The sequence below is a fragment of the Lissotriton vulgaris genome, unplaced genomic scaffold, assembly GCF_964263255.1.
Source record: "Lissotriton vulgaris unplaced genomic scaffold, aLisVul1.2 SCAFFOLD_415, whole genome shotgun sequence".
NCBI lineage: Eukaryota > Metazoa > Chordata > Amphibia > Caudata > Salamandridae > Lissotriton > Lissotriton vulgaris.
In genome coordinates this window covers 826,463-970,641 of record NW_028248207.1, presented here as the reverse complement: position 1 = coordinate 970,641, position 144,179 = coordinate 826,463, and the positions used below count along the sequence as shown (strand labels likewise).

Sequence of the window (144,179 nt, the reverse complement as noted above, 5' to 3'; positions counted from 1 at the left end):
TGAGTAATATGGATAGGACCTTTTCTTTTTGTATAGCAGTGAGGTCGGGGTTGGTGGTGAGGGTTTGAACAGCTTGAGGGGGTTTACGTAGCCATTTCTTTAACAAATTGATATGATACATTTGAGTCCTGGTTCTGGTTATTTGTAGAATATATGTGGTTCTGCCTATTTTCCTAACAATCTTAAAGGGGCCTTGCCACTCTTTTTTCAGTTTGTGAGTGGACGTGGGTAGAAGGACTAAGGCCCAGTCCCCGACATCCAGCTCCCTCCACTTCTTGCCTTTATCATATAATGTCTTTTGTTTTATTTGGGCTAGGGCTAGATGGCCGTGGGCCAAGGTTCTTAGTTTATGGAGCCTGGTTTGTAGCTGTCTGGTGTAATCCAACAAGGCTTCTGCTTCCTCGCCCCCCTCTTTTTCCCAACTGTCTTTAGTTATTTCCAGTAGGGACCTCGGACTCCGTCCGAACAATAGCTCAGAAGGAGACGCACCTAAGCTGGCTTGTTTTTGGCTGCGCAGAACAAACAGAGCCAGGGGTAACAATTGATCCCAGTTCTTGCCATCCCCAGACAGAAGTTTCTTTAGGGTGAGCTTTAGGCTCCCGTTGTAGCGCTCGACCAATCCATCTGTCTGGGGATGATAGACTGAGGTCTTAATATGGGTGATCCAAAGTTGGTGGCAGACCTGCTTCATTAACCGAGAGACGAAGGGTGTCCCTTGATCGGTAATGATCTACCGGGGAAAACCCATTTGAGAAAAAACCTCCACTAATCTTTGAGTGACGGCGGAGGAGGTAGCAGCCTGAAGGGGAAAAGCCTCCGGGTAGCGGGTGGCATAATCCACCAGAACGAGCGCATACTGGTGCCCCCCCGGCAGACCTGGGCAATGGGCCTATCAGATCCATCCCCAACATATCAAACGGTTTTCCTATGAAGGGGAGTCAGGGGCACGGTGGGAGGAACATAGGGATTGCGCCGCTGACAGATTTGACATTCCTGGCAGTATCGCTGTATTTGAGCATACACTCCCGGCCAAAAGAAATGTTGAAGGATAGCCTGCCCTGTTTTCTCCACCCCGAGTGTCCTGCTAGCAAATGTGCATGAGCAAAGAAAAGGATTTGGTCTCTGAAGTTGGGACCAAGAGTTGGGGAACCGCATCGGGTTTGGCTATTCTATACAATAGTCCATTTTGTTCAACAAAAGTGGGATAAGACCTGTTTAAGGGATCCTGAACAGAACGGGCTGTCTGCCAGGCATTGGTGAGACTGGCGTCATTTAATTGAGCTGTTCTAAAATGTGGGTCCCTAGCCCAGGGTTCTGATGCAAGGAGGGCGTTGTTAGAGGTTTGTTTAACGGCATCAGTCATAAGAGAGATGAAACCTGGATTACCGGTTCCTATAATGACCGGTTCAGGAAGAGTAGCTTAAACCCCAACCACTGCCTCCGTCTCCGTTCCTGAGGAACTACAAAGGGTTATCTTGGCCAGGGGATACTCTTTAACGTCCCCATGGACTCATCTTATATGAACGGTTCTCCCTTGCAGAATGCAAGAGGGGGTGACAAACTCTTTCCTTACTACGGAATGTTAACAGCCAGAGTCAAGCAATGCTTTTACTACCCTCCCATTAATGACCACACTCACGTAAAACACTGGCCCTGTTTCCTGGGCATACAGTAGAGAACGGGGCGTAGCTCACATCCATAGGTTCTTCTTCTTTTTCCTTTTTCTTCAAGGCAATACCGCGCTATATGTCCCCACTCCCCACAGTCATAACATTGGGGGCCTGAAGCCGGTGGAAAATCAGGTCGAGTGAAACGAGGTTGTGGGGATTCTACTGGAGTTTTCATGAACTTCTTGTCTGGTTTTCCCGGGATGTTTTGGTTGGTTTTCTCAGGTTCCTTTATGGGGGGGGTCGACCTTGGGCACGGGCATAACATGTAGCCATTTCTATCGCGTGTTCGAGAGTCAATCCAGTGTTTTGCTGTAACCAACGCTTTGTCCCGTAAGGCAATGCTTCCAGGAATTGTTCAAGGTATATTTTGTTCATCACCTCTTCCATGCTTGAATACTGTGGTTTGAGCCACAAATCTGCTGCTGCTTTTAACCTATAAAAGAGCGTTTTGGGGAGGTCTCCGGGGGTTCCCCGTTCTTGCCGAAACTTTAGCCTGTGTGTTTCCTTGTCAACACCCAGGCGGTCTAGGATGTATTGTTTCACCAGGGCATAGGCAGTGGTGCCGTCTTTATTTACCATCTGATATGCTGCTTGCGCCTCACCCGTTAAAAGAGGGGCAAGGTAGAAAGGCCATCTATCCCCGGGCCAAGCACTTGCCCTGGCAGCCCTTTCAAAGTTCAGAAAGAATGCCAATGGATCGTCCCCAGGTGTGTATTTCTGTAAGGGTATGACGGTTCCCGGAGGGGGGGGCGGTGGTTTTTCCCTGCCCGAGAACTGCCATGAGGTGGGTTTGTCCCTCCGCTAGTTTCAGCAGGCTGTCGGCCTGATTCTGTATAGCCGTAGTGAAGTCTGTGCGGCTTGTGTTGATGTTTGCCCTATGGCCCACTCAAGCTTTTCCTGGCCCTCCTTCATTTGTTGGATGAGATTCTCCATCGTGTATCAGATGATGGCTCTGTACCACTCCTCCTATCTGGCTCGCCACTTGTCAACTATGCAGGAGGGGGGTCAAGGATGAACAAAAGGCGTGAACACTCGTGGAAGTTCGGTGGAGGTGTTTTATTTCAATGCAAGATAACACCTATCAGAAATAAACAGTCCTCGTCTCTGGAGGGGTAGCAGCACTCTAAACAAACAGTCTCCGTCTCTGGAGGTCAAAAACAAGCAAACAAATGGAGACGTCTGGGTCTCAGTGGACTGGATCCGAAGTCCTTCCTGGCTTCGGGGTCTTGCCTTCAGTGTCCCACTTAGGCGATCAGCGTGAGGTCCCCAGCAAGGCCATATGATGAAAAGAGAGGAAAGGAAAAAAAAAAACCCTGAGGTTACTGTTGGGCTCTGGGGTCCTGTGTATGGAAGAGGGGGAACGGGGAGTGAGGAAATCACAAGGGACTACCACCAGTTCATCGGTCTGTATCCAATCGACAAGTACTGTGAGCGTGCTCGGGGACGAGGGTACAATAGGTAACACAGACACACCCGGTCCTGTGACCTCCCTCAAGCCTCCCCTACCCCGTCCCACCCTGTGATAGAAACAATCCCCTTAACCGGCCCGTACCTTGTCCAGCCACACTTCTCCAGAAGTGTGGCGGGGCGGCTAGTGATGACGGTGGCCTCCTGGCGGGTTGGTTCTGCTGGGCTGTCCGTCTTCTTCGTCCTCTCCACGGCGGGGTTTCTCCTCAAGAAGGCTGCACGGCTCCGGCTTCTCCACTCGCGTTCTCTCTCCGGCTTTCGCACCGTCTTCTTCCTGTAAGTGGACTTTGAGCGCCGCCTCGGTCCCGGATTGGTCGAATGCTCGTGACGTCACACCGGAGGTTTCTACCTCCGGGAAAGCCCAGGCAGCATTAAAGGGACCGTTTGCGTCCTGGATACGGGGCGGAAATGAATAGGGGTTAAAGTCCTCACCCTGCCCTGGACCCTCGTGACACGCACTCACTCTATCCATCTATTGCCCTCACTCTATCTATCGCCCTCAGTCTATCTATCGCTCTCAGTCTATCTATATATCTATCTATCTATCTATCTATCTATCTATCTATCTATCTCCCTCACTCTATCCATCGCCCTCACTCTATCTATCTCCCTCACTCTATCTTTCGCCCTCACTACATCTATATATCGCCCTCACTCCATCTATCTATCTATCGCCCTCACTCTATCTGTCTATCTATCGCCATCCCTCTATCTATCGCCATCCCTCTATCTATCTATCTCCCTCACTTTATCTTTCGCCCTCACTACATCTATATATCACCCTCACTCCATCTATCTGTCTATCTATCGCCCTCACTCTATCTGTCTATCTATCCCACTCACTCTATCTATCGCCCTCACTACACCTATATATCGCCCTCAGTCCATCTATCTGTCTATCTATCGCCCTCACTCTATCTGTCTATCTATCTATCCCACTCACTCTATCTATCACCATCACTCTATCTATTGATCGCCCTCACTCTGTCTATCTCTCTATCGCCCTCACTCTATCTATCTATCTATCTATCTATCTATCTATCTATCTATCTATCTATCGCCCTCACTCTATCTATCTATCGCCCTCACTCTATCTATCGCCCTCACTCTATCTCCCTCAATCTATCTATCACCCTCACTCTATCTATCGCCCTCACACTATCTATCTGTCGCCCTCACTCTATCTATCTATTGGCCTCACTCTATCCATCTATCGACCTCACTCTATCTATCTATTGGCCTCACTCTATCTATCTATCGCCCTCACTCTATCTATCTTCCATCGCCCTCACTCTATCTATCTATTGGCCTCACTCTATCTATCTATCGCCCTCACTCTATCTATCTATGTATCGCCCTCACTCGATCTATCTATTGCCCTCACTAAATCTATCTATCGCCCCTCACTCTATCAATCTATCTATATATCGCCCTCACTCTATCTATCGCCCTCACTCTATCTATCGCCCTCACTCTATCTATCTATCGCCCTCAATCTATCTATCTATCTATCTATCTATCTATCTATCTATCTATGTTATGTTATGTTATGTTAGGGGGATATTTCTAGAGCGCACTGACACCGTGAGTTTCCTGGCGCTGATTGGGAGATCAGTGAGATAGCAGATAGAAATTAGCCGGATTGGGGGAAAAGCCAAGTTTTAAGAGATTTACGAAAGAGAATGAGAGAGTTAGCAGATTTGAGAGACAGGGGAAAGGAATTCCAGAGAGTGGGGGCAAGATGTGAAAAACTCCGACCTCCCATCCTCGCAAGTTTGAAAGAAGGAGTGGCAAGAAGATGAAGATGGGAAGATCTAAGATTGCGAATGGGGCAGTATGGGGTGATGAGGGATTTCAGGAACCTAGGAGAGGGGCCGGTCAGGGATTTAAATACTATGCAGCCGATCTTGAAGGCTGCCCTAAGATTGACCGGGAGCCAGTGCAGTTTGGCAAGAAGAGGCTTGGCCGACTGCCATTTAGGGATCCTGAAGACCAGCCGTGCCGCTTGGTTCTGAGTGATCTATCTATCTATCTATCTATCTATCTATCTATCTATCTATCTATCTATCTATCTATCTATCTATCTATCTATCTATCTATCTATCTATCTATCGCCCTCACTCTATCTATCACCCTCACTCTATCTAGCTATCGCCCTCACTCTATCTATCAGCCTCACTCTATCTATCTATCGACCTCACTCTATCTTTCTATCGCCCTCACTCTATCGCCCTCACTCTATCTATCGCCCTCACTCTATCTATCACCCTCACTCAATCTATATCGCCCTCACTCTATCTATATATCGCCCTCACTCTATCTATCGCCCTCACTCTATCTATCGCCCTCACTCTGTCTATATATCGCCCTCACTCTATCTATCTATCACCCTCACATTATCTATCTATCACCCTTAATCTATCTATCTATCGCCCTCAATCTATCTATCGGCCTCACTCATGGCCCAATCCTTTTCAGGCAACGCAGTGAGAATATGGAACTCACTTCCGCCTCAGTTCCGGACCACCACCTCCTCCCAGGTCTTCAAAACGGACCTCAAAGTTCTCCTCCTCCAAAGACACCTCCTAAAGTAATTCACGCCCTCTCTATTATCTGAAGGAAGACCTCCCATCACTGAAAACTATTCTTCATGACTATGGAAGGGCCTTCCCAGTGTGTTCTTGTGGTTGGAGTTTATGCCATTTATTGCAGTATTATCCTTCTACCTATGTTTGGTTCTCTTTTGTAACATGCACACGCCACTTTTCTCTTGTAACACACTGTTTGCTACCTCACACATTTTGTTTGCTTTTGATACTTGCACAAGTTCCACCATTGCCTACGTAACATTTGTTTTTGTGCCTCTGTGTCTAGCATATATTGCAGTATATTACCTCTAAATGTACTTTGTTTTCTCTTGTAACCTGCACACTTGTCACTCTTTCCTCCTGTAATGCACTGTTTGCTACCTCATGTATTTTGTTTGCTCACAATTGTCACTTTTTACTTCATGTAACTTAACGTCTGCTTTTGTAATTTGTTCATTTGTAATTTTCTGTTCCTTTTGTGAATCGCTCTGATGCCTTTGGGTAAAGTCTGCACTATATAAAAACGCATAAATAAATAAAATAAATATCTATCTATCTATCTATCTATCTATCTATCGACCTCACTCTATCTATCTATTGTACTAACTATCTCCATCTATCGCGCTCAGTCTATTTATCTATCTATCGCCCTCAGTCTATCTATCTATCTATCGCCCTCAGTCTATCTATCTATCTATCTATTGCCCTCAGTCTATCTATCTATCTATCCCCATCACTCTATCTATATATCGCCCTCACTCTATCTATCGCCCTCACTCTATCTATATATCGCCCTCAGCCTATCTATCTATCACCCTCACATTATCTATCTATCGCCCTTACTCTATCTATCTATCGCCCTCACTCTATCTATCACCCTCACTCTATCTATCTATCTATCTATCTATCTATCTATCTATAGCCCTCAGTCTATCTATTTCCCTCACTCTATCTATCTATCGCCTTCACTCTATCTAGCTATCGCCCTCACTCTATCTATCTATCTATCTATCTATCTATCTATCTATCTATCGCCCTCACTCTATCTATCTATCACCCTCACTCTATCGCCCTCACTCTATCTATCTATCTATCTATCGCCCTCACTCTGTCTATTGATTGCCCTCACTCTATCTGTCTATCTATCTATCGCCTCACTCTGTCTATCTTTCGCACTCACTCTATCTATCGCCATCACTCTATCTATCTATCTATCTATCTATCTATCTATCTATCTATCTATCTATCTATCTATCGCCCTCACTCTATCTATCTGTCTATCTATCTATCGCCCTCCCTCAATCTATCGCCCTCCCTCTATCTATCTATTGCCCTCCCGCTATCTATCACCCTCCCTCTATCTATCTATCCCACTCACTCTATTTATTGCATCACCACAGCATCACTCAGAACCACCACAGAATCACTCAGGGGCACCACAGAATCATTCAGGGGCACCACAACATCACTTTGCGCTACCACAGCATCACTGAACGCCACAGCATCACTCGTCGCCACCACATCACTCAGCGCCACCACAGCATCAATCTGTGCAACCATTCAACAACAACTGGTTCAAATATGTTCTCTCAATGTTTCAAGCTTTATTACCAATGTCATTCAACAACAACTGGTTCAAATATGTTCTCTCAATGTTTCAAGCTTTATTACCAATGTCACAAAAAGATGTTAATATTTCACTTCTGTTCTTGGATTTTCGTCACAATAAAATGCACTGAACATAATCTTCACCAAAGTTATTTACAAAAGTTCAAGCTATGCCATTATAAATTACAATAACTTTTATTTAGGTATTAATTATTTAAAAAAATTAAAAGCCATTTTTATTTGTAATATCAATACATCTAAGTCACGTAAATACAACACATATTGCATTACAAATGCTATAGGGGTCACATTTGCGAAAGTTAAAACTATTGGCATTGCAAATGACAAAGCTATTAATTTTGGTATTTTCAAAACCAACACATAAATAAAATATTTATAATTTACAATAGCAATAGCTCAAAATTTCCTAATGCGAGACCTATGGCATTGCCAATGCTTGTTTTTGGGGCGGGCCAGCCGAATTGTGGCCCCAATCCAACCCTGATGGGTAGCGTAGTTTTTTGTTTATAATAACTTGATTGGCTGCTGTATTTTCTTGAAGTGAAGAAAGAGAAGCATAATGAAAAATGTCCTAGCTAACGTAACGGAAAGTTTCAATTCTATTAAGGACTAGGAGGCGAGGATTATGCAGTCCTTTCTTCTCTTTATTATAACAGCAATTCAAAGAAAAAACCAATCAGCACATATTATCTGAACTACAACTCCCATGAGCACATGGGGCACAGTGTCCATAGTAACCACCAGCCAATGATGATGCTGTCCGTTGTATAATTAGCCGTGACGTCCCTTCCTCTTCCTCTTTCTTCTCTGCTCGTCAGATAAGTCACCCTATTTACCTTTTCTGACGTACTGTGTCTTTCGTGATTATTGTGGTATATTTTGTGCCTGTGCAATAGCGCTTGCTTCTGTAGTGCGCTTTTCTCTGTTTATAGCCTTCGGCAGCTTGACGCGCGACAAGCGCTGCTTGTGCCGTCTCTGCCGATCGAACGCGGACTGTGTGGAGCGCTTCCTCGGATCTGTGGGGCGCCACCGTTGGGGACAAGGCTGCGATCGCGGCTTTTATCCTTTTGTGTGGCGCGCTGAGGCAGAGTGTTACCGGCCTCACCAACCCTCGCTTTGACACCGGCTCGGTGCTTTCAAACGCGCAGTGTGCGCGGCGCCATCTAGTGGCGGTTTTCAGGTACCGCACTTGGATTTTGACAGCTAGACTGTCAGAGCACCGGCGAGGGGGCTACCTTTTGGAGTTTAGGTTTAAGGTGTTTAGTGCTCACACCCTCATAGAATGCAGGCTGCTGAGCAGTCAAACCTCCCCATTCAGGAGGCGGAGGAATTATGCTGCACACAACCCTTGCCGGTTGGTCGCGCGCTTTCTCAGGCACTGGACACTGTGCTAGCGCCCCTGCGGGAGAGAGTGGATGCCCTCATCCAAAGCATCCCCGGGGTGTTTGGTAATGCAGTACCTGTTGACCGCGGATCCAAAGGTGCGCAGGGGGAGGAAAAAAGTCAGCTAAGCGTCACGCGGGGCACCTGGAGGAGTTCGATCGCTTGAGGGGCTCCTTCCGCAAGAGTGCGTGAACGCTTAAACATGTACCCTACCGGGAGGGCTTCTACCCCGGAGACTATGGTGACAAGGTCGCCCTGGATACAGACCAGGAGGATGGTTTCCCCGTGGAGGGAGAGGGTGTTACCGAGGATGATGTCTCCTCAGAGGATGAGGATGAGTACAAGGGCAGCCCTGGCGCCCGGCGTCTCATTCTTCGGGGTCTGTAGAAGGAGACGACAAGACCCCCGACATGTTTGACCCGATGAGAATCTACCTCCCGAGATCGTCGGAATGGATCCCTGACCCCAAAGTAGCAGCGTATGTGGCGGGTAAAGTGCGCCAACCCCTAGAGAAAGAGGTTAGGACCCGCATGCGGGGTGAGTGCCCTTGCCCGAAGCTGGAAGGCAGAGTGGCGGCCACCCCAGACATTGATGAGAAGCTCTATGCGTTCTTCGCTAAGTTTATGAAGGACCCTAGGAAGGGCATAGATCATTCCTGGCGCAACTGCCAGGATAAGCTCCTAGACGCCGTGGGCCCCATGAACCAGATCATCCAGTTAGCCGAGAGGGCCAAGGAATCGGGGACGGCGATGTGCACGGAGGTCGTGGCAGGTTGGGCACAGCGAGCCCTATGCTTCCTGGGCAACACGAACTGTGCGTTGGCGGCGGAGCGGAGGAGATCCCTCCTCATCAAGATAGATCCTAAGCTCTGAGATCTGGCCACTTCGGAGGCAGGGCCTATTGCACAAGGCAAGTTGTTTGGCGAACCCTTTATAAAGGAGTTAAATAAGTTCGTCACTACCTTTTCTGCTTTAGACAGAGCGCAGACGTCAATCAAAAAGATTTTTCCTGGACGGGTTTTTGCAGGGGCCGGAAGAGGACGGGGTCGCTCCTCCGGCCGCCAATTCCAGCAAGGCCCTAATAACAAGAACCAGCAGCGTCGTAATAACGGCTGGAACGACGGTCGCCAGGGAAACTTCTACCCCAGTCGAGGCGCCGGCAAAGGGTGCGGCAGAGGCTATCCCGGCGGAGCCAATGCGCCGGGAGGCCCATCCGGTGAGTGTTACCCTTTTTTCCCCGTCCTTTCTGGGGGGAAGGTTACGGGATCATATCCACAACTGGTGCAAAATCTCTTCAGACCCTTGGGTTCTTCAAACTGTCAGGGGCTTCCGAATAGAGTTTTACGGTACTCCCCGTCAGAGGGTTCACCCTCGCCCCTTGATTTTTTCCACAGAGGACAGGAATCTAATCGACAATGTGGTGTCGGGACTCCTCAGGAAGGGAGCGATACGCAGGAAACCCCTTCACCCTCCGGGGTTCTTGAGCAACCTTTTTCTAGTCCAGAAAAAGCACAAAGGGTTTCGCCCGGTCATAAACTTAAGAGACTTCAACGAATGGCTGGTCTACCGCCATTTCAAGATGTAGGGAATCCATCTGCTGCGCAACATTCTCCTGCCAAGGGGATTGGATGGTTCGCCTAGACTTGAAGGACGCGTACCTCACGGTGCCGATCTTTCCGCCTCACAGGCGCTTTCTGCAGTTCTTATGGAACGGGGAAGTCTTCGAATTTCAAGCACTCCCCTTCGGCCTCTCGTCGGCTCCATGGTGCTTTACGAAGCTCCTACGTCCAGTGGTGGAAACACTACGCGAGAGGGGTGTTCGGATGATCATCTATCTCAACGACATCCTGATCATGGATCAGTCGCCGGATCGGCTTCATTCCAACTTGAACATGACTATTGCTCTGCTCCAGGAGTTAGGGTTTGTGGTGAATGCTCAGAAGTCTGAGCTCCTTCCGACGAGACAGATCATTTTTCTGGGGTTCCTCTTAGATTCGGAATCAGCTTGTCTCAGCGTTCCGCAGCAGAAGGTGACCAAGATTTGCAAAGAGCTCTCCCAGACCCTTCGGAAGGACAGAATTTCCCTTCGGCACCTGGCTCGGATTGTGGGTCTCCTCTCATCCTCGATTCAGGCGATTTTTCCAGAACTGGTGGTGGATAGGCTTTGAAACTGCATAATCCTCGCCTGCGTCCTGACATAGAATGAAAAATTTCCTAGCTAACGTAACGGAAAGTTTCAATTCTATTAAGGACTAGGAGGCGAGGACTATCCCTAGCGAGACTTGCTGGTCTCGACCCGCCCGTACGTCTTCGTACTTCAGTAAGTAATGATTTACAATTTATTTCAATGCTTATACTACAGCACTAAATTAGTCTGGAGCATGATAGTAGAGTATATACATATTCTAGCTCTCTAACATGTTTCACTATGCTATGCTGTTATGGTTCTCGTAAAGTGGCGATGGTTGGAGAGGAAACCGCCTTAAACGGTTTTTGTAAAGCAATGAGGAGTTGACGTTCTCCCGGGAGGCGGTATTCCGACGTCAAGTCCTCATACGCCTTGAGGCACCGTACCACACAGAGTTTGGGTTGATCTGGAAAAATAGGATAAGATACCGACCTGATATTAGTCTTGGTTCTTCTAGCCACCGTAAAGGTGACTCCCTCCGGGGTGAACGCCCGTGCAGTAATGTCCAAGGCTCTGACGTCTGAGACACGCTTGCACGAGACCAAACAGAGCAAGATTGCCAACTTGGCAGATAACTCCTTTCTGGAGAGATATTGATTGTCCCTCCAAGAACAGAGGAAACGGAGAACGATATTAACGTCCCAGAGGGAGTCATATCTGGGCTCCGGGGGTTTAGACAGTCTAGCACCCTTCATCAACTCACAAACCCAAGGGTGCTCTCCTGCCGGTCTCCTATCGATATGGGCATGCCCAGCCAAAATGGCTGATCTGAAAGAATTGATAGACCGATAGGCCAGTCCTGATTGGGCTAATTCAGCTAGAAAATTCAAGATGTGGCTAACATCCGCCCCCACGGGATCGGTGTGTCTTCCCAAACACCAACGACGCCACCGCTGCCAACCCGAGCGGTACATCTTGACCGTTCCTGGAGCCCAGGCTCTACGGATGAGGTCCTCAGCGTCTGCCAAAAGGCGTCCGTCCTGCCAGCGTCCCCTGAAATCCTCCATGCCATGAGTCGCAAGGTCTCCTGGGTCACCAGAGGATGAGGTTCCCCCTGAGGGCCCGAGAGCAACGAAGGGAACAAGGGCAGTGGAATGGGACAGTCCCATGACAGTTCCAACAGAGAGGGAAACCACACCTGAGCCCTCCAGAAGGGCGTCACCAGGATCATGGAAGCTTGTTGACGGTGAACCTGAGCTGCCACTCGTGAAATCATGAGAAAGGGGGGAAACGCATACGTTTGTTCCTGAGCCCAGTCCTGTAAGAACGCGTCGACTGCCGACGCTTCCGGATCCGGTCTCCAACTCACGAATCTCGGGAGTTGTCGATTGAGCCGGGATGCAAACAGGTCCATCGAACATGGACCCCACCTGACCATCAAAGCCAGGAAGACTGATCGCTCCAGTCGCCAGTCGCTGAAATCCTGGTAGTACCTGGTGTGCCAGTCCGCAATGGAGTTCTGCCTGCCCGGCAGATACTCTGCCGTCACCGAGATCTGTTTCTCCAGACAATAATGCCAAACATCCTTCGCCAGGTTTGCCAAGGCCTGAGATCGTGGGCCGCCCAGGCGATTGATATACTGTACTGCTGACACATTGTCCATGCGTAGCAGAATGCAGCACAATACCTGGTTCCGAGTAAGGGATTTCACCGCGAAGGAACCCGCCAGGAGTTCCAGACAATTGATGTGGAGGTGAAGTTCCTCCTCCGACCACCGACCTCCCATCGTAATGTCGCCGCAGCGGGCACCCCAGCCCGATCTGCTGGCATCCGACTCGATGACCAGATCCGGGCTGGATCCGAAAATCGCTCTCCCGTTCCACGCACTCATGTGCTCTATCCACCAACGCAATTCCGTCCTCGTTTCCTCCGTGAGGGAGATGAGTTCGGAGTACGTGAGCCCCTTCCTGAGGTGCAGCGCCTTTAATCGCTGCAGGGCCCTGTAGTGAAGAGGGCCCGGGAAGATCGCTTGGATCGAGGAGGAGAGGAGACCCACAATTCGAGCCAACTGGCGTAGAGAAATTCTGTCCTTCCGGGGGACGTGGGAGAGCTCTTTGCGGATTTTGGTTACTTTCTGAGAGGGAAGACTGAGGGAGGCCGATACCGAATCTATCTGAAATCCCAGAAACGTAATCTGAGTCGACGGTCGGAGTTCGGACTTCTGGGCGTTTATCACAAAGCCCAAGTCCTGGAGTAGCGCAATAGTCATGTTGAAGTCTAGCTGGAGACGCGCTGGCGATTGATTCAAAATCAATATATCGTCGAGATAAATGATCAATCGAATGCCTCTCTCGCGAAGGGTCTCCACCACCGGCCGAAGGAGTTTCGTAAAGCACCATGGGGCCGACAATAGGCCGAAGGGCAGGGCTTGAAACTCGAAGATCGTGTTGTTCCAAAGAAACTGGAGGAATCTCCGGTGTGGTGGGAAGATCGGAACTGTTAGGTAGGCGTCCTTCAGGTCCAGACGCACCATCCAGTCCCCTTGGAGGAGAAGATCGCGAAGCAGATGGATCCCCTCCATCTTGAAGTGGCGGTACACCAGCCACTCGTTGAATTCCCGTAAGTTTATTACTGGGCGAAAACCTTTGTACTTCTTTTGGACTAGGAAGATGTTGCTTAAGAAGCCCGCAGGTCGCCCCTTTCCTGAGGAGATCTGCTACCTCGTTGTCGATCAGAACCCTGTCTTCCGAAGAGAAGACGAGGGGGCGAGGGCGAACCCTCTGACGGGGAGTTCCGTAGAATTCTATCTGGAAGCCCCGTACCGTTTGGAGAACCCAAGGGTCTGAAGTGATCTTGCACCCATTGTGAAAGTGGTCCTGTAACCTCCCCCCCCCAAAACGGACGGGGAAAAAGGGTAACCCTCACCGGATGGACCTCCAGGTGCATTGGCTCCGCCACGGTAGCCTCTGCCGCGCCCTTTGCCGGCGCCTCTACTGGGGTAGAAATTTCCCTGTCGGCCGTTGTAGGAAGGTGGATATCGGACTATGGTTGCCCCCAACTTTTTGCCTGGTGTTTTGCTGGTTTTTCGATTTAGTTGACCTGGGGCCCTGCTATTCAGGACCCCAGGCCCACTGCTCTCTCTGTAAAATGGTTTCCATGTACTCTAGGTACATAACTAATTGGATACTGAGTCACCTTATCAGTCCCTGTACAGTGTACCTTAGGTACCCAGGGCCTAGGTGTACCTAGGGCCTACCAGGGGCTGCAGCATATATTATGCCACCCCAGCCTGGCCATCCAAATCTGACACAACTGGCTGATCAATCAGCTGGGGCAAGGTGGTGTAATCACCCTTTGCTTTAGATATAGTATCCCTATATCTACACCTAAAATGGACACATATATTCCTATCAGTCACTCCTATGGCAGGCCTTATCAATCCTGAAGGCAAAGTGCTTGGAATTATGTGAGATGGTGCTCTAGCATGAGCTGAGCCCGTTTGCAGCTTGCAGAACCAAGTCCTAATAGCTGTTCCATGATAACGCTATACCATATACTCTTAAGTGCATTATGAACCTCGCGGTCAAATGCTAACTTTGGTATAGCATTATCAAAACATGTCGAGTAAGGTGTCATACGAATTGGAATACTACCCCCTCGCCCATTCTGGCGACGGGGGTAGCATTCTACCCTTCTAGAGGGAAACAACATGTATGTACCTGTGAACCCCAGTTAAAGTTAACTCGAGCCTCAGCATCACAAAATGGATGCTGCCACCACAGACACAAGTCTGACCTCCTGCTGCTGGAGTCCTTCCAGCGAGGGAAGCTCGGACAAAGGGTTTCCTGCCTTGGGAGGTGCTAGCACCACCCCAGACAGGATTTTTTGTATTAGGTAGGACAGGGCTGAAAGGAATGAGACATGCCTGGGGCACACAAGGTGTCCCTGTGCATACACCGGTCCGAACCAGTTCCTGTGGCACTCCAGCCCCAGAGATAGCGCAAGACCGGACAAAGGAAAGGGGGTGTAACCACCCCCCTTCCTGGTCACACCCAGAGGAGGGACATAGTCGTAGTGCAGCCCCCTTTAGCTGAATAAAGGTAGGAGCTGGTCCCATTCCAGATTTAGATTAATCTTGACAACTTCCACGAAGAACTCTTGACCTTCGCCCTCCTGATTATCAGAAGACTGAAGAATCTCCCCTCTGGTCAGGGAGTGACCATCCTGCTCCGCAGGCACCATCAAGCTCCTGTGCGGTTTGCTGCAAGTCCTTCCTTCCTGGAACCCGACAACCCAGCTCGACGAGACCCGGACCTCCAGACTCCTCTGACCTCTACCCACGAGCAACTTGGAGATGGCCATCTTGAAGAAACCTGCACAGCGCTACCAGCACGACCGCCGAGGGATCCTCGAGTGAGTGCACTGGGGTCTGAGAAGCCCCACACCGACGCAGCTCCTGCATCAAAGACCATCCCCCCAGCATCCACGTGATCTGCGTGGGGCCCTTTTGCCTGGTTGCTGCTTTTCCTGTTGTCTGGTCACTTGCCGGCTTGCTAGTGAACTCTGAGACGACGACCCGAAGATTTCACCACTGCTGGTCTGGTACCCCAGACTGGCCCTCGCTTCCTTGTAAAAGAGAGGCACCCCGGACCCTCCTGGTCCGCACCAGACGCCATCTTTGTTTCACCACGTGGCTTCCACTTGCCAAGGCCTGTTGACCAGATCGACGATCCAACACCGCCAACAGTAGCAGACTACGTGGGACAGCTCGTGCCTCCAGCCTGGTCGTGAAGAACAGCTCCTGGTCCGCGCACCTACAGAGAGAAGTGTCCCTTCTTCCACCTGAACGCGGCGACAGCATCTGGTTCCCTCCTGGTTCCAGCACTGTCACTGACGAGTGACCGAGACTCTGTCCCCTTCCGTTTCAGGACTTCTTCTTCCTAGTTCCATCCTTGGAACCACCGGACTCCTCCATCTGGCCGCCTGCCAGCAACTACTTGTTTCAGGCTTCATCAGGATCAACGCAGCAAACCCGACACCACTTCAGCCCTATGCACCCGCAGCCTGTGGGTTAGGTAACTAAAGCTTCTAGGTGCTGAAGTCTGTGTTCACTATCCTAGTGTTCAGGCCCACTGTTGTTTTTCCTCCATCCAGCCGGGTTCGTCCGGAATCCGTAACTCTTTGAACTGTAGCATCCATAGACGTTGGTACGCATCTCGCGTGAGAGTTTCCACTCTGCACGTGAGTCCCGTGGGCCTCCTGCTCCTTACTTACCTAGTTGGTAGCGTAGTCCCAGCGATCCTCCAGCCTCTGGATATCCTTACAGTAATTTCTTTCCTCGCATTCCATTGTATCAAGTATATGGTTTGTCGTGCCCCTAAGGCACACGTGTAAATATTGTACTAACTCGTATTTCTTTCTTAGTATTGTCATGTGCCTAGCCCTCTGACCTCATAAAGAGTTCAGAGGTGTATATTAGTTAATAAATACTTGTTTATTTTCATAACAACCTGTGTGGTGTCCTTTCACTTGGTATTCAAGGGGTTATATGTGGTAAAACAGCTGGCTTCACATGCCAAAAGAGTTTAGCCTAAAGACTGCTTTTGTCCATGCTACCATTAGGATAGCTGGTCTATAAGGTTGACTTACAACCAATCACCATAAGGGTTGTTTGGACTGATACAAGGTGATCACTAGAACTAGTGAGCATCATATATCAGGCCAACTTCTCACATTGGTGAGCAGCGGTTGGGATTTGAGCTTGCTGTTGTTTTACCACACACGTATCCTAAGAATATCATTTGAAAGATCACATAAGTACCAAGGTACATATAACTTAGCTTAGCATACTCTGAATTCTACTGAACCAGCTGTTGTAGTGTAACAGGGCTTAGCACACCCTGACTACAACTCTTAGCAAGGGATCAGTAGGTAAACCAATAGTGTAGGTAAGTGCACCACTTACACCTCACTAGAAGCATGTCTACCACAGGAGAGAACTCAGTGGCTCCCCTTGTGGCAGTTGACCCTCCACAGGTCATGTCAAAGGTATGCAGCCCTTAGCTTCCAGGAGATGAGACAATTGTGTACCTCCAGGAAACTAAAACAGGGTTCTAACCCTACAATCAACTTCCTGATAGGTCTCTTAGAGACATTTGATGCCAGAAGGGCTTCTAATCCAGACCCATCTGATCCTACAGGGGAAGACACACCCCCACCAGAGGAGGACTTCAATTTCCCTGAAACTGAGGAAGCAGAGGGAGATGGAGACTCATCTGATGGTGAGGTAAACCATGGTCAGGGAGGAGTCAGCAGGCTTACCAGGACCAACTTAAGCATACATGATAATGGAACTGGGGGACCCCAGGCCCATCCTCAGGTAGGCTTAACCTTGGGAACAGACGAGTTAGGTCTCTCTCCAGAGGCTCTAACAGATCTGTTCACACCCATGTCTCTCAGGCATCTTCTCAGAGAGGGATGACATCCCCTCAGAGAAGAGAGCATGAAGCTAAGATGAGGGAAGTCAATCTGAGGATTGAGAGGGAAGAACTTGCCCTTGCCAAAGAAAGACTTGCCTTTGCCAGAGAGCAGAAATTGAGTGGGGCAGACCCCACTGGTGGCAGCATTATCCTTAGAGATAAAGTCAGGAGTTTTGATACTAGACACCTGAGTAAAATAGTGCCCCCCTTTAAACAAGGGGATGAAATCCACAAATGGATGACTGCTTTGGAGAGGGCCTGCACTGTCCAGTGCATCCCCCAGAGTCAGTGGGCAGCTATATTGTGGCTCTCCTTTGAAGGTAAAGGTAGAGATAAGCTCCTTGTGAGAAGTTGGCCCGATATGCAGCGTTCGCTATTCTAGCGACCGCTATGTATCGTTCCAAACGACCCTTATGATGATTGGTTGTAAGTCAACCTATAGACCAGCTATCCTAGTAGCGTGGATACGAGCAGTCTAAGGCTAAAGACTCGAGAGGGCGTGTTAAGCCAGCTGTTTACCACACATGTATCCCTTGAACACCCAGTGAAAGGACACCACACAAGTGTTATGAAAATAAACGGTATATTTATTTAAGAATCACAACAGCCCTGTACTCTTTATGAGGACAGGGTACTAAGCACAAACCAAATCTCTTAGGAAAATACTTCAAGTGCACAATTAAAACAAGTGTCCGAAGACACGGGAAGTTTAGTGGTCTCGGGCGGACCCGATAAGGCAAGTCGGAAGCGAGGGACTCAGGACCCTAGAGTAAGGAGGCTATGCAGGCACCGAAATGCCGAAGTTACCTAGCCACGAGGGCTGCGGCTGCACAAGTCTTACAGGCGTCGGGGGTCTTCGCTGACGAGCCAGGAGCCGGAAGAAAAGGAGTTGCTGGCCGGCGACCAGTGATGAATAGTTCGTAGAGATCCAAGCCTGGATCAGAGATCGTTGATACCTGAAAGCAGAGGGGACCAAGTTCGTACTACTAGCCAGTAGTCAGAGGGTACCAGGAGGGCACCGGTTGGCCGTCACCTCGACCAGGTGAGTGGGCGACGCTAGGCTCTGCAGTCTCACGGACCAGGAGGCGTTGTCGGCGACCAGGATGGAGGTGCGAGCTGTCCCACGAAGGATGATGCTGTCGGCGTCGCTGGGCCCAGGATTGGGGCAACAAGCCTTGGCAGATCTCAGGGCCACGTGGTAGGCCTAAGATGGCGTCTTGAATTGACCAGGAGGGTCCGGGGTGCTCCTCTCGGAAAAGGGAGCAAGGGCCGATCTGGAGCAACCAGACCAGCAGAGTTGTTTGTCGGTCGTCGTCAAGGAAGGGCACAAGCCAGCGGCTAGTGACCGGACAACGTGCTGAGCAGCGAGCAGAAGGGCCCCACGCAGATCGTGGAGATGCTGGGAGACTGCACTTCGGTGCTGGAGCGGCTCAGGGTCGGGGCTTCTCGGACCCCAGAGCACTCACCAGAGAATTGCTTCGATGGTCGTGCTGGTTAAGAGCGTGCAGGTTCTGATGATGGCCGGTCCCTCGAGGTCTCGTCGCACCCACAGATCACAGCTGAGCTGATGACGTGGGTAGAGGTCAGAGGTGCCAGGGAAGCCAGTTCTCGTCGAGCTGGGCCGTCGGATTCCTTGAGGAAGGACTTACAGCAAACCGCAGAGTTCTTAGATGGTGCCCGCTGATGCAGGGTGACTACTCCTTAGTCACAAGGGAGAAATCTTGAGAAGAGTCTCGAATGTCCTTTCGTGGAAAGTAGTTCTTGATTCAAAGATGATCTAATTTGGAAGGGTCCCCGCTCCGGCCTTTATTCTAAAGAAAGGGGTGGGTACATGACTAGGTCCTGCCCTAAGGGTGGGACCAGGAAGGGGGGTAGTTACACCCCTCTCCCCTGCCGGACTTTCCCCAGGCCAGGGCTGGTGCCCCTGGAACTGGTTCTAACCGGCAGATGCGTAGTGAGCACCGGGGTGCCACTCCGCAGTCACCTTCTCGCAAAAGCCCTACCTACCCAGAATACACAAACCCTGTCTGGGACGGTGCGAACACCGCCCTCGACAGGAAACCCTTTGTCCAAGCTCTCCTCGCTGGAAGGACTCCCAGCAGCAGGAGGTCAGACTCGTGTCTGTGGTGGCAGCATCCATTTTGTGGAGCTGAGGCTTTAGTTAACTTTAACCGGGGTTCACAGTTACGTACATGTCGTGTCCCTCTAGAAGGGCGGAATGCTAACCTCGTCGCCAGAATTGGTGAGGGGGCAGCATCCCGATTCGTATGACACCTTACTCGACATGCCTTGATAACGCGACACCGAAGTTACCGATGTGGTACGCGTTATCATGGAACAGCCATTGGGTCTTGATTCCGCAAGCTGCAACCGGGCTCGGCTCGGGCCAGAACCTAGTTCACACGAGCCCACGCACTCTGCCTTCAGGATTGTCAAGGCCTGCCATAGGAGTGACTGATAGGAACTCGGGTGTCCATTGTATGGTTAGATATAGAGCTACTATACCTAAAGCAAAGGGTGATTACACGACTTTGCCCCAGCTGTCATGCAGCCAGTTGTGTCAAATTTAGGAGGCCAGCCAGGGGTGGCATAATACATGCTGCAGCCCCTGGCGGCCCTGGGTACACCTATGCCCTGCGTTACGGGGTCTGATAAGGTGGCCCAGTACCAATTGGTAAATGCACCTAGGGTACATATCGTAATTTAGAAAGAGAACAGCCAGGCTGTGGGTCTGATTGGCAGGCCCACAGCCAGAGAAAGTCGTAAACCAGTGAAACAAAAGCAAAAAATCTGGGTGATCATAGGATTGCAGACCCTACTCTCCTACATGACCCCCCCCCAAACGTCGGAACAATAAGCTAACCTTGACCAGGTGAGTCTTCTTGTTCTAAGTGGAAATATCTGGAGAGCCCATCGGCATTGCCATGATCAGTACCAGGTCTATGTTCCACTGTAAAGTCCATCCCCTGTAGGGAAATGGACCACCTAAGCAGTTTGGGGTTTTCACCCTTCATCTGATTTAGCCATAAGAGGGGCTTATGGTCGGTCTGAATCTTGAAGTGAGTGCCAAACAAGTATGGCCTCAGCTTCTTCAGGGCCCAAACCACAGCAAAGGCCTCCCTCTCAATAGCTGACCAATTCTTCTCTCTAGGGGTCAGCCTTCTGCTTATAAAAGCAATGGGCTGGTCTTGACCATCAAAATTCAGTTGAGAAAGAACAGCTCCCACACCCAACTCAGAAGCATCTGTTTGGACAATGAATGGTTTGGAGTAGTCCGGACTCTTAAGGATAGGCGCCGTGCACATGGCCTGCTTTAGGTCATCGAATGCTTTTTGACAGCTCGCTGTCCACTGAACCTTCTTTGGCATTTTCTTGCTTGTCAGTTCGTTTAATGGTGTCACGATGGAACCATAGTTCCTGACAAACTTCCGGTAGTATCCAGTCAGGCCCAAGAAAGCTCGAACCTGAGTCTGGGTGGTTGGAGGAGCCCAGTCCCTGATTGACTGTATTTTGCTCTCCAGTGGCTGAACCTGGCCTCCACCTACAAGGTGGCCCAGGTATACAACCTGTGTCTGCCCTATCTGGCACTTGGTGGCCTTGATAGTGAGGCCTGCTGCTTACAGAGCCTCTAACGCTTTCCGCAGGTGGACCAGGTGATCCTCCCAGGTGGAGCTAAAGACAGCAATATCGTCTAGATACGCCGCACAGAAGTCATCCAGCCCAGTAAGGACTTGATTCACCAACCTTTGGAAGGTGGCAGGTGCATTTTTCAGACCAAAGGGCATCACCACGAACTGATAATGCCCACCAGGGGTAGAAAATGCGGTCTTAGGCTTGGCGTCCTCAGCTAACCTGATTTGCCAATACCCAGCTGTCAGGTCAAACGTACTTAGGTAGTTGGCCGAAGCCAATCTATCGATAAGCTCGTCTGCCCTTGGTATTGGGTGGGCGTCAGTCTTAGTGACTGCATTGAGACCCCTGTAGTCTACGCAGAACCTCATCTCTTTCTTACCGCCCTGGGTGTGAGGTTTCGGCACTAGAACTACGGGACTAGCCCAAGGGCTATCCGAGGGTTCAATGACTCCCAGCTCCAACATTTTCTGCACTTCACTCTTGATGCAGTCTCTAACGTGATCAGGCTGCCGGTAGATTTTACTCTTGACGGGCAAGCTGTCACCAGTGTCAACCTCATGGGTGCACCAATCGGTCTGACTGGGTGTTAGAGAGAACATATGTCTGAAAGACTGAAGAACCTGTTTACAGTCTTTCTGTTGATGTTCGGAGAGGCTGCCACAAAAGACAACACCATCGACCGATCCATCGTCAGGATTCTGAGTGAGCAGGTCGGGGAGAGGGTCACTCTCCTCTTCCTGTCCCTCATCTAGGGCCATGAGCAAACTCATGTCCTTCCTGTCGACATATGCCTTGAGCCTGTTGACATGAAGCACCCTGTGGGGGCTCCGGGGAGTTCCCAGGTCGACCAGGTAGGTGACCTCTCCCTTTTTCTCCAGGATGGTGTAGGGCCCGGACCATTTGTCCTTGAGTGCTGCTGGGGCCACTGGCTCCAACACCCACACCTTCTGTCCGGGCTGGTAAACAGTCAAGACAGCCTTTTGGTCATGCCAAGCTTTTTGGAGTTCTTGGCTGGCCTTAAGGTTTTCAGATGCCTTCTCCATGTATTCAGCCATCCGCGAGCGGAGGCCAAGCACATAGTCCACTATGTTGGCTGCAGGCTTTTTGAGAGGTCTCTCCCATCCTTCCTTCACCAAACATAGGGGTCCTCTCACAGGATGCCCGTACAAAAGTTCAAAAGGGCTGTAGCCAACCCCCTTCTGTGGGACTTCTCTGTAAGCGAATAAAAGGCAGGGGATCAGGACGTCCCATCTACGCCGAAGCTTTTCAGGTAGTCCATGAATCATCCCTTTGAGGGTCCTGTTGAATCTCTCAACAAGCCCATTGCATTGTGGATGATAGGGTGTAGTGAACTTGTAGTTGACACCACATTCCTTCCACATAGCAGTTAAGTAGCTCGACATAAAGTTTGCACCTCTGTCGGAGACGACCTCCTTAGGGAAGCCCACTCTGGAGAATACTCCAACTAGGGCTCTTGCCACAACAGGTGCTGTAGTGGTCCTAAGGGGAATAGCTTCAGGATACCTGGTGGCATGATCCACTACCACCAGTATAAACTTGTGCCCTGATGCTGTTGGTGGTTCCATGGGACCGACGATGTCGATCCCCACCCGTTCAAAGGGCACCCCCACCACAGGCATTGGTATAAGGGGGGCCTTTGTCGTGCCACCTGACTTACCACTGGCTTGGCAAGTGACACAGGAGCGGCAAAACTCCTTTGTATCTTCGTTCATATGAGGCCAGTGAAAGTGTGAGACAAGCCTGTCCCACGTTTTCGTCTGGCCTAAGTGACCTGCTAAGGGAATCTCGTGGGCCAAGGTAAGTAGGAAACCACGCTGAGACAAGGGTACAACCAGCCTCCTGGTCATGCCAGGCTTGGGGTCTCTTGACTCAGTGTACAGGAGTCCATCTTCCCAGTATACCTTGTGGGTACCTGTGGCGTTCCCAGCAGCCTCAGCAGCAGCCTGCTGTCTGAGGGGTTCAAGAGAAGGGCAGTCTAACTGGTCCTTCCCCAGGTCTTCCCTTGAGGGTCCCCCTGAACCCAAGAATTCAACTTGATCAAGTTCGAACTCCCTAGGCTCAGTTTCCCTCAATTCCTGTAGGTCAGCCTCCTCTGAGACTTGATCCACGACCTGGGGCAAGGGGGAAGGCGCAGCCTTAACCCTACCGCTCTTTTTCTTGGGAGGTGTCTGGTCCGTTGTTCCAGGATCCAGCACCTGTTCAGTGGGGCATTTCCTGACCTGTGACCTGGTCACAGCGAACACATGTGCTGGCAAGCCTAACATTTCCATGTGAGTCCGGTGCTCCACTTCTGACCATTGTGATGACTCCAAATCATTGCCCAACAAACAATCCACTGGGAGGTCTGAACTAACTACAACCTTCTTTTGGCCAGTTACCCCTCCCCAGGAGAAAGCTACAATTGCCATACTGTGATTGGTAGTCACATTGCTTGCATTGGTCACCAGGAATTCTGTACCTGGCATGATCTGTCCAGGGTCCACAAAGTTAGGTGTCACCATGGTGACACTGGCACAAGTGTCCCTATAGGCCTGAGCCATTTTTCCGTTTATGAAAGGCGTCTGTCTGTATTTGCCCAAAGTATTGGGACTTACGTCAGGGGACATATCCACATCCCCTGTACTGACAAGGACAGCCTGAGTGAGTGTGCCAACTAAGTTGTCACGCCCCTCAGAACCCAGGGTTAACCCTACTAAACCCTTGGGAGGTGCACTACCACTGCTGGCTGTACTAGGGGGCACAGGTGCCTTAGGGGCTGCAGTGGCAGGAGTCTGCCCTCCTCCTTTCTTGGTGCACTCACTAAACCAGTGAGATTTACTTTTGCAGTACTGGCACCATCTTTTGGATTGGCCTTCTTTCTTCTTTTGGGGAGCCTGACCCCCACCCTCTTTGGGTTGTTGGGGACCTGTCGAAGACTTCTGGTCATTTTGTTCCCCCTTAGAATCTTTACCCTTCTGGTCTGCTTTCTTCTGACCACCTTGATTCTGGCCCTGGTTCTGTTTAACTCTTGTACGAACCCATCTGTCTGCCTTCTTTCCCAATTCTTGGGGAGAGGTCAGATCCGAGTCGACAAGATGCTGATGCAACAACTGGTTCTGACAATTGTTTAAAATTTGCTCTCTCATCATCAAATTATACAATCCTTCGTAATCAGTAACCTTACTGCCCAGCAACCAGCCTTCAAAAGCCTTAGTGGCACAATCGACAAAGACAGAACAATCTTGAGACTGCGTTTTCTGGGTATCCCGGAACAGCACCCTGTACTGCTCCGTGGTTAGGCCAAACCCTTCGACGAGTGTATTCTTCAAGACGTGGTAATTATTAGCATCCTCTACCCTTGTGGTGAGGAGCTTGTCTCTTCCTTTACCTTCAAAGGAGAGCCACAAGATAGCTGCCCACTGACTCTGGGGAACACCTTGCACAGTGCAGGTCCTCTCCAAAGCAGTAATCCATTTGTGGATGTCGTCCCCTTGTTTAAAGGGGGGCACTATCTTACCAAGGTGTTTCGTATCAAAACTCCTTTCCCTATTGCTAGGTATAATGCTGCCACCAGTGGGGACTGCCCCACTTAACTGTTGCTCTCTAGCAAAGGCAAGCCTCTCTTTGGCCAGGGCAAGTTCTTCCCTTTCAATCCTCAGATTAGCTGCCCTTTCCTTAGCTTCGTACACTCTCCTCTGAGGGGACGTCATCCCTCTTTGAGAAGAGTTGTGAGAGCCATTGGTTTGAAGGGATCTGCCAGAGTCTCTTGACAGAGATCGGGCTCGTCCATTCCCAATGTTAAGCTGACCTGATAGTGGCCCCGGGGGTCCCCCAGTACCACTGTCATGCTTGCTTAAGTTGGACCTGCTTAGTCTAACGACTTCTACCTGTCCCTTATCTGCCTCATCCCCAGAGGGATCCTCATCCTCATCATCCTCCACATCTTCGTTCTCAGTTGCGAGGTGGATGAGGTCAGGATCGTCTCTGGTTCCCTCGAGGGGAGGCATGTCTCCTTCTGGATTAGAAGAGCTGGGAAGGGTCTCAGCTTTTCTGGCATCATAAGTCTCCAAGAGACCAATCAGAAAGGACGTTGTGGGGTTAGACCCCTGCTTGATCTTCCTGGAGTGACACACTTGTCTTAACTCCTTGAAGCTCAGCACAGTATATCTTGAAGGGATGACCTGTGGAGGGTCAACTGACACAAGGGGAGACTCAGAGTTTCCTCCTTTGTCCGACATACTGTTTCTAGTGTGGTGTAAGTGATGCACCTACCTACACTATGTGTTTACCTACTGATCCCTTGCTAAGAGTTGCAGCCAAGGTGTGCTAGGCCTTGAGGAGCTGCAACAGCTGGTTCAGTAGAACTCAGAGTATTCTAAGCTTAGTTATATGTACTAACAGTACTTATGTGATCTTTCAACAAGATATTCTTAGGATACGTGTGGTAAAACAACAGCAAGCTCAAATCCCAACCGCTGCTCACCAATGTGAGAAGTTGGCCCGATATGCAGCGTTCGCTATTCTAGCGACCGCTATGTATCGTTCCAAACGACCCTTATGATGATTGGTTGTAAGTCAACCTATAGACCAGCTATCCTAGTAGCGTGGATACGAGCAGTCTAAGGCTAAAGACTCGAGAGGGCGTGTTAAGCCAGCTGTTTACCACACATGTATCCCTTAAACACCCAGTGAAAGGACACCACACAAGGGTTATGAAAATAAACGGTATATTTATTTAAGAATCACAACAGCCCTGTACTCTTTATGAGGACAGGGTACTAAGCACAAACCAAATCTCTTAGGAAAATACTTCAAGTGCACAATTAAAACAAGTGTCCGAAGACACGGGAAGTTTAGTGGTCTCGGGCGGACCCGATAAGGCAAGTCGGAAGCGAGGGACTCAGGACCCTAGAGTAAGGAGGCTATGCAGGCACCGAAATGCCGAAGTTACCTAGCCACGAGGGCTGCGGCTGCACAAGTCTTACAGGCGTCGGGGGTCTTCGCTGACGAGCCAGGAGCCGGAAGAAAAGGAGTTGCTGGCCGGCGACCAGTGATGAATAGTTCGTAGAGATCCAAGCCTGGATCAGAGATCGTTGATACCTGAAAGCAGAGGGGACCAAGTTCATACTACTAGCCAGTAGTCAGAGGGTACCAGGAGGGCACCGGTTGGCCGTCACCTCGACCAGGTGAGTGGGCGACGCTAGGCTCTGCAGTCTCACGGACCAGGAGGCGTTGTCGGCGACCAGGATGGAGGTGCGAGCTGTCCCACGAAGGATGATGCTGTCGGCGTCGCTGGGCCCAGGATTGGGGCAACAAGCCTTGGCAGATCTCAGGGCCACGTGGTAGGCCTAAGATGGCGTCTTGAATGGACCAGGAGGGTCCGGGGTGCTCCTCTCGGAAAAGGGAGCAAGGGCCGATCTGGAGCAACCAGACCAGCAGAGTTGTTTGTCGGTCGTCGTCAAGGAAGGGCACAAGCCAGCGGCTAGTGACCGGACAACGTGCTGAGCAGCGAGCAGAAGGGCCCCACGCAGATCGTGGAGATGCTGGGAGACTGCACTTCGGTGCTGGAGCGGCTCAGGGTCGGGGCTTCTCGGACCCCAGAGCACTCACCAGAGAATTGCTTCGATGGTCGTGCTGGTTAAGAGCGTGCAGGTTCTGATGATGGCCGGTACCTCGAGGTCTCGTCGCACCCATAGATCACAGCTGAGCTGATGACGTGGGTAGAGGTCAGAGGTGCCAGGGAAGCCGGTTCTCGTCGAGCTGGGCCGTCGGATTCCTTGAGGAAGGACTTACAGCAAACCGCAGAGTTCTTAGATGGTGCCCGCTGATGCAGGGTGACTACTCCTTAGTCACAAGGGAGAAATCTTGAGAAGAGTCTCGAATGTCCTTTCGTAGAAAGTAGTTCTTGATTCAAAGATGATCTAATTTGGAAGGGTCCCCGCTCCGGCCTTTATTCTAAAGAAAGGGGTGGGTACATGACTAGGTCCTGCCCTAAGGGTGGGACCAGGAAGGGGGGTAGTTACACCCCTCTCCCCTGCCGGACTTTCCCCAGGCCAGGGCTGGTGCCCCTGGAACTGGTTCTAACCGGCAGATGCGTAGTGAGCACCGGGGTGCCACTCCGCAGTCACCTTCTCGCAAAAGCCCTACCTACCCAGAATACACAAACCCTGTCTGGGACGGTGCGAACACCGCCCTCGACAGGAAACCCTTTGTCCAAGCTCTCCTCGCTGGAAGGACTCCCAGCAGCAGGAGGTCAGACTCGTGTCTGTGGTGGCAGCATCCATTTTGTGGAGCTGAGGCTTTAGTTAACTTTAACCGGGGTTCACAGTTACGTACATGTCGTGTCCCTCTAGAAGGGCGGAATGCTAACCTCGTCGCCAGAATTGGTGAGGGGGCAGCATCCCGATTCGTATGACACCTTACTCGACATGCCTTGATAACGCGACACCGAAGTTACCGATGTGGTACGCGTTATCATGGAACAGCCATTGGGTCTTGATTCCGCAAGCTGCAACCGGGCTCGGCTCGGGCCAGAACCTAGTTCACACGAGCCCACGCACTCTGCCTTCAGGATTGTCAAGGCCTGCCATAGGAGTGACTGATAGGAACTCGGGTGTCCATTGTATGGTTAGATATAGAGCTACTATACCTAAAGCAAAGGGTGATTACACGACTTTGCCCCAGCTGTCATGCAGCCAGTTGTGTCAAATTTAGGAGGCCAGCCAGGGGTGGCATAATACATGCTGCAGCCCCTGGCGGCCCTGGGTACACCTATGCCCTGCGTTACGGGGTCTGATAAGGTGGCCCAGTACCAATTGGTAAATGCACCTAGGGTACATATCGTAATTTAGAAAGAGAACAGCCAGGCTGTGGGTCTGATTGGCAGGCCCACAGCCAGAGAAAGTCGTAAACCAGTGAAACAAAAGCAAAAAATCTGGGTGATCATAGGATTGCAGACCCTACTCTCCTACACTCCTCACTACTAGAGCTGAGGATGCTAACAATTACCAAGTCCTGAAAAATACACTGATTGATGGGTTTGGCTTAACAACTGAGCAGTACAGGTTGCTGTTCAGGGACACCCAGAAAACTCAGTCTCAGGATTGGACCAACTTTGTTGATTGTGCCACTAAGGCTCTAGAGGGCTGGCTACTGGGAAGTAAGGTTACTGATTACACAGGATTGTATAATCTAATTATGAGAGAGCAAGTCTTAAATAATTGTCAGCACCAGTTATTACACCAGCACCTGGTAGACTCTGATCTGACCTCTCCACAAGAATTGGGTAAGAGGGCAGACAAATGGGTCAGAACCAGGATTAGGCCTAAGAACCAGGGTGGTGACCAAAAGAAAGAATCAACCAAGCCTCAAGAGAAGGGTGGGAATAAATCTTCAGATCAAACCACATCAGGGCCCCAAAAATCCTCAGAAGGGGGTGGGCCCCAGAATCCTTCCAATACCCAGAAGAAACCTTATTGCCATACCTGAAAACAGGTAGGCCATTGGAAAACTGACAGCAGTTGCCCAAGGGCCAACAACAATAAGGAGAACATACCCCCAAGTAACACTTCCAAGTCTCCTTTTACTACTAGTAGTAATCCCCCAGGTGGTGGGAGTACCCCCAAGAATTTGGGTGCATTTACTTTGGGAGTCCCTGGGGACTCTGGCCTAACCAGGTCCCCTGACTTAGATACTCTTGTCTGTGAGACTGGCATGGGGTTTGCCAACTTCACTGCTTGTCCCAACACTTTGGACAAGTACAGACAGGAGCCCCTCATCAATGGTTCAAAAGTTGAGGCCTACAGAGACACAGGGGCTAGCATCACCATGGTGACTGAGAACCTAGTCCCCTCAAGGCAACTTATACCTGGAGCCACATACCAGGTGACCAACATTGATGGAGTGCAGAGAGATCATCCCATAGCAGTGGTAAATCTCAGCTGGGGATGTGTCACTGGTCCCAAGAGAGTGGCAGTGTCATCAAACTTGCCTGTAGATTCCCTACTGGGGAATGATTTAGAGATCTCAGCCTGGGCTGAGTTAGAGCAAGAAACCCATTTTAAAATGGTAAACCTCCATGGTAAGGTTAGTGGGGCAGTGATAGCCACAGCCCCAGTCCAAGATGTCCTCCCTGAACAGGTTGGCAAACTGTGATGGTCACAGCCCATACCCAAACTGAGTCCCTTCCTGAAAAGGTTGGTGGAGTTGTGATGGCCACAGCTCAAACTCAGACAGATAATAGTGTTGTGAAGCCTGAAACTATGGATCACTCCACTCAGACAGAGAGCATTGAGGAGGAAGAGAAATCTCCCTCCCACCAGACTTTAGGAAAGGATCAGCCTCCTCAGGGACTGATCTGACCCCTTGTGAAGAAACTGCCCCAGAGGTAGTCAGGCCTAGCCTGGCAGAGCCTCTGATGTCAGTGGACCCTTCCAAGGTGGGGCCCAGTCTGGAGCAGATAACCTGCCCCTCTCTACCCTGCCTCAGTCAGCCCAGGGCTGTATTTATTTATTTATTTATTTATTGACATTTGTAGAGCGCGGCGAATACCCGTGGGCGTCTCGGCGCTAATTAAGGGATGGATCAGCAACTGGGGTAAAGAAGATATACAAGGCTATTGGTAGAGGTCAGGGAGGCCAGTGGTGGACCCCAAAGGGCCCCCTGTCCAAAAGAACTCCCCAATCAGCAGATTAAGGGCACTGAAGCTAGTAGTCCTAGCCAAGTGACAATAAAACAAACTCCTGAGGGATCCCCCTTAAACTTAGTTAGGGACCTCCCACAATTGGACACTGTTGGGCACAGCCAAACCTGGGACCTAAAAACCCCAAACCTGACCTGTCCCTCCGGTAAGCCAAACAGAGGGACTCAGCCTCCAGCTTTAGGTAGCCAGAGGTTGACCCTGAGAGCTCACAGCAACTCAGTCCTGGAAAGAAAGGCACATATGGTGGATAGTGATTGGATGAAGTTGAGCCCAACATTAGTGGAGTCTCACTTCAGTACTCCATCCCAGCACCAGCCTTTTACTTTGCCAAAACACACCACAGGTAGAGATTCCCTATGGTGGAGACCCTCAGATACCCTTAGGGTGAGGGATTGCTTAGTGGACCATGAGATAGGGGGTAACCATGCCAGTGCATATACCACCTCATATGGCCACTCAGGCAATGTAGGCTTACCTGGTCAAGGATAGCCTTATCTCCTTTCGTTTGGGGGGGGGGGGGGGTTATGTAGGAAGGTGGATATCTGACTATGGTTGCCTACAACTTTTTGCCTGGTGTTTTGCTGGTTTTTCGATTTAGTTGACCTGGGGCCCTGCTATTCAGGACCCCAGGCCCACTGCTCTCTCTGTAAAATGGTTTCCATGTACTCTAGGTACATAACTAATTGGATACTGAGTCACCTTATCAGTCCCTGTACAGTGTACCTTAGGTACCCAGGGCCTAGGTGTACCCAGGGCCTACCAGGGGCTGCAGCATGTATTATGCCACACCTGGCTGGCCATCCAAATCTGACACAACTGGCTGATCAATCAGCTGGGGCAAGGTGGTGTAATCACCCTTTGCTTTAGATATAGTATCCCTATATCTAAACCTAAAATGGACACATATATTCCTATCAGTCACTCCTATGGCAGGCCTTATCAATCCTGAAGGCAGAGTGCTTGGAATTATGTGAGATGGTGCTCTAGCATGAGCTGAGCCAAGTCAAGTCAAGTCATAAGCTTTTATTCGATTTGAGAAATACAAATCATACAAGCATAAAACATCTAAAAACAATTAATTGCACACGTAATTATTCTAAACAAAGTGACTCAAATGAACTCGGGAATAATTCATAAAAGAAGAAGGGAACATACTCTGGCGTACACTGGACAACAATGCATAGTTAAAGGTATAAAATGGAGCTAAAAAAAAAAAGAGGTCATGCATGTACAGACAGGAATAAATATAATTATCACACAGTGATTTTCCTGGCAGCTGTACATTTTAAAGCAATGTTCCAATATGGTTCGGGCAAACACGGGGAGGTTAATTTCATGTGTAAACACGGTAAAAGACCATGCATTTACATGCAGTGGGCATAATACAAGATTAAAATACAATAAACAGTTAAAAAAGACATTTATGTACAGACAGGAATATATAAAGTTATAGCAGCACTATGCTCTTCCTGGCAGCTGTACATTTCAAAATAAAAGTGGCAACAAAGAAACAGATATCCACGTTCTCTAGGGAAGATAGTAACTCTAGAGCGCTCTTTGAAGATCGAATATTGTATTTTAAAAGGATGGGTTTTAGATACCTTACCCTTAAAAAGTGATAAAATTTACAGAAAAGTAGAAAATGACAGCAGCTCTGGCGTGAGGTGTTATCACACAGGCAGAGAGTCTCAGATCTTATTTTCTGGTTTGGGAATGCGACAAGATGGTGTACAATACCCAACCTGACTCGGGTTAGTACAAATTGATGGGAGGGACGAGAAACATTCGAAAGGTAGGCTTGAAACCCCGGGGTTAAGTTTAGTTCCTTATAGAACTTCACGGTGGCTAGCTTGCCATACACCTTATCTCGCCCTTTCTTTTTAAAATTTAAAAATGTTTGTTTAATTTCTTTTTTGGGGATTGCAACCGCCAGTTCGGGGTCAAGGAGAACATCAATTTCAAATAAAGTTTTATACCAGAAATGAATGTATTTCAACCACTGGATGCGTGATGAGTAATCCAATCCTATACAATCAAGAATAATCTCTTGAGTGAATCGAGTCTCTGGCTTAGCCCAAATAGAACGCCACAGTAAGAGTGGCCGAACGGCTGCTAAGTCAGAAATAAACTCGATCCCTACCTCATCATGAATTAGTTGGACAGAGGCAGAAGGGGGGACACATAACAGTCTCTTTAAAAACTTGTTTTCATCTTTTTGGAGCGAAGGGCCTTCAATATGACCCCACACACCAGCCCCGTACAATGCAGAAGAAACACAACGTATATTGTATATATTAATCATATCTAAGATACTTCTCAATCCGAGCTTAGATGCAAATCGGAATATACTACTGGTAGTCCGCATCATTTTCAACCTGATGTTGTCGAACTCAGATGTCCATGACCCGTCGTTGGTGTAGGTAATTCCCAAATAACAAAATGATTTAACGTGTGTCATATTGTCGCTATCCAAGAAAAAGCTGTACTTCAGTTTATTTGCAGACTGCCCGCACGACATTACATAAGTCTTGGATTTGTTCACGCGGAGCCTCCTGTTTTGAATAAACAGCATGAATCTATCAATAAGTCGCTGTAACCCAATCTGGGTGCGGGATAAAAGAACAGCATTGTCCGCATATAGTAAGATTGGGACGGGTTTGCCTCCAATCAGGGGAGCATCTGCTGGGGTATCCGCCAAGATGCCATCAATATAGTTAATAAAAAGGGAAAATAAAAGAGGGGCCAGTACGCATCCCTGGCGAATACCCCGTGAAACTTTGAGAAACGGCGTACATTCGCCTAGGGTGCCATAGCGGACCTTACAGGATAGTTTTTCGTAAAGCCTGGCCAAAAAGTGAACAATTTCCTTCGGTGCCCCTGACTAACAAAACCTGCCAAAGAATAGCGTGATCAACTAAATCAAACGCGCTGCTCAAGTCAGCAAAACATAAAAAAAGATTGCCCTTTTTGGCTACAGTGTATTTATTAATAATAAGGTCCAAATTTACACATTGCTCCAAAGTGCCCATACCTTTCCTGAAGCCATATTGCACTTTTGTTAAAATGTTCATGTCTGTAGCCCAGGTTTCTAGTCTTTTGAGCAAAATTCTGCTCATGACCTTTACTGAGGCGTCCAACAAAGAGATCGGACGATAATTGGAGGCCTCAGATTTGCTGCCTTTTTTGAATAGGGGAATAATAACTGATTGGCCCCAGGAGGGAGGAATGTTACCTTCTGCTGCACAGTTAAAAGTCGTCACCAGAATAGGAGCCCACAAGTTTGGTTCTGCTTTTAGTAAATCAATGGGGACCCCGTCGGGGCCCGGGGCCTTCCCCCCCTTGCTATTGGAGAGCCCTTCGTGAACCTCCTCCAAGGTTACTCCCAGGGGTAGAGGTATCATGAGCTGAGCCTGTTTGCAGCTTGCGGAACCAAGTCCTAATAGCTGTTCCATGATAACGCTATACCATATAGTCTTAAGTGCATTATGAACCTCGCGGTCAAATGCTAACTTTGGTATAGCATTATCAAAACATGTCGAGTAAGGTGTCATACGAATTGGAATACTAAACCCTCGCCAATTCTGGTGACGGGGGTAGCATTCTACCCTTCTAGAGGGACACAACATGTATGTACCTGTGAACCCCGGTTAAAGTTAACTCGAGCCTCAGCATCACAAAATGGATGCTGCCACCATAGACACAAGTCTGACCTCCTGCTGCTGGAGTCCTTCCAGCAAGGGAGGCTCGGACAAAGGGTTTCCTGCCTTGGGAGGTGCTAGCACCACCCCAGACAGGATTTTGTGTATTAGGTAGGACAGGGCTGAAAGAAATGAGCCATGCCTGGGGCACACAAGGTGTCCCTGTGCATACACCGGTCCGAACCAGTTCCTGGGGCACTCCAGCCCCAGAGCTAGCGCAAGACCAGACAAAGGAAAGGGGGTGTAACCACCCCCCTTCCTGGTCCCACCCAGAGGAGGGACCTAGTCGTAGTGCAGCCCCCTTTAGCTGAATAAAGGTAGGAGCTGGTCCCATTCCAGATTTAGATTAATCTTGACAACTTCCACGAAGAACTCTTGACCTTCGCCCTCCTGATTATCAGAAGACTGAAGAATCTCCCCTATGGTCAGGGAGTGACCATCCTGCTCCGCAGGCACCATCAAGCTCCTGTGCGGTTTGCTGCAAGTCCTTCCTTCCTGGAACCCGACGACCCAGCTCGACGAGACCCAGACCTCCAGACTCCTCTGACCTCTACCCACATCCACAGCACAGCTGGGACCCGTGGGTGCGACGAGCAACTTGGAGACGGCCATCTTGAAGAAACCTGCACAGTGCTTCCAGCACGACCGCCGAGGGATCCTTGAGTGAGTGCACTGGGGTCTGAGAAGCCCCACACCGACGCAGCTCCTGCATGAAAGACCAGCCCCCCAGACTACGTGGGACAGCTCGTGCCTCCAGCCTGGTCGTGAAGAACAGCTCCTGGTCCGCGCAGCTACAGAGAGAAGTGTCCCTTCTTCCACCTGAACGCGGCGACAGCATCTGGTTCCCTCCTGGTTCCAGCACCGTCACTGGCTAGTGACCGAGACTCTGTCCCCTTCCGTTTCAGGACTTCTTCTTCCTAGTTCCATCCTTGGAACCACCGGACTCCTCCATCTGGCCGCCTGCCAGCAACTACTTGTTTCAGGCTTCATCAGGATCAACGCAGCAAACCCGACACCACTTCAGCCCTATGCACCCGCAGCCTGTGGGTTAGGTAACTAAAGCTTCTAGGTGCTGAAGTCTGTGTTCACTATCCTAGTGTTCAGGTCCACTGTTGTTTTTCCTCCATCCAGCCGGGTTTGTCCGGAATCCGTAACTCTTTGAACTGTAGCATCCATAGACGTTGGTACGCATCTCGCGTGAGAGTTTCCACTCTGCACGTGAGTCCCGTGGGCCTCCTGCTCCTTACTTACCTAGTTGGTAGCGTAGTCCCAGCGATCCTCCAGCCTCTGGATCTCCTTACAGTAATTTCTTTCCTCGCATTCCATTGTTTCAAGTATATGGTTTGTCGTGCCCCTAAGGCACACGTGTAAATATTGTGCTAACTCGTATTTCTTTCTTAGTATTGTCATGTGCTTAGCCCTCTGACCTCATAAAGAGCTCAGAGGTGTATGTTAGTTAATAAATACTTGTTTATTTTCATAACAACCTGTGTGGTGTCCTTTCACTTGGTATTCAAGGGGTTATATGTGGTAAAACAGCTGGCTTCACATGCCAAAAGAGTTTAGCCTAAAGACTGCTTTTGTCCATGCTACCATTAGGATAGCTGGTCTATAAGGTTGACTTACAACCAATCACCATAAGGGTTGTTTGGACTGATACAAGGTGATCACTAGAACTAGTGAGCATCATATATCAGGCCAACTTCTCACAGCCGTCGTTCCATCCATTGTTACGACGCTGTTGGTTTTTATTGTTGGGGCCTTGCTGATATAGGCGGCCGGAGGAGCGATCCCTACCTCTTCCGGCCCCCCCAAAAACCCGTCCGGGAAAAATCTTTTTAATCGACGTCTGTGCCTTATCTAAGGCAGAAAAGGTAGTGACGAACTTGTTCAATTCTTTGATAAATGGTTCGCCAAACAGTTTGCCCTGTGCAATAGGCCCCGCTTCTGAGGTGGCCAGGTCTCCGAGCTTAGGGTCAATTTTAATGAGGAGAGACCTCCACCGCTCCGCCGCTAATGCGCAATTCGCGTTGCCCAAAAAGCATAGGGCTCGCTGGGCCCAACCTGCCACGATCTCCGTGGACATCGCGGTCCCCGACTCCTTGGCCCTCTCGGCCAACTGGATGATCTGAGTTACAGGTTCCACTGCGTCCAGGAGCTTATCCTGGCAGTTGCGCCAGGAGCGGTCTATACCCTTCTTGGGGTCCTTCATGAATTTGGCAAAAAATGCGCAGAGCTTTTCATCAATATCCGGGGTGACCGCCACCCTGCCTTCTAATTTCGGGCGAGGGCACTCGCCCCGCATGCGGCTTATAACTTCCCTTTCAAGGGGTTGGCGAACTTTGCTCGCAACATATTTCGCCACCTTGGGATCAGGGATCCACTCCGATGATCTAGGGTGGTAAATTCTGGTTGGATCAAACATGTCAGAGTATTTATCATCACCTTCCTGGGACTCTGAGGAATGAGACGCCGGGCGCCAGGGTCGACCCGAGTAACCATCCTCATCCTCCGAGGAGGCGTTGTCATCAGAAACACCCTCTCCCTCCACGGGGAAACCATCCTCCTGGTCCGTGTCCGGGACGACCTCGTCGCCATCATCTCCGGGGTAAAATCCCTCCCGGCAGGGTACATTCTTTAACGTCCGCGCACTCTTACGGAAAGAGTCTCTGAGACGATCAAACTCTTCCAGGTGCCCCGCGTGACGTTTACCTGAGACTTTGCCACCACCCTGCCCTCCTTTGGGGCCACGGTCGACAGGCGCTGAGCCCCTGAACACCCCGGGGATGCTCTGGGCGAGTGCGTCCACTCTCTCCCTCAGCGGCGCCAGGACAGAGTCCAGCGCCTGCGAAAGCGTGCGACCAACCGCAGGCGGCAAGGGTTGGGAGACACAAAGCTCCTCCGCCTCCTGAATGGAGGTATTTAACTGTTCATTAGCTTGCATATTGGAGGGTGTGAGCACCTAACACCTCTTGACTTTTATGAGGTAGCCCCTCGCCGGTGCTCAGGATGCAATCTGCTTGAAAAAGCTGTAAAGCAGGTGCGATACCTTTGAGCGGCCACTAGGTGGCGTTGCGCCGAAGCGCGCGTGTGAAATCACCGAAGCCGGTGTCTGGCGAGGGTTGGTGAGGCAGAGAGCACTCCTGCCTCAGCGCGCCTGTGATCCAAGCAAAAAGCCGCGAGCGCAGCCGTTCACCAGAGGCGGGCGCCCCACAGAGCCGGGAAGCGCTGAAGCGCGCTCCACACGCTTGTAAGGTATAGTTTTTCTTCTGTTACTTCTTTCATCACGTTCTTACTACACCAATTCCCTCACAAACATCTTCCATGTTAAGTGAAAGATATGAATTAGTAAGATCAAATCGCAATTGTTCTTTTCCTTCTAGGTTCAAGGATTTTCATATGTCTTAGTTCACTTTGTTCTTTTATTTTATTCTCCTTTATAAAAAGGGAGATGATGTAAGGTATTGTACATTTTCCCTTTCTACCATTGTCACCGCTCGTGGTAACTCACGAGCTATGTAACATCCTCATCCTGTGTTCCATGATATGCATCCTCGAGAGAGAGTGTTCTTTCAAACATGTTTATGTTTGAGGTGTGCATCTCTCGAGGATGCAATGTCCGTTATTATACTGTTTCACCTAAACTGTATGTCTACTGGTCAGAATTATATTGTACTTGCTAATGGCCAGTGGCACTCCCGTGTGATGCTGGATTTGTTGGAATAAACCTCCTACTTGGATTACAACCTGAGCTTGAGATATCTCATTTCATCATCAAAGTCACTACTTCACATTTGGCGACAGGATTTGGGATTTTCCGACATTTTCAGCATTTTCACTATCTTCTCGGTCCGTCAGTTAACCCGACTAACCATAATTCCGAGAATACTTTTGTCCTGCTGTGCCTAATTTTAAAGAAACAAGCGTTTCTCACCTCGTTTTGAATTTTTTTTTTCCAAGGAGTTTTCTTCGTTGTGTTATGCCTTTTTCTTCATAATCTTTGATTCCTACGAACCCCTTCAAATACCGCGATAATAGCCTCCGGTGAGCTCATCGCGTACATCGCGCAACAGAAGGATTTCCTGCCAGGAAGTGAAAGTCACTTTCTTCGTCTGCGTACACCGCGCAACGGAAGGATTTCCTGTCAGGAAGTGAATGTCACTTTCTTCTTCTCAACGTAAGCTGTCAGGAAGTGAATGTCACTTTCTTCTTCTCAACGTAAGCGTTGGATTTCTGAGCCTTATTTCTGAAATAAACACCGCTGTGTTTCCCTTTTCCTTTCACGCAACTGCCGATCTCTTAAAGGGAAACTACAAGTAAATGGTATGTGCATTTTATTTTGACTATTCGAAGTGGTATGTACATTTTATTTTGACTATTCGAAGTAACTTTTTCAATATAACTATAATTCAGTGGCTCATTAGGCATTTCACTACCCTTTTTAAACTGACATTTTATATTTTTAAATCTTCAAGAATTCAAGTACTTTTTACATATTTGGTGATTTATTTTAAAACAGTTAACATTTTAAAGACTTTGGAGTTTAAGAAGACTGCTTTTACTGAAATTCAAGAAACAGCATTTTAAAGACAAAAATGTCTTCCGGGGCATTTTAAAGGCAGTCAGCAGTTAAAAAAAAAAAAAACGTTTAACATTTTAAAGACTCAGCATTTTAAAGACATTCAGCAGTTTAAAGACATTTAACATTTTAAAGACTACATCTTCAGCATTTTTCAGCAGTTTAAAGACATTTAACATTTTAAAGACTACATCTTCAGCATTTTTAAAGACATTTTACATTTGATTTAAAGTCTACAAAGCTTAGTTAAAAGCTATAAGAAAGGAAGAGTACAAGAGTTGCATTTTTACAAATTATATTATTTACAGTACAATTTATTTATTTAAAAAAAAGAAATGGCTAATAACCAACAGGTAATTATTCTGAACAAATTCTTGCCTGTTAATGGAAAACCTGTGGAACCGTGGAAGACTTGGTTTAGAAGCTTCGAGAATTATTTAGTGGCAATTGATGCAGAGGAATATGCTCCAAAAAGGAAGCTTGCTATTCTTTATAGTCACTTGGGGAGAGCTGGTAGAGAAGTTTTCGATAACTTACCTCTTTCAATTCCACCTTCAGGAAGAGGTGAAGGCTGGAATGTTTACAGAGATGCAATTCTAAGACTTAATAGGAAATTTTTGGAACTTCCGAATGTCATTCTGGAGCGTTATAATTTTAGAAAAAGAAAGCAAAACCTGGAGGAAAGCGTAGAAGATTTCATTTCAATTTTGAGGAACATGTCTGCTGATTGCAACTTCGGAGCTGATTTAGACATTTACATCAGGGATCAATTTGTTTATGGTTGTTGCCATAAAAAAATTCAAGAAAGGATTTTAAGTTGCAGAGATCCAACATTGGCTGAAGTGATTGATATGGCCAAAAGTATCGAAAGGAGCATTGTTTCATCAAAAAGTATTATGGTTGAAAATGTTTCTCCTGTTAACTTTGTACAGAATGATGTTTCTGTTAATGCAGTGTCATTCAAGAATAGTTTTAGTAAACCTCAGCAGAGAGGTAATAACACATTTTGTTTTAGGTGTGGATCAAGAACACATCTCAGTAACAGTCCCATGTGTAATGCTCTAGGGAAGAAGTGTACGAACTGTCAGAAGTTTGGTCATTTTGATAATGTGTGCAGGGCCAGGCCTACCGTACATGTTAGATCTGTGTCAACACTTGAGAATTTTGATCAACATGATCAACATGATATTCTTTCAGGGTTTGATGTCGTTCCCTTAGAATCTGATATGCAACATGTTAATATTCACACCTTAGATTTACCTTCAGTTTCAAATGAGTCTCTACAGGGAGGTATTGTTCAACTATAGAAACTTTAACTCCTTTAGGGGTTTTTGAGAAACCTAGGGTTTTGGTTGGAGCACACACTTTGTCTTATTGGGTTTCCACAAAATTTATACAAAGGTTTTGCAATAACTTTTATTATAAGTAATATGTTGATGTTGTTACTTTTTTTTTTCTGTACCCAACCTACCTTTACCCTGGTATGGCCTAGTGGTTTTTGTTGTTTCAGTTCCATTTCTGTCATATCCTCACTCCTTATTTGCAGCGCAGATTCCATTTCTTTACTTACCTTTTATTGAGAAGAAGGGGTGGGGGTGTCAAAGGGTTTTTGTGAAGACATTCACGTTCTGCATGTTCTTTGCAATGTTTCCTGTTGAACTTAAGGGCTCATGGTAATGTTCTTTTCAATGTTTCCTGTTGAACTTAAGGGCTCATTGCAATGGTCTTTTTCCCTTAAGGTTTTGAGATAGGATAACCTCACTCATTTCAATTTTGTTATTATAGGAAGGGAGATGATGTAAGGTATAGTTTTTCTTCTGTTACTTCTTTCATCACGTTCTTACTACACCAATTCCCTCACAAACATCTTCCATGTTAAGTGAAAGATATGAATTAGTAAGATCAAATCGCAATTGTTCTTTTCCTTCTAGGTTCAAGGATTTTCATATGTCTTAGTTCACTTTGTTCTTTTATTTTATTCTCCTTTATAAAAAGGGAGATGATGTAAGGTATTGTACATTTTCCCTTTCTACCATTGTCACCGCTCGTGGTAACTCACGAGCTATGTAACATCCTCATCCTGTGTTCCATGATATGCATCCTCGAGAGAGAGTGTTCTTTCAAACATGTTTATGTTTGAGGTGTGCATCTCTCGAGGATGCAATGTCCGTTATTATACTGTTTCACCTAAACTGTATGTCTACTGGTCAGAATTATATTGTACTTGCTAATGGCCAGTGGCACTCCCGTGTGATGCTGGATTTGTTGGAATAAACCTCCTACTTGGATTACAACCTGAGCTTGAGATATCTCATTTCATCATCAAAGTCACTACTTCACAACGCTCCACGATTCAGCGGCAGAGACGGCGCAAGCTGCGCCTGTCGCTCGTCACACTGCCGCACCAAACGCTGACACGCAGCGATAACAACAATAGCACAATATGGCAAATACCACAGAAGTAGAGAATACTGCATAGGATAAACTCGATTATAATAATAACAGCACAATACGTCAGAAAGAATGGAAATGACTTATCTGACGAGCAGAGAAGAAAGAGGAAGAGGAAGGGACGTCAGGACCAGTTATACAGTGGACAGCCTCGTGATTGGATGGCGGTTGTTATGGACACTGTGGCCCATGTGCTCATGGGAGTTGAAGTTTCTATAAAGTTTTCTTATTGGTCCACTTTAAATTTGCTATTTTAATAAAGAGAAGAAAGGACTGCATAATCCTCGCCTCTGTCCTGACATAGAATTCGATCCTCCGTTCCTGACATGGAATGACAGATGGTTCACGAAATCAACTATTTACCAACCTAATTGCTGTGCCTGACCTTGGCATGACTGCTTGCAATGGAGGAAAGTAGGAGACGGCCACGTTAAGGCCAGTTACTGCTTCCAGGTTAATTTACTTTGAACTTGTTTCGAGGCTTGGAACGCACGTACAAGGACTGTATGAGCGCCGATTGGCTGAAGTGTACGGGTTGTCATCGCAGAGTGTACGTGCCCAGGAAGGTAATGCAGATGCGTTCTGGCCTCCCGGTGTTGGCTGCAGAGTACGTAGGAAAATCCTAAAGAGGTGGAGGCTGCGAGTGCACTTAGCCGGGCGCCGCGCGGTCCTTCATGTCTGCTCTGCGGAGGCCGGGAGCTGGCGGCGGGGAGGCCGGGCTCAGCTACGGATATTACGGAGTGGAGCCATTAGGCAGCCGAGCCCAGTCCGGGGGGCAAGAACCTCTTCAGCACTGGGGGCAGCAGGTCCCCGCCGGCTACTACCATCAGCAGCAGCCGCAGGAAATGGGTAACGGCTGGGGAGACCCGGGTCGAGCCCGGGGGCAGCAGGTGAGGAGAAAGAAGCTTGCACGAGAGTGGTGGATGCTCAGTGTGTGGTTTGCTAATAAGGCAGAGAGGTCAGACGTGAAGATGCCGTAAGAGGAGTAACATTGCTAAATAGAACGGGAATTTATTGTGGCAAGGAGACTGTTGGCAACAAGGTAAAGGGAGTGGCACGTGTAGCCTGAAATATTATGAAGGCGAAGACTTGGTTGTCTGAGAGAGCTGGAATGTAAACGGTGTTCCAGGCCTTTTATATCGTTTTTTTGGGTTATCTGTTACTGTGGGCAAGCCGCCTGGCAATAGGCAGTGAGGGGGTTTGGCTTGAATAGATAGTAGGACAGTGCAGCAGCCGTGCATAAGACGTTGCATGCATTTATTTACACATCTTCCGCTTCATACGAAGATTCATACTAATGCTTTCGTATCTGCTGATTGGTAACGAAATGTGAGGCGGTCTGTAGACTTCCTCGGTACTGTACTGATCGTATGTTTAATGGATGGGACTTAACAGCAGTGTGGTCTGGTTGGTGTTACTACAACTTATCAAATGGAGTCCTAATATTACTGTCACCAATAACAGCATACCTCAAACTTGAACGTGTTCAAAATGTCAGCTATATATCCAATTTACTAGTTATTATCACCAATAAAGCAACAGCCTCACCATTGGTTCTGTTCTCATGCTGTTCAGTTTTCTTGTGTTCGAGCAGCAACAAAAGAGGAAGATGGCTGCTGATCAAGGGGACTTATACATGTTCTAAGTTCTGGAATGTTTGGTTATATTCTAAGTTCTAAGATATTGTTGCTGCTGTGTTTGGGCGGAAATAAAGGGATATGCATAATGTTGGCCTCCGGGCCTTTGACATAAAACCGAAGCTACACTTACTGACTTGCTAAATGATCTTCCTCATGTCGTTTGGCACAGCTGAAAGAGACTCTTCTGGTTCCAGTTGTTGTAAGGCTTCTACGGTATGTTACTGTGTAGGTTTGTTACAATGTGTGGTGCTGGTCAATTTCCTACCGTTTCCTTTTTATCAGGATCATTGTATTAATCGGTATTTGAGCACTGTAACATAATAACATTACCAACCAAGCGGTTTACTAATATGTTGTGCTTAGCAATGCTTGTTCTTATTTCTGTTTGGAATCTGTATGGGTTGCTCTGTACCCCTCGAGCTCGGGGGGTTCTATGGGTGACTGTTCGTGGCTCTTCTCTTTTGAGAGAGCAGCGGTGGCTTGAAGAACCAGAAATACATACTTGGAAGTGTTATTTTACCATTTCTTGTCATCTGTACTTACGAGGGTACAACATCATTTTGGCTACGAGGATGGGATCTGTTCTTTTGAGGATGTCCAACTGAGCTTTTAAAATGCTTATCCCCAGAATCACACAGAACAAAACCTATTTCTTGATTCACAAATTGCACTTCATTGTCGGAAACTAACACTTCCAGGAAGCCCTCTCTCATAAAAATCTCCATTAAGAAAATAATGGCAATACTTGCCGTAGGAGAGGCACAAAAACGGACTTCTGGCCACTTGCAAAATGCAAATGATGAGGAAGGAAATTAAAGGGATCCACCAAATTAAGTCCTACATCAAGCCATGGCTGTTCTGGAAATGAAATAGGCTGTACAGGTGGCGTGACAACTTTGTATCGCTTCTCGGCCCCACAACAAATAACACACTCCTTGACTATTGACTCAATATCTGTGTCCTTTGAAGGCCACCAATAGTGTAATCTGACACGTCTCTCCGTCATTGTAGCTCCTAAATGTCCATTATGGGCACAATCAACCAGTTTGGCACGAACATCAAATGTAGGAATACACCTTCCATCTCTCATAATGATCCCATCTTCAATGGACAATTCTACAGTAATTTTACAGAATGGTTGTAAATCAGGAGGCGCACAATCTCTCTGGGCCAACTATTCACAATATATTCTTTGACTTTCCTCAGTACAGAGTCTTCGCACATCGCCTTTTTCCACTCACTCATGCTTTTTAATTTCCAAAACATCCACAAAAGCAATAAAGCAATACTCCTTGTCCTCTTCCACATCATGTACATCAACATCGCTATTAGGCAGGCAGTCTAGAAAACATATCAATGCTGTCTTGAATTTAGGATTGTATATTATTCTGATCCTTTTTAGGATTTTCCTTCTTGTGAGTGGGGGGGGGTTTCTAGGTCAGTTTTTCTGTGTGTTAAAAAAAGAGGTAATGCGTTGTGCTAAGCAATACTTGTTGTTATTTCTATTTGGAATCTTTTTGGGTTGCTGTGTAGCCCTTGGAGGGGGGGGAGTTAATGAGTGATAGTTGGTGGGTCTCCTCTGTTGAGAGAGCAGCGGTGGCTTGAAGAACCTGAAATAAACAATTGGAATTGTTATCTTGTCATCTGTACTTACGAGAGGGTACAACAATATAAACAGTTAAAATACATAGTTTCATATAAGAACGGATTTGAAACTAGTGAAGATCACCTAACAAAACTTTTTTTTTGTTGAAAATCTTTCTAATCATTTTAATACATAACAATAGAGTGCAGCAGTACGTTATATATCATCGTATATCTAACATGGAAAGAATTGAAAGGGGGGTTGCCAAGTGGGGGCATTAAACGAGGAGCGGAGCGGATTAGCATCATGCAGACACCCGTACTCCGGTATTATAGGGGGATTACTGCGTATGAGTGAACCTCCATGCCTCTTAATAGGATCCACTTGCGGTAGAGGGAGCAGGGGAGCGTAGGCAGGGAAGGGGAATTGGGGGGGGTTGCCTGTTTGGTCAGCTCAGTCACATTGCCAGACAGTATAGATAGAGCTGCGTCTCCTCCTTCTGATGCATTAGTCTGAATCGTTTCCCAGGTCAGTGACCTGATTGCTCAACCTTTCCACATGTTTCCCCAACTCCCAAGATCTTGTTCTGCGTTATCAGTGCCAACCTTCCTGTGCGGCATTCTTCAGCTGCTGCCCATTCCAGGAAGTCAGCGAGCCATTTTGACATAGTAGGCGGGGTCGGGTTATCCCAGTGTATGGCTATATGCACCATCTTGCCAGCACTAATCCCAGCTGAGTGAATCCGTACCACAGTTTTGTTTACCCTTCTTGGGAAGTGGTAGCAATCCCAGTAGGCAGTGTCAAACGGTGAGCTCCGCAGTCCCTTTTGTCACTTTATGCACTTACTGCAGTACCTCACTCCAAAAAAATCTGTAACTGCGTACAGTTCCATGCAACATGCTCAAAATCTGCCGGGACTGCACCACATCGAATGCTGTCCGCAAGGCACTTTGGATAGACACTGCATTTGCTGTGGCGTCACGTAGGCTCTATATATATATATTTAATACAAGTGAATCAATTTAAATTGAGCATTGGCTACGTTGTGCACTTGTGCCAGGGCCCGTTTCCATTCTCCATCCGTAAGCGGGGTCTCCAACTCTTCATCCCAGGAGGTGCGCTTTATTGCAATGTTAGTCTGTCTATTGCTCTTGAGGGCGGCAGTTAGCCAGGAGATAATACCTTTTATAGGAGCCAGGATCTAGAATCGCCTGCAATACTTGGACTCTTCTGGTTCGTCCAGGAAGGACATCCACATCTCGTGGGTCGTGCAAGATAGGTTCGCATATTGCAAAAATTGTCCCATGATCTATGCTGTAATGGGTTTTAATCTCCTTTACGACATAAAGTTGCAGTTTAGAAATAGGTCTCGCACTCTCTGGCAACCACTATCAATCCATCTAGTGACACCCATGGAGTTGCTAATATGCAGGAAGGGGTGCAACCACCAAATCGAGGGGAGCCTGGCATAGGGTGCCTGTCTCAGAACCTACGTGACAGGTTTTTCCCATGCCTGACCCAATTGTATGCCAATAGAGTGAGTGTCCCCTAGGAGTCTACGTTCGCACATGAGCAGCAATTATGGTAGAGTCCGATAGCAATGTCTTCTCCTCCCAGTTAGGACGGTCATCACACTATAGAGCAGCGAACTGCAACAGGTCTTTCAGGTAGTATAGTTTGAGGACCGGGAGACTCAGTCCACCCCCGTTAAGATTCAATTTCAGGATCTCAAGGGAGAACCTACTCTTTTCCCCCGCCCACACTAGGGTCACCCACAACCCATCAATTTGCCGAAACAGTGTGGTTGCAGCACACAGAACAAATTTTGCATCTCATAAAGGCAGCGGGCAATAGCACCATTTCGCTGAAGGCCCACTATCTGTTACTAACAATGGTAGCGTGATACAGAGGCTTTAAGGCCTTCCTATACCCTTTCCATGTTCAGTTCATACAGTAGGTGGCAGTCATGTGCTATCTGCATACCCAGATAATGGAAACTCAGGGTCTCCCATGCTAATCCCACCGCAGGGAGATCGGATGCATCCAGTGTCAGCCTGTACCGCCAGGGGGAACAGCACAGACTTGTGGCAATTTACACAGAGCCTCAATACATCTCTGAGATGTCGCCAATGGCTCCATAGCGAGCGAGAACAGGAGCAGCAACAGTGTGCAGCCCTGTCGCATACCCCTTTCGATACGAAAGGTATAGGACACTTCACTTCCAGTGTGTATCCTCGAGTCACACCCACAGCAGGAATTCCTCACTGAGTCCATTCAGAGGAGGATCTCCCAGATATACGCCAAGGACAAGGTGTTGAATGCCTTTTCTATGTCTAATGCTATTAGTGGTGCTGTTATGCCGTGTGGCTCTGGTTTCGTGCATCATGTGGGAAAGTCTTCTCAAGTTCATATGTGTACCTCTTTCTGGCATAAAGCCACATTGATCATCCCGGACCAACTGCATGATCACCCGGCTTGGCTGTAGTACTAGGACCTTGTCAAATAAATTAACTTCCACATTAAGCATAGGGAGCAGCCTGTAAGACCCAGGGTTAGCAGTGTCTTTGCTTAGTTTGGGGAGCATAATCATAAGGGCTTCCCGCATGTGAACCGGTAATTCACCAGCATTTTGTGCCTTGTGTAAAGTTTAGTGGAGTGCAGGGAGTAGTGGAGTGCAGGGAGGTGGAGTATGCCTGGAAATATTCAACTGGTAGACATATCCGAAGGGCCTTGCGTAATTCCTCCAGTGTGATGTCTTCTCTAGGTTCCTCTGCCTGAGCCTCTTACAGCATGGGAATGTCAAACTGCTCTAAAAAAAAAAAAAGCCTTCGCTACGTGGGCTCCTGCATACACTAGAGCCGCGTTCACCGCTTCCAGGTGGCCACGCAGTAGCAGGTTAATTGCCGCTTGACCCATTGTTAATGTACCATCTGGTCTGCAGAGGGCGAGTGTAGGTGGTGGGGGACTTTCAGCTCAGCCAACTTGAAGCCCGACCTATCGCCTTCTCCATGGAGATGCTGTCTACAGTCTTTCTGGACATTACAGTCCAATCAGTCCCAGATGGCGCCACTCTATGTGCCTTGTCAGGGCCACATCTCCTGCCTCATGTCCCAGTGTTTGTCTATGTAGTCTTAAAAGGCGCTCTTCCTCTTCCCTCAGTTCTTGCTACAGTTTCTTCCTGATACCATAGGTCTTGACGAGACTTTCACCTCGGGCAACCACTTTAAGAGTACCTCACTCTGCACTGTGTGTCTGAGCAGTGTCCCAGTTCGTAGCAAATAATCCTCGCAGTGCTTTCATCATATCTATGTTTTATTCCGGGTCACCCAATGCCTCAGGCCGCAGTCTCCATAAGGGGATGCAAGGTCTATGACTCCACACTCCAATAGCAAAGGGGCATGGTCAGAGAGAAACCGCACTTGATAGCTTACCTTCTTGACATTGAGGGCGCCCACGTTTGTTAGGAAAAAACGGTCCAGAAGACTATGGGCACTGCGAGTGGGGAAGTAACAATAGAATTCTGTAATCGTGGTGTGGAACTCCCTCCATATGTCATGAGTTGCAGATTAGTCATGGGTTGCTTCAACCCCACCACCATATTGGGGTTTGAGCCCATCCGGGACGAATGCGGGTCCAGTCTACCTTCTAAAATACAATTGAAATCACCTGCCCAAATACTAGGCAGTCTGACTTAGGGAAGTAAGCTCTGAAGAACCCTTCATTGTCAATATTAGGTGCCTATACGTTAAGCATGTAAAGTTCCCAACTGTCCAATATACCATGCAAAAGTAAATTTCGTCAGGCCACGTTAGCTACCTATTTTCACAACTGGAACGGGACTCCCAGGGCCACCCTTATAGACACGCCTCTGGCATAGGAGAAATAAGTAGAGGAATTCTACTTGTCCTCACCATTTTTGTGCGTAGCTTCTGGGCTTTGGCATCTAATAGGTGCGTCTCCTGAAAGAGCGCAATGTGCACCCCATCCTCCTAAGATAGGTGTGGGTTCTATATCGTTTTACAAAGGAATTCAACCCTCGCATGTTCAATATGAGTAAACTCGCTGAGTCGGTCATTAAAAGTCAAACTGCTATAGTCATCACCCCCCACCCTCGATTCAGATACACAATTGCTACTGCACTAACTAACTGTAACCCATGAACAGATCCTATTCTCCCTCCGTAAGTGCACAATCCAAAACTTACCTAGCACCTTCCCAAGCATTGTAATGCACTCACCCACCCACTCTAACAACCCCAATAGAACTTCAGTGTGTGCTTGAAATCAGTGTTGGGTCTGTAACTTGAGTTATAGCTAAGGGGTAAGAACGGTCAGGCGAAAACCCTGTAAGTGGCCTTTTTGTCATTCCTCTCCTGTGCACCATGTGATACTCACTTCACTTCATTCAGACTTACACACACCAAGTTAAAGGAGCAAGGAGAAGGGGAGAAATAAAAGGGCAAGAAAAAAGAGATAAATGAGACGGGGGAGTGGTTCAACCCAGTGACCATCGTCCAAGGCCCGTTAATGATGCTGCCCATATGCCCAGCAATACCCCATACATTAGAACACATCATTGGCCCAGTGACTTCAGGGGCTGCAGTGATCCGAGTCTGGATTACCAACCCCTTTTCAGCGTGTTGAACTCCTATGGATGTGTACAGTACCTTATCTGTCGATCACCCAAAGCGTGAAGAGCCCCCCCCCCCCCCCTTCCCCCACCGGGAGACCGCTTTGTGGCCACCCTAGTTATGTTGCAGTAGTCACTGTCACCAACTGATCGTCTGGGATTGTCCATCAGGTCAGAGTCGATACAGGAGTATCCAGCCAAGGTGACCGTCTCTACCAGCACCCTGGCCTGCTCTCACTCCTGTCGCTGTATTTCCAGGGTCAGGAAGCCATCCTGCCACACCAGTGCTCTCGCACTGGAACCCAAACATCATCTTCTTCTCTTCCTAGATTTGCACGCTGGACCTCCCCTTCGCCTGATACCATCTCTGGTCCGTCCCGAGGGTGTCTCCGGGATCAGATTGCTTCCTCTGCTCTTCAACCAGTCCCATGTCTCGTCTAGTGTCATCATTAAATAGGAGGAGCCGTCCTGTATTACCTTCAGCTTGGCGGAGGAAAGCAACATATATGTCAGCCCATCGCTTTCAGTTTTTGCTTGATGCTGCTAAAGGATTGCAGCTGCACAGCCTTAGTATAATCCGTGAAGATGCACAGGGTCGGATTGGGATCACAATTCGGCCCGGGCACTGACGAAAAAAGTGGCCCACATTCAAGAGGCGTGGCCCATATTTAAGGGGCGTGGCACACATTCAAGGGGCGTGCCCTTTCATGAAACACCATTTGCACAGACAAGGAATGAAAGTGGGAGGATACTGTTCTTGCACAGGACACAGGGCCAAGGTGACAATGGCCTACATGCTGAGCAACTAAAAAAAATAGCAAGGCCCCTTTTTGTCACAAAATTATTCCAGCCCTCCAGCACAGGAGCACCTGAAAAGCAGCAAAGCCCCTGCTATTACTAACCTACTTAGCCCTCCCCAGACCTTCAGCTCAGGAGCACATGAACAGAGGTAAGGCCCCTGCAATTAGTAAATTAATCAACCCTCCAGGCCTTGGGAAAATGTCCTGGCAGGAGAGCACAAAACACAGCTTTCTGGGTCATCCAAGGTAGCCAGGTAGCCAGGGGGGAGGCTGAGGTGAAGCTGGTGCATGGGAAGTGCCTTCCCAGTGTGTTCTGGCAGTTTGAGTATTTACCATTTACTGTAGTATTACCCTTGTACCTGTCCATGGTACCCTTTTGTAACTTGCACACGTCACTTTTCTCTTGTAACACACTGTTTGCTACCTCTCACTTTTGTTTTCTTTAGATACTTGCACAAGTGCCACCATTGCCTACGTAACGTTTGTTCTTGTGCTGGAGTGTCTGCCATTAATTGCAGTATTATACCTCTACTTGTATTTTGTACGCTTTTGTAACCTGCACACATCACTTTTTCCTCCTGTAATGTATCGTTTGCTCCTCTTGTATTTTGGTTGCTCACTATTGTCACTTTTGATTCATGTAACTTAACCTTTGCTTTTGTAATTTGTCCACTTATAATTTTCTCCTCATGTATTATTGCTGTTCTTAGTGTGAAGCGCTCTGACACCTTCGGGTAAAGTCTGCGCTATATAAAATCGCATAAATAAAACAAAAAAATTCCAAACATCACCAGGCCCCCACAACAAGACCTATTCTTCCTCGCCCACTATGCCCTGAATGTGAATGGCTGTGGGCGAGGTGTTAAGACTAACACCGTTTCTGGGCTGCATGGGCGCCAGGGGGGCCGAGGTGCAAATGGCTCAAAGGCCTGAGAAACACCTGGCCCCCAGGGAGGCTGATTATTGCAAACAATCACCCCTGCCCAGCCTCAGCTTGATTGCTTGGCAGGGTAGGGTGAAGGAGAGGCCACAGCTGACAATCGCTGTCTGGCCGCACAGCGAGGCTGCTTTCATTTTCTGTGTCTCTGTCTCCGTGCACTCTGTGGGCCGTTTTTTAGGTCTCGCCTAGACGAAGCAAAAGCGAAGCTTTTGCGTCTAGGGCGAGACAACTTATGCAATCACTTTCAGGGGAATGTAGACAGCAGACTGTCACGAGCTTCTCCTGCCGGAGATTGTAGCTCGTGAGCGCGCACGTCGCCGTCCCTGATATTCCCATGCACAGAAAGGCTCCCGCACGCATGCGCACATACACACACTGCATACACACACGCACCCCCCCTTAAACAGACACACGCTGCATACACACACGCACCCCCCTTAAACAGACACACACACACGCACAAACACACTCAAAGAGACACACGCGCGTACACCCTCACCCTCAACCCCACTCACCGGGCTCCTCTCCCCTTACGCATGGGAAGGCACTGTGCTAGAAGGTGCGCTGTCTCAAATCACCGCCGCCTCCCAAAGCGGCATTGTATGTAAATTAAAAGTTGCCTCCCCGTTAACACCGCCGCAGCCCGGGAACTTCGGTAGCCGCACAAATCCCGAGCGCAGCTCCTCTGACGTCAGACGAGGAGCCGCGCTGGGATTGGTGCCGGCGGGGCCGTTGCCTGGCAACGGAAGTGTCGTCAACGCCGGGCGGGAGGGGCGGAGCCTGATGGAACCTGAGGCGGCTATGGAGCCGTGCCTCCCGCTGCTGCTGCTCGCTGCCGGTGAGTCCGGTTTACGGGCCGGGGAGTGGGGTGCTGCTATGTTTCGACTTAAGGGCGCAACAGGGAGATGTCTACGGAAGCCCCTTCCTGCCACTAATGTGCTTGTTTTTATTGGGAGGAGAGTGTTGGGGGGTGGGGGGGAGGGCAGAGAGGGCGGGGGTGGCGCCTGCTGCAGGTCAGCAAGGGTTTTTTTTTATGACGGACGATTATTAATTTTGTTATAGTGGACAAATGCTTAAAACGTTTATCGCTACGGTATTGCGTCTTTAGATTGGTTACTATGTTGCCCCTTCTGCTTTTTTTTATTTTTAATGGCGCCGTCTTCTCCGCAGTGCAGCCACAGTGCTCCGCTTCTGCTGCTCTGCTGGGCAGGGGTGAAAGCTTTCGCTAGGCTGCCCTCGTTCTATCCCTACTACCACCGGGAATGCAGAGATGAGACCCGGCTCACCGCTTCGATCTGTGGCCAGGTGGGGGTGGAGGCTCCAGTCACGCTGCCCCATGTCCACGTGTCGATCGTCCTTTGCAGCCCGCCTTCGAAAAAAGGTGCAAAAATGAAGCCCGCTGCTCCTGGCGCCCTTACTGATGCCGCTTCTTTTTCCCGCTGGTTCCCCACGCCATAACCCGATGCAGAGGGTCTGATCCCAGCTGCCATCCTCAACTGGATGTTGGGTAGGTCACCACAGCATTCTTTGCCTCAGGTCCAGGGAGGGGGTGCTGGGGGTGTGGTGCCGGTAGCCTTAGCAGCGGGAAATAAAAAATGATTTGCGGGTTTGAGACCCCCTGTATTCCGGGGCAGAGTCCGGCTTTAGGACCGTGGGATTCAAGCCCGTCCTGTTGCAGCCCCCCGGAGTTCAGCAGCCCAAAATGGTGGAACCACGAACCCCATCTCTACAGCGCTGGCCGGACCACCCATCGCCGCCTTGGCAGCAGTGGTTGGGTTTTGGTTGAAGAACTATAAACTAACATCAATTTGGTCCCTATTTAAATAATGCACAGTTTTGTCTCTGGAAACATATGAGGGGGTGCGAGTGCTTTTGCCACCGTAGTACATCTTGTGTGTCTCACTGTTTCTTCGGCCAGTTGTATCACTGTCCCATGTTTAATGTTACTGCCTCTTTCTCTATGCCCCCAGCATTGGTGCTCTCTCCCTCTCCATCTCTCTCTCTCTCTCTGTTGGTCTCTCCCTAACTGGAGGTAATTGGGAAGGGTCTGGGCCTCTGTTGCATAGCGCCTAGTTCTGGTGTACAGGATGTGTTTAAAGGATTATGTTGGTACACACACGAACAGCGGCACTAAAAATTAAGTAAATTGCCCAGGATCACTGTGGTTTAAAAAAAAGAATCCAGCTTTAAGCTCAGGTTTTCTCTGATTCACAACCAGTGCTGTGGTCTGTGGTCCACCTTTTTCTCGACGTGTGTGGTGTTTGTGGGTGGGAATATGGGATGTGCGGGGGAGGGGTTTTTGACCCCTGCATAGGTTGTGACTTCAGCTAATAGAATGGTGCGCTAATTAAAGCACCGAGAGTAAGAGTGCAGGGTGCCGGGTTTACTTTCGTGCACAGGCGCGTGCCTGTATTGTTGTCACTGCTCTTGTTGTGACGTGTGTAGGCTGTATATCTGTGCTGGGGGGCTTCACAGTTGTGTGCTAGTTGTGAATAAATGGACTAAGGGATAATGTTAAAATCAGGGTCCTAAGTGACACTTTCTGCCAGGTCTTGCTGCCTCCCAGAAGCACAATAGGCGCCCTCATCAGAAGCCCGCTGAATGGACCTAGTGTTTTATCGACCTCAGAAGGGTGAAAGGTTGCGCCAGTCCCACCGGATTGATGTCTCTGTGGACGGCTGATCGGTTGTACAGACAATCCTTGCAGTGCATTCATAGGGTTACAAAATGTGGTGTTTACAGCATTTCACACGAGGGAGCTGTGTCATGGAGCTGGATATGTGATTCATATGTTGTTCCCGTTAATAACTATGTTGTTAGTATCAGTCTAATTGGTAGGAGTAATAGCAAGGGGGTGGTTTTAATGTTATTGCATACTTATTGGTCGTAGTAGAGGTGTTTTTTGTTATTATCGTCTGTAGAATGAGTTCGCATAACACTTATTTCTCCTGCGCCTACTTCCGAGCTAAAATAACCCAGTTTCCATAAATGGACATCAGAGTAGGATGATATGGGATAGTTGTAAAGTTCATGCCCCTGGGTCTGGTATACTTCAGTATTAATCCCGGCTTTTCTACTTTACCAAATGATGTGATCTTGGGCAGATCACCGTTCTTCGGCTCTCTTAATTTGAGACATTTGTTACATAAAAAGATCACTAGATAGGTGCCAAAGGCTTTGCAAGATTTCCAAATATTTGCGCATTTTCAGTGCATCCCTGCGTTACTAGTGTTTATTTTCAGTGAGGCGCGGATGGATGGGCGGCCATTGTCGCCCTTCTATGTTATGTGTTCTTATATTCTGAGGTGCACGTCCATGATTGCAATAATCATGTGGAAAAGGCTGCGAACGTTCAATCACAACTCCAGTGACCCTGACTATATAACAGATAGATGTTCCATTAGAAGTTAAGGTGAAATTAGGTTTACGAAATAAAACCAAACCAAACCACACCGAAACTAACCAGTTAACTTAGGCCAAATCACTCGCCAGAAGAACCAAAACTTCCCACCCCTGGCCCGAAAGATTTAACTACTAATGGTTATCATCATGATAAGCCACCCAAAACCCTCTAAGCACAAGGGGGAGGGGCTGGTACTCTCCCATGTAATAACTGGGCCACAGAGGCATGGAGTCAGCATGAGTCATGCGGGCGGGGATACCTGTGTCTGGCCGCATGATGAGTGTCCCCTACCCGCCTCCCCCACACAGCACGCTCCTGGGACATAACCAGATGTTCCCGGATGACTAATGAATCTGTAGTCCGGCCACTCTGCAGAGCGAACCTCATATATGTGATAGTGTTAATTGTGTGACGAAGGTACACAGTTGTCAAAATCTGGGAGCAGCATAGGACATGACAATGCAGTGGGGGAGTTGTATGCGTGGGTGCAGGGCTTTAAGTGGTCCTGGGCCTCACCGGTGCTGAGCATCGGCACTAACTTTAGCCTATTAGCATTACAAATACATTATATTTATTTTGCTTAACAAAACTCACATTGACCCAAGGAATTAACATTTACAAAGCCAATAGCTCGCACTCATATAAATGCAATTAATAACTTTTCCATTTACAAATTTTAACACTATTTGCATTTTACATTACAATCATTTTAATCATTTTTTACAAAACATAAACAATATAAAAAACAATGTCATTTACAAGGCCATTTACTCAAAACAATGTCACTGCGAGACCTATTGCATTGTAAATGCTTGTTTTTCTCCCCTTTCCTAGTCCACTCTCTGTGGACTGGGACAGGGGAGAAAAAAAACGGCCCACAGAGGGCACTGAGGCACTGGCCCTTCGTCCCATGCCCGCCTTGCCAATCCGCCCCTGAAGATGCTTATGGTGTGGCTCTCAGGAAATCCTTTAAACCTTAGGTTGCATCTGCTGGACCTTCCCTTTGCATCTTCAACTCTTGCCTCTATTTTGAGCGGGGCTCAAGCTCAGTCACCGTGGCCTTCAGTGTGCAGACCACCTCCCGCGTCTCGGTGACCTGTCGCTCCATGGCCACAAACCTCTCTGCCACCCTGCGCAGATCTGTCCATAGCAGATTGATGTCTATTGCCTTGATCTTGATGTACCTCCAAGCCAGAAGCTTCAATAGACTCCAGGATCTGGGCACCCAATGGCGCACTCATGACCTGTGGACTTTTGCTCTCAGCAGACCTCTGCTCGCACCTGGGGCAATGAATTCGCCCATCTTTGTTTGTGGGGTTCCTCTAGTTGGTATAGCGTTACCCATGTTATGTGGGGAGGTCCTAGCCGATCAGATTTTGCACAGGGGGCTACGACTGTCTGCGCACCAGGCACAGCCGACCTGCAACAGTCAGCAGTGCCTCTCGATGCTATTGTAGGCTTTAGCTTACTTCTAGAGCCTCCTCTGATGCAAGCAGTGCCTGCCTCCTCCTTCAACCCCCCCCTCCTAATCTCGGGGCCTCGTGTTGTCGGTTCGTAACGCACTTAGGCTCATGTCCTTCAAACCTGCAACGAGAGAAGGAGAGGGCAGCACATTCCACCTGCACCCCACAAGCTCAGCATTCATTCACCAGATATTATCGAGGAGGGAGCGACTCCAGAGGCAAAAAGGCTCCCAGTAGTGTCAGCCCTCAGTAAGCTGAAGTCTCCAACCAGTCCACGGCTGCCTCTAGCGGGTGTCTCTAGACCATAGCAGATCCTGAGCCATACATATGCGGAGTGACTGTGGGAGTACAGCTGGCAACCGTGCAAGTCACAGGGTGCGGTTCAAGCGGGCACCAGGGAACAGAGGGAGGTGCGAATCACCTACCACACGTCAATCTCCGCTGGGGGAGGGCGGATTGGCCATGATTTTACAGCCAACCTCTCAAGGTTGCCGATTCCATACGTTTACACCAGTGTCCCAGGCGTCTAGGGAACGTGTGAGGGGTGCTGGCTTCAGCACCAGCAGCTCTCATCCTCCTTCAGCGCAGGTGCGGCTAGGCATTGCTCAAGCCCAATGTTTGTCTTTTTGTCCTATCAAGCACTGGGATCATTGAGTTCAGTAGTTTCCACACACAGCATTCACCTCACTGTTCATAGCAAAGCAGAATGGCCCTTCTTGTCAGGCAGACTGCCTCGGTGTCTGCTTTTAGGCACTGGCCCCAGCCACCCCTCGCCGTCTCATTCACATGTAAAAGAGGGGTTGGGAGGGGGGGGGGGTGCTCCAGTGTTCGGGCCCTCCGTCCACTGCCTGCAATCCAGTGTGCAATCAGGGCGCACTCTCTCGAGCAGCCCGCACTGTCAGAAGCTCCCTGCTGCCATTTGGATGGCCGCTACTGTCCTCGGCTCTCTGTTCTTCTTCTCCCGCTGCTAGTCAGCAGCTTAACTTAAGAGAGTGGGGGCTGGACAAGTCATAGCAGGAGTGTCCCAGGATCAGCCAAGTCAGCGGGCCCTAGCATGCAGGTGGTATCATAGGGACATCCCTTTATTTATGGATTTACCACGTTGTCAGCCCCTGAGTGCGGACCCAGCCTCACCTTACCATCTCTCACTCGTGAAGCGGGGAGAGTCATTAGGCAACAGGTCATGAATGGGCCCACCTGCAATCTCAAGGGTGACCGGTCAGTAGAGGCTCGCACCAGGATCTCTGGCGACCTACTGGACAGAACCAGGCACGTCTCATGTAGTTTGCTCCTGGTAAGCAAGCACCACAGTCCAGTGTCCTGCTGTTTGCCGCCATGCCCGGGGCACAATTGAGACATCCACGCTCAACCGTGCGGCTGCACGGACTCCTTTTGTTTGCGGCCTATGAGTCTGCTCTGAATAGTGCTATCATGACTCCCCAGCTTGCACCCCTCTCTGTAGTCTAGGTTTCAGGCATCTTTGAGGCAACAGGATGCAGTAGAATCACATAAACAGGCTTGTAGTTCATCTCTAGTGATACCCCTCGGCCATCATGCTGGCCATACTCCCCCCCCCCCCACCCCCCCCCCCCCCCCAATAAGAAAAGTTAACATGAAATTGCCTAACCTAGTTTCATTTTGACAAACAAATGGTACAGAAACATAACCAATTTACCATATGCTACAATGGCCAGAATTGTCCTGTGAGCCAATTAGTTTTAACTGGGTATGTAGGTTCTAAGTTAGAAGGTGAAGATATCCTTCATCATAAAGATGGTCCGTGTTATGACACCCAGAGTAAGGTCAAGACAACACAGTCCTGTCAAGTAAATACATCAAATGGATGATCCTTGAGGGTTCCCCAGCAGCATTCATAAGATAAAAAGTCCATTTGTACGTTCAGCTACATGCAGTTACTGGTGCTGTACAGCTCCTGGCCCCTGGTCTTTTGGCTGTACCTCTCGCATTCCCAAACTGCTCACTGCTCCGGCTACCGCTCTTCACCACCCTCTTCAGCCATGTTTACAGCCAGGCATGCTGTTCAGAAATGGTCTTGTGCACCAGCTCGACTCCGCTAAGTAGGCTGTGCTAGTATTGCATTCCGACCCTCCTAAAAGACCCAGGTTATGCCTGCACGCTTTCGCATGGCTCTCAGCCACTGCAACTAGAGATGAGGTACTCCAGGTTGGGGCTCCCCAGTTCCTTTACCCAAGTCTCTGGGGCACCGATAGCACCCGGCAGACTGATCCAGAGGTGAGATGTTGCCATAGTAGAATGAACGTCAGGATTCCACAGGCAAATGACCCCAAACGCCACAAGCCATGCACAGCCTCAAAGTGGCAGCCATCAGCATTTACAACAGGTGCAACCTGGAGGATGGTATTGCACAGCTCCTGGCGGGTGCAAATCCTTTTGAAATAAACACCTATGTCCCTGTTTGGAGCAAAGTTACTTTGGCTATGGCTCGGCTGCTCCAAATAGCCATGACCGACTAGGTTAAGCGGAAAACCCTAAGACTCTACACAAACTCATACATACAAAACGATGTGGACTACCTGGTGGCCCGTTCACTTAACCTCTCAGTTCCCCTCACGGTTGTTCTTATGTACTGCCCCCCTCAAAACATGTCTTTGTTTGTGCCCATTCTTCAGGAACTCTTAGCCACGCTTGTGGTTAATAACTCTTCGGTCCTTCTCTTAGGCAATTTTAATTTCTGGCCAGGCGATCCTAATGAGGATTTGTCCTCCAAAGATTTCTCGGGCACTCTTCACTGTCTCAACTTTTTTCCTCACGTCTCTGCCCCTACACACGACCAGGGTCACATACTGGACCAAATTTGGTCAGCATGTTGTACAGTCCTTTCCCCCTCCATTCTTCCCTGCACCTGGTCGGATCACTCTATTGTTTCCTTTTCTATTCACTTGGGCTCCACTGACAAACCCCCTCTACCTAAAAATATTCTCACTCGTAGCTGGAATCAGGTCGATCTGAACTCTTTCGCTCGCCCTAGCTTCTTCCACCCCTGATCTCTCTGATCTTCCTCTTGATTCTCGCGCTGAGGCGGTCACAACCTGGCTATCCTCTTCCTACGATCAGGTTGCCCCGCTCAGGAGGGTTAAGACCATTCGCCCCCATGACGCCCACAAATGGTTCAATACTGAGCTAAAAGCTCTTAAGTTAGATCTTAGACGATCTGAGCGTCAGTGGAGACGCAAATATTGTCCCACTCTTCGGGCCAAATATAAACTTCTCTCACATGAATATAAAAGAGCGATTCTTTCGGCCAAAACTACTTTTCCGAGAAAGTCGCCCTTTCGGCTAACAAATCGAGGGAGATCTTTTCCCTAGTTCATAACTTAGCCTCTTCTGATCGCGCCAGCCCTAGCCCTGTCCCTTCTCAGATCCTCTGTTCTTCACTTAACGACTATTTCATCAATAAGATCGTTAAGATCAAATCTAATATTCCCACTGTCTCTTTGCCTGGCCCATCTTCCGCTGTTCCTCTGCCCTCTTCTTCTCTAGACCATTTCCCACCTATATCTTTGGACTCATTCCATGCCCTACTCACCAAAGTCAAGTCCGGATCGCCGCTGGATTGTGCTCCCGCACGTATTCTTGGAACACTTTTTTTCTAGCTGCCCAGCGCCCCCTCTCCTTTCTTAATGCTTCCCTCACCCAGGGCTTAGTTCCTGCTTCCCTTAAATCAGCTGTCGTCCTACCTATTCTTAGAAAACCCGACCTGGACCCATCACTCCCTTCTAACTTTAGGCCCATTTCTCTTCTTCCCTACTTGGGTAAGATCCTCGAAAGTCATGTAACATCTTGTTTGTCCACCTATATCGAGGCGAACCATCTTTTGGCCTCTCATCAGGCGGGCTTCCGCCCGGGCCACTCTACGGAGTCAGTGGACCTTGCTGTGCTTGATGAGTTGAAGGGGAAAGCCGACTCCAATCTCCCTCAGGCCCTGGTCCTCCTCGATTTGTCCGCTGCGTTTGACACGGTCGACCACTCCATCCTTCTTGACCGTGTTGGCGCAGTGGGCATTCGGGGTTCTGCTTTTTCTTGGCTTGCGTCCTTTCTTAAGGGACGGTCTCAAGCAGTTCACCTTTCTGGTTTCTCTGCCCCTCTTCGCCCGGTTTCTTGTGGGGTTCCCCAAGGCTCTTCTCTTTCCCCTCTACTCTTTAATCTTTATATCTACCCTCTCAACTTGTCCCTTCTCGACATGGGAGTCTCTGTGTATAACTACGCAGACGACCTCCAGCTCGTCTTCGATCTTTCTTCTTCCTCTGACTCCCTTCCCAAACTTCACTCTACTTTGGTTTTTATATCTGAGTGGATGAGTTTCAATCATTTGGAGCTGGTTTTGACGGGCGGCTCTTCTAACCCCTAGTCTTCCTCTTTTTGGCCCCTCAATTTTGGTCCTCCCCCAGAACCTGTCGTTTCTGTTCGCACCTTGGGGATTAGAGTCAGTCAGGATCTTTTCATGCATGCACAAATCAGTTCTGTTGTTTCCTCTTGCTTTCTGTCACTTCGTCTTATTCGGAAAATTTCCCGTTTCTTCTCCTCTGATGCCCTTAAAATTATTATTATGGCTTTTATCACTTCCTGTCTTGATTATGGAAATGGCCTGTACGTGGGCATTCCAGCCTACAAAACTCGTCGCCTCCAGGCAATTTAAAATCAGGCTGCCCGTCTCATTCTCCATCTTCCTAAAACCTCTCGCATCACCCCGGCACTTAAGTCTCTCCACTGGCTCCCTGTCCTCCAGAGATCCCTTTTTTAAACTGGGCTGCCTAGTTTTTCGAGCTCAGGCTCGCTCTGCTCCTTTGTTCATCACTTCCCTTATTTCTTCTCACGCCCCCACCCGCACTCTCCGCTCCTCCACTCTCTCCCTTCTTCATCTCCCCCGCTTTTGCAAGTCCAGAACGGGTGGCACCAGGTTCTCTGTTTTGGCCCCCCGTTTCTGGAACGGCCTCCCCCTGTCCATACGTTCCATTCCCATCTATTCCCACTTCCGTAAAGCCTTAAAAACCTTTTTGTTCTCTCAAGCGTTCTCCTGTTAAATCTCAGCGGCCTCTTCTGTGATTGGTGGCTCTTGTCCCCAGCACCAGGAAGCCGCTTGGCCACAGTGCGCTTTATTAAATATTTTTTTCATTCATTCATTCATTCACCTCCACAGTCACAACTCCTGAAGTTCCGGGTTACCGACTGACAGAGTGGTGCCTCCCGTCCTGAGCAGTTGCCAGGTGAGGTGAGGCGTCTTACTCGTCCTCTACGGGTATGACCAAGATATCGCAACACCACCAAAACTAAGGAAACTGGTTGTATGTGTTTCGTTTGCACTACTAAGTGCACTGCTAATATTTCACTTTATCACTATTGATCACGCAGTAGCAATATCCATCTAGGTCCTGAAGAAGGCCACAATCTCACTGATGACTCGGGCTGAAACATGTAGACCTATTTACTAGATAGATGCAGTTAATATTTCTAAACTGCATTTGCACTGTTTTAAACCTTGACACCGAGAGTTAATCCATAAATATCTTTTTTCTCTTGGTAGCTAATTTTAGACCACACTTCACTTCTTTTTCTTGCACTGCGCCGTTCCCTCGAACATTGGAACTCTTCACATTGGTTGGATTTTAGTAGATCCTATACTCCTATAGTATCTCAAAAAACATCCCTGAGCTCCTCCATCAAATCCCAAATGATGAAGCATGCCAACTCAATGGGTGATGGGATTCCGTCCTTTTAGAAGGATTCCCCCACTATGTAGCGAAGTGCTTGCTTGTGCCACTTGTCTCTAGTGCTTTTTAGGTCTCGTGACCTACAATGCGCACAAGCGCATTGAGGGAGCGAGAATTCAAGTGCTCGAAATCCTCGTCAAACCAAGGGCTTCTTGCCCTGCGGTTTTCATTAAGTTCATGTGAATCACGTGAACAAACAAGCACGCGCATTCACGGCCGCACAGCACATCAAAGGGCTTCACCCAGCGTGTGCTGTGCAGCTTCTCCTCCCCTATTTACCAGCTTCCCCCATGTCTCCCTTGTGTGCTTCTCTCGTAGGCTCTCCTGCCCCCATCCGGCTTCCCTCCGGCCATTTGCCTCACTCCTTGTTTATTTTTCTTGTTTTTCTCCTCTGGTGAATCAGCACAGCGCCTGCTTCTCGGACGCTGTGCTTCATGTTTCGGTCGGCATTTGCATTGTGGATTTATTTATTGTTTTTCTTTGGAGCCTGTGCACCTTTTAACGATGTAACCACTTTCCTTTTCACCATTGCATCTTGTTTCCTGATTGTGGCAGCCTGCTCGCCCTCTGCTGTCTCTCCCTTCACCCCGCCCGACTACCCCTCCGAGATCACCGCTTGTATGTTAAGGAATTTTCCCAAAATTACAGGATGTTAAGCCGATGCCGAGACTCAAACACCCACGTCCGCAGCTCTAATCGCACGCCCTTCACAGCATGTTTGGTGCCGTTTCATTGCTATAAATGTTACCAGATGGAGTCCTGTAGAAGCTCAAATGCTGTTCCAGTCACATTGCGTTCCGCCTCTTCCCACCCCTTCACCGCCTTCATTTTCACCATCGTATCTTATTTTCTGCTCGCTCAGTGCGTTCTCTCCCTACCCCTTCACTCCTCGGAGATCGCTGCTTGAGTGCCCGAAATCACAAGACACTGCTTTCATTTTCACCATTGCGTCTTGTTTCCAGCTCATGGTAGCCTGGTCACCCTGTGCCGTCTCTCCCTTGCCATTCACCCCTCCCTACTACCCCTCTGAGATTGCTGCTTGTATTTCAAATGATTTGCCCAAAATCACAGGACACTGCTTGCTCTTCAGTGACTCGGCACCCTAAAAGCTCCAAGTCCGGATTATAGTAGAGGACTGGACAGTGATATGTAAGATCTCAACTCGTAGTAATGAAGACTACCAGAAGATATATTATCTGGGTATGTCCACCACGTCTTGTCTTCCTAGTCGCAGTCATTGGCAGACTGGGGAAAAACTTTCCTTCATGGTTGTAAAGAGGGGCTATTTGAGTAAAGGGGAGATGCCATGGGCAGTAGCGTAACGAGCATTGATGACTTCTATTGGCTTAGCCAATGTTTCTTAGCCATGTTGTAACATGGCTGAAAGTAAAAAAAAATCTTTAAAAAAACAACTGTGTGACAGCCAACGTTGACCTTGTCATAGCGCTTTTTTAATTATTAGTGATTTCAATACTTTTTAATAATTTGTTGGCCGAATTCTCACACCTAATGTTATTTACTCCTGACCTCCCAATGTTTCCTCGGCAAAATGCTTTCCGCTAACCCCCTGCTGGCTCCTCTTAACAGCCTAACTGGCAAACCCGTGTTGGGCTAAGCAAAATATTTGTACCCCTGTTGTGTAGCAAAATTAAAATAGCAAAACAAGATTGGAACAAAACGACACGTGGCAAAAATATGCATGTGTGTTTTTTACACATGGAACTTGAATTCGCTGCTTTAGCGAGTGCTATAATTGCTATTGTTACAGTGTTTTACAAGCACTTTGTGCATGCTCGGATGCACTGCACAGTGCACGTGAACATACGTGTATACGGGTCTATCGAGTCCAGCCTATATTCTTGGAAGCGCTGACAGTCTGCGTTATGCACACTATGTACTTTAAACCGACTGGATTGTGCACAGCACACTATCGCTTGACACCAAACACTAGATGAGCCCTCCGGGCTTCACAAACACATCTCATGTTTGTATAAAGTGCTGGTAGTGTACATTCCGTGATGATTTCTAGTCTGACTGTACTGCACTATGAGCTGCAGCATGTGATATAGAGGCTTTATGCTCACAGTGAGATGTGCTATGGTTTCCTAGGGTGCTATGCAGTGCCGGACCTCATTGCCAGGCACACGTGAGACATGCCATTGATAACTATCTCAACGCTCTGCACAGTAGTGTTCTTACTAGAAGTACTCTGGTGTAAAATAAATCGGCTCTGTTGGGACTACTAGACCAAAACAGAGTCTGGACGATTACCTGTGCCAGTATCCTTGCCACTGCACAGGGGAGCGCATATCTCGGACAAAAAGCACCTGGTCTGCTAGCAGTGCTGCACTTTGGTATTACATATCCAGATTTAATCCTATAGCAGCATTTCTGACTTCAGCCCTTATCTTATGCACATATGGATCAGGAGATTGTGTGAGCGAACCTGTTCTGTTTGTTTTATGTACTGTGCCACATGAGTTATAAATCTGCACCCAGAATGGGCACACGGAGTATACACATGAGGGGCAGCTAATTAGGGAGCCCGATTTGAGTGTTATGGTGGTCTTAAATAGCAAAAATTCTAGCGCATTACAACACTGCAAAAAAAAAAGCCAACATACATTCCTCTTACCTATAAACGCTTTCAATTTGAAGTCTGAATGTACAGTAAAATGTGACTAGATAAGAACAAGATTTACAGGCTTGTTTACAGAAAGGGAGCAATAGGAAGGATAAGACCTCACTGTAGGAGAGTAGGGTCTTCTTCCTATGGTTACCCCCACTTTTTGCTGTGCTTCACTGGTTAATAACTGATTAACATTTTTTGCCGTGTTTTTTTGTAAATGACATTTTATATTTATAAATTGTTATTCACAATGCCAATAACGATATATAAATATAAAATGTCATTTACAAAACCAATAGCTCCAACTTTCCTACTGCGAGACCTATTGGCAACGCCAGTGCTTGTTGTATGCCTGTTACACCCGCAGTTAATAAGTTGCTTTGCAATAGTTGGTAAGGGGATTTACACATTTTCCCTTGGGCCCTCCCTCCTCGGTTTTGGTATTTCTCTTCTCAAATGACCCCAACCGCCACAAGCCATTGGCAGCCATCAGCATTTACAACAGGTGCAACCCGGAGGATGGTATTGCACAATTCCTGGCGGGTGCACATCATTTTTGAATGAACACCTGTATGCCTGTTTAGAGCAAAGTTACTTTGGCTATGGTTCGGCTGCTCCAAATAGCCATGGCCTACTCAGTTACGCGGAAAACCAAATACTCTACACAAACACCAGCAGTTTGTAAGTGACCCTAGGTATTCATTTTTCTCCAATTTCACAATTAAATACGCATGTTTCATCTTCACATTATCACTGCATTGATTTTAGGTAAGTGTCACATAGGATTTTCTCTTAAGTCCTCATCAGCTAGGGTTCTATGTTGATATTGTCAAATTGTGGAATGCAACTTTGTTGTCATCATTATTTTGTAGGTATTGTAGAAGTAAGAGAGGGGTAATTGAGAGAGTTGGAAACAACTCGGATGTGTGAGAGAATGTATGTATTAAGTTGGGATAAAACGGGTTGAGGGAGACGGGCACATTTAATGTAGATGACTGATAGTTTAACAACGGGAGGTCATGAATATCAACATAAGGGACATAACCTCTAAAACTAGGTAACCCATAGCAAGGAGACTAGAACCAGCGAACAGTTGTACGCTCAGTTTGTTTCCTAGTGCAAAATGTGCAACCCATTTTTAAAGCTTATGTTAGGTAGCTGAGTGTTACTCGTGCTATAGAAAGGCGTACATTAATGTATGATTGGTCCATAAAGATTTTGCTCTTTCTTACAGGAATCATTTGCTTATTGTATGCTTGTCTGTTTATAGAGAGAGTACAACTGCCCTTTAACTCCTGTCACTCCCTCTGTATTGTGTCGTACCTGTTCTGTAAGTCTGAGAAAACCATGGTTTTCTCCTGCAACTTTTCCTTTCTTTATATTTTGTGTTAAAGAAGGTTGCACTGCTGCTTTTCATGTTGTACCTTTCTTGTGAAGCGGAGTATAAAACTTCCAGTACACAAAAGACAAACCAATTTGCATTACCAATGCTTGTTTTAATATGTGGTGTTAATAAAAAGAGTAAACCCTTACAAAATCCACAAGCAGAGTTTACTTTTGGTTTTACATGTAAAACAAGCAGTTTTTGAAATGTAATGGATGACTCTGTACAGTTTTAAAACATAGCTGACAGGTGGGTATGTGCAACGCTTTCAGCCCATTCTTACATTTTTAGCCACCATAATGAGTGGGACCAGACTCTGGAGCATGCGTATACTCGCATTCGCAATACTAGATTTAGGTTTACCCATTTTAACTATTTACATTCCAAGTATTTCACACCCCACAGACTCGATGCCATGCTCCATGCTATGGACCATAGCTGCCCTCATATGCACCCTGACTGATGTGGGCTTCCCCTATATGGTATGGAGCTGCCCTCTCATAAACCGATTTTGGCTCAGAGATGCGTTGGGTCTTGGAACGCATGCTGGGAGGACACCAATTGCATACAGTACAAATATGCCTGCTGGGACTGCACGCCCTTAAACCTGAAATAAAAATAAAAATTGGCATCAGATTCCTGGACTTAGCTTTGGTGATAGCTTGTAGGAATAATGGCTGACAATAGAAGTCCCCACATAGCAGGTGGCGAATAGAAGTGGCGAACTGGACAGATGCGGAGGTTGCAGCACTGCGTGCAGAGGAATGTAGAAGGCTGTGTAAAAAACGAATTGCGGACTAGTGTGGAGGTGATCTATAGGTTCAGGGACTACGAGACCTAGGAACTATCCTACTGGAGTGGGATACTTTTATGCCCCTTTGCTACTGGCATTGGGGAAGAGAGTCAGGCAGGGGCATAGTAGTTGGATTGGAGGCGCCGCTGCCGTGCACAAGGATGGACTAGAGCACATATGGGGTAGACATGCATGACCTCCGAGTCTTGATGATCTGGGCACCTATCACTTGGCAAGAATTTTCTTTAAGTTATAAGTTTTAGTTGGTGTTTTTCCATTCTCATGACTTTGCCTGTATTAGAGATGGAAAGGGTGCGGTAATGTCTACTGACGTAGTGGTGTTGCCAGAATGGCACTCTGAATGTCACTCTATGCGATCGCATGGGCGATGATGGAGTCCGTGAGTGCTACGCTGTATTCATCCCAATGAAATTCCGGTGACTCTGTGCTCGCATGAAGCGCCCTCTGAAAATGGGGCGAGTGATCTGTTTCTGTTTTTGAAATGCCAATATAGTTATTTTTTTTATTAAAAATAAGAGTGTTGAAGGTCAATGTGGGGAAATCTATGCTCTTGCCCCTGGGCCTTCATGAGAATGCCCCGGTAGATGCATTTATGGAGCTAGGAGGATTGCGAACTCAGAACGAAATCCCATACTTGGGGATCGCGCTAACCCCATCTACCGGCCTAACACTCACCCGTAACTGTACCAAACTCACCTCCCAAGTGACTAATGCCCTGCGCTGCTGGAGGACGCACCCCATGTCGCTGCTAGGTAGGGTAGCTGCAGTAAAAATGTCCATACTGCCTAAAATATTATATATTTTTCAGACAATACCGGTTACACTGCCCCCCCCCCCCCTCTGCGCTATATCCACACGCTGCAGAGATACAACACTTTATTTGGGCCAGGAAACGGCCTTGGCTTCGTCGCGAGTTGGCCTTTCGTCCTCTTGCTGAGGGCGGTTTAGGGATTCCCAATCTTATGAACTATTACAAGGCGGCCCAACTTCTCTATTTAGTGGAATGGAGCAGACCAGAAACCGAAAAGAGTTGGCTCTTTCAGGATAGGGCAATGGCCCGCCTCTCCTTGTGGAAGGTACCTTTCATGAAACCGGCCGATCAGCCATCGTACTTGCATAGATCTCCCATTACTCGCTAAGTGATGAGGGTATGGGACTCGGTTGCTGTGAAAAGGAATCTCACCTCCTTCCCCTCGCCTCTTACTCCCTTCTTAGATAACCCCACAGGCACAGACGTGCTTGCTTTCCCTCAGTGGAGCGCATCGCCTTGCCGTTCGGCGTGTCACCTTTTTGATCTCCAGGGCTTAATCCCCTACTCTGAATTGCCTGACTGGTATGACATCAAAGATCCCAAACGGTTTCAATATTTTCAGCTCCGTCACTGGCTGCTCCAATCCGACGTGAGCCCTTTGGTTAGCCGTAAGCTCACGGCCTACGAGAAATGGCTCCTCTCTGAACACTCAGATCACAAAATGATCTCTGAATTGTACCTCATGTTGCAACCTCCCGCATCACAAGATAGGTCAGCTAGTCAGCGCCGATGGGAAACAGAATTAGGTCGGAGCCTCTCGCTGAAGGAATGGCAGCAGATCTACTATAGGACTAACCAAACGGCAAGGAATGTTGGGAGCAGGGAAGCGGCGGTTAAAGTGACCATTTACTGGCATTTGACCCCAGCTCGACTGCATAAAATTAATTCCAACTGTAGCTCTGAATGTTGGAGAGGCTGTGGAGAAACGGGCACCCTTATACACATGCTTTGTGATTGTAGAGAGGTGTAAGGGTTTTGGGAGGAAGTCCTTAAGTTATGTGGACACCTACTTTGAAACTGAGATACCCCGCTTTCCCGCTTACGCTCTCTTGGGTCTGCCTAACGCACTCACCTTTCCATTTAAATCCACACGAGGGAAACAAATGGAGATAGCCCTGAGTGCAGCTGTACACCATATCTTATCCCTCTGGGGCACTAGAACCCGCCCCTCACACACTGGGTGGCTGCACAAATTATGGTACATTGGCATGGAGCGCATACAAGCTAATCTCACAAACTCAACGGCATCCTTCCATACGGTATGGCAGTCGATCCTCTCTCTGCTGGCGCAAGAATTCAATGAAGTGACCTGCCCCAAATACCGGCGATTACTTAGGCTAACGGATGCTCCGACTCTTATGGATGGGTCCCAAAGGGCGTAATACATTGTTCCTACATGGCGCACGGCACACCGGTTCCGGGGTGGGTGGGGGGGGGGGGTTGGGTTAGGGGGGCTTGGTTGGGGGGGGAGTTTGCGGACGGGTACGCTTCAAGGAGAGTTACGCATATTGATGTCTATCACATCATCGGTACTCGTGGCCCTCGGGCAGACATTCCACTTTTCTCCCGGGTGATTGCTAGCTGGGACGCCGATTGCGCATGCTGAGTTTCGATGCTTCTGTCACTGATTGTACTGGCTGTGTTTTATTTAGGCCACTGGGTATCTTTCCTTGATTCAATGTATGCTAATAATGGGTTAAAACAATTCATGATAAATAGTGACCGTAACTGTACTTGTTCGTTAGGTACCCGCTGTGATAATGTACATATTTTATTAGACTGTAGGATGGTTTTAGATATTCGAAAGGAGATGTTATGGCCACTATTAAAAAGATACATGATTATGAATAGGATGCAAGCAGCTAAACTTCTAGTGGAAATGGCAAATTTAGATATAGCCTGTGCTTTAGGGAAATTTATGAGTAGAGTTAGGGTGTTTCTCCAGTGTATAGAGTAACAGGAGCCAGCAGCTCCCTTAGTATAAATTGAGATTACAGTTTTAAAGGTAATAGTAATGTATGTATTTTATTGTAAGGATTGGACATATATGTTTGAATTACTGTGCTTTTATAAATTTTTAGGAAGATATTTGATTAGTAACTAAAGGAGCTGTATTATCTTTTGTGCAATGACAATGTGCTGCATTTTTATGATTGTACTATGTTATGTGTTTAAAAAAAAAAGGTTTATAAAATGTGAAGTGTATACTTTTATGGTTGTAACAAACCAAATAAAGTTCTTACTGACAATGAAAAAATGATTCAATGTACCTTTTGTCTGCTCAAAAATCAATAAAATAAAGTTATTAAAAAAAATAAGAGGAGACTAATGGAGCCCCAGGGGTATAGCATTCAATTCTCAAAGGGTGCTGCAATATTCGGGACTTCACCTGCTCTGTTGTCTGGCATATATATGACTTATCACATGGACATTTGACGCAGTAGATAACGTTTTTGTATTGCAGCATGAAAATGTTGTTTGATCTCGGTACCATTAAGAGTGATGCTTTTAGTGTCACTTGTGAAGTTGCATGCCAGACAATTCTGACACCTAAAGTGTCCCACAAGCTTGAGTAGTTTTAGCATTTGGTAAAGATTATTTTGTTGTGTTCTGGTCTGGCAGCTTTAACTAAAAAGTCCTTCAAATCTTTTCCTCGCTTCAAGGAAAATAAAGGTCTAGGCGAAGTTTGAAAGAATTTTCCAATTTTTTTTCCATGGTTTAATTTTTATTTTCTTTAGTACTATATGTAAGCACACGTCGGGGGAATAATCTTATGCCTAACTTTAGGCTCATGTTACTTCTCCCGTGGGGTGAACCAAGTCCTCTTCATAGCCGATTTAACTAGGTTTTTTTGAGTATGTCCTCTGCATCAATTTCGTGCACAACACATTGGCATTTTCAAAAAAGTCCTCCTTAAATGTACAGTTTCTCAGAATCCTTAAAAATTGGCCGTACGGTAAGTTTTCTTTACCGATCAAGCACAATGCATTGTAAGGTGCTCACAGTTGACATTTCATGTGGTTTAGTCACAACAAAGAAACCGAACAAGCAGCTGACTCCTCAAATGAGTATGTGCTGCAATGCTCTCAATACCACAAAAGTCTTTGCAACACCCAGTTTGGGTCCCAGAAAAACCCAATACAAGACTTTGTGTTGTAGTTTTAGAGCATGCCTGATGTTGATCTCTCTGAGTATTATGCAGTACACATAAAAAAGCAGCTAGGGATTCTTGGGGCTGACATATTTCTATGCCACACTTGAAATTGTTGACTATAGCCTTATAGCCCACCGTAGCGGGCTATACCGACTATTAGAACATAGGAATGTTGGGAGCTACATTGAAAACAATGGCGTGCTCCGGGCTTATAATGGCTGGTATAAGCCTGGAGATCCAACATTCCAATGTTTCTTTGTTCCCAGCTCTGGCTGTGAACAAAGGCTTCAGGGAGCCTGAGGGGACTCCAATCCCCCCACGCTCCCAAAAGGCTTTGTTTTTTTTGTTAGAACATTCTGTCCTCTAGTGGCAGAATGTTCTAATAGCCTTATAGCCCTTCGTAGATGGGCTATACCGCTATTAAAGTCCCTCTCCCTTGTTAAAGGCCCTCGCCTTCGGCTCGGGGCCTTTAACGCTGGAGAGGGCCTTTAATAGCTGGTATAGCCCTCCAAGGCGGGCTATAAAGCTATATTAAAGGCCCACTGAATCGTTAAAGGCCCGAGCCGAAGGCGAGGGACTTTAACGAAACAGCGGGACTTTAATAGCCGTATAGGCCTGCTACGAAGGGCTATAAGGCTATTAGAACATTCTGCCCCTAGAGGGCACAATGTTCTAACAAATTAAACAAAGGGTTCTCGAAGCTCAAGGGGGTATAAATCCCCTCGAACTTCGAGAATCTTTTGTAGAACATTGGAATGTTGCTCTGCGGGCCTTTACCGGCCCGTAGAAACAGGGAGCACTCAATTGTCTGCAATGGAGCTCCCAACATTCCAATGTTCTAATATTGCCTTATAGCCCACCGTAGAGGGCTATACCGGCTATTATAGGCCCTCTCCAGCGTTAAAGGCCCCGAGCCAAAGGCGAGGGCCTTTAACAAGGGAGAGGGACTTTAATAGCGGTATAGCCCATCTACGAAGGGCTATAAGGCTATTAGAACATTCTGTCACTAGAGGACAGAATGTTCTAAAAGAAACAAAGCCTTTTGGGAGAGTGAGGGGATTGGAATCCCCTCAGGCTCCCTGAAGCCTTTGTTCACAGCCAGAGCTGTGAACAAAGAAACATTGGAATGCTGGGGCTCCAGGCTTATACCAGCCATTATAAGCCCAGAGCACTCCATTGTTTTCAATGGAGCTCCCAACATACCAATGTTCTAATAACCAATAAACCTTCGAAAGGTTAACCATGCAAACAGAACACTGAGCATACAAAACGTCTGACTTTGGACATGCAGACCCTTACTTGAGGGTAGAACCTTAGCACAAATGATTCAGGAAGCATCTGAAAACTGAATATTTGGTAATGCTTTCACTCCAATTTGTCACAGTCATTGAAAAATATTAGGTTTATTTTGCATTTCATCTGGTTAGTCTCTAACTTCCCTATATGAAGATTTTTGGTTAGACCATGCTCGCACAGTGGCAAGACATAGGTAGAAACCTTAGCTTTACAAGTCTGTAGGATGTGGATAAAATATCATGTACCGAAAGAGTTATTTATAAAACAAGCGTAGTCTGGACAAAGCTCAGATTTAAGCTTCGTACCCAGGAAGAATAACACCTTCAAAACGGATTCAATCGGTCTGTGTTAATAATTAATAAGAGAAAAATTATATTCCTGATCATCATTTAAATAGGAGTTATTTTCCATGATGGTCTAACAATGCAAAACCCCTTTTGCTTGGTTCACAGATGAAGTGTGCTTTATATTGGGTCCCATCTTGTGTGGATGGTTAACTTTTAATCTCCTGTGTGTTATAGCACCACGCAAGTCAAACCGATTATGAAATACTTGTCTTGTTTTTTCATAATTAGTTTATAAACACTCCTTTCAAATGAGGTAATACAACTCCACCCATTAATTACCGAGCTACGTTTCCCAGCCTCTGTATGCTTGGTGTTGTGTCCTGAGGCAAGATTAGTTTAGAGCAGTCTTTCAGACGATTTGGTGTTTAGCTCGCTGGTCTTAGACGCGTGAAGATCCTGTCTTTTTACGAAATTGGAGCACAATAGTTTTTTGTTTATAAAAGCACCCAAACAAAGGCGGGACGAAGTAGCGAGAAACTTTTCCGTGTGCTGAAAATATTGGTAAGAGTCAATTTGTTTGCCTTGTCGTCTATATGTAGATCATTGAATAACCTCTCATTAATGTACTGTCTTTTTTTGGATTTGTGTAGGGATCTTGTATTGTTAGCTTCGGTTGTAAGTGAGGGATGTTTTAAAGATCTGTAAACCATGGTGGGAGCAAAAATGAAAGTATAATCTAGCACTATGAAGATGATGGGGAACCTAGGTAAAGGAGGGGTGTTGCGGATTTACCGCTCCCTAGTGAACAAGGGCCCAGCATTCTAGACTCACCGCGTGCCCGCTTGGAGGGTTGGCTGGGACACTTCGAGGATACAGACTGGAGAGACGCTCTCATGGCTCCCAAGACCTTGACGACCTCCTCCAAACTGCGTCTAATCCAACTCTACTATTTACACATGGCCTACCTAACCCTGTGTGTTTATATAGAGCCCGACTGCGTCCCTCCCTGGCCTGTACACAATGCAATCACGCACCAACTGACTTTTACCACATGATCTGGCAATGTCCTGTCCTTGCATCATTTTGGGCGGATGTGGAACTGGAACTTGCACAGACCCAGGGGTGGGCGGTTCCCCACGACCCATTAGGTCTGATTCTAGGTGTGTTTAATGGCCTGGATGGTTCCCGGGCTGACAACCGTTTCCTTGGGACTGCAGTGGCTGTGGCGAAACGTGACATTGCGGCACTCTGGTCTCAGGCCAAGCCACCTACTGTACTGAGGTGGAGACTGGGGTGTACTGGTGCGGAACTCAAGATGAACCACTCTTTCAAGCCCGGGCTGCCCTTAACTATTTGAAAAGATTTGGGGTAAATTGTTCAATCTATTGGCCTCAGGGGTGTGTGTGTGTGTGTTCATATGTATCACGATAACTTTGCACGAGACTCTATTCTGAAAAATGATATACAGGTCTCTGGCATCTTCCTTGCTGTGGTATGCCATCCAGACACTGAGCCTGATTTTGCTGCCAATGTAAATTTGTTGGCTTTGTTTAAAATCAATAACTTTGATTATCAAAAAAAAATCCAGCACTATGAAAGTAGATGGAATCAGTGCGGTTTTCTTACGTTTGTAAAGTGAGAATCCCAAAAATTTGAATGGGGAGAGGGATATAACTCAGTATCTTTAAAAACACACCATACTTTTTCGAGGGAGAATAGATTGACTGGTTGTCATGCAAATTAATCGTCCCTGCACATGTAATTGTCTAAGCAAAGTTCTCCTTCCTACAGACGTTAAAGCAAATGGCGTTTAAGACTATCATTCCTAAAAGGTGATATCTGAAGCCCTATAAATTTGCTAAAGTAACTAGGAAAGTAGTACTTTGTTCTCCTTAGATTATTTGAACCTATAGTTCTGGGATATTCAACCAGAATTCATTATACCCACCCATACCAACAATACCAATATTTCAACTGCCGATAGCAAACATGGAATGTTTGTAAATTCATATAACATTCAGCCTGGTGACAGCTGTCTTTCACATTATCGCTCATTTACACACATGGCCACAAGCTAATAAATCGAAGTGTTGAATTTTATGGTACTATGTTTTTTGGCAGTACCATATTACTCAGTGTTTAGTTGAAATTTTAAGGGAATTTTTACGGTTGACTACATTTTTGTTACACATTATTGCTGATTTTCAAACGTAATTCAATTAATTCTACAATTAGTTTTTTATTCAAAGCCCGCAGTTTGCAACAAAAAAACTCTGCAAACAAAGCACATACACTAGAATTGGCAGAACCTTTGCTACAGTAAAGGTTTATTAACCTGCGGAGTTAGCATCTAAATCAGTTGATGTCTTCCCTTCTTTAACCCCTTCGCTGCTCATGACGAGCTCAGCTCATCATGAGGCACGGTTGAGCTGTGCTTATGATGAGCTGAGCTCGTCATGTATAATGGTATTCAAAGAATGTTAGCACAGGAGGGGAAAACCATTAGCAGCCAAGGTGTTAAAACCAACAAATACGAACAGATCATAGTTCAGATGAAATGCCCCACTATGGTGCAGTTAAGCAATCTGTGTGTAGCTGGCAGGAAACTGCATCGAATCAAAACAGTGGAGACTCATCCTTTCATATTCCCAAGGCCAATTTTTAATGAGTGCCAGTAAATTTAGTAACCATGTTAAATGCAAGCTAATCCCAATGCAATTACCACAAGCATTCTATTAAAACAAATGTGTTAATATTCACCATTTGTCATTGAGTTAACACGCAAAGAAGCCTCTTCCCTTTGTCACTACTTGTGCAACGTGCGTACTGTGATTCATACAATGTGAGAAGTTTACTTCCCTGCCTTCTTCACTGAAATTGAAGGAGCAGGAGACTCGCTTTGGACCATCGTCTCATAAGATCAGAGCCCTTGTCATTTGTGGTGCCTACTTACTGCTACTGCCCTTGATGCAACTGCTTTGAGGTACAATTTCATAAAATGAAGCAAATATTGCTTTGACCGAGGAAAAAGTCCTTTCTCCACTTCCAACTGGCGAAGTTGTATTTATAACAAGCATTTGCAATGCAATAGCTCTCATATCTGCGATTCTTTGAACTATTGGCATTGTAAATGACAATGCCTTTTATTTATGTGTTTTATAAACCAACACATCAATAAAAGGCTTTGTCATTTATTTTGGCAATAGCTCAAAGAATCACAGATGCGAGACCACTTTAATGGTGGCTGCGCCCCTTTCTTTAGACATATTCCGCTTACAGTGAGCCACATCTAAAGAAAGGGGTGCAGTCACCAGTAAAGTTGAAGCATGGCATGGGGCGCTTGACCCCCCCCCCCCCCAAACATTTGTTTGGAAGTTCACAAACAAATTCTTTTTTTGTAGTAAAAGCGCCTATGCTGTTCTTTTACTTTAATGGAGACCGCACCCCTGTCTTTAGACGTGGCTCGCTATAAGCTGAATATGGGGAGCAGCATCTAAAGAAAGAGGCTTGGCCACCATTAAAGTAAAAGCACAGTATAGGGGCTTTTCCTGAAAACGAAAAAAACTCTAAGCTTACGGAGCGCAGCCGCTTTAGTTAAAGCAGACAGGTCGCCATTACTAATACAAATATAAAAGCGGGCGGCGTGCTGTGTTGTAGGAAAGCACGTTGTGGGTGGAATAGGGGAAAGTCATTAAAGAAAATAGTGCTCACAGACTGTAGATAAAGCGGGCCGTGTAACAACACAAGTAAAAAGTCCAGTCCTCATGGGAGGTTACAAATGCAGACAAGGTGGTGATAAGCGGGGACCACTTAGCCTATTCATGAATCAAAAGCAACAATTTAGAAAGGCCAGTGACAGGATCTAATTGAAAAGATGGAGGCAAAATGGGCGAAGCTTCAAGTCCATACCTAAATGCAGCATGCCTCGCAGAGCAGTGCATGCGCTGCCCAGGCTCGACCTAAATATGATTATAAGAGATCGTTAGTGCACTTGCAACTCGCACATTCTCTGAAGGGACTGTCTTAATTGGGCCAGTGACCTACTAAATGCTGACCTGAAAAAAGCTGTGATTTCCGTTGATGTCTGAACACTCGAACGGCTGCAGTGGCCTTGCTCAAGTAGCAGTACATCACAGAGCCTGTCCAACTGAAAGCCAGCAAAGGAACTTTATGGTGAATGATGCATGATTTTTTCTTGGGTCATGCACCAAGGGCACGCTAGCATTCTCCAAGAAGAATAGGCAGCAAACAATTAAGTGCTTCCAATCTGTGACAAAAGGGCTTTTTTAATTTAGTTGAAAAGAAAACCGCTACTTACACCTGCATTAACTCAATAAAGTAACGTATCTGCTGCAAAGTACAGTGTCTTCTCATTTTGTGAAGGGCTAGGCTGCATCAGGCAAAAAACACGCCAACAAGGGGAAGGAGGGCGGTCTCTTCATATTCACCATATTTATGTTGCTTTTTAAATGTATTGGATGCCACATTTCTGCATTGAAGTGTTTGTATACATTGCCCTAAGCAAGTTGGTAGAAACTTTTGAAGATTTTCACTATCTTTAAGTTCTGCATGATTATAAAGATCTGTTCAAGCTGAAGCTTAAGTTACATTTTTGTTTCCTGGATATTCGGTCATATGTTTTCAAGATGCCTGTAAACGTAGCACAGGAAACCAAATTAGTCATAGTTGGTGAGTAGCAACATGATTTGGTTTCCTGTTTAAGGGCTTCGTGTGGAAGGACACGTGTTCAATAAAACTAGCTTCTCACCTTTTGTGAGCCATTTTATAAGTTGTTGGTTGGCATACAACAAAATGCTTATTTGCTAAATGGCTGAACACATAATAGCAATGATTACAATTGTTATGGTTTATAATCTGAAAATGCATTCCCAAAATTAATTAAATAAACCAGATGCAATAATATTATGGTAAATCAAAGCCTTAACCCTCGCCCTTAACTCTGAAGCTAAATCCAGTGCTAATTCAATATCGATCTAACTCTAGCACTGAGACTAAGGGCAAAGGTAATCTAAAAACTAACTATAGTACTGTACCCTTGCCATTAGATTAACACTGCATCCAGCTAGGACCTAAAGTGTATGTACATCATAAGCCTTACCTTAACCATGAACCTAAGCAGAATACTACTTCTAAAATGGTCCGATAATGCTAACCTTTATGGTCAATATAGACTATTTCAATTAAAAAAAAGGACAAAGGGCCTGATTACGAGTTTGTTGGTGCAGGAGCGGTCTGCCACCCTGCTCTTGCACTGCCACACCAGTCTACCCACCAGTTGACGAGTTTCCTCGTGTCTGGCGAGCTTTTTTGGCAGTCCCACGGTAGTGCCTCTGAAAATGGGCATCGCAATGGGAATACCAAAAACTAGTTCCTCCACGGCATGAACTGTAAAGTCCATGCTGTGCAGGGCCTGGGGTGCATGCACACAAGGGGGCAAATGATGTGCCCCCCTGCATGCATCCCCATGCAAATATGCAACGGGGGGGTTTCAGGACTGCCAGCCTTTTTCATGAAGGAAAGATCTCAATAACACCCCTGGCGGTCCTGAAACTTGCAATACGCATGTCGTGCTGCTGTGGCACCACCAGCATATTACTGAGGCCCTGACTGCTGGGCCACTGCCAGGGAGAAGCGGTTCCATAGTTGCCACTGTCCTTTTTTTTTTGCAGGGACAGTCCTGGCAAGTTGTAGACTGTCCCGAGTAATAATGTTGCAGAAACGGTTCCTCTTTAACACACACAGGTAGGCAAGCAAGAACTTTCTATCTGTAGCAACCATATGCTGCAAAATATCCCTGGATTATTTTTCACATTTTGTCAACTTTGCGGTTCCTTGACTTGCGCGGCGGTGCAATGGCCCATCACTGTTGTGCCCCCGCGAGTCCGCCAGACTCGTAATGTGATCCAAAATGTTTTCAATTGAAAACATTTCAAAATTAGAGCACTCCATCTTTGTTTTTGTGTTAGTGTTTTCATTTTATATATAAATACTGCATACCAGTTAATGAATATTTGATTCCTTCCTTCTTGCTCAGTGCTCATGGGTGTAGTAACATAGTTCATGTATATGAGTGGATTTTTACCTAAGTAAAGTTATCTATCCGAGCATTGGCATTCTGAGCTTCAGGGTGAACTTGCATTTCTAGTTTCCCTGTACTTTTACCAGTTTGCGAGGTTTAGATTTTTGTATGACACTGATATCTTGGTTCTCTTTAATACAGCTAGGGCCGTTTTACCCACTGTGAGCTCTTCTAAATGATGACTTTTTAAAAATGTATTTGTATTACTTGGATGCTGTGTGTCTAGATATATACATGTGACAATCACTCCTGGTTTCAAATGTCCTTGTTGAGTTGATGTTTTGCATGTTGGGGCGTGACGTTGCAAATACATCGTGTTCAGAGCTGTGTTCATCATTTCCCAATAAAACCAGCGCAATTTGTTATTACTAGATCGTATGAATTGAGCGGTTTCCTATTGTTTTAATTTGACTTATATGCTACCTCACTGCATTTTTTGCTATTTGTTATCTTCTCATGTGACCCTTGTAAAGCGCTCTGATACCCTTGGGTCCAGCCAACGCTATATAAAACCTTTGAAATAAAATAAAGTGGAAACAAGTTTGCTCCCAAAACGGTACATTTATTTTTACATCTTATTGTGCGTTGCATACTTTAATTCTCTTTTGTTTAAGAAGTACTCCACTGCGCGGAGGCCTTCCTCATGGTCTATTCTAATCAATATATACAATGTACAATGTAAACCGACTGCCGGGAACAGCGTATTGCACGCTTCAAGCAGTCATCCCCGTAAACTTATTAACAACATTCCTTACGGGGAATTTTTACGACTTAAGCGCAATTGTAGTCGAACTGAGGACTTTGAACAAGCGGCCACCGACAGTGTTGAGAGATTCCTGATGAGAGGATATAATCTACATCTCCTTCAGGATACTTTGAGTAAAGTCAGGAAACTACCCCGTACCACCCTCTTTGTTAAAAAGACAGGTCCAACTACAGACGGAAGATTTCGCATGATAACCCCTTACTCTGCGGATTCTTTCAAATTAAGATCCATTATGTCTAAACATTGGGACATTTTAAAATCTGACCTAATCGTAGGGCCTGATATTCCTGATGTGCCATTAATAACGTTCAGGAAGGCGAGATCACTACGTGACCAGATGGTCCACAGTTATTTACAACTGCTGCAAAAACAACTAGGGACTTTGAAGGATGTTAAAGGTTTTTTCCCTTGTGGAAAATGTAAAGCCTGTTCAGCTAGTAAGAGAACATTAACATATGAGGTAACAGGCTGCAGAGGTGGCAAGAAAGTCAACAAATTCATGTCCTGCCACACTGACTATGCGGTCTACTGTCTGGTATGCCCTTGCCTGTTAAGGTACATTGGAAGTACCATTAATCCTGTCAAATTAAGGGTGCTGGAGCATATGCGGGCCATCGTGAATAAAGACTTCTCATATCCGGTGGCCCGTCATTTTGCTATCAAGCACAATAGTGACAGGAATCTTCTGAGATACTTTTGCTTGGACCACGTTGGTGAGAGTCCGAGAGGAGGTAATAGATTGCAAACACTCAGGAGATTAGAATCCCGATACATCATTGATTTAGAGACCAGGGTGCCAAGGGGTTTAAATATGGGAGAAGAACTGGCATTTCATTTGGGTTGAAGAGAGGATATCAGTATTATGAATGTGAAATAGCTTAGTATGAAATTCTGGTTTATATGTAACAATCTGGTGAAGACGGTTTTACGACTGAAGTTGCGCCTAGATGTAAATTTATTGTTGTACATAGGAATTGTTTGTGGTTTGTTTATTCCATGTTAATTACCTGAGACTTTAGCAGCCAATGTAAGGCTGCAATTGCCGATCCACAGCAAGATTTCGCCTGATATGATTATTTAATAATGTGATCATTGTAAGGTTGTTGCGTTGTTTCACAACGTTTCATATTCACAGGATCATTATGCTTGGATTTATTCTGTCCAATAAGTCATTCTGTGTGGTTTAAATATGAGATTGTATTTGTGCCGATACACGGCGTTATCGATGGTTTAACCGACCTAACTGACATTTTTTTATGACAAATGTTAAAGCATAACATACTTAAAGATGGCGCGCAATATTGCGTTTGTGGCGAAGACCATTGTTTGTTTTCAATACTCTTACAAACATAGATAATGGTGCTGCACAGCGTTTTCCGATGTGAACACTGACAAAGGGATTTTGCTCCCGAAACGTGTTTGTTCTGAATAAAACCCTTTGCTGATATACTGCTGTACCCGGGAGTGCTGTTTTTTCCTAAACCCGGCTGGGTATTGCTAGGAAACTGGAGCTGGCATTTTACACGCGGACACCATCGCGTCACAGCACCTGCTTTTGAGAGTGACTCGTTTGTTTGGTGTAACTGGAGCTTGGAGAGAGATAGATATATATATATATATATATATATATATATATATATATATAATCTGATTCCATTCATCAAATACTATGCTTTTGCAATAATTTTAAAACATTTGACATAAGGTTATTAGCGTTGGCATTTCTGTTCAAAATACGGTATTTATATGGTTTCTCTGTTTCAAAATAGCTTAAAAGCTCAGCATTGCCGTTCTGTTTCTGTTCGAAAGGTTGTCCAGTCTTTATTTTTGTATGGTTTTCTTGTGTTGTGGGGTTTTTTTTCCTGAACTGCAGTGATTGTGCTTCAATGTCCATTTTTTCATAGGCATTCAGTGGTAAAAATTGTATAATTGGTTTTGCATTTGATGTAGTTGTTTTTTTTAAAATTATTTTTTATTGAGCATTTGCAAATCTTGAAGGCAACAATTACATCACGAGATCAAGTGAAATGTACAATAGGCACGTGTAATACGGCGATGTTGCTTAATAATACCAAAAAGGATGCAATTTTCTTTTTTAAACATTGCTAACAATAACAAAGGTGTTCGTCAGTGTGATCATTAATGTAATCAATCTTAGCAGCAGTAGTTTGAGAAAAACGTAAATACAACATTGCGCTCAGCCAGGTCCAGAATGGCAATCAGGATGTAGTTGTTAATTTTAATTAAGGCTTCCAGTTTTCCGTTTTTTACTGATTTTTTTTTTTTACAGTTAAAAAAACAGACCGAAAGCAATGTTTCTTGTCTGTATTTATTTTTAAAAACAGAAACATTTGGAAAATGATGCTTCATTTGGGGGAACTCTCCTTTATCTTTGTGATTTCCAGGACAATAGCTGAGCAGGTAGATGACATGGGAAGTTAAACAACTGATTTAGATTTCCCAAAATACAGGCACATATTAACATATATTTGCATTATAATGCTGATATTTACCTGTGGGTGTAGGGTTTCACTATATTTGGCTGTTTAATTTGCTAAAATGCAACATGTAAAAACGTATGATTGCATATTAATGAATAAAATGTTGGAAGTATACCATTTTACAACTTCATTTATTATCAAACACAAAATAAATATGAATAAATACCATCAAGGTAGCCCAAAAATAAAAATGGATAAATACAGACAAATGTTAAAAAAAATGAACAGCATAAAACCGGGATCCCTAATTCTAATCTTATTTTTTTTATGTGGCACAGTTTATTCGTTCATATCGACACTGTTACTACTTGCCTTACATTTACCACATGGAAAAGTCCTTTCATTTTGTTGAACCAATTAGTCTGTGTGTCATCTTGAAAATGGCTATGTACCAATTCAGCTTTTATTTACTTATTTTTTTTGTAAGGTAATACTTGGTTTATTTCCAATTTTATTCATCTGAATATCATCAGTTATTAAAATGTACCTGTATTTGTTAATCAGTTACTATTTTCTACGAATCCAGAGTGTAATACAATATTAATCATGTTGTCACTGTTTGATACCCTTTTGATGATTTTCACATGAGATCATATCGTTTCAGTTTCAGATCTATTCTTTACTATTTCCAAAACAGAATTAAAAAAATCTAATTATAAATCTTTTGCCCCAAATTTTTTAGCTGTTTAAAATATTCTTGCATACTGCAATTTCTTATGACCCTGCTTAATTCTCTACATGGTATATTCCATTTTATTCTCTGTAAATGGGGAGCTAGTGGCACGCAACCCACTGTTGCCTGCTTTGAGCTTTCTATACAATTCTGTTTGTATACTCTCACTCTTGATCTCAATTCGTAAGTCCAGAAAATCTATTTGTTTGTCATTTATTTTAGCACTGCATTTTAAAAACCATTCATCAATAAAATGGTGCCATGTCACTATATGCCTTCTGTTTCATTCCCTGTTTTCTTTCCAAATGATACTTTCGTTCCACAGGCTCTTATAGGTTTGCATGCCTAGTGGCCATGATTGATTAGGTATAGGTTTGTAATGAGGCCTGTGTAGGATGGTTTGGGTGTCATGTATGAGGTCCAGAGGGCTACTCCAATTATGTGATCTTAATCAACTTCTTACTTTTAATTGAATCTAACTCGATAAGCTCAAGTACAAATGTTTTTTTAAATGTATCTACTGGTGTTTTTATACATTTGTAAAGATTTTAATTAATCATGTACAAATAAAAATGTTACTTACTCCAATTATGTCAGAATGAACTTGTAGATGCTCCTAAGCATGTGATGAAATAGAGCTGTGGAACACAGAGTTGGGTCAGTGGATGGGTAGCATCTTCTATTCTAACCTGTACCACAGCAGGTCATGTGTTTAAGAACGCCTAACTTTTTATTGCTAGGTGGAATTTAAGGAGCTGGTGGTTGATTTTTCTTTCTTGATCCAGATAGCCAAATTTTAGAAGTAGTTTGAGAAAAATGAAAATCCTGCAGAAGTAAGATTTGTGGGAGAAACGGATGCTGTGCATGCTTAAATTGGATCCTCAATTATTGGCAGATTGAAGGTAGTTTGAGTTGCAGGAAGATCGATCTGGAACCGTGAATTACTCAGTGGGTGATTACGAAGAGTATTGAATTAGATACCGCAGGCCAGAGGTATCCAACGCAGAGCTTGAAGAGCTGGAGCAATGTAGTTGCATATGTGTAGATGTAAGAGCTGTGTGGAAGCCATGTTCGAGATTGCCTGGGAACAGGTAAGTAGGTAGAGCTGGACACTTAGATGCAGTATATTAAAATAGTCTAAATTTGATGGACCCGAGACATTAGTGGCCTACGGATGTAGGAGCAGTATGTTAATATTTATTTGGGTACTATAATGGCAGTCCTGACAGTCCTCCTGGATGTTCTGGGGGAGAAAAACTTAATTGGTCTGTATTATGTTTGATGGAAATGGCAGATATCGGCATGTGTTTATATAGAAAGCCAACAATACATCCAGGTGTGTTGAAATTGTCCATGGTGGTGAAAGAATCATCATGAGTGGCTACCAACGTATATACATTTTGAAGAATTTATAAAAAATTGTATTTGGTTAGCCAAAACGTGGTAGGCACTTAGGATCGCTACATATTCTTCTTAGCCTTCTTGGCAGACCTGCTTCCAAGAACTGTTGGCAGTCGGGGGCCCAGCGGAAATTTACTTGACTATGGTAGCAGTCTTGATCTGAGGTAAACCTAGAGATTCACCTAGCCTAAAAGCTCAAAGGAGGCACCTCCCTGAAGGTGCAGTTAGGTGAGGGACCAATGTATTTTGGGTGATTTGCTTTACTTTGCAGTGCAAAGAGTTAAAAATGTCTTGAGCTTCCAGTTGAAAAAGGCTCAAAGACGAATAGGTGTCTGGCAACGTAGATGCAGATATCGAAGTGCCTTCCTTAGCCAAACAAAAGTAACTCTTCTATTATTGGAAAGTAATGTTAGGCAGCATTAGAGAAGATCATAGTTAAACAAAGTTTATTTTAATTGTCTCTAATGGGTAGAAGAGGATGGAACTTGCCAAGTATGTGTTGAGTAGCATGTATATAAGCAACGGTTCTTGTACGATGCAGGGGTGTGAAATTTAATAAAATAGCTACTTGTCTATTGGACACGTTGCTTCGTAAATCTACGTGTCCTGTAAAGAAAAATCCACTTCTCTTTGGTGCATCGTAGTGCAGCGACAAAGTATGGCTGCAGTTCCATTACATAGGCGCTCTGATAATAGCCTCTCTGATTATGCCAGGGCTCATAATATATAGTAGAGTTTGAGTACTAGCAATTTCCTTATTTTGCCACCTTTCCGCCAATCCACATACTAGGGATGGAGGTAGCGGCTAGCAATGGTTCTATGGTTAATATGCTCTTTTGAGTCCGTGCAAACCTACTAACTTGTATGTTTTAAAGTTTTTCACCAGCTCATTTCCAATACTGAAAGATTTTGTTGTAAATTTACTCTTGAGAAGGGCAGAAGCAAATCCTGTTCCAGGGCTGAGAAAAAAGGGTTGGAGGGAAAGTACATTTGTAAGCACTCAACAGAATTTCACATGAGCAAATCTACACATGCATATTTACTCGTGCTAAAATGCAGTTCGCAAATATTTTCTAAGAGTGAGATTTCCTGGCCTACTTCTGTAACTTCTTGTGAATTAATGAAAGCAGCAAATCTCCACTAATGCAAGGACATATGCTATGGGTTCACTTTTGTGACTTTAAGAATTGGGCCATTCATCAGGTTTGGCGTTAATCATCATCTTTTGTTTTTATTAAACGTCTGTCTGTCAATCTAATCTATCAACCATTTCACTGTGAGTGACCACATTTGGTATTTCCCAAGGAGTTCACAAAGTCGTTTTGTTCAGTGCCAGGAGCTACTGTGGCAATGTGTACTTTTGAGACAAGAAATATTTTAGCTTTTAGCCAATTTTTTTATGCAGGTGAGGGCCCAACATCTCCCATACCAATAACGTTTTACAAAAACGATGTCAAAACAAGACACACATTGACAAAACTAAAAGGATGGCCACAAATGACATCCATTTTGGCTTTGCAAGTGCTTGTTTATATTAATGTTTCCCACAATCCTGTTCAAACTGTTTACACTGATTTTCCATTATGAATATTTTTGGGAAATACTAGCATGCATCTGTACATTTAACTAAAGGACGTTTCAAAGAAATGCGATCTAAAATTTCACAGTAATTTAGCACAGTTTTTTTCCTCGTTGCATTTTTTGTGAACATCTTATTATGAAAGCAAAGAAGAATCATCAATCTTGCTTTCAAGATTTTGCAAATATTCGTATCTAATCTGGGAGCATTATACATAGCCTCATATTGTGAAAGTTTGCAAACTTTGTACACATTTGTATACTGGAACCTCTGTCCGTAGTGCAGTCCGAGCTTACAACATTTCAGTTAGAACAGCATACACATTGATACAAATATTACCTTAACTGCAGACAGTGTCCTTCCCTGATCCATAATGTGATATTGTAAACTGCCAGCCAAAGTGTTTGTGTTGCAGAAGGTTTGGCTTCTTGTCCCAAGGGCAAAATAAACACAAAAACTTGTTGTCCTTGACCACAAACAATATGTCCTGGATGTCAGGCTATAGGAATTCCACACTCCTGACAAGGGCCCTAAAGTTTTGTTTTTCTTTTTTTGTTTTGGAACAGCAGAAGAGTCACTGAGTCACACTATGAGGTCATGGTGTCAGGCCTCCAATCTAGCATGGTACCTTGTGGATGGCAGGTTTTTTTTGGGGGTGGGGCTCTTCTCATAAAGCAGGTAAATTGATCTGAGCCATTTTCAACTTGGGAGTCGGACCACCTCTGATTTGGTTGTCTGCTGTTATAATTATCATGCCCTAATTGTGCAGTTCACTATGAAATGCCCCAATGGGCACCGATTCCTAGAAAATGTAGGGAGTTGATTAGCTTACCCTTTTTGATTTCTTTCAGCAATGGATTTTCTGATCTGTCTTAATATATGTTGGTGGAAAGAAGAGAGCATTCTAATGGAGCCACCAGTTTTTATTGTTGATGATGTCACGATTCATGCTGAACAGGTTATTGCTTTTTACAGACTTTAGAAACCTTTTTAAAATCAGCAGAAAACATCTTCAATTACTTATCAGGTAATTGCCTAATGGTTTGACTTTCTCTAAATGTTTTTTGAGCCATCACAATGTGTGGACTTGATGCTTTTCATATTAAGATGTACACTTTAATCTTGGAAGCTTATCTTATTGAAGTTGTTAAATTCACTATAAAGAGGCAACAATTTAGAGCAAATGTGAATAAATCCTTCCTTTACCCATTTAAAGAGGGGGTTTGTGAACCGGGCTTCACCATGAGTGGCAAACTAGTGCAGTGGAAGCCTGACACATTCCGCTACCTAGGAATTTAGATCTACCGTCAGTCGAATGATCTTTTTGATGGGAACCTAGGAGAGCCGTGACTTCCATTAAGTCACAAATGCGATTTAGGAGCACGCTGCCACTGGCTGTGGTGGGCAGGATATCACTCACTGAAATGGTGATACTACCGCAGCTCCAGTACTATTTTACGAATTTGCCACTATACGTGCCTTTTCAAAGTACAAGGGGACCCAACGGATAGCTAAGTACCATGGGTATAACTACGTTATAAGGAAACAAGGGTTACTTAGCGTATTTGAGATTCAAACTGATGTAGTATAGGCACACAATGGAAGCTATACGAAAAACAAATTTCCAAACCCAGCCGGGAAAGGAGTTTATTTTCTGGAGGCAATATCCAATCTTACAATATAAACAGTATAACTTGACACAAGCCTGTGCCGTACAAACCAGAAGGAAAGAAACAAGGATAGCGTAAAAGTGAAAGGGGTGTTTTTCAGGCAAAGGAAAAGGAGCAAGGACAGGGTACTGTAAAGAGTTAACAATTAATCACAGTATCGCCTGAGAGTTGGGTGTACACAATCACAATTGAAAATAATCTAGGTGTGACCCCACTCATGGGTGTCGACGTTTCGATCCCTTAGCTCAAATAAATACATGGGATCATCATCAGGACTTTTGTAATAGACAAAAACATGCCTGAATGTAGTCAATAACGCCTCATTGAGGTCAAGAGCATAATCTGTAATGGTTAAAAGTCCTTCCCTTCAAGGTGTGGTACTGGCTCACGTGGATAACGTGATGGAGAGCCTTAAAGGGGGATCCGGTGGAAGGTTCTTGCGTTATCAAGTGCCTCGAGGTCCGTTTTCAACTGCGGAGGGTAGCAGCTCTTAGTTCACTCTGTATGTGAACACGAATCAGTTTTTAGTAATGCAGGCAGCGATGGCCGTGCATGTCGGAAGCCAACAATGTGGCGGTAGTGACGCACGTCTGGATGCGGGCGCGTCTCTCGTGGGCTGCTCGGTCGGTGCCTGATGCTTAGCTTCCAACTTCCTTTTTCACCGCCTTAGAGAAGCAGATCAGATATTTAATCTGGGGCAATGCCAGACGTAGGATGGCACTGAAAAAACGGTACTTGCGGACAGACCAAGGTGAGTTGGCGGCACCCTGTTTTGAGCATTATTACCTAGCCTCTCAATTAGAATGGATTGCACGGTGGTTGTCAGATCGGCATTATGCAGACACTGCAACTATGCAGCCGTCCTACCTTCTGGAGCATATAATCATGCTGTTCCACCCGGGGGCGCGACCTCGACCACCAGAACTTCTGCTACTTGCTGTGGCCTATAAATGCTTCTATAGGAGTCTATACATAACACGCAGCGATCCCCTATGCGCCGGCGATACCCTTGGAGGGAACTGCCAATGGGCAAGCTGTACTAGCAACACTTGCACTCAGGGAGTGGCAAGAAAAAGGCATTCACACTCTTGGTGATCTATACCATAAGGGGGCACTTAGGCCATACACAACGCTTTTAGACGAAGAGGGACTACCGCCTGGGAAATTTCTCACTCATCGTGCGCTGGTGGCCTCACGGCAAAATGGGGGAGATCACTACAGAGCCACAAACGCCTCTCACCATGCAGTATTTACACATCATGGGAAAAGGTAGACATCTGATGCACTGGTTTGCAGCCTCACTCAGGACTCGCGTAGTGATCAGCCTTGATGCGCTTCGTCGTAAGTGGGAACAAGATCTGGACCACTAATTTGCCTATAAGGAATGGTCTCAAGTACTCGAGAGCCTGACCTGCATCCCCAGGAACATGCACTTGCGACAGATAAAGTTGTACATAATACATAGGGCATACCTCACGCCTGCGAAAATTAACCCATATTTTATTTGTGGAGATTCCATATGACAGAGGTGCGAGGAGACCGAGGCTAACTTGATCCATATTTAATGGAGCTGCAGCAGGGTGGGTACTTACTGGGGTGAAGTGGCCGCATCACTACATGCCTGAACTGGTCAGGAGCTGCAGTTCAATTGGCCCACATATTTATTGGATGCGCTTCGCAGGACACCCAACACGAAAGTCACGTCCAGATTTATAGATCTGGGACTGATAGTGGGCAAGAGGCTGATCAGTAAAAGGTGGAACGCATCAGATCCCCCACATATACACGCTTGGCGTAATTCCATGCTTGCATGGGCCAAAGCGGAAAGAGTCACCATCAAACGTGCAGAAACTCTGGGGCTGCCCAAGACCACTATCGCCACATACTGGAAGGTCATTTACACTGAATTACAATGCAATACAGGCACACTGTCCGTGGACCCCTCCGAAGCACAAGCCGTAGGTCACTAACATGTGTACCGATTAAAGCAGCGTATACACCACGTCACTCTTTTACTGGCAGACGCATACTGGTTGAAACGCAATACAAATACACATCTTGGAAATGAGGAGGTTGTTAGTAGCTGTTAATTGTATGATTTACATGTAACACTACATGAAATTGTGAGGTGGTCGGGGGCTGAACGTTTAGTTGCACATGGGGATGGGGGTGTTTTTCTTCCCACTGCCCTCTTCCTTATTGCAGTTAATATATGCAAATTTCTACTTTTTCCCTCTTATTTACCTGTGAATCTATTATTGACACCTAACCGTACATGAGCGCCAGTGCAACTGCTCGCTATGCAAGGCTACACACGCAAGAACGTGCAGAGGTGGACATGTATCAATATTCATGTTTCAATGGACACAAGACTTTAGGATATGGAGTAATTGCCATGCCTTTTTGTCCCCTCTTCTCTCCCCCCCCCCCCCCCCTTTTCCTTACCTTATCTACTTGGTGACAAACTGTAACTGCACTTGTAAGTCTTGCTATCCCCAACTTTTTTAATGCCCTGTGAAATCTTCTAAGAATGAATAAGCGTCCATGTACTGTGTGTTATGTAACAATTGAAATGCCCAACAGTGCATGCATTTGTAATTTATATGAAAAATCAATACAAAGATTCACAAAAAAGCAACAATTTAGGTTAATTACTTTTAAGTAATTATATTTTTCAATGCTAAGAGCATTAGTAAATGTTGTTTTCGTTTTATTATAGGAGCAGGCCTACCCTGGATATAATCCTGCCTATTGGAACACTTCTGCGCCTACTCGACTTTCATATCCAAGTACATATCCAGTGAGTCCTGAGATGCAAGGCCAGGTATGTCCAGATCACTTCCAATTGTGTAATATTGAGTAGCTTCATCTTGGCACAGAAATTCTTTGTGTGATTGTCTTTTGAAGGGTAAATGAATAACTGTTGTAAACATAGACGGACAGGTAGAGGAAAAAAAGAGCGTGTTTATTGGATGCTTTACAAAATAAGTTACTTTGTTCTGTATTTTTAGCATTCTTGTGGGGTTGTTTAAGAACCTCAATTCAAATATGGGACTGCCATCAGAAATGTTGGTTTGCTTCTTGTGCTCCAGCAGTAGGTGCATAGTAGTCTGCAACAAAGGTGTTTAGCATCCTAGTTAATGCCATGTTTTGCCCGGTTTGAAGCCACCAATATACTACTGAATATATCCACATTCAGAACTAGTCTACCTGTACACATTCTTGAATCTTACCCCCATACTATCATTGGGGACTATTGGGTGCTCACAAAATTAGTTGCGTCTGTATTTGCAATTAATAAAGAAATTCATCGTCCTTTGTGTAAATTGGAATAGCTTTTGGAAGCGCACAATTTATGAAATGCTACTGAGCAGAGCTGGAGAAAGGAAACTAAGGTGTTAAAGTGTGTGGCAAAATACTCCTACGCACCTTGATGCTCTTGTTATTGCTTAATCAAAGCACAATAAAACTCCACGTGCCTGAGCTTGTCTGTGACTGACACCATGAGCGGTTAATCGTGAATCTTTAGGACTATATCCTTGAGTCATAGGAATGAGTAATCAGCCTTGTAAGACTGGACTTGCGAAATTCCTAATGTTGCTGTAACACGTGAAATATTCTATTGACAATCTCATATCTGATGCTGTTTATGCAGGTTATAAAGCATTGATATGCTGCAGAGGTGGTTGTAGGAACATGAAGATTAGTTTCTTCAGCATGTGTTACCAGCAAGTGTCAGAGTCCATTGTAGTGGGGTTGACACGATCTTAATCTCCTTTCTAGATTTCCAATCATTCAAATAACTATCCAATGTCTTTCCCTGTGTAGGATAGTGTATTCCTTTTTTTGCTTGCATGATTATTCACGTGTGTAAAGTTCCTTGTCTTGTTGTTCGGGAGTTTGGTATGAAAAGCAGTCGATCTGTTTTAAAATCACTGGCAGCTTTGACTCTGGCATTTTATATGTACAATATATGTACAACTGTAACCACCCAATATGCTCAGGAGTAGGAGAATGGAAGAAACGTTTTCCACCCGGACTTTACTATTAATCGCTGTTGTTTGTAGGTCCATCAATCAATGTCAAACAAGCAAAAACTTAATTTTGGTATGGATCATTAAATATTTCCAACCTTTTAATTATGCACCTGAATTTTGAAATGTCTTGATGTTTACAACCTAAACCTTTAAGTTTATTGAATTGTAGGCACCTGCTCTCTGCTATTCTGACAAGAGTTCCAGAATCTTTTACTCCACTTCCCACATTAAATTTTTGCCTTGAAACTTCAAATCAGGATTCGTTAGAGTAGCCAATTTCAGAATTATATTGAATTTAACAATTTCATATAATACCAGACAGTCCCATAGTGTATCACTAGCACAGTTGTTGCCGCCCCTAAGGACTCATTATCTAAGTTATTGATTTCAATTAGTTATGTTGTTGCTTTCTCAATAAGATAATAATATTCAAAAATTATAGTTCATTTTGTATTTTATGAATCACTTTGCATCCTACTATATCTTCCAGTGCATTTCAAGACTTGATTTCTATCTGTTAGTCTATGAAAGATCTAATGTTGATAAAGTATTTTTGTGAATCAAGAATTCATCAATTCAAGCAATTAGCATCTTTTACTTGACAATAAAGAATGTTAAGCAACAAAGTTTACTTTGTTCTGATGTCCAATAGTCCAACTTGTTATGGTCATAGAAATCTGAAACGAAACTGCAATTAAAAAAGTAAATTCCATAAGTCCCCAAGAAGGCCTTGTGTTGTACAATTATGGACCTGTACGGCCCCCCTTACTTTATCATTTGTGTTTCTTCTCTACACCATGATTCCTGTGCAAGTGTGTCTCACCAAATGCATTGAAACATTAATGTCCTCTTTTTAATGTGGAAACTGAAGTGACCTGTTACCTGAAGAGCGTCACTGCTCCATAGTTATGCCAAGGTCCCCCATCCTTTTTTTTTTTTTTTTTTAAACCTTTATTGTTCATTTCAGCAACAGTACATGGGTGGACCTACAACCAACAGGGGCCGGCGTCACTAAAATTAAACAGAAACCTGGTATTGTAAAAGACACAGCTCTTCAGCCGACAACCCGGGGGTCCGTTAGCGATTCAACGTACAGTTCGTAGGAATCATAGGATATTTGCACAGGATGAAGTTAAGGTTTTACATTTTAGGTAATCAAACAAAGCCCCCCCCACCCCACCCCCAAAGAAATCCCCTGAACACACCCCCCCCCCACTCTGCACCCCTGTGTTAGACTAAATAGCCACCCCAACTTGCAGTGTGCCTGTCGCCCTGACATAAAACTAATCTACAAGAAGAAAAGGAACCCCGGAAAGAGGCAGAGTCCTGTCTCCCCTACCGCCTCTGAGTAAATACAGTTGTATGTACAGACACAAAAGTCATCAAACCACTGCTGTGAAGTCCGTATACTGCTCGGGCCGGTCACCACTCCTTACTCTTGTTCCAACGGGCCACCTTCTGCGCCCCCGAGTGTTCCGGGCGGTCTCGATGCGTCGGCAGAGTGTCAAGCCAGTCACTAACGTTCTCAGGCCGATCAAAGAAGAACGTCCGTTCATTGTATTCAACACGAAGCCGGGCAGGAAAAAGCATTGCATACTTCAATCCCATGTCTCTCAATCTCCGCTTCACCCCCAAGAATCCCATCCTTTGCTTCTGTACGGATTGAGTGAAGTCTGGGTAGAAGCTAACCGTTGCATTCTCAAATTTCGTGGGGCCATTGGCCCGCGACGCCTGCAGGATAGCGTCTCTATCTCTGAAATTGAAGATTCTAGCTATTCTGGGCAATGGAGGAGCGCCTGGTTTATGCTTCCCGCCCGGAACTCTGTGCGCACGTTCAACAGCAAATGAGTTACTGAGGCCCTTGGGGGCCAGATGATTCAGAATTAGGTCCTCCACAAGGAGATTAGTGGTCAACTCGGTGGACTTCTCCGGAACACTGATGATACGAACGTTATTGCGCCTTGTTCGACTTTCGAAATCTTCCTGCCGGCGGGCAAATAGGTCGTTGGAGGACCGTAGATTGCGAACTTCTGTTTGCAGATCGGACACGTCGGTCGTGAGGCTGGCGGTCTTTATATCTAGAGACTTGACCCGTTCGTTGGTCTTCGCCAGGTGAGTCCTGATCAAGTTAACGTCTATAGCCACAGTATCAAGCTTTAGAGCTAATGTCGCATATTGCTGGCCCATGGACGTCTTCATGCTCACAATGGCGCCCATGACGTCTCGCAAAGTCAAATCATCCATTGCAGCGGAGCCATCTCCGGTCTATTCCAGAGTTTTACTAGCACCACTGGGGGATCCTTTAGGCCGGGTGTAACTATCCATAACATTAGATTGAATGGTGCCCCCTCGGTGTGTGACTTTGGTCGTCCGCTTCTCGTTGTCTGGCTTGCCCGCCATGTTGAGCGATGTGCCCCGAAGGGGCTTCTGAGACCTGGTATGAATGGCTCCTCACAAGTCAGTCTTGAAGTCTTGATACGAGACGCAACAGGCGACCATACAATCCAAAGTTTAGTCCATGGGCCACCGAAGGTGGGTGGTGGCAGGTTTCGATAGGAAAAATCCAAAAACGAAACCGAAAGTACATCCAGTGGGCACAAGTCAACTTCCACTGGCCGTTGTTGTTCAACTACCACCTGGGTATCACGGGGACTCGCGTCCCTGGCTGCTCCTCGGTGTAGGCCGTCAACATTCGGAGTGGAATAAGTCCGGTTCCCGGCGTCCAAATCGATTTCTGAAAACAGCTTTAAAGTCAGCAGGGTTATGTCCTTAATAACCCGTCGTCGTCATCGGGATTAGTGACAGGATATATGCGGGAGGCGGTGAGGCTCTCGGAAGCCCTGTGCTCACGCGACCATCTTGGATGCGCGCTAAGCTCCTCCGAAGGTCCCCCATCCTTAAATGTCTTACAAAACCAATGCCCATTTCTGTAGTGACGTTTTAGCTGTAACTTTGTGTGAAGATAGTGAATCCAGTGCTGACCTCTTTAGCTTAGTTTTCATCTTTCTCAATGTAGTTATCCGAATGAAATTAGTTCTTTTTAGCCTCCTTATAAATTCTGGCTTATCCTTTCTGGAATAAAGCTATTACTTATTTATAGTGGTGTATGCTTTCTAATAGTAATTAGGTAATCTTTAGATCGTTGCTTTGAATATACAGCCAGATTTATAGATTTTCTGGGAGAAAAGTAGGTGTGCGGAATGACTGATGCACTGGTTTGTTTAACAGGAACAATTTACTTCTGCAACACCTATTTAGGCGTGGCCCCCCAGAGAGATGTGCTGCATGAACACCCATTTCAATATTGAAGAATGCACATCCTCTCAAATATAACTGAAAATGAAACCTAACAAATTCCTAGACATAAATGATTTTATTTATTTCCATCCAGACAACTGGGAGTGATTGGTTATGGGTAAGATTAGTAGAAAGCAGAGTGACCAAGAATAGGAAGAAACGCAGCATTTCAGTTCTCAGATATATCAAAGTGCCCAGTGAGTAAGTAGCAAGCTCAAAGGAAAGCTGGCAATATAAATTTCCACGGTGTGCTCGGCCAACTCCCACAGAAGCACATGACCTCCATTTCTGTTCATGTGCAAGCAGCAGTCTCCTCATTCATTGCCCGTCGCCTTTTCCATTTAAATACAGGACCTGGTGGCCTCCTTCAGTGTAAATACAAAGGCCTTGCCTCTTTGTGTGACTGTGATTTGCTGAATAACTGATATATGTGGGTAAATCTCTTAAGCTTGTAACATCATACTTGTAGGAAGCTGGCTGTGTACATGGTATACCATTAAGTGGTTATACCGTGCATTGAGTCGAGATTCCCCAGAAGTGTACAGGGCTCAATGCAAACCCAAAGTGCTCTATTAGTGGTGGTGTGGTGCAGCCTTACGCCTAACACAGAGGAGTACATAAAGTATTATGGGGTAACCCAGTGCTCCTCAGAACCTGGATGTATAGAATGTGAAGTAATGTTGGTTCTGTCAGGTTCAAAATCGCTTTAACACTTAATAATCAACATTATCAGGAAAATGTAATTACTCCAACACTTAATCAATGAAGAATTCAATAAAGAAGAGAAGAACACACCAATTATGAATAAATCAAAAAAATAAAGTATTGAAAGCTTAATCACTTTTTTGAGCACAATCATTAGATTGAATTAAAATGGCGAAGCTCTATCCTCAAATTAAATAAAGTTTATTAGAGTAGTTATGTAGCATGATTTTTGTCTGGCACAGCTCTGCAAACCTAAATGTTCATCTAATTGTGGTAGTTTTTTACAACTTTGTGTTCATTTAACCAGCACTGTCCTGGTCCAACTCTCTCATGGCTCATAGTCTGTGAGGCCCAGACTTGTAAATTACTCTTAAAATTGAAAATTGCAAGGTTACACATGTGGGTCTGTGTGGCTTCAAGTAACAATACAGAACTACTTCAATAATTAAAGATACCTAGGTATCCAGCAACAAAATCTCTTGTTGGAGTTCAGCATTTGTGGATCACACTTTGCCATCTTTGTTGGCTCTGCTATCCCGGGGTGGAGAAGCTCCAGTGACTAACTGAGTAATGTCATGGCATCATTGTTGCTACGTTATTAAGGTTCAGTTTTATTAGCTCTCCTTCCAGTACAATGAAACGACAGGAAATACCACAAACTACTCCGTGCATGATTTAGATGCTCCAGCAAGGAGTCATTTTAAGTAATATCACTTTACTGCTCATTTCAAAGACCATATCACGTTGAAGATCGAGTAACAGTCCTATGTCTGTACCTTCAACTGATTCCTGAATTAGGAACAGCTTTGTGTCTCATCTTCTGAGGAGTCCCCATGTCTCACTTAGTTATTGCTATTCAACTTGTCTGACAGCAAAACCTTTAGTCCTCTGCACTGACCTTTTTGCTGGGTCCAGATGTTGAAGGTTTGTGGGTTTTTAACCTACTGGACCACATCCTTACTATGATCGTTACAGGCAGAGGTACTTGATGTTTAGCTGTAATGATGAGTGTTGTTTTAAGATTGTATCTTCTTAAATCTGCTGCTATTGAACAATTGGTAAAATGTGAAACACAGTGTATGATCACTTCAAAAATAATATCACAGCACGTCATAGATGAAATACGTTTATAGACCCATCTGAAAGTCACTCCCAATTTGTGGCAAACTCAATGCGACTGCAAGAGATTAGTAAAAATATAGGGATCTTGTCATTTTTTTCTAAAATAGACCTGGGTTTTTGATTCTCAGTTGCTATTTTGCTTGCTTTATAAAACTCTGCAGTGGCTTTTTCGCCCTCATCTGTGAAGGCTTTAAATTTGTCTACATTAAACTTTCAGTCCTGTACAGACAATTTCGCCCTTTATTAGGTCTGATTTCAGCCGACATCTCTTGGTGTTATTAAATTGAATGTATATTGCACTTATGGGACTTTCTTCATTCATAGGTTTTTTGCCAATCACTTTTTCAGTCCACCTCAGCAATTGGCTAGTTTCATCATGAGTGACAGAACTCCGCTCTTTCACAGATACAAAACCGGCAAATAAAGTAGTTCTGTTTAGTGTCAGGGACGTATATGTGAGTGTGTGCTTTTGAGACCCAAAAATATTTTTGCTTTTGCGCAAATATTTTAGGCTTTTAGACCTGACTGGTACACCAGCAATGGCGGTTTACCAAAGCCATGTCAAAACAAACCCATACAAAGCAAAAATGCTGGTTGCCTACACCAGAGCTAATGGCTTTGCCAGTGCCTGTTGTAACCACTGTGACGGACCTTTCGTTGATTTATGTTTGCATTTTTTTCAGCTGATGGATTTTTTTTTGTGTGCCAATCACTACGTGTGCCAAAGCCAGCTTAGTGTGCCTGCTGCTCGTCTCTGATGTTCGAGAAATATTCATCCTGATCGGTTTTTAAAAAAAAGTTTTATATAGTGCAAACTCGACCCGTTGGCATCAGACATCAGAGCACTTGACATGATCACCAGTTGCGTTACAGACCTTACATACAATTTTTTTTCAAGCACCGGGAGATTCAGTGATTTGTCCAGAATCCCAGGATGTTGAACGTCCCTGCCGAGACTTGAACCTGGTTCCCCAGGTTCGAGGTCAACCGCTCTAGCCGTTAGACCACACTCTCTCCACTCATCCTCATTGACTTCTGAACGGACAAGATATTTATTTGAAGACTGTTTTAAGAGAAGTCTGGTGTATGAAGTCTATTACTTTTATTTATGCCCAATACACAAACGAGACCAAAAGGTCCGTGCTGGAAATTGAATTCTTTAACTCACTATGAATGAAGCACAGCCGTCTGAAACTTAACTCGGACAAAACAGAAGTCCTAATCTTAGACACCTCCCCCTCCGCCTGGGATGACTCTTGGTGGCCAGAGGCCCTTGGAAAAGCACCCATCCCGACGGACCACGCACAAAACCTGGGCGTCATTCTGGACTCCTCACTCTCGATGACCAGACAAGTCAACGCCGTCTCATCATCTTGCTTCAACATTCTTCGCATGCTCAAAAAGACTTTTCGCTGGATCCCCACCGAAACTAGAAAAACGGTCACTCACGCACTGGTCACGAGCCGCCTGGACTATGGAACACCCTATACGCGGTACCTCCGTAAAACTCCAGAAAAAGCTCCAACGCATCCAGAACGCTTCAGCCAGGCTCATACTAGACATCCCGCGTAAAGAACACATCTCTGGTCACCTGAAAAACCTCCACTGGCTCCCCGTAAATAAGAGGATTACCTTCCGCCTCTTAACCCACACACACAAAGCACTTTACGAACTTGGACCCGAATGCCTCAACACACGACTGTCCTTCTACACCCCCTCCCGTCAGCTACGATCCTCCAACCAAGCCCTTGCCACTGTACCTCGCATCAACAAAGCCACCATGGGAGGTAGATCCTTCTCCTACCTGGCAGCTAAAACCTGGAACTCTCTCCCCACTCACCTACGCCTTACTCAGAACCACATAGCATTCAGAAAACAACTTAAAACTTGGATATTCGACAAGTAACTCCCCCCCCCCCCCCCCCCCCCCCCCCCCCGTCCTCAAGCGCCTTGAGACCCTATGGGTATGTAGCGCGCTATATAAATCTTGACTTGACTTATTTCGATATGGAGGATCCAAGAAAAGGGTGAAGTCATTGGGACCCGAGCGTTATGATGGTCACAAATCTCAAGTAGGTAATGCACATACTTTAGAGCTCCTTGTTTACTTTTCATGGTCCTATCCTACCACGCAAATACTTTGCTTTTGTGGAACATGCTTGGGTGTTCATTGTGGATTCCAGTGCAACCTTAACTCACAAGGATGTGCTGGAATGTGTGCCTAGCACACATTTCCCCTGCGACAGTTCTACCCTAACTAAGGGTTGTCGCAAGAGAAGGTGCAGTGGAGGCAGGTAACATAAATCGATTCAGAATTTTTTGTGGAAAAAGGCGCCTCATGCGCTTGCATGAATTCACAAAGGGAACTTGTACATACAAAATGCAATACATGAACGCAAATTGCTTAGAACACACACATTACACCAGCAAACACTTTCTGCTTTTAGGGCATGACATTGGGGTATCTGTGACTAGTGCAGATCACAGTGCTTCCGTATTTCACCAAGAGATGCATGCACATGAATGTGTGCGGTTGCACCATTGATTCATCTACGGAAATCCTGGTCTTACATAGGCCTATCGCAGGGGAAGGGACATTGAAGGCACACAATAAAATGCCTCCTATCTCCATTGCATACCCTCACTTCACCACTCTTATGATACAACAGGCCCTTAAATGAATGTACCTGGCAGTAAGGCTCCAGGGGGTAACTAGTATAAGGGAAAGCCTGCTGACATGAGCAGTCCCCATCATCACTGGCTTCCACAAGCCATGCACGTCGTGTGTAGATATTTATTTAGAGTTTACAACTATGATGTAACAGGCCGGGAATGGTTAGAGTGTTGTCTTTGCTTGAGTGTGTGGAAAGTGTTTCTGTGTTGCACATGATAACCAATGAGGTGGCGTTATCTTGTAACAGGACACGAAGCTTAGCATTGTGATGATGAAGGATGAGAGATAAACTTGTATTTTTAGAATGTCTTGAGCTGGTAGCGCTAATTAGCTCTGCAGGTCCCTTTATTGGGAAGATAGTTTTCCTTTTATATTTTCAATCCGATTTCCTATATGACTGTGGAAGGAAGGTGTCCACTCTGTGATCCTATGGATCCTTTAAGAGTTATCAGGTGTTAATATAAAGTGAGATGGGGGGGGGGGGTCCGATATTAAACCCTTCTTTAATAACCATTAGGTTCTACCCAGACAGGTCTGCTGAGAAGAGGCATCTGCCACAAATTGCTCATCACTGGAGGATACTAACATAGTCCACCCTGCAGGTCCCAAATAGTTCAATACTCGGAGTACTTACATTTTTGAATGATGGACTGCGTTATCGTTTTCCTTCTATCTTGACAAATCTCTTCCATTGATATCTCATTACGACTATCATATTAAAGAGGTCTGTAACAGTCTGTCCCGCAGATCTCTGATTTCCTCCCTCACTCTTTATCAACAGCTGTTACCTGCATCCCATACTACGATAACCGCACCTCGGTGCTCATCACGCACAACATGGAAACACTTCCCACATAGGCTAAAAGCAAAGACAACACACTTCCAAACACACCCCCCACACTGCATAGCCTGCTACCTGCGTGGACAAGCACTTCAGAGCCCCATGTCAGTAGGGGTAGTAAGTGCTATGCGAATACCATATTACAATACAATATCCACATGGCTCATGGGAATTGAGTGCACACCTGCAGCTTTTAAGAGCAGAAGTCTGGACGAGCCATCCAAGCACAATATCTGCACTCTGATCTTCTAATGCCCACTGACCCCCTTCTGGAATCTGGACCTGCAGCTTATGAAAATGTGGGCACAAAGTTTGCCATTCATAACTCTGTGGCCCGAATTTTGGTAAACCTGGGCCCAAATTACTTTGGTTGTTATTTTGCTCTTATTGGATAACTGATGGCAGTCTTACAGTCGCTTCCTTTGAGCCTCACTTGTCCCTTAATCCAGGGGCCACCTCTGGCCTCTTCCAAGCTCCTGAGAAAAGAACTTTACACATTTGTTTTATCTAGCTAATGCTATTTTTTTGCTCTTAAGTTTTCTGCTCTGTATCCTGTGGAGGATGAGGTTCAAATGTCCCACTCAAATACTACTGCATTTTACATGTTCAAACAAGGTTGATGCTTGGTACTTGACTGTTGTCGAAACGTTTTTCCTTTAGAATGACCCTATTACACAGCTCAACACGGTTGTCATTTACACAACTCGCACTATTCGCACTTCTCTTCTGTAAGAAAATATCGTAACAATTAGAAGGCACAGCAGCCATATAGATTACTACATTTTTAGAGGGAATATTTTTAGGTTAGAAGGATTGCTATTGTTTTTGGGCGAGTAAGATTCCCATTTTTTGCAAAATGTTTCTTGTTTGAGATACCCAGTAAGTGCTGTGACTAGGCTTCCTGCTTGAGCAGTGCTGTTTAATGCTTATGTACCGGCTGGTACCGTTTATCCAGTCCTTGGTGGAGGCAGATTAGCACCCAGTGCGGTTTGGCAGCCCAACAACTCTGGCTAAAAGAACGATTTTCTGGAGTTTCCATTTAAAGAATAGATCATTAGTTACTTGCATAAATTTGTAGATTGGCAATCGGGAGGGTTAGGATGGGAATATCGAGGGTATGCATTCCAATGCAACTTTGTAGCTCTAAATAAGATGCAAAATACGTTGTGCAAAAACTAGCGACAACAATGCTTTCTCACCATTGATTAAGCCATTTTAATGAGGGTTGGTCTGACTAATTTTGGTGAAAATTCTGCTTTGTTTGACTCTTCCACTCCACTTTCAGAAACATATTTCTTTAGTTTAAACATCCTAACACTATCACTTTCTTAAACACCCAAACAGGAGTAATACCCACTGCATTTGAACCAGGTGGTCTTGAAAGTGACAATATCTTCTTGAAAACGATTAGATTATGAGCTGGGCATTTTTCCGTTTGCTTTAAAATATGACTTCACAGCTATATCCGGTCATTAGGCTTTTACTTTTGGTTTAAAATATAAAACAGCCATAGCCCAGCATATGAAAGAATGATCAGCGTTATGACTTACCTACATGCTATCTGATTGAAATCTGCATTTCTGGGTGCTGGCATCTGCATGCATAGTAATGAAATGAACACATTTTGATTCAAGGCTTTAAACTCATAGTCGTACTCGTAGTAACGTATCCTTTTCCAATTTGGTCATTTATTTTCTAGGGAATGGAATCCTACACAAATGGAGGTTATGGCTCGCCGTACACACATGGTCCTCCCGGTGCAATGAATAATCCGTATACTAACATTCACCCTTCAAATCCCTTCTATTCTTCTGGACATCCCCAAGCAATGTATTCTACTGAACCTACCAGTGTGTACAAGTCAGCTGGCAGCGTTCCAGCCTCAGCCACACAATGGAGCTACCCGGCGCATCAGAGCTGTCAAGACTGCTCTGCTCACAGAGGGCAGGTTCCAGGATATTCAGCGTTCTCTACACACCAGGTATGGAAAAAAAGGGGCCTTCTATGGCTTGAGCTTTTGAGACGATGAGCATGTTAATCCTGGTTTGCTGAGAACACTAAAAATAATCTGTTTTGTTTACAAAATGTTTATATTGTCACATGAGTTAGTGAGAGTAAGTGTCTTGCCGCAGCAGCATCTTTCTTGATGTAGAGAGAGGTGGAACCTGTTTCTGCTTCCAAGGTGATCACCAACCTGTGTTCTGTTATCAGTTGCTTAAACAACAATATACCACATAACCAAATCGAACCACTATATCCACGTCCTCGCTCTCTCTTCTCACCTACCACTCATATTCTCGTTCCTTTACCTTCCCTTTGTTCATTGACCCCTGCAAATTAACAAACCACTACTGTTTGCTCCAATATCCTAGAGCTTTGTTCTACATTACTGTTCAGAGCTTTCCTCACAACTTCACTAGCTTTGTTGCTTCTTAGATAGGTTTGTGCTATACATTCCCCACTAAATACATACCTGCAAGCTCTTAGAACCTGCCCTTGATGCAATGGACTTCAAGGAGATATTGTCCAGTGTCAAAACTCTGTCTTTGGTGAAGTCTGTGACATATCTGTTCCTCGACTGCTGTGACATGAAGTGCTAATCTAGCTTCAGCTTCTTCCCCATCTTATTTGTTTTATGGGCAGGGCCAATCAAAGTATACGGCAGGAGAGAGTCAAATTACGCAGCAGGGTGGAGTAAATTATGCGGTACAAAAATATGCGGCATATTACGGCACATTTTAATATAGTATTACTTTAATATTTCATCATTTAGTAACTGCTTTACATCCAAATATAACAATCCGCAACAGAAAGGTGACCAGTCCAGCTTTGTAATGGGCCTTCCACTGCACAGCAACACGTGTTGCTGCATTTTTAGTAACTTTTGAACCGTTTGAACTAAAAGCAATATTTTTTGTTAGTCTGCTGATTATCGACAGATTATGGATTATGTGACCATTCTATGATTATACGAAAATTGCCACAGCCGCATATCCAGTGGCCCTGTTTATAGTGCTCAACTGTCGCTTAATGGTGACTTCAATATAATATGCCACCTTGTGAGCATTGATTAGTGTAGAACATCTCTCCTTGTGGTTTTGGTGGGCAGTAACATCAACCAAGCTTTTTTTCTGTTGTTAAAACTCCCCTATATGTTTGAGCGTCCTCCAAATAAGCTATTTGTACAGCAGATGATTTGCTTCTTGTTCATTGGGGCTCTCTGCAGTGGTTTAAGATTGTTCCAAAGTTAGGGTTCCGACCTTGACTCATCTGCTCAGCATTTGCTTCATCTAGAGATTAAAGGATATTCAGAATCCAGAACAAAGGGGAAGTGGAGGCAAGTAGTACAGGTAATAAATGTAAAAGAATACAGATGGAGAAATCAGAAAAGAGAGACAAAGTTGAAGGAAAAGATAAACGGAGACACTGCTGGTAGAACGGACTCAGTTTAAAAATATGGGAGGAGAATAAAAAAAAGAAATATTTCTACTGGAAATGTAACCAGGCTGAGTTTGCAAATTCAATGTAAGATGACATGAGGTTGATTACCTATTGCAAAGTACTGCAGATCACTGGTTCTTGGGTTTGAGACCGATTAATGAGTTAAAATATCTACTCCAGTCATCTTTTTAACCTGAATATCAAAGATTATTATTCCAGTGAAACGGTGGGTACATTTGCCTACTGTAGAGATCAATCGGTGTGTATGCTGCAGGTCAGAAAATAATCCCAAAGACATCACTATGGGTTTACATGCTTACTACCAAGATATTTGTGTAAAATGTAAGTCGATGGTTAAAATTATGATTCAAGGGATACATGGGCCATTGTATCTGCCAAAGAGGTCTGTGTGTTTGTTACTTTTGTCACATTTTCATTCTGAAGTGCCCTAGCTCTCTCCCAACAATGCATTGACGGCGTGAGTTCTACTTGGGACATTCTGCTGTTAACATACTAAAAGTACAAAACAAACAAATTGAATCACATACTCTTAAAATGAACTTAAATTGAATCACAGACCAACTGGACCTCTGATTAGCCTAAACCTTGCCTCCACACGCAGGCTACAATTGAGTATTTCGATTGATCTTGCTTACAGGGTAGTTTCCCTTAAATCCAGTACAAAAGACGAAGCAGCATGATCTCTGTTAAACTTGTGACGTTTTTCTGCTTCCTATATGGCGCATGACTGCATATATGCAAATATGCAGTAGTTGCAAGGGAACCTGCACTTGTGTAGGAGCAGCACTGCATTGAATTTAACGACCCCCACAAGGGGCAGCGCTGGGGAATACTAGCCTGGAGTTAGTATTTCACTTCTTTACACTGCACAACAAATACTGGCCCAGGGAATGGGTTTTATTGGTGCTTTACATTCCTGGACATCCTGTTAGTAATTTACAGTCTTTGGGGGTGGAGGAGATGGAGGGGGATTCTAGCCAGAGTGTGAAGCTTTTCATTCATGGGCTTTTTTGGAATCCGGTCTTATTTTGTTACTTAACATAGTAGGGCATTACGGAAACAATGTTGGGAATAGTGGATTGCATACTGCAGTAATGTAGGTACTTGCTTGATGGTGCATTGCACGGTGGGAAATTAGTGGTACTTTACTTACTGGGGCATTCCAGATGCTGATTTGTCTAATTGATAGTGCTTTACATACTGAGTCATTGTGGGTACTGGATTGGTGCAGCGCTTTAAATATTGGGGCATTAGCGCCACTAGTTGAGCCTTTCAACAGATAAACCTCTTCTGCAGGAGCTTGAAGGCAGCAGAAGCCAGTATAGGTAAATGTGACTCTGGTTCTTCCACTTCACATAAACTTGCCCATGTTTTGTGAGACAGAATTGCTGGACACACTTTTCAGCTATCGGAGCATACCTGAACAGGCATGGGGAATCCTTTTTTTCTTGGCTAAGGGAACTGTTAAAATGCATAATGGGTCTGACACATTTATTCCCTATGGTAGGGCGCCTTGCCAACACTTCAGACCCTAACATGTTTATTACCAGGCTGATGCACAAACCCTTGGCATCCTGGAAATTAACGTGTTTTTTTTAGCAAAAATGCTCTTTTACTGAACATTGCCTAGGTGCATAGGCAATGTTTAAAGACCCTTGTGCCTCCGAGCCTTTCACAACCTATCAGGGTCAGTGTGGTTCTTGAGACTTACTCCTCTTTCATTGCAAGAGTACCCTCTGATTTCCATCTGAATAAAGAAGTCATCCTGCCAATCTTCTTTCTGCATCCAGATCCATACTTGACTGAGATCTCTCCATAATTTTAAGTGAAATGTGCGCTGCATTTTTTTTTTCTGGAGCAAATTACATTATTAGCTTTTTGTAACCTTTGGGTGCACTGATGCTAGTCTAGCAGAAGCTAAGGACACCACTGACAGGTGGATAACATTTTGCATCACCCACTGCTACAACCTGCGTGGAGCCTAGTTTCCACTGAGTACCAGGGCACATTCCACCAGGGCGAGAGTGGTGTACGTGGCATTTTCTGTGCCTGTCTGAGACAAATCGGTACAAAAGGGGGTGGTGATGGATGGACCATCTAAACCAATCAAACACTCACACCCAGTCAACCGATCTGGGTTTAATCCATCACCGTTCTTTAGCCCACTCTGCAACCCCAGTTCAGACATGGCCATATGCAAATCAGTCTGACCCTGTGCCTCATGGGAACAGTCCAGCCCAAACTGCCAAGCCATGCCTTCCCTGGACCGGAAACCAGCTTCCTAGGACGGGTTTCTGGCATTAGACGTCTTCAGCTAGGCTTGCTTGAATCCGGTGGCAAAGTGAGCAAGGGACTCATGTCTGAGCGTACCCTGCCAACCTATGGCCAACAAAGCGGTACAAAAGGGGGTGGTGATGGACGGAGCATCTGAGCCAATCAAATACTCACACCCAGTCAACAGAGCTGGGTTTAATCCATCACCGTTCTTTAGCCCACTCTGCCCCCCCAGTTCAGACATGGCCATATGCAACTCAGTCTGACCCTGTGCCTCATCGCTTTGTTCGCCCTAAGTTGGCAGGGTATGCTCAGAAGTGAGTCCCTTGCTCTTTTTGCCACTGGATTCAAGATAGCCTGGCTGATGGGATTATGAATCCGAAACCGGTCCCAGGATGCTTGTTTCCTTCCAGGGAAGGCATGGCTTGGCAGTTCGGGCTGGACTGTTCCCATGAGGCACAGCGTCAGACTGATTTGCATATGACCATGTCTGAACTGGGGTGGCAGAGTGAGCTAAAGAACGGTGATGGATTAAACCCAGATCAGTTGACTGGGGGTGAGTTTGATTTTCTCAAACGCCCCGTCCATCATCCCCTTTTGTATCGCTTTGTCTGAGACAAATGGCAGGCACTTGCGTGCATTACCCTTCACGTTCTGCAGTAACTGTGCCCTTGAAGCTTCATCCCACAGAGGTGCAAAGTTTGTCCAGGAGGTTTTCTACATTGTGTTGTTCCAGGCCTAAGCTTCCCAATGCTGCTTTCTGTTTTTCATCCCCTTAATCTTGTTAAACTGCTATTGAGTCTACCTATGCATTGACAATGAAAAAGTGCCTGAATGTAAAAATAGAATGAAGTTGCCTTTATGGTGAGACTGTTCCTAGTCTGCGGGCACTTTCCTGGTATCTGTACCCTTACATCTTATCCTCTGCCATTGGTGAGACAATGCTCACCATTTGGCTTCCTTTTTAGGGCTCGCAAGCGAAAAGCCCTTTTACTGACGTTTTAAAAATGGACCTGTAAATTCCACAAATTCCACACGCTCGTTTCCTTTCCGGTCTGCTATTGGCCTTCACGTGTGTTTTTGTTTTAAAGCGAACATACCATAGGTCAGAGGCGGGCGAATAGCTCCGCCTCTGTCCTATTGGTGTCTGTTACGCGAATTTCCTGACCTATTGCTTTCAATTATCGGGCCAGACTTGTGCGTGATAATTCAAAGCATATGTCAGGAAAGGCGCGCGCACCACACCCGGCTTTGTTTTTTTCCCCCCGATTGCTTTCAGTTTCCCTCAGCGTGGCTCAGGCGGCCGACAAGCACATAGAGACCCGACCTTCCTCTGTACATCTGGGCTAACCGGAGCAGAGAGGGGAGTGCTGGTAGGAGTGTTTTTACGGCCTGCGGACGACACACCCTCCCCAATGAACCTAGGGCTCTGGCTGCTTGGGTATAGGCATCCGTGCTGCAAGAAGCTGAAAGTGCTTCCACGCTTCAGCCTCTCTCTGCGAACATTAATCTGTCCTGGGAAGTAGGCGCCTCCTTTCACTAACTAAGTAAAGGCACTCTTCGTGATCTCACGTGCCAGGAAGCCCTACCTTGAAAGCAGCGTGGGTAGGAAGCAGTGCCTCCTCTCTACAGGGCAGCGGCTGCGTCCCCCGCCCGTCTGTGGAGTGGGGCGCTGGGGATTCTCCGGCTCCTCGTGAAGTGCACCCCATCTCGGGCGGTCGATATGGAATCTAGGTTTGAGAGGACGAGCACACAACTGTGCACCTCATCCCGCGGGCTGCAGCCCTGTGTGTGTGTCATTGTGCTACTGTACTGTAGCGCTGTATGTAGTGCAAAGCGCTCATCACTTGTATTCGGGAAGAGCAGTGGAGCTTTAAGTGGGATGAAAAAAACTAGGGGGGCTCATAAAGGGGCGTGGCCACTGTAATTAAGGGTGTGATTTAAAACACTTAAGCTACAAATCTGTGTTTAGCACGCTGTGCCGCCCGACTTGTATTTTGATCTTTCTGTCATTACATCCAGAGATACAATACAAGTGGCATCATACCTACAACAAGGAAGGACCATTGGCTTTGTCAATGGTTGTTAGTTGAACCTGGGGGCGCACCTCATCCCGCGGAATGCAGCCTGGATGTGTCATTGTGCTACTGTACTGTAGCGCTGTATTTAGTGCATGCGGCACAAAGCACTCATCACTTATACTCGGGAAGAGCAGTGGAGCTTTAAGTGGGATGAAAAAACTAGGGGGGGCTCGTAAAGGGGCGTGGCCACTGTAATTAAGGGTGTGATTTATTTATTTATTTATTTATTTATTTAACATGTAACGTGCAACAGCTACCCGCAGTGGGTTTCCCGGCGCTAGGGATAGACTCAAGAAGAAAGAAATATCAGGTAATATCAAGCAGACCAGAGCAACGGGCAGATCACTCAAAAAGCTAGGTCTTAAGTCCCTTCTGGAACCGCAGCAAGTTATTCTCCAATTTTAAAGCAACTGGTAAAGCGTTCCAGAGCTTAGGACCTAGATGAGCGAAAGACCGCCCACCCATTCTAGCGAGTTTGAATCTTGGGATAATGAAGTCTCCATTCCCAGAAGATCTAAGGGTTCGATGAGTCCTATATGGTTGAACTAAGTTCTGTAGGTATTTAGGGGCTGTGCCCTGCCTGATCTTGAACAGATAACATAAGGCTTTAAATGTAATCCGGCTTGAGATTTTAAGCCAGTGTAAGTCACGCAGAGCAGAGGATGCTGAAATTCCCCATGGGACCTTCCGAAGCAGGCGGGCAGCCGCATTGTGGACTACCTGAAGAATCTTAATGGTTGCAACATCAGCTCCCAAATAGAGAACATTACCGTAGTCCAGGCGGAAAACAACCAACGCCTGGACAACAGTTCTCTGGGTGGATAGGGGCACCATCCAAAAAATTTTCTGGAGCCATCTTAAGGTGGAAAAGCAGATCGCAGCAACCTTAGTAGCCTGCTGCCTTATAGGTAACTTGTCGTCAACAAGGAAACCAAGGTTGCGAACCACTGTGGCTGGTTGTGGAAGTGGTTCCATATCACTAGGCCAATGTTGGGGGCCCCATAGATTTTTATTCTTGCCCAATATCACCACCTCTGTCTTCTCCCCGTTTAATTTCAGACAGTTTGCCTGCATCCACTCGGCCACGCGTACCAGGCCGAGCTTTAGAGCAGAGGGGCTGTCCTCATCTCTGCCTGACAGAGAGAAGACAATTTGGGTGTCATCGGCATAGGAGAATAGCGTCAGCCCCGCTTCCTCCACAATGGTGGCCAGGGGTCTTACGTAGATATTAAACAGTAAGGGGCTGAGTATAGACCCCTGGGGAACACCATAAGCCAATGAGCAGGTTGTAGATGTAGCTTTGGCTGAGAAAACCTGGAAGGTACGCCCACTAAGAAAGGAGGCAATCCAGGCTAAAGCCGAGCCTGCCACTCCCAGGGAACGGAGAGATCTCAAAAGGATGGAATGGGACATGGTATCGAACGCGGCACTCAAATCCAGCAGGATGAGTGCAGATGTTTCACCTTGATCGATACCGTGTCGTAGACTCTCCGTAACTCCGAGAAGTGCTGTCTCTGTGGAGTAGTGAGCTCGGAAGCCGGACTGGGATGAGTGTAAAAAAACAGAACTCTCCACTAGATGGTTCAGTTGAGTGTTGACGTGCCTTTCCAGGATTTTCGAAAAGATGGGCAACAGGGATATGGGCCTGAAGTTAGAAGGATTAGAAACAACCGCACCAGCCTTTTTTAGAAGGGGCACCACCATTGCATGTTTCCATGCCTGGGGGACATGAGATTCCTTTAAAGAGGCATTTAACAATTTTGTAAATACCTGATATAAGTTGGGATCTAACATCTTCAGGATTTTGGCAGGTAAAGGATCGCGGGGAGAGCCTGATTTTACACTATTCAAGCATGAAAGGAAGGCGGCATCATCAAACAGTTGCCATTCCGTGAGCTTCACTGAGGTGACGGAAATTTCAGGCAACAACGAAAATCCAGTCTGGGATTTCTCTGCCGTAGAACTCAGGGAATCATAGATGCACTCAACCTTTGAAATAAAAAAACTCCGCCAGCAACTGACATTGAGCCACATCCAAGGAAGGGGGAATTGGAGTAGTATCAGCTCCTGTTAATTTCCTGACAACGGAAAACAGAACTCGAGGACAATTTTGCGCTTGCGTTACCGTATTTGTGGTATAGGCAGCTCTCGCACTTTTGCACTGCTTATGGTAACCTCTAAGGGCTTCCTTATAGGCCACTTTCCGCGATACGCCTCCATCTCCTTTCAAGTGCCTTGCAGTTGGCCCGAAGCTTCAACTCCTCTGAGAACCAAGGTTAAAACACATAAGCTACAAATCTGTGTTTGGCACGCTGTGCCACCCGACTTGTATTTTGATCTTTCTGTCATTGCATCCAGAGATATGAATCAAGTGACATCATGCCTGCAACAAGGCAGGACCATTGGCTTTGTCAATGGTTGTTAGTTGAACCTGGGGGTGCACCTCATCCTGCGGGCTGCAGCCCTGTGTGTGTGTCATTGTGCTACTGTACTCTAGCGCTGAATGTAGTGCACGCGGCACAAATCACTCATCACTTATACTCTGAAAGACCAGTGGAGCTTTAAGTGGGATAAAACAACTAGGGGGTCTCGTAAATGGGCGTGGCCAATGTAATTAAGGGTGTGATTTAACACGCACAAGTTAAAAATCTGTGTTTAGCACGCTGTGCCGCCTGACTTGTATTTTGATGTTTCTGTCATTGCATCCAGAGATACGATACAAGTGACATCATACCTACAACAAGGCAGGACAATTGGCTCGGTCAATGGTTGTTAGTTGAACCTGGGGGTGCACCTCATCCCGCGGGCTACAGCCCTGTGTGTGTGTGTCATTGTGCTACTGTACTGTAGGGCTGTATGTAGTGCACGCGGCACAAAGCGCTCATCACTTATACTCTGGCAGAGCAGTGGAGCAGAAATGGCGCCAAGCGCGCACACTGCGCTCTAAGCTCTATAGTCAGGGTTTTAAGTGGGATGAAAAAACTAGGGGACTCTTAATGGGGCGTGGTGACTGTAATTAAGGCTTGATTTAAAACACTTAAGCTAAAAATCTGTGTGCCGCCCGACTTGTATTTTGATGTTTCTGTCATTGCATCCAGATATACGAGTGACATCATACCTACAAGACAGGACCATTGGCTTTGTCAATGGTTGTTAGTTGAACCTGGGGGTGCACCTCACCCTGCAATGCAATGGGTCTTGCATTATTAAAGTTTAAGCTATTGGCATTGTAAATGATAATGTCTTTTATTCATTTGTATAGGTGCGTAAACAAGCTTTGTACTTCTAGTCCATGCTTATGAGAAGCAAGGCTGGCAGTCTCTTTTACTGCCAGCCTTGCTCATCGTAAGCAAGAACTTTACGTTCAAAGTGCGTGTTTATGCATCGATTGCTGGTTTTAAAAACAAATGAATAAAGTTTCCTGTATTTCCTATAAGGTCAGTTTTAGTAATGTGGCCCTTTACCTACAACTGTATGCTTATTCAAAGTTTGCAATATTTCCTATAGAGTCAAATTTAGTGATGTGTGCTCTTACCTACAACTGTCATTAAACAAAGTTTGCATTTTCAATATCAATAACCATCTTTTACTTGCAAAATGTGTTTTCTTTTTCGCAAACTGTAAATCAAAGTCACAAACACATATTTTACGTACATACCCATTGCATAACTAAGATTTTCAAAAAAAGATGCAAAATACATACATCAATATTTATTAACTACTTCTTCAACAAGCTATCATTTAACTTTTTTATACACTTACGCATTACATGTGATTGTATTTCAGTATAATTGCAATTCCATAACTAGCACTAACAACATTGCCATTTTCAATGCCAACTGCTCAAACTTTAATAATGCGAGACCTATTGCATTTCCAACGCTTGTTTAAATTGATGGGAGTTGGCAAAGTAGCAGGTACACCCCCCTACAGGAATGGGCGGGACCGCATTTAACAAAGCACGCCATTTTGCAAATACCTGGAGGTTTCACAGCTATAGAGGAAGTTTCCAGTCCTGCCACTAATTGGCCTACAAACACATACTGGCTGTGAATATGAAAGAGCCTGCGACTAAAGGTTGCGGGTATTATAAACGTGATCTTATTCTTTTGGTTGGTAGTATCAAGGCGAATATATCTGGACTGTGTTGTGTGAAACCAATCAATCAATCAATCAGTGTCTGTTACGCGCTGCTACTCACCTGTGAGGATCTCAAGGTGCTTGGGGAGGGGTGGGGGGGCTGCAAGTCCTGATGGGCTCTAAGGTTCATTTGAAGAGCCAGGTCTTGAGATCCTTCTTGAAAAGCTATTAGATGTACACTGCTTTGTACTTTGTTGTAATAATAGAAGTTATTTGAATCTTGATCAAAGTCCTGTATTCAAGAGTATTACTCAGATATCAGTACCATTTGTAGATCCACATTGACATGCCGAAACAGAGATGCGAGACCTGCTGACCTTAGTCCCGGACTTTCTCCTCTTCCTCACGGAAACATGGCTGACCCTAGCATCAGCACCAAACATCGCCATGGCCACTCCTCCCTGATATAAGACCCTCAGACAAGACCCCCAACTCAGGCCCAGTGAAGGACTTCCCATCATCTTTAAAGAAACAATCCGCAGAACTGATTTCATAGACATCAAACCCATTTACACCGAGCACCTCACCTTCAAACTGCAAATTATCTCCAACTCCACCCTATGCGGCACCCAGGTTTTCCGATCCCCAGGAGCAAGCACCACCTTCACCAGCAGCATCACGGACTACATTGCTCCAATAATCCTCTACTCCAGTGCCTTCATCCTACTGGGAGACGTCAACTTTTGCCTCGCCGCCCCAAACTCTTCTCCCCTCCTCAAAAACCTTTGACCCTGGGACTCACCCAGCATGTATGTGACCTCCCACCTGTGCTACCAGACACATTTTGGACCAAATGTTTACCTCATCAAGCAACAACCATCACCTGTAATGAGCCTGACCTCGTCTACTTCTATATCGACATGTCCCATCACAGAATTTAAACCGCTACAAGCCTGGCTAACTGCTGCTAGAAGAATTCAGCAGAGCAGGATTGGGCCTTCACCCTCTCTAAGAACCACTAAGAACATTCAGGCAACTTACCAACAGATATCAAGTATTTAAATGACTGAATTACCATCTGAACAACGACACTGTAGTCCCTCGCAAACAAAGCAAACAGCAAGAATGCACATGCAAGTCATCTCATACACAGAAGAACTCCGGGATGACCAAGCGGCTCTGCACGCAAGTAGAAAGCAGGTGGAGATTAAGACAAGAAGCCAAGGACAGAGACACCATCAAATCCACCTTGAGATGCTATCACCAAAAAATCTGGAACACCAGGTGGAAGGCCCCAGCAAACTGCATTAACATCAGCTCCAACTGCAGCAAAGAAATAATCTCCATAATGAAGGACATCATCACACTCGCAGCCACTGTCAGCAACATCACCCCATCTCAAGAACCATGCAGCAATCTCTCAGACTTTTTTAGTAATAAAATCACAGCCATGTATGATAACTTCAACTCTCAATCTGACCCCATCATCCTTGTAGCCAAGACCGCACCATGACCACATGGAACACCAGCCCCTCAGATGAAACTACCACAATCATGGAGCCCATTCTCAACTGGGCCCCATCAGATATGTGTTCCTACTAAGTCTTCAATAAAGGACTCATCCCCATCAGCAAATCCCTCACATGCATCCTCAACATCTCCATCAACACATCCAAATTCCCGGAAGCCTTGAAGCACTGGCTGCCAACACCCTACTGAAGAAGCCCTCCGCAGACATGCTAACTGCCGACCAATCCGCCACTAACTCCACCCAGCCAAAGTCCTCTAGAAAGCCATAACTAATGTAATGTAATACAGACTTATAAAGCGCACCATCACCCCACGAGTATCCGGGCGCTGAGGTTACAGGTACTATCCTAATTGCACAAGTTTACCAATCGGATGCCTGTCCTACACTACATCCTACGGAAGAGCCAGGTTTTAATGCCTCCCCGAACACCTCATCAACCACTAGCTCCTCAACATCAGAGTCTGGACTCACTTGACCACAGTACAGATACAGCTCATTACAGCAACATACATCAATATGATTGTAGACCTAGCAGATACTACGACTCTCATCCTACTGGATCTCTTAGCACCGCTTGACGCGGTCTCCCTTCCTCATCAGACTACTGCTCGGGCCCGCATTCAGGGACCTTCACTCTAATGTATCTTCACATTCTTAATCGGAAGAACTCTGTCAACCTGCTGCCCTACGCCTTTGAAACCCGGCAACTCATCTGCAAGAGTACCTCAAGGCTCCTCACTGAGCCCCACCAGTTCCAACATGTGTGTGACAACACTAGCCGATGCCATCCGCATCCCCGGCATCAATATCCTCTCCTATGCTGACAGGACACAACTTATACTGTCCTTCTCTGGCATATTTTCCAAAGTAAGGAACATGTTTACCGCCTGGATGAAATCCAACTGTCTCAAGCTGAACATATGTATAATCAATTGGAGGAAGGAGAGAGAGAGATCGGATCCTTTCAGTCTCCATTCAGTTATTTATAATCAATTAAGGGAAAGGATCACTATTCCTGCGCGAACCAAGGTCTGCAGGTAGGTATCTGGGTGTCTCCCAATAAAAAGACCCTCATACACGTGTTTTTTTTTATTACTCGTAGCGGTATATGATGTGTCCCCGCTTCTTTTAACACGTGAGTGCGTAATCCTTGGGTCAGTTCTTTTGTGTACACCCTCTGCCAGGAGGCTTTACCTTTGGCTAAGGCAGTAATGATCATGGAAAAGTGGGAAAGTGAGTGGGGAGGTGGTGATATATTAAAAATTGGCCGGACAGCCAGTAAGTGGACTTTAATGAGTCTGGATTCGGACAATTGTAAAATTAGTTCGTGCAGCTATGGAATTGGTTATGGATTCTAGCGCACTCAGATAGTTTGGTAAAAAGCGGTCGACACGTTTCAGCCTTGGTTGATAATTGGTCAGTAGGCTTTCTTCAGGACCAGTAAGTGGTAAAGTGAATAGAAGTGAAAGAATAGGTAAAATTATAACCTGATTCTTCGGGTGGTAGAAGGTCGCATTGTACCTGTAAAGAAAGAAAAATGTGCACACGACAACAAATAGGGGAAAGGGATGGGGGGGCGGGGGGGAAGACACATGATTATGTACAATTGTACAATCTCAAAATCACTCGATTTTGAAAAGAAACTAAACAAGCATTTACAATGCAATGGTTTTGCCTTTGTTAACCCCTTCAGTGCTGATGACAAAGCCAGCTCGTCATGGGCTTTACCTGCCCTGTGCTTATGACGAGCTGGCTTTGTCATGTAAAGTGGGATTTATTAAATTGCAGCACCCAGCGGGAAAACCCATAGCAGCCAAGGTGTTAAAGTTTGAGCTTTTGGCATTGCTCTTGACAATATTTTTATTTATGTTTTTTTAACATAAACAAATGGCATTGTCATTTACAATGCCACTAGCTTTCTCTCGCAAATGACACACACAAACACCCACAGAGAGCCCCCCAACACACTCAGAGGCCTCCCCACACACCCACCCATACTGAGCCCCCCACACACACAGCCACACAAAGCCCCCCCCACACACCCACAGAGCCTCCCTACACACTGCGAGCCCCCCACACACTGCGAGCCCCCCCCACACACTGCGAGCCCCCCCCACACACTGCGAGCCCCCCCACACACTGCAGCCCCCCCCACACACTGCGAGCCCCCCCCACACACTGCAAGCCCCCCCCACACACACTGCGAGCCCCCTAACACTTTACAATGCAACGGTTTCGCCTTTGCAAAAGTTAGAGCTATTGGCATTGTAAATGACAACATTTTTATCTATGTGTTAGATTTGGCATCAGGTGCCTGGGAGAGCACAAAAGCAGTAAGTGATTTCCACCATGTCCCGTTTCCTTAAAGGACCATTTTCGACTACTGGAGGTTACAAAAATATATCCAGACATGAAGGGAAGTTACTCTTCATTGTGTAATACCCTGCCGTAGGAATTGCATTCACCAGGGGGCCCTTGCTATTTTCGAATATGGTCACAAAAATATATCCAGACATGAAGGGATATGAAGACTAGGACAATACGCATAGGAAAAATACTAACAAATACTGTCTAACAAACTTTACCAACCTCCTTCCATTGCCTTCATTACACAAGACAGCAAAGCCTAGAATCAAATATTGGCAGCACCCGGACAGGCAAATACAGATTACGCATACAAAAAGATTAAGGACGTTTATCAAGATACTGCTGTTCTCTCTGTCCCAAACATCATTATTGTGTTTCCTGTAAGCGTAAGCACTACACTGGTGAATTAGTGCATGAAGTATAAAGTGGACAGAAAGGTATTGATTGGGCAGTGTAGCAAAAAAAACATACATTGGAAGTGTATTATTGTATTGACTCAATGCCTATAATGCGTTGCCTGCTTAAGAGAAGCCATGATCACAACAAAAAATATCACAAGCATCATACTTATAACAAGTTCACGACCAACAGTAAAAGAAGTACAAGGATTAAAAAATGCAAGGCTGGACACAGTATGACCCCCTGCGCCCTCCTTGACCAACACCACCTTTACTTGTGGGATTCATATGAACTGAGCTCTGGGCACAATGTATAAACATGTATAAACATGGATGTGTAACAAAAATGAACATAAAAAAGGAAATACCGAAACGAAGTTATTCCCAAAGACTCCGCACCTACAAGGCACTTTCTTACTAAACATTACGTGCTCTGTCCAAAAGTCGTGAAAATACTAGCAACAATCACACTTCTGACTGCCAACCGTAGGTAGCGAGTAAAATGAAATACAGCAGTGCATGTTCAAATCTTGGCACCACTTGCCCCAAAATCTATACTGACAGCATCATTAATATATTACAGGCAGTTTGAGCAATTTATATGAAGAGTATCCAGTCAACAATTTAATGGATAAAGCATATAAATAAGGGCTATGCTGATGTAAACATGGTTATCTCTATAGCAGGTTACCAGCCATCCCCATTGTGGCCCTCTACTATGCATTACTCAGGGTAGCAATAGCAGACCATGTAAATAATGTCAGTAGTACAATAAAATCAAAAAGAATGTAGGAATTGAGAATTTCTTTGACATCAAGGAACTGGATAAAGTGTCTAGGCAACACATTTGAATAAAATAAACACATAAATATACTCTTCTCCATAAGCCTATTCCTTCAGCATAAAAAAAGCCTTCCATTCAACTTGTTACTCAGGCTAGCAATTGGAACGCATAAAACACTTACATAAGGCACATATTAAGAAAACTACACAAACTAGTATTTAGTGACAGTCTTCCTCACCCAGACTAGACCATTCTAGAAGTACACAACCAAGATATTCACAAGAGTTGCACGGCTGAACAAGTGATTTTTGCAGCTCCCTCCTGATGCTCATGAAGGCCTTCCCTTACAGCACAATACAAAGGGTAGCAATTCCAAAACACGTGATAGGGCAACAAATTCACTGCCTAGCAAAAACACGCCATGTCAGTAATATATAACCAAGCACTAAAATAGTGGTATCAAAGAGGAACATGAGGAGGGAGAGGGAGGAAGCAGGGAATTATGTCATGACGATCCATGGGAGGGATGGGGATATGTAAGATTATTTATGAAAATCGAATAAATATGAAGTAGCTTTGAAATATTTAAGAATGTATTCAACATTGCAACCAAATGTATATTAAATGTGATTTTTGAAACTCCAATAAAATATGTTTTAAAAAAAAAATCTGTAAACATACAGACCAGAACCTGTGAAGATCTTTGCTAGGAGCACTATGCAGCGATCAAGAGGGTTACTGGCAGTGCTGACCCTTGAAAGACTGCACAGGTGATTTTGTTGCGAGTTGGGAGGCAACTGGACAGATTTATCTGGCGATACTTGTTAGGCAGAAATTAACTAAACCCTAAATTACTGTTCCTCTGACACAACAGTCAGTTGCAGTCAGCCCAACAGTATTATGAGCTTTTCAGTGTTGAAAACCACTAAGCAATCAGGGTGGTGAGTACACATGCATGACCCTCATCTAATGCAGTGGGCAGGTATGAACCAACTGCCTCCCACAAACACAAGAAAGGCCAGTAGAGCTAGGCTTTAATGAGGAAGAGATATAGGTCAGCCAGCATACAGATGACACTGCACGACATACCACTAAATGAAATCTATGGCCCAACATAAGTTAAAAAGACAAACCTAAACATTCAGCATCCCTTTGCGGGCATGCCCACAATTGATATATGGGACCTCATGACTACATGTTTGGTCCTCCCATAGTAAAGAAACAATACACTAAAAAGAGGTTCCCAATGTACAGTGGTACGTCTCAGACATTGCTGAGTAACAGAGGACCAATCATATGTAAAGATGCAGACAAATATAGCTTAAAATAACTACAAAAAGGACCACCAATTATGCTTTTCTAAGACATTACAAAAGATCAGCGGATTTATTTGCATCTTGTTATTTAATTACTCTGTGTTTAAAACTAAATCAGAGCCATAGGCAAGATATTGCTGTGTTAAAACATATTGCAGGGTAGAGAAGAATCGCTATGCCTTCTGAAGCACGAACCTTGTGTCCCCCCTATCAGGGGTCATGATAAAGAAGAATCAAAGTAATAATTTAAGGGAAAACGTTGGTGTCTCCGTGTCTCAGTGCCCCAGGCACGTCAGCATTACTTATTCTCCTGCAGAGTGCATGCCAGCCCGACTGGATTATCTAATGCTCCAGTCCCAGCACACTGTTAAAGTTGTGTCGAAAGGTGTCCGTCATGTCGGGCATAAGACACCGCAGCCGAAACCTCACACTTCATCGCTTCACAGACACCCGGCTCCTAGACCTCACCTCTGCCCCACCCCCTGGCTTTTGCTCCCATGATGAAGCTGGCAGAGACAGCACAGCCCCCGACATCCTCTGCCTTAAGGGGTGGGTCTTAACTGATTTTTTCCGGGGCAGAACAGGTTAAAACTTGGAAGTTGCCAAATAACGAGCTTATGATGAGCATACAAAGGGATCGACAAGCATCAAAAGGCACAGATGCCCTGAAAGATCAACTAATAGTATCACCTTTAATCTGCTCAGTATCAGAAGCAATCTATACGTGCTAACACACTCCCCACCACAGCTCGTGCAGTCTCTGCCAGCTATGGAAAAAACACCCTGCACTAAGAATGCCTCAATTATGTTCGTAACAGTGCAGCTCATCGGCACAGACACTAATGACTTAAGGACTTTGATGCACACATTCGTACAAATTATTTTTATACAATGCATTCTTTTTCTCATGGGAGAACACCCAAAGAACTACACAAACACAGTAAATATCAGTTACAAAGTTCTGAAAAGGATATTCTGGTCACAGCAGCTATCTCACACAGAATGCTCTGCCACTTTCCCCACAAAGACCAAAGCTTTGCATCATTCTCTTACGGCCCCCTGTACAGTAGATCCATATCCTGCAAAATCCAACTGCAACAGACAGTTGAGACTTTGGAATCACAAGGAGTTTTTTTTATTAATGTCCGATGCTTTTGACTTCTGATGCGAAGCACAGTCTGAGTCAGAAGCTGAATGAACAGCTCTGGGGAACCCTGAAAATTATCCAAGACCCAGACTAGAGATCATGGAAAGAAGCAGGGAGGACAGATGGATACAGGACCAGGTCGAAGCTGAGGATCAAAGAGATCGAAATGCGAGCAATAAGAAGCGGACAGCCTGCAATCGAATCTAATTGCAGATCAACTCACTCCAGCAGCGAAGGCAACAGAGTCTATGATCCCACAAGCCACTAACATACATGACAGTCCAAATCATGCCCTCAAAAATGTTTTCCTTCAAGTCAACCACAACCCACATTTGCATCAATATATGAACTCAATAACCAAGCAACACATACAGAAAAGATTTTGCTGCATTACACACGGAGAGGGGGGGGGGGGATGCGGGGGCGGGGGCGGGAACGGACACTCGGGTAGCGGGAGGGAGCCTCCCCTAGCCCCAGCACGGAGGGTAAACAAAGCACTCACCTGGACTTCGTTCCGGCAGATCTCTTGCTTCCTGCTCTCCACTCCTCCTCCCGATGACGCGGCGGAGGCTCGGTCGGCTAGGCCAATCCCAGCGCGGATGGCCGTGTTCCTTGTAACCTGCACCAGCCTATGCCATGCATTTACGACCCACCATTTGTAGGTCTTCTCTGACTTTGTAATCGTACGAGCAAAATGCCACAGACTGCACGGCCGAGTTGACGCCTTTCCAAACTTTGTCTGTGCATGCAGTATTTTTGCAGAGACTTTTCTGTCTCGTGAAGATTGTATTTCATACTATGGCCAACGGAGCGGGATTTTTTTCAAATAAAGCTGCCGCTTGTGTAACAAGAATTTGCGCGCGATTTCTTAGGTCCTGACAGTCAGGCAGGCTCATATTTTTTGCGGAGCGTTTGATTGGTCACGAACGATTTCTTGCAGCTGTCTTCCAAGCGGCCAGCTGGTGCACCCATGTCAGCCAATCACTACGGGAGGACCTGCTTCCTTTTGTTCGTTCGTAGGAGTCCAATTGACTGAAGTAGTCTGGGTCTCCTGCTCGTTGGCTGCTTCTCTTCTGGCGCCAAGTGTGAATATCATATAAAGCCCGGCGAGCACTGAATATCCTCTGTCCGTTCGCAGTCTTTTAACTCGGCGTGTCTCTCGTGTTTTATTTTCTTTTATTAAAAAACGAAACTGAAAGCAGCCGAGGTGGGGCTCTGCTCTCTGCTCCACCCGCGCAGCCTCACGGCCCTAACATGCCGCGAATGCGGGAAGTAGAGGTATCGTTTGCAGAGAGGTTTGAGGGGACGGTGCGTGTAAACTGACCCAGTTTTTAGACATATTTGTTAAAGTAACAAATAAAGCACTGAGCGTGAGAGGCAGCGGGAGGGGGCGGGAACGGGGCCGGAGACACGGAGAGCGGGAGGGGGGCGGGAACGGGGCCGGAGACACGGAGGGCGGGAGGGGGTGGGAACGGGGCCGGAGACACGGAGAGCGGGAGAGTGGGTGGCGAAACGGCCAAAAAATAAAAGCAAGCACTCACCTGGACTTCTTCCGGGTGCAGTCAATGCCGGAACAGATTCGGGGGCGTTCCTGAGGGCTTTTGGCTGACGTAGCATGACGTCGCCAAAAGCCAAAAATTCTCGGGAACGCCCCCGAATCTGGTCCGGCATTGACGGACAGAGCCAACTTCCAATGGCTAGCCTCCATTTATGGAGCTAGCCAATGGGAGGAGGGGGCTGTTACCCGACTCCACACACAGAGCATAAGATTTTTTCCTAGCGCATGCGTACTTCGTACGCATGCATCGCTAGTCAAAACCTAAAAATGGCAATACTTTGCGCAGAATCACGTTCATTTCAGGCGTCAACTCTCCCATTCTCATGCTACAGCGAAGGAAAGTGATTTTGCTATACTGTAGTGCAGTGACCTTAGTTTTAGTTGTCTTAGTGTCATAGTGGCCTCCACAATGCTCATACATTGTGTAATGACATGCTTGGTATCGGAAGAGCAGGTGATTGTGATGTGTTCACTTGTGTGGGGTCATTATGTTGGATAAATACAGCAGTGTTTTTACATTGGTCTTGGTGATATGCTCACCTTTTAGAAAGACCGCAATGACGTGTTTGTCATGTGACAGTGATCTGTTTGGCATGGGGCGTTCGTAATTTGCATTTCTCTTTTAATTATTATTATTAATGGACATTTATTAAGCGCCTGGTTACGCCACTGGCGTGTTCCCGCGCTATGACAAGTGAAGTGGCTGTCCCCCCTCCTCCCACACAAGCTATCTGCTGAAAAGGTGCGTTTTAAGTTTTTTCCTGAACTGGACTTCGGAAGGTTCAAGCCGAAGTTCCAGCGGAAGATTATTCCAGCGCTTGGGAGCAAGGTATCTGAAGGATCTACCTCCCATACGGGCTTTGAATATTCTTGGGACTTTTAACAGCCCGCTCTGCGAGGATCGAAGACTGCGTGCAGGCTCATAATGGTATACTAGGCTCTGGAGCGGAAGAGGTGCTTTGCCGTTCAGGATACGATGACAAGTGGCAAGGGCCTTAAACTCCACTCTCCTCTCAATGGGGAGCCAATGGAGGGCCCGTAAAGCTGGTTTGGCGGATGACCTCCTAGGGAGTCTGAGAACCAGCCGCGCTGCCGCATTTTGAAGAACCTGCAGGCGGCCCATAACCCTGCCTGTGGTCCCCAAATAGAGCAGGTTCCCATAATCAAGTCGGAAGGTGACCAGGGCATGCACCAGCGTCTTACGAGCAGAAATGGGAAGCAGATCTAATACTTTCCTAAGGGCTCTCAGAACACTGAAGCATATCCCTGCCACCCGACCGACCTGTGGGCCATAGGTGAGGTCCTTATCCAGCCACACGCCAAGGTTCCTGGCCTCGCGGCAGGGAGCAGGAACTTCCCCCAGACAGGGTGGCCACCACGCCGACGACCACGCAGACGGTGCACCCCCCACCACGAGCACCTCGGTCTTGCTCCCGTTCAACTTTAAACAGTTTGCGGACATCCAGGCAGCAAGGTCTTTCATGCAGTTCCTGAAGATGTCCGCTGTAAGTCCGGGCGCGCGCGATAGGGAGATGACCAACTGCGTGTCATCGGCGTAGGACACCAGGCGGAGACCATACCCCTCCACGATAGCCGCCAGGGGGGAGACGTAGATGTTAAATAGAGTTGGGCTCAGGGACGAACCCTGAGGTACGCCCTGGCCCAACTCAATCTCCCTGGAGTAGCAATCACCCAATCTGACTTGAAAGCACCTATCAGAAAGGAAGGACTCGATCCAGCCAAGCGCAGCTCCTGTCACCCCTCCTCCATTCAGACATTGTAGCAAGGTGGAATGTGCTACAGTGTCGAATGCTGCGCTTAAATCTAGTAGGATCAATGCCATCGTTTGGCCCTCGTCTACTCCCTGTCCGAGTGCTTCCACCGCCACGAGAAGAGCAGACTCCGTCGAGTGACGGGGGCGGAAGCCAAATTGCGAGTCGTGGAGTAGCGAAGCCGTCTCCACGAACTGCATAAGCTGTATGTTGGCTATTTTTTCCGCCACCTTCGCCATATAGGGAAGGAGGGAAATAGGACGGAGGTTGTCCAGTTTTTCGAAGCTAACGTTGGTCTTCTTTTGCAGAGGAAGTACCACTGCCTGTTTCCAGGCCTTCGGGACCACCTGAGACTCAAAGGAGATGTCCAGTAGCTGACGCACATAGGGCTCTAGTACTGGCAAGCTGTCCTTTAGCCGACTAGGAGTGGTCGGATCTCTGGGGGAACCGGATTTTATGGATCCACAGATACGGAGGAGTTCCGTAGTGGAAGGAGTAACAAAAGTGGTTAGCCGATGTTCCCCTTTCATTCTGGGGGATTCCGAGGGGGCAGGGCCACTGTCTGTCCTCTGGGGGAAGGAGTTGTAAATGTTGGTGACCTTGGTTGCAAAGAACTCAGCAATTCGGTTGCAGCCCTCCGTGGTGCAGAGTTTCTTAGGCACCGCGGCGGGTTTTCCTATAGCAATAGATTTATAAATAGAGAAAAGCTCCTTGGTGGACTGCTTTGCTTCCTCTATCTTATTGCAGTAGTACAATGATTTGGCCTTCCTAATCAGCGTGTGATAGGCACGTCTGCAGTCTATGTAAACTGTTTTGGCCTGCATGGAATAGGCTATCCTCCATTGCCTTTCGGCACGTTTACATGCTGCTTTGGCCGTTCGCAGATCCTCATTGTACCAAGGTGCCGATCTTTGCACTCGGCCCCCTATTTTCGCCATACCCAAAGGTGCCACCTAATTCAGGGCTTCCAAAATGCGTTGGTCAAGGTTGGAATTAATTTCATCTACCCCATCGCCCCCAGGATGACCTTTCTCAGTGAGTGCCAGATTGAATTTGGCCTGGGAGAACGCTGTCCATCTACGCCTAGGGTGTTTATCAGCAGGGGGGTCATTGGGGCGAGGTCCCTGTATTTCGATGGTAATCCCTTTAGACCGTGCCTATGAGAGCATGCTTAGCGGGAATTGAGCCCGATGTAAAGTGCTCCCTTGATTTTCGTATTGTTATCGAACTCTCATTAGTTAGAAGAGTTGGGTGCAAAGTCACGTAGTAGCTTATGGATTCGTATTAAAGCCTACCTCTACGGGTTGATGATTTTTGCTTCATCAGGGAAGGGGCGTACAGAGGGAGGTAATGCTGTAGGGGGTAAAGAAGTCAGCCGTTAATTAGGCACGGTCTAAAGGGATTAAAAGAGAAATGCAATCTACGAACGCCCCATACCAAACAGATCACTGTCACATGACAAACACGTCATTGCGGTCTTTCTAAACGGTGAGCATATCACCAAGACCAATGTAAAAACACTGCTGTATTTATCCAACATAATGACCCCACACAAGTGAACACATCACGATCACCTGCTCTTCCGAAACCAAGCATGTCATTACACAATGTATGAGCACTGTGGAGGCCACTATGACACTAAGACAACTAAAACTAAGGGCACTGCACTACAGTATAGCAAAATCACTTTCCTTCACTGTAGCATGATAATGGGAGAGTTGACGCCTGAAATGAACGTGATTCTGCGCAAAGTATTGCCATTTTTTAGTTTCTTTTCAAAATCAAGTGATTTTGAGATAGTACATAATTGTGTGTCTTCTGCCCCCCCCCCCCCCCATCCCTTACCCCTATTTGTTGTCGTGTGCACATTTTTCTTTCTTTACAGGTACAATGCGACCTTCTACCCCCCGAAGAATCAGGTTATAATTTTACCTATTCTTTCACTTCTATTCACTTTACCACTTACTGGTCCTGAAGAAAGCCTACTGACCAATTATCAACCAAGGCTGAAACATGTTGACCGCTTTTTACCAAACTATCTGAGTGCGCTAGAATCCATAACCAATTCCATAGCTGCACGAACTCATTTTACAATTGTCCGAATCCAGACTCATTAAAGTCCACTTACTGGCTGTCCGGGCAATTTTTAATATATCACCACCTCCCCACTCACTTTCCCACTTTTCCACGATCACTACTGCCTTAACCAAAGGTAAAGCCTCCTGGCAGAGGTTGCACACAAAAGAACTGACCCAAGGATTACGCACTCACGTGTTAAAAGAAGCGGGGACACATCATATACCGCTACGAGTAATCAAAAAAATACGTGTATAAGGGTCTTTTTATTGGGAGACACCCAGATACCTACCTGCAGACCTTGGTTCGCGCAGGACTAGTGATCCTTTCCCTTAATTGATTATAAATCAAGCTGAACATAGACAATTGACAAAAGCAGGACCTGAAGTCGAGCCTTCTCTTACTTCGCTCCTATAGTGTGGAACAAGCTCCCACTTACTTTAGGAAGGCCTCCTCCTCTGAGCTGTTCAGTGACTCTCTAGTCTTCAAGTCTCTGTGGGTACGAGTCATTTTGGAACCAGGTAACAGTCGCTATGGATAGTTAGCTATACTTCCCGTTCAGTAGGCACTCTCGCACTGAGCGTGTTTTCCTCAAAATGACTAGCCGGGGTACTGTTGTTTTCCCTGCCTGTAATTCTCCAGTAGAGTCTTTCACATGTCCTCTTTGTTTGCCCAACTTACGCATGTGCCTGTAGAACTCAGCTAGCACCCATCTGTAGGCTCTTAGGAGTGCACAGCTCCGCTGCTCATCGCGTTTTGAGAACGGACTGTAACTTAATGTATGTCATTTCTGTAGCCAAGTTCTTGGGTACCATGTGGATACTTTGGAAACAAGCATTTACAATGCAATGGTTTCGCCTTTGCAAAAGTTAGAGCTATTGGCATTGTAAATGACAACATTTTTATTTATGTGTTGATTTTGAAAACAGATAAATAAATGGCATTGTCATTTACAATGCCAATAGCTTAATCTCTCGCAAATGCCACACCCACACACCCACAGAGCCCCCCCCACACAGAGCCCCCCCACACACACCCACACAGAGCCCCCCCACACCCACACAGAGCCCCCCCCACACCCACACAGAACCCCCCCCACACCCACACAGAGCCCCCCCCCCACACCCACACAGAGCCCCCCCCCCCACACCCACACAGAGCCCCCCCCACACACACACACAGAGCCCCCCGCACACCCACACAGAGCCCCCCCCACACACTGCGAGCCCCTCCCCACACACTGCGAGCCCCACACACTGGAGGCAGATGTCTCTTCTTGTCGCCTCACAAATATAAACCCAAGCACAGATCATGCAGGGCCCCCCTCGCTTCCCAGGGATGGGAATGCAGCTTCTTGTCTCACAAGTAAGGCAATGCCTGGCTGGCACCCAGCAACTGATTCCTAACCTCGTCACCAGACAGGGTCACTGGTCTATGCAGGGGCGTAACAAAGGCCCCTGTAGGCAGTGGAGTGCAGGGGATCGCCCATGCAACTGTTGGCCCCCGTTCTGCCCACAAATTATCATATATATAAGGCACAGGAGTTTCGGAGACACTGCACCACATTCTTTGTGTGGGTGGTGGGGTTTTTGCGTTACACCACTGGTTCTGCAGCATGCCTGCGGTGCACATTCACAGACCAGCAATGCTTGTGCAACACACTGCCATACGTTTGGCGCGCAAGCATGCTTCCCTATGCTCTGAAACAGCTCATGACTGGGTAAAAAAAGTATAACGTGCTGTCCTATGGTCTCGCGCTATCCAGGACTGCACATCAACACTTTGCCTATCCAGGACTGCACATCAGCACTTTGCCCCATGCATCGTCGAGTTCCAGGCAAGTGCAAGACCCAAGTGTGCTACCTTTTACCACAATGCAGGATTGTGCATGAACATTCGGCCCCCCACACACACCAAATTCGTTGTAGGACATCAAGCATGGCCCCAGACGCAAACTCCAGTACTGTGCATGACCACACTGTCCCGTGTTCTGCCACAATCCAGGACTGTGAATCAACATGTCCCCCCTTCCCTATTATGCGTAGTCTAGGGCAGAAACAACAACATGGGATATGAACGACTAAGGGCCACTGAGATGGGGCCTATCGCTGGTTCATTTGTAAACCACAACAAACCAGCAACGAGGGGGGTGGGGGGAGGGTGAGGAGCTCACGCACACAAGCAGCGAGGGGGACGAGCCACGCAAAGACAGCAAACAAAGACGACAGCCACGAGTTTCCACCAATTCTGTGAGCGGCCATACACGGAAACGACAAGACGGAGAGAAGCCACAACAATACACAGAGACGACAAAAACGGAAAGACGTACAAAGTTACAATATGCTGCTTACCTGCTCGCAAATCGAGGCACACATCCCAGCAACAGAAATCGCGCAGCCCACTCCTGCAAAAGCCACGATAAACTGAACAGAACATGCCGTCCACCCCAAAAAAAAACATCCGCCCACCGCCGCATGACGTTTTAAAAGGGGCGGAGAGGGGAAAAATCGCCGGAACGCCCACGAATCGCCTCGGACAATGACGGACATATCTCTCTTCCAATAGCTAGCCTCCATTTATGGAGCTAGCCAATGGAAGAGAGAGGCGGGACAAAGCCACATACTGCTTCTCAAAAGATTTTGCCTCAAATCGGACTCAGCGGACGCCAGGCGAAACCTAAAAAGGACCCCCCCCCTCTCCTAGGACCATGCTGGCTCATGTATTTTTTCTCTGGTTTTATATTTTGTATATTAGTACTACTTTTAGCACTACTCTGTACTCAATTGTATTCTGTATGTGCCAGTTGACATCTTATTGTTTTATCGAATCGTTTCTGGTGCTTATTTTACTTTAATCATGTACTTCGTTTTGTGTTGTATTGAGCAGTTTTATTCTGCATTTACATTTTTTTTGGCCCTGGCGGCCAAAATAGTTATTTGTCCTGAACTGAGCTCTCACTATGCATCACAGCTTTCTCCTTTCTGCTTGAATTCCACAAGAAGTAGAAGACCAGGCTCTTCGAGTAAGTCTATTAACCCTTCCCCCACCCCACCCCTCCCGGTTCGGGTCTAGTCTCACATACACACACAGCACCAGGAACTCCTCACAATGCACTATTAAAAATAATTATAACCCCATATACTTACATTAAAATTTCAAAGATTCCATTGTTTCCAGGGCGTGACCTTCTAAAAATCTCTCACCGTCAGATAAGGCTTGAAAACAGTGGCGTCTCCTAATAATGCGAATAGATAAAATGTTCCAGAGATTGATTACTGTTAACAGAATATTGGAACTCTTTTTTGCAGTGATGTCAGGCCATAAAGAAGAAATTTTAATGACGGGAGGGGGGGGGGGGGGGGGGGGGGGGGAATTTGGAAGTGACTGCATTTTTCCTGTAACATTTTTTTTCTCGGTTTACTGTTCTGTGATGAACACACAGCCTTGATTCCAAAACTGTGGATAAACCTCGATATCAGCCTTGATTTAGCCATAGTATGACATTTAGGAAACATTTACTTTGTGGCCTGAGATTCCTAATGCTCTTCCTTTTCCCTCTACTTTACAGACTGCAGCTATGCCTGCCCCACACTACACATATGCGGAGACTAATCACGGAGTTCCACACCAAGCACCACCACAACCTAGACCTCAGGATGAGGCCTGGGGACACCAAGGAGCATATGGCATGCCGCAGCCACCACAGCATTACTGGCCCGCTTCTTCAACAGCATCTAATGTAGTGCCTGGCAATCCAACAACATCTAATGTAGTGCCTGGCAATCCATTTCCTCAAGGATCTGCCTCCTCCTGGTCAGGCAATGGAGTAGCCCCAACTTCGTATGATGCAAAGGTAAGCCAATTGCAGTCAATGTAAGAAAATGTTTGCAAATGGAATAGATTCACTATAGGACAGAAAGGTGAGTGGAAATATTTGAGTTAATTCTCTCACAAGTAATTGTTGTGGAGTGGTTTGCATTCGGGGCATAACAGTGCAACATAGGTTTCTGTCAAGCGGACCGCTAATCTTGCAGAACTCTGAGGTCCGACTGACTTGATTACTGATGGAGCAAGCCCTACTTTGAGGTGAAGAGAGTATAGGTATGCTATATTAAAGTAGTGACATGCTACCAAGATATATTTCATCCTATCCTCCATTCTATGGTTCACAAAGGTAACACTTCAGAACACTGAAAAGCTTCAGACTTATGCATGTGAAAGTGCTTTTCTGAAACGAAGTGTACCTCCTGATACATTGTCAGCAATTACACCATTTTATAGGTCAGACTTGTCAATCTTGGGCATTCTTATAGAATAACTGTATGATTGGCATGTGAAATTTTCCTAGATCCGTAAGGGGAATTCCAACGGAGTCCCTTTCGTCAGTAGTGGTACCTGCAACTTTCTCAATGTCTGAAGCAACGACTGACCCCCTCTCCCTCCCTCTGAACATTTGTTAAATCAGAGAGTACTGTCTTGGACTTTTATACAACCTGATCACTGTAACGTTTTCCAAATCAACAGATTCCCTGCTGTGTGCCCGTTGGCAGAAATGGGTCTCCAAGCCATATACTGAGCACGATTGCCCACTTCTGCTGCTTGTAAATGATAAAAAATTGCAAGAAGCATGTCTAATATTTACGCTGGGCGTTGCCCTCATTGCCACTCATGGATATACCAATAGACTGATTGTGGCATTCTCTAGACCTGGTACGTGCTAACGAACTACTGCATTATAGCACCAATATGAAGGCCTAGCTGACATGACTTTGCTTTGATAGCCTCTCTTGTTGTGCTCTGTTTCTTGACAGAAGTCCGTCCCAGGGATGACAAATCACTGGAAAGTGGTTTGCCAGCTCTGTGGTTGTGGCACAGATCAGTGTCGTAGGGGAAATTGAAGTCAATAGTTCTGGCCACACACAAAAACTGGCAAAAGGAGCTGATTGCGAAGGCCTCTCGAGAGACTTATCTATAAGTGGAGCAATCAACTTCCAATTGTTGCTATTACTTGGGGACGCTGTCTCATGAGCATCCCATTGTTAAAGGGCGATCGTTCCTTTGATGGCCGAGACTTAGCTATTAATTCTTACAAGGTGGGCAAGCTGGAGATTCTTCCCTTTTTTTGTCTGGACTTGGGATAACATCTACATCTATGTACATCTGTACTGGTACCTGTGACCTTCTACACTGCTTTATCGTTGACCGGTCTTTCTGCCACTTTGCCTGTGTCTGGGCAGATCCTTTTTCTCTCATCACTAACACGTCTCCTTTTGTCTGTTCATGCAGTCACTAACAGTAGTTAGGGTTTGCATTCTTTTAGTCATAACTAATTTTATTTCTGTTCATTTCTAATACCTGAGCAAGAGTTATGTCGTCTTTACATACCCAGAGACTACCCGACAGAGGAGATCATAACATTCATTCAAATGGACCTGCAGGTTTCTGCTGGGGGCTTACTTGTAAACAGTATTCTTGTTCTGATTATTATGTCTCTTGGCATTCTGCTTTTTTGCCTCCATGGGACAGATTTTGAATGAAAAAATTGCAAAAAATGTGATTCATGCAAGACATTTTGGGTTCCTCTTAATGTGAGTGACACTCTTCAGTGAAGGGGAAACTTAAGAAACCTCTTGCAGGGAGAATCATTTGTCAGATTGGCTCAAAAAAAGAATAGTCATTGATGGTTTCTAAGTAGGATGTCCTGCTCATCTGTGTGAAATATTTATCAGCAGTCTCTGGGGGTTCTCTGCAAAAACAATCGATATAGCTAAGATCCTTGTCCTTACTCAAGAGTTATATGAAACAAACCCATCAGGCTCTGCTTAAAGTCCCTAGGTCAAAATGTTCCCTAAGATGTGGATTCATAGCTAGTAGCTTACCTGGAAGGAGTAAGCAATGTTGCAGGGAAACAGATAAAGAAAAAACAAGACTCCTCTTATCTAGGGAAAAGCAGGTTTACTGTTGAAGCAGGGAGTGCAGCTATCCCTTCATTAATGTCTCTTACAAAAGGTCGATTAATAGGTTACTCAGTAATTACATATTTGTACAAAACATCACATCACTTGTGTCTTTAAACTCCTGACCTTTCCCCTCTATACATTCTTTCTTGTAGAGTGTGTGTGTGTTTGCTTTTGACTGCTCTACTTCCAAGACTTTTTATCAGAATCTGGGTACCCTTGGCATACTCGTTTTCCTGATCCTATACTTCAATCAAATACAGCAACAACACCTTAATAAACTTCAAATGTTGCAAAACGCTGCAGCTATACTACTACTTGGCTTACCCAAGTTTAAGTCCCTCTCAGCCAAAATTCTGAAACTACACTGGATCTCTGTGAGACATTGCAATAAATTTAAGGCCTTGTGTACAGTCTTGAAAGCCCTCCTCAATACAGGCCCTTACCACCTTAGGCAGAATATTAAATGGTACATACAAATTAGAACCATTCGTTCCATGGAAACTAAAACCTTAGTGGTTCCCAAATTCAAGAAAACTAGCTGGGGAGGCAGAAGCTTTATCATAGCTTTGGCAAAGGCATGGAACTCATTGCCTTTCCACATAAAATCTTTTACCAATCTGCTCACATTCAGAAAAGAATTGAAAACCTGGCTTTCTAACATCTATGGCCTGATCTTAGATCATTCCCTGTGAATTAGAGCTAGCGTCGGGACACCTCCAGGTATGCGAGCGCATTACAAATTTATTTAACATAACATATATCGGTAAAGGTGTTATAAAATGTAGTCAATGTTATTTTTGAAGTATGTGTGCTGTAATTAAACATGCTTTGCATATTCTGGTCCTCTAGTGTTGAGTCCAGATGTGTGCAAGTTGTTTTCTTCGAAGAAGTCTTTTGAGTCAGGAGATAGCGTGACTCCTCCTCTTGGTGTTAATAATGCACATGGGCATTGACTCCATTGTTAGATTGCTTTATTTCCGCTGTCTGTTCCGGATGGGTTTTATTTCCGCTGCCCGTTATGGATGTGTGTGCCTGCGCTCTGGTTTGATATTGTTACGGTGCTCTTTTCTGTTTGCTCACTACCTTCCACTTCATCAGTATTTTTTTTAATCATGTTTCCAATTCTCGCATATTGGGATATACATATTTTGCAAAGTTGCTTCAACCGTGACCCACCTAGGGCTTCGCCCCTTAGGGCCTTCTCCAGTCTCCATCACATTTTCTTAAAATGCATTGCAGGTGATGGAATGGAAACCATTCTGTTATTGTCCTCGCTGCCACGTGAAGTACCTTCAAACCGAATAGTACCAGGTCTGTAATCTATGCTTGTTGCCGTAACATCAAGAAGCTGATTGTAATGCCTGCTGCTCCTTCCGCTCCAAGAAAACCTTTCGAGGCTGTCGTGCATGTCGACTGGAGATGACGCAGAGGTACATAGAGGACACTCCAGACCTTTTCAGGCAAGACTGTGTCGAGCAAGAAGAACCGTCTCAACTGTCGTAGGAGGAAGAGGCATTCTCTGTTGAGGGCATTTCAGGATCCAACCTTGAGGTGGAGATGGAGGATGTAACACCAAATCAGCAGTCTGGGTATGGTACGCCCTGCCTCCCAAAAACGTTTTGATCAGCTCAGAAGACATTCTGCCACTCTTGAAACATCATACAGAAACCCTTGGTCCACCACTGCCTTCCGGCCATGGTCGACATCGAGTAACTGTTTCAGGCACCCGCCTTCAGGCTTGGCTCCAAAAAACAATCCAAGCCGAAACCTCCCGCATTGACCATTTTGGTCTCTCAAAACCAGCCGACACCTACTCAACCCTCTGTGCTGAGCCGAATACCACTATCAACGTCCACCATTTCGATAATGGGCTGAACTTTGGCACCAAAACTTAAATTTGTGTCCGACCCGAAATCTTCGGAGGCGACATCGAAGCCTGATTCCTTTCAGACCATTGGAGCCAATCCTCCATAGACTTCAAAAGCATATGGATGCTAGATAGAAACAGATTCACATCCAGGCTCCTAACAGCCTTATCCTTGCCAGGTTTTTGGCACCAATTCCTCCACCCCGCAAAACAGTTTTCTTTTCAGGAGGCTCTAGATGTACTGGTTCCTGCGAACACCGCAAGAAGGCAAACCAGGCCTCCAGTCCTTTACCTCTTGTACCACCCTCATTGCCTCCACCAGCTTCACCCTCTCCACCACATTCTACATGGAACCCACTGAATATTTGACCTCAAGGGTCTCCAAATTCTGATACTGCTGGGCATGGTGGGGGACGGAACACCTTTGGTACACCACCACATGTTGACCCCTGGGATACCTATGATATCGATCCACCAGGGGACACAAACCAGATCTCTATCCCTCCCAACCTTCCTCTCCTAATTTCTCAACAGCTTATCAGGAGCTTATAGGGAAGAGTTGCTTTTTCCGTCAAGTGGAAATCCATAAAGAGCCCGTAGAAGATTTCTATTATGAGACCCTTTCCTCCACTCACATGGCTACATGATATCTGCAAATGCTAAAGGGCATGCTTAGGCCTACGGATGACCTCTTTAAAGACCCTGTCAGAGCTAGGGTTATCACACCCAGGGTTGATGAGAAGTATAAGGCTTCCCGAACTGATCCCATTTATATCTTGGGCCAACTGCCACCGGGCTCTCTGGTCATCACCATCGCTCAAAAGCGAGCAAACTCACAAGCCAGCGGAGATTCCCCGCCACCCAATAAAGAAAACAAACTTAAAGATGCACAGGGAAAAGGTTTGCAGCACAATCAGCCAATCATTGGTGAATACCCAACTCTAGGGGCCTTCTTTCTCAAAATGATCGTGCTCGCTGGACGAGATGGAGGACCTTCTCCAGTCCCTCCCAGATGATCACAAGAAACTGGGCCAAGAACTTTTTTCTAAAGGCAAACTTTTATCCAACACCTCCATCCGCTGTGCCTTTGACCCAACTGACACTACAGCTAGGGAAATTAATACTAGCATCCTACTAAGAAGGCATGCAAGGATCTGCGTTTCTGGGTTCAAACCAGAAGTTCGACAGAATGTGCTCAACATGTCATCGATAAAGAACATCTGTTTGGTCCTCAGGTGAACCAAACATTAGAAAAAATAAAAAAAGACACGAGAAGATAAAAGCAATAGTGACTCTCCAATCACCTGCTCCCCGTGTCTCTTTTAGCTGACCCAACTACTGTGTACGTTCCAAAGCAACCTCTTCTGACACCTCCACCTCATACCAGCACATTCAGGGTCAACCTACCTCCCCTCTGGGTTAATTCCGAGGGTCCTTCAGAGGTAACAATTTAAGAGGTAGAGGCAATGGTAATTCCCCACACGGAACACCCACCATCAATGACTTCCCTCTCCTACCCCAATCACATAACCAGTCGGAGGTCGCCTACATTTTCAACCCACATGGCAAACCGTTACATCAGACCAGAACATGGCAATTGTCTGGAGCTCATTTCCACACCTCCTAACATTCCACCTCGCAATCACAGGCTATTACTGGAGCATCAAACTTTGCTCAAACAGGGGGCGTGGCTACCGGCCGATCAAAATGGCCGCTTAGCCTGTGAGCTCCGGGGACCCAGCCGCCCTTTCCACTAAATCCGCACACTTATCCTGACAAATATACTGCTCTGATGACGGCCTCTAGGATCGGAGTGCAAGCGGTATCGCCTGATGTGACTCTCGTGTAAATCTGAGGTTTAAATCGAACCGAGAGACTGACTGACGAACTGCGGCCTACCTGGAGAACTAGGACCAGGGGCTAAAGTTGTGATCCGGCCGCCGTCCAGTAACCGGAAGTTTGACGTGTGCTCGTCTGGTGGCCTGACACCGATAACTATGGACCCCGGGAGGGGCGACTGCCTGCCCCCGCCTGGCGCTGAACTGCGGTTCCGGCCGCTGGCCGTGACAGAACCAAAGCTTGTGGCTGCGGTGAGTGTGGAACCCCCTTTGCCTGGCTATTGCCGCGAGATAGCAATCTATGCCCTGGGGGTGGCCCTCTCCCCCCCCACCTCCACCCCCCAGCATGGACCGGCGCACGCCCAGATAAACTGCCTACACCGGAGGCCCAGTCCTAAGTTCTTCAAGACTCCGGAGTGTCACAGGGCCTGAATCCGGGGTGTGGAGCGCCACAAAACAATACTGCTGCCTTCTATCTTTGCCCGACAGGTTAGCTGGCGCTGCCACTGCCCCATTGCTCCGTAGTACTGTGCGCTACAGGAATAAGGCGCCATGGCGGGCAGGGGACCGAGTCATACCACCACACAGGCGAAGCTGGATAAATTTGGTTATGAAAAAGGATCATCCCCTAGCTACTCTCAAACTAAGCCTGCAGACAACGAAGGGGCGAAAAAGGTCACTCGATCGTCCTGCTTGAAAAGGAGAATTAAACACTGGCTGAGAAGCTCGATGAGCAAGAAGGGCTGGCAAGGCGCAATAATGTTCGGATTATTGGTATTCCGGAGTCAGAAGGTGCAAGAGCTATGGACCTGTATGTTGAGGAACTAATTACCACCAAACTGCAACCTAAGGGACTTTCGAACTTTTTCTCGGTGGAGCGTGCACACAGGGTGCCCGGTGGCAAACCTAAACCGGGTGCACCCCCAAGACCGGCACTCGCTAGATTATTCAACTTTAGAGACCGAGATGCCATCTTACAAGCAGCAAGAAACTCCCCTCCCATCCGTGTCTTAAACTGCACTGTAACGTTCTTCCCGGATTACAAGGCGATGGTTTCTAGGAGAAGACGAAGCTTCTTGCGCCTTGATGCCTACGGGTTAAGTTGCGCTTTATAAGTCCCTATTAATAATAATAATAATTCTTGGAGGTCAAGAAATTACTCAGGGCACGGGAGTTACCCTACTCGATGCTCTTCCCTGCAAGACTTCGGGTGGTGGCAGACGAGAGAACATGGTTTTTTGACACGCCCGAGGCTGCACATGACTGGTTGGAAGGTTGGCGCATCGTGGACAGATCAGATCGTAGACCAAAACAGCACCGGGACGCTGAAGGCGCAGCCGGGGGCACTAGCTCTGGAGGCCCCGAAATGAACCACTCCCCGCTCGATGAAGAGGAATAAGCTCTGTTCCCATATCATTGCTCCCCGATTACAACAGTGATCCTGTGCAAATTCAGGCCTCTGCCGCCTGTGACTCTGAACTGAGGCAAGACATGGGGCTTTAAGGGGCTGGTGACTCGCTGAACTCTTCCCTCGACAAGCAAGTATTGGGGTACTGGGAGGGATAAAGCGTTCTGCTGAGTTGGGGTGGCGGGCAGTTGAAAGTTCGTCTAGCAGGGAGGCAGGGAGGGTGGGTGGGACACAGGGTGGTAGGGTGAATGGGTTGTTTTTCAGTGTTCTTTTTCCTTTTTGTATGGTAATGAAGGCGACATGTCTCTTGAATGAATGTGCATTGCAGGATCCGTCCCCTATGTGTTTTCAGTTCATTCTAGAATTTAGCCATTGCTTTACAGATGATATACTGATGTGGACTTAACTGTAATTGCACTACATATGCTAAAAATACTGCAAACATGTATGTTTATGTCGTCTACCGTGTTTGATGTAATAACAACAAGTTTAAAAAAAAAAAACGGACCTATGCAGATCTGTAATCCTACTTCGAGTTATGTACCCACATTGTTATGGAACGCCGCCGTACCCCCGGGTTGTCGGCACATGGGCTGTGTTATCCTGATAGTATAGAATACCTGTGTATGTCGCGGCCGGCACAGGGGGTTGTAGGCCAGAAGCTGTGTATACTGTTGAAGGTACAATAAAGGTCTTTGAGAAAAAAAAAACTTTGCTCAAACAGTAGGTTCAAGCTCTCCTCCTGAAAGGAGCCGTAGAGCCACTCCTTACACATCACCAAGTTTCAGCAGTGTACTCTGTACTTCCTAATACCCAAAAAAGATGTCTCTTTATGGCCAATTCTAGACCTCTGTCCCCTAAACAAAATACATCTGTCAGAGCACTTCCATGTGGTAACTCTACAAGATGTGATCCCACTTCTCCAACAAGGCGACTTTATGGCTACACTAGAACTAAAGGACTCCTATTTTCTCATTCCAATATACCCAGCACAATGCAGTTATCCAAGGTTTGTGGTGGGTGGCAAACATTATCAGTTTAAAGTCCTCCCTTTTGAGAGTAAGTTCCGCATGTTGGGTTTTCACTAAATACCTTGCAGTGGTAGCAGCACACCTATGCAGACTAAAAATCCATGTATTTCCATATCTGGATGATTGACTTATCTAAGCCAACACACACCAGTAGTGTCAACACCACACTCCGGTTACAATAGATCGTCGCTTAGGGTTTACTATCAAATTCACCAGGTCTCACCTTCACCCCCCCTACAGGTTTAACCTTATTTAGGGACTATTCTAAAGGCACAAATCGGCCTAGCTTATCCCAATACTGCAAGAATCCAGTCTTTCGAAGTTTTAACACCCCAATTTCAACAATATCACCAACTCATTCAAAACAGTCATGCATCTCTTAGGAATGATAGCCTCCTGCATTGCCATAGTTCTCTATGCATGACTATACATGCGACAGTTGCAGGAATGCTTAGCTTAACAGTGATCTCAGTCACAGGGTCATTTGGAAGATTTAGTGTTAATATATTGCCGCACTCATTACTCTGCAATGGTGGCACATCACAGATCTATTACAGGAGTGACCTTTCCTCGACTCTTCCACCCACCCCCCACATCACTGTCGCAACTGAGTCATCACTCATGAGATGGGGGCATACACTTGCAAGATCTCACAGTACAGGGTTTTTGGGATACCAAATACCTGGGTCTCCACATCAGCTACCTACAGCTTCAAGCTGTTCACCTAGCATTGAAAGCATTCCTACCTCACCTGGTCGGCAACGTTGTCCTAGTCTGGACAGACAATATGACCGCATGTATTGCCTACAGAAAGGCGGGGGGGGGTGTTCTACACTACTTTCTTACCTGTCTCAGACCTTTTGGCGCTGGGCTCCCCAACACAAAATTCATCTCTCAGCGGAGCACCTTCTGGGATCAGAGAACAATTTTGCCAACCTCCTCCGCAGGATGCAGCAGCAAGTCCACGAGTAGGAACTCCAACCACAAGTCGTCCTCCCATACATCCCAAGATGGAGGTTCCCTTAAGTAGATCTGTTCAGAACCATGGACGATGCTAAATGCCCAAATTTCGCATTCAGGTTCCCATGGATGATTTGGCCAGGGACATTTTCCTACGCTTTTCCTTCTCTTTTTCTCTTTCCATTTCTGGTTCAGAAGCTCAGGCCAACATCTCTCACTCGAATACTAGTAGCTCCCACATGGTCCAATCTGCCCTGGTTCACAACATTACTGGACCTCTCTATAATTCCCCACGAGATCCTCCCCACAAGGCCAGACCTTTTCACTCAGTACCATGGAGAAATCAGGCACCCAGATTCCAAGTCTCTAAACCTGGCGATCTAGCTCCTGAGGTCATAGAATTTGGTTACCTCAATCTTCCACTAAATGTATGACCATTCCTAAAGAAGCCTGTAGACCTACCAATTGAGCATGCTACGCGGTTAAGTGGAAAGATTTGCATTTTATTGTCACTCAAACCAAATGGATCCTTTTAATGTCACAGTATAGTCCATTGCCCGTTACTTGCTTCATTTACAACTCTCTGGGCTAGCATTCACCTCCATAAGGTTACATCTCTCCATAATCGCTGCCTATTTTAAACATAAGCAATACGTTTCTTTATTCAAAATATCAGTAATTTAAGGCTTCCTGGAAGGACTTAAAAGAGGAATTCAACCACGGGTTCTCCTACACCCTCCTGGAATCTTTCATTGTTTTTACACGACTTATGGGACCTCTGTTTGACCCCCTGCATACATGCCGCCTTCAATTTCCCTCTTGGAAGGTGCAATTTTTAATAGCTAATTACGTCACTCTGATGTGTGAGTGAGCTCCACGTTTTAACCTTGGAAGAGCCCTTCGTACAGTCCCACGGTGTCAGGGTTGTCCTCCGCACCAACCCCAAATTCCTTCCAATGGTTGACTCTCATTTTCACTTTAATCGGTCAATTGAGCTACAATTTTTTCCCTCAACCAGACTCCGTTGCGGAGAGGGCTTACCATACATTAGATGTCAAAAGAGCTCTCATGTACTACATTGATGGGACTAAAACATTTAGAAACACTAAATTACCATTTGTTGCTTTCTCACCACCTGCTAAAGTAAGGCCTATTTCAAAATCCGGTATTGCCAGATAGATAGGAGAGATGGTCAAGTGAATTCAAACATGTTACACTAAGGCCAAAGGAACTCTACCTACACCTCCTAGAGCACACTACTCAAAAGAAAAGAGCATCTATGTATTTCCTAGGAAACATTACAATAGGTGATATACATAAAGCAGCTACATGGTCTCCACCATACTCTTTCACTAAACATTATGTGGATGTTCTAGCACGCTAGCAAGCTAATGTGGATAAGGCTGTGCTGCATACATATTTTTCAAACCACTGCAACAACCACAGGTAAGCTAACGCTTCTGATGAGGATTTCTTTACAGTCTTTCCAAAGCATGTGTATTTACAGCCACACATGCCTCGAACGGAATGTTACTTTCCCTGTAGGCATCTGTTCGTGGGACGTAGTGCTATTGATTCACATATACCCATCCTCCTCCCCGGACACCTGTGGCCCCTGCAGGTTTTTTTCTCTTTTTATATGCCTGGACATCTTCACTTACCATTTACTTTTACGCTCCATTCTCAATCCAACAATGGAGTCAATGCCCATGTGCATTATGGCCAACAGGAGGAGTCAATCTACTGTGTGACTCGAAAGACTTCCTTGAAGAAAAACCATGTGGTCACATCCGGACCCAACACTAGATGGCAGAAGTATGCAAAGCATGTGAATCTATAGCACTACATACCACGAACAGATGCTTACAGGATAAGTAACCTATTCCTTTTCTAACAAAGTAAAATAAGTTCAATACATGATGCATTGCTTTAAAAAGGTTTAGAGTGTTTTTTATCATATTAGTATTATAATTTTAACTTATCTCACTTAGCAGGATGATTTAGTGAACTCTTGACATCTGCACGACTTGCATATCAGGACTTTGAATCCTGGGAAAGCAACTTGGCCTTTCCTTCTTTCAAGGTCAGGTAATTGAGTAGCGTGGGTGACAGTAACACCTTTTATTTACAGGTTTTAGACTGTGTTGTGAAGTATTATATATATTGTTACATTTCAGTTAAATAACTTATAATTCAAACTTGAATCCGAGTGAAATACACAAATGTTCAAATCGCAATGTGTGGTCAAGCTCAAATCATTCTACTTTGCTAGTGATAGTAGCTCTATTTATTATGACAGTAGTGTATTTGTGACTGTAAACGTTGTGATTAAATTAGCAATAAATTAATACATCTAAGCAAGACAATTTGGAAAGTGTAGTTATGTACACATTTGGCACATTGTGTCATTTCGAAGTATGTTTGGGAAACTAATATGAAAATCTTAATTTTGAGTTACTGTGCAAAAGGTCTTAAAATAACATGGCGATCTAGTAATTAGGGGGGTGTATGGGTGGCTAAGGCACACACCTGTAGGATGGAACCTGTAGGCAGCTCAAAAAAGACTATGCCCACTTCCAATAACAAATATGCCCAAACTAGTAGAGCTGGTATATTCATGTATTTTTTTTTTTACTTTCTTGTTTTTTTGCAGGAACCTTCATACCCCCCCTCGTATAGTAAGCCAGAGCAAGTAACGAACCATTCTGGATACTATCCAGAGCCTGGCTCCTACAACACAAGAACGGTTCAAGAAAACAAGCCAACTCCTGTGAACCCAAAATCACACTATAGTGCGTCACCCCAACTGTATGACAATGGGCCAGTGAAAGAGCCAGTGAATGAAGATGATGGTCCAAATTCCGTCAATTCAAGTTCTTCAGACAATCTAGACTGTCATCCAGCGATTCAAAAAATTGTACAAGTTCTTGAGAAGGTCCAGTTCTTGGACAACGAAGTGGAAGAATTTGTAGGGAAAAAGACAGACAAGTCCTACAAATGCCTTGAGGAGCTGCTGACCAAGGAATTGTTGGAACTGGACTCAGTGGAAACAATGGGATTGGACAGCATTCGCCAGGTCAGAAAAGAAGCCGTTAGAAAGTTACAGGCAATCTTAGAAAAACTAGAGAGAAAGGGTTTGTGATCTTTCCCAGTGGAACAACAGTACGAGCCACTTGTAACTCTCTCTGAAACAGCTGTGGTTTTTGTGAACATAAAACAGGCTCATGTAACTGGAGTCCGCTATAAGCAATAAATGCGTTTTGCACTTCAGTGAACCTATTTGACCTTCAACATAAAGAACTGAACTTTAAATCTTGAGCTGTGGATGACTTTTTTGGGGCAATTGAGTTATAGAAGGAAAATAAATAGAACTGCCAATCTGCCAAATGGATCGTTCCAGCAACAGCCTCAATGTTCTTTATTCCAAGAGAAATCTGACAGCAAAAAGCTGAATCTTTCGCCAAACCACAGAGAAATGGAGAGCAAAAACAAGTCCTAGCAGTTGCTATGTGTAAGAAGTTGTTGGCCAGCTGTTCGTGTACAGAGTAAACTGGTTCTGCAACGATTTAAAGATCTTACTGTTGTATTTATTTTAGAAATCCTTACTAGATGACAGCAAGCAAAATAACTGTATATAAATCTAGTTTTATGGACTTCACAATGCTGATTATTATTTACAACTTTTGAATCCAGCTGTGCGTTTGAGGAATGTACTAGTTTGACAGAGTTGCGCACTCTGCAGCATTGCATCAAACTTATCAATGTAGGCTAGACCATATTGATGGCCAGTACCTATGACAATAGGTAATCCTGTAAAATTATGTTTGTGTATTTCTGTTCAGGATATTAAAGCATTTTGTCATAGCATTGTGTAGAAAAGGACCATTATAGCAATTGCTTGATCTTTTTTTATGTGCGCTCTGACGAAAGTAATAGATAAATGTTTAAATATTCATGTTAGAGGAGTTCTGCATTTTTGTAAGTTTTTTTCTTCATTTGTTTTGCAATGTTGCAAATCTGTTATCAGCACTTGACTAAAACTATATTAGACTGGTTTCTGTAAATGAATCATATGAATGTTCCATTTTTTAACACAGCAACACAAATACAGAACTGTCGGGGCCCCACACATTGCACCATGATGTTCAGATGCTAATTTTAATAATTTCATTCTCGACACTGGATGTTCCACCTAAACATCAGTTCTTGTGCTGCAAGAAAAATAAACTTGAGTTTAAATAGTGGGATGATCTGTTTCTTATTATTGTCTGGGCATGTACTACCTGCGCATAGTTTGGTTGTTTATTTCCACTGTGTTTTCTTATTCCAACTCAGTCAGGGTTCATTGCCAAACTGTTGGTTGGCTCATATAAAAGCCAACTCTGAGCCCATCATTTCAGAATGCCAAGTTTCAGCTTTCGGGATGTTATTTCTTCACAACAGATGGATACGATTTCAAAAAGAAGTATCCCTTAACATGGGATATCCGAGTTCTGGGGGATGTTTCCGGTTGGCTTGTGCTGAAAACTTAGCTTAGGCATCCTAGAGGCTTTGTTAGTAGTCATCAATGTTAGAATTTTCCTGCCTTCATGTGGGGAATCGGAGCACTTTTATTTTCTTAAGAAATTCTATTTAAATGGTGACACTTTGGTATCTATAAATACTGATGCATACACATCTCATCTGAGTCAGAATTCCAGATCACAAAATGCTTTGCAATGGCGATAGTTGTACAAGGTTGGTTCTCTTTCATGTACTTGAATGGATCTCCATAATACGTGACTTCTCACAGAATCAGCGCCAAGACACCTTCAGGTGTACACCACGCTTTATATATTGGGTAACATAACACATAACATAACCTAACAAGTAAAAACTAGCCTCCGAGATGGATATCAAAATATCATCGGGAACTGGCAGTTTAAGGAACATTAACCAAAGGGTTTTTTTCCAAATCCTATTGCCCCCACAAGGTCTGCTTTGGTGTGCAGTCTAGAAAATAGTGTCTTGTGAAGGTAAATGGACATTGCAAATTTCCCAAGGGTGCACATTCTCCTCAAAGCTGCAGTTGCTACCTTCACTCTGATAGTGAGCTCCAGGTGTGCCTAGCAAGGCATAGTTAACAAGCTGATAAGCAAATCGTACAGAGCACATTCCATCTAGCCAATTACTGCTTAGAGATTAATAAACCTGTCTGGATTAGCCATAATTGACAAAGCAATTGGACTTCAAATCTTTTGTCTTGTCTAGGCAAAAATATCAACTTTAGCATCTAAAAAGTGTCGAGATCTCTGCCTGTGTCTTTGAGGTATTTAAGAACAATGACAAACAAATGGTTTGATTAATATGGAAGTCAGTGAAAGGGTAAAAAGAACGGATGCATTCGCAACGCTACTACAGGTGAGTAGAAAACTGTATATGGCTGTATAGTGGTGAGAACGTCTAAAGCTTACGGACACTGTGTGCAGACAAAATAGCTTCACAAATAGCCTTTTTTCAGGAAAGATGTTACAAAGAAGTTTTGTTCATTGCCCAAAAGTGAGGCAAAGCGTTTTAGATGGGACCAAATTTAATTTTAAAGATTGTGAAGCCTTCTGAATTGGAGGAAACACTTTCCCAAACTATTAAATCCTTTTTTAATATTTTTTTATAAGCTTTCTTTATTGTTTTATCACAAACAAAAAATAACATAAAACGAGTGCAGGTTACAGGTCTGACAGTTCTGATCGCTGTATCCTTAATCATCATCATCATGCAATTATACAAATCCAAAAACATACTTCAGTGCATCACTTCGCTGTTACATTTCTTGTCTACCGAATCATCCAATGGTGAACATTGGTCCCTAGGGGCATCTCATACTGGGGTACCGAATAACTCCTGATGGCTACATCTGTCCAGTGGTGCCATCCGCCCATACACATAAAAGATAAATCATCTATTCAACAGCACATTGCAAGCAATATACAGCCAGAATTTGCTTTTTCTCATACCCACCCCTATGACCACTACACATTACATTCGGAATCGTTTATAGAGGAAATGGTCTCTATGGCACAGCCAGCTCGTGTGCACATGGGTGTGCCAACAGGTTAGTGGTGACCAAATATCTCTGGGTCTGGAAGCACTGGGCAAGAGTTCGGCATAGTTGGTAAGCTGTTCCTGACAGAAAATCATATTGTCAAACCAAGGTCTTGAACTTGGGATCCCGTCCCCTGCCCCACCTACAGGCCACACGTCTTTTGGCCATGAGCAGCGCAAGGGCTACATATTTGCGATGTCACCTGCACCTGTTTAGCATACCCCAGCAAGGCCATCAAGGGTGTAGGCTCAATGTGCGTATTAATCATCAATGTTAAGGCCTCGAAGACATGTCTCCAAAAATCACTCACCCCCGGGCAATCCCAGGCCAGGTGCAGGAAGTCGGCATTCGCAGCCTGACACCTGTCACATCTGTCTGTGTCGCATAGCTTAAATCTGTGCAACTTGGCTGGTGTATAATATAATCTATGCAGGTATTTGTAATGAATTATACGCAGCCTACTGCTAGCTGATACCCGCTCAGTTTGCGAGCAGCAATATTCCCAATGCTCATCCGTCAGGAGGAAGCCCAGCTCCTCACCCTAGCACGCGCGGGACGGCGTGGTCAGTACCTCCCTTTGTGTGTGCACTGTTCTATATATGGATGAAACAAGGCGTTTGGCCGTCGCATTTTGGAGGATCAAGTGCAGTGTTGCAAGTGCTGGCAATTCAGCTGGGAATTCCGGAGCTAGAGACCGGATTCCCTGTCTTAGCCTTATTTATAAGATGTCCAACGGGGTTTGCCGTATGCCCTGAAATATACTCGGATTTTAAAAACTGTCCATCTCGGTACAGGTCCCCCAGGTAGTGACTCCTACCCGATCTTTAAATTGATGAAATACTGCTTCCTGGAGAAGGGGCATTTCTGGGTGATACGCAAGCGGCAACAGCGGGGAGTAAGCCATAGGGGCGTTCAACATTTGTCCAATGCGTCGCCACGCCGTAATCATGGCATTAACTGTGGTTTGCGTCTTCTCCTGTGTATCTGGAACTGCATACAGTGCACCTTCGATTGGTATCTGGTGCACAAGCCAATGTTCAGCCGCCATTTGTGGCATATATTTCGGTTGGTTCACCCAGAAGAATGCATAATGGACCTGCGCGCTGAGATAATAAAGTTAAAGGCTGGGATCCCAAACCCCCCACCCCCATCGAATAAGGCCTAATCAGAACATCCCATTGCAACCTTGGCTGCTTACCTCCCCATACTAGCCCTATCAACTCAGTTTAAGAGCCGCAGGGAAATGTCTCCCCAGATAATATGGAATATTTAAGAAAAGGTAAAGCAGTTGGGGAAATATCACCATCTTAATCAGGGAGGCCCGACCCACCATAGAGAGCGGCAGTGTAATCCAACGGGCAACATAGTCTATTATGCGGTTTAGGGCGATTCCATAATTAAGACGCATCAGTTCGTCTTGATCCCTGGTAACCCGGATATCCAGGTAACGCAATTCCTCTTCGCACCACTCTAACGGATAATCTAGAGAGAAGCTCTCAACAGCCGCCGTCAGCGGAAAGAAACAGGACTTCCCACACAACTTCCCAAAAACAATGAACTCCCGGAGGAGTGGGTTTAGATTATGCTTAGGGTCTCTGACATATAGAGTGATAACCATCGGCATATAAGGAGATCAATATCTGCTTCATGTTACATCTTAAAGCTTTGTCATTGTGGAGCTGCCGCAGCCGTGCCGCTGGCGGTTTCATCGCTAAGGCAAAAAAGTTAAGGAGACAGGGGGCACCCCTGTCGGTTACCTCCGGTAATCATGAAAGCAGAAGATGTTTGCCCATTCATAAGGACCTTAGCACCCGGCCGGTGATACAACAGT

General features: G+C 45.9%; 1 protein-coding gene across 1 annotated transcript; it reads left to right on the top strand.

Moving 5' to 3' along the window:
- Positions 1–40,900: 40,900 nt before the first annotated feature.
- Positions 40,901–140,511, top strand: BAG4 (BAG cochaperone 4). The gene is made up of 5 exons (XM_086949919.1): positions 40,901–41,295; positions 88,400–88,504; positions 100,056–100,337; positions 126,771–127,055; positions 138,920–140,511. The coding sequence occupies exons 1-5, from the start codon at positions 41,080–41,082 to the stop codon at positions 139,406–139,408; spliced, it is 1,377 nt and encodes a 458-aa protein (XP_086806045.1). The 5' UTR covers positions 40,901–41,079; the 3' UTR covers positions 139,409–140,511.
- The last annotated feature ends 3,668 nt before the right edge of the window (positions 140,512–144,179 follow it).

Coding starts and splice junctions, on each gene's coding strand:
- BAG4 (XM_086949919.1), top strand. CDS start 41,080: ATGTCTGCTCTGCGGAGGCCGGGAGCTGGCGGCGGGGAGGCCGGGCTC. Junction 41,296..88,399: donor GTCGAGCCCGGGGGCAGCAG/GTGAGGAGAAAG, acceptor GTTTTATTATAG/GAGCAGGCCTACCCTGGATA. Junction 88,505..100,055: donor GTCCTGAGATGCAAGGCCAG/GTATGTCCAGAT, acceptor TTTATTTTCTAG/GGAATGGAATCCTACACAAA.